The sequence below is a fragment of the Brachyistius frenatus genome, unplaced genomic scaffold (assembly GCF_029030835.1).
Source record: "Brachyistius frenatus isolate BFR_SWC_R1_liver_20210118 unplaced genomic scaffold, ASM2903083v1 Contig_93, whole genome shotgun sequence".
Taxonomy (NCBI): Eukaryota; Metazoa; Chordata; class Actinopteri; family Embiotocidae; genus Brachyistius; species Brachyistius frenatus.
Genome location: NW_027210692.1, coordinates 1405564 through 1529992, shown reverse-complemented (window position 1 = coordinate 1529992; position 124429 = coordinate 1405564). Strand labels below are relative to the sequence as shown.

At 41.4% G+C, this 124429-nt stretch overlaps 7 protein-coding genes across 10 annotated transcripts; 3 read left to right on the top strand and 4 right to left on the bottom strand.

The window, feature by feature from the left end:
• Positions 1 to 2963: 2963 nt before the first annotated feature.
• On the top strand, positions 2964 to 18895 carry crlf1a (cytokine receptor-like factor 1a). The gene is made up of 9 exons (XM_069710598.1): positions 2964 to 3076; positions 6836 to 7114; positions 8639 to 8768; positions 9760 to 9929; positions 14805 to 14962; positions 16105 to 16179; positions 16266 to 16359; positions 17672 to 17856; positions 18028 to 18895. The coding sequence occupies exons 1-9, from the start codon at positions 3004 to 3006 to the stop codon at positions 18049 to 18051; spliced, it is 1188 nt and encodes a 395-aa protein (XP_069566699.1). The 5' UTR covers positions 2964 to 3003; the 3' UTR covers positions 18052 to 18895.
• Positions 18896 to 22056: 3161 nt separating this feature from the next.
• Positions 22057 to 24820, top strand: odf3l2a (outer dense fiber of sperm tails 3-like 2a). Its single transcript, XM_069710708.1, has 5 exons — positions 22057 to 22105; positions 22525 to 22635; positions 22883 to 23005; positions 23311 to 23452; positions 24475 to 24820. Exons 1-5 carry the CDS (start codon positions 22057 to 22059, stop codon positions 24818 to 24820), a joined length of 771 nt encoding a protein of 256 aa, XP_069566809.1.
• Positions 24821 to 24926: 106 nt separating this feature from the next.
• On the bottom strand, positions 24927 to 28058 carry ebi3 (Epstein-Barr virus induced 3). The gene is made up of 6 exons (XM_069710707.1): positions 27773 to 28058; positions 27224 to 27338; positions 27002 to 27101; positions 26228 to 26345; positions 25924 to 26087; positions 24927 to 25271 (listed from the first exon to the last, which is right to left on the bottom strand). Exons 1-6 carry the CDS (start codon positions 27867 to 27869, stop codon positions 25116 to 25118), a joined length of 750 nt encoding a protein of 249 aa, XP_069566808.1. The 5' UTR covers positions 27870 to 28058; the 3' UTR covers positions 24927 to 25115.
• A 141-nt stretch (positions 28059 to 28199) lies between these two features.
• Positions 28200 to 32904, bottom strand: LOC138627996 (rab GTPase-activating protein 1-like). The gene is made up of 8 exons (XM_069710706.1): positions 32201 to 32904; positions 31016 to 31096; positions 30746 to 30856; positions 30330 to 30434; positions 30128 to 30211; positions 29913 to 29984; positions 29397 to 29663; positions 28200 to 28764 (listed from the first exon to the last, which is right to left on the bottom strand). The coding sequence occupies exons 1-8, from the start codon at positions 32309 to 32311 to the stop codon at positions 28534 to 28536; spliced, it is 1062 nt and encodes a 353-aa protein (XP_069566807.1). The 5' UTR covers positions 32312 to 32904; the 3' UTR covers positions 28200 to 28533.
• A 27-nt stretch (positions 32905 to 32931) lies between these two features.
• Positions 32932 to 46761, bottom strand: LOC138627999 (protein FAM163A-like). 3 transcript variants are annotated; one of them, XM_069710711.1, is made up of 6 exons: positions 46411 to 46761; positions 45702 to 45757; positions 39263 to 39366; positions 37828 to 37851; positions 37554 to 37668; positions 32932 to 36699 (listed from the first exon to the last, which is right to left on the bottom strand). In XM_069710711.1, exons 5-6 carry the CDS (start codon positions 37644 to 37646, stop codon positions 36322 to 36324), a joined length of 471 nt encoding a protein of 156 aa, XP_069566812.1. In that variant the 5' UTR covers positions 37647 to 37668; positions 37828 to 37851; positions 39263 to 39366; positions 45702 to 45757; positions 46411 to 46761; the 3' UTR covers positions 32932 to 36321. The 3 variants fall into 3 exon arrangements, with proteins under 3 accessions (XP_069566812.1, XP_069566810.1, XP_069566811.1); XM_069710709.1 differs by having other exon boundaries at positions 45707 to 45757; XM_069710710.1 differs by lacking the exon at positions 37828 to 37851 and having other exon boundaries at positions 45707 to 45757.
• A 4058-nt stretch (positions 46762 to 50819) lies between these two features.
• LOC138627917 (nardilysin-like) lies at positions 50820 to 70952 on the bottom strand. Its single transcript, XM_069710557.1, has 32 exons — positions 70892 to 70952; positions 70000 to 70246; positions 69237 to 69477; positions 68610 to 68691; positions 67472 to 67625; positions 67048 to 67121; positions 66789 to 66884; positions 66479 to 66601; positions 64748 to 64805; positions 63939 to 64012; positions 63572 to 63641; positions 63235 to 63312; positions 62044 to 62164; positions 60472 to 60530; positions 59963 to 60017; positions 59757 to 59861; positions 59127 to 59250; positions 58723 to 58809; positions 56913 to 57032; positions 56645 to 56696; positions 56168 to 56318; positions 55882 to 56009; positions 55533 to 55695; positions 55292 to 55323; positions 54871 to 55009; positions 54647 to 54694; positions 54507 to 54559; positions 53742 to 53825; positions 53422 to 53512; positions 53079 to 53195; positions 52902 to 52991; positions 50820 to 52771 (listed from the first exon to the last, which is right to left on the bottom strand). Exons 2-32 carry the CDS (start codon positions 70209 to 70211, stop codon positions 52544 to 52546), a joined length of 3309 nt encoding a protein of 1102 aa, XP_069566658.1. The 5' UTR covers positions 70212 to 70246; positions 70892 to 70952; the 3' UTR covers positions 50820 to 52543.
• Positions 70953 to 76200: 5248 nt separating this feature from the next.
• LOC138627919 (SLIT and NTRK-like protein 3) lies at positions 76201 to 94149 on the top strand. Of its 2 annotated transcripts, none has more exons than XM_069710561.1 (7): positions 76201 to 76302; positions 79397 to 79677; positions 79856 to 80107; positions 80347 to 80462; positions 80732 to 81661; positions 84031 to 84250; positions 91514 to 94149. In XM_069710561.1, the coding sequence occupies exons 2-7, from the start codon at positions 79462 to 79464 to the stop codon at positions 92645 to 92647; spliced, it is 2868 nt and encodes a 955-aa protein (XP_069566662.1). In that variant the 5' UTR covers positions 76201 to 76302; positions 79397 to 79461; the 3' UTR covers positions 92648 to 94149. The 2 variants fall into 2 exon arrangements, with proteins under 2 accessions (XP_069566662.1, XP_069566663.1); XM_069710562.1 differs by having other exon boundaries at positions 76201 to 76432.
• Positions 94150 to 124429: the final 30280 nt, after the last annotated feature.

Here is a 124429-nt window from a genome sequence, read left to right as displayed (position 1 = left end):
ATGTGTGGCCATAGAAATGGAAGACAATGGGAGCATAAATCAAACCAGCCGACACGGTGACACAACATTTTCTCTGACAGGGCGAAGAGGGTGACGACTGTCCGTCATAAATTAACTGTTCTAACGATGACAGTGTGAATAGGCGAGAGTCCGAAATGATCGGAAAAGTGACACCACCGTCTCAACAGCGTCACAAAATTCCTTTCACATTTCCTGGAAGTAACTCTGGGAGCATGAGCGGGAAGTGCCCCTGAAACAAGAGTCCTGTCTGAGTGAAGAGAAAGGGGGACATTGTAGGCCGGGACACAAAGGTCATCTCGGCTGTTAGGCTCACACTGTGCCTGGACTGCTGCTGACTCACTGCTGGTCCAACCAAAGGAGGACGACCAGGACTAACTTGTGTACGTCCTCTGCCATACATTAGTCAAATATTAGTCACAGTGCCCATTCAGATGATGAACATAAAGAGAGTTTCTGTTCCCCAGACACATTCTGGAGCCCAAATGTGGATGTCTCAATCACGATGTGACCAAATGTGATTACGTTTCCTCTTCCTCCTCCTGCTCGTCTCCATCAGTGGCAGACTTGGTGGATTCCTGCATCAGAGGAACTCCCACAGAGATCCTGACTGGTTTCCACTGAGCTGATGGCCCACCACTGCTTGACGGCATTTCTCCCTCTGTGGAAAAAGAGCTTCTTCTGTGAGAGAGAGAAAAAAAAAAAAGGCACCCTCATTGTCTCCTAGTTCTGAAGAATTTAATCTCACCAGATGCTGATTGGACAATATTATCTGACGGCAGTTATTTCTGACAAAACAGTGGTGGTTCACATATAATTATATCACGCCTTAAAACAAGAGGTGATGATTTTTGATCAGTAAACATGGATAGAGGCAGAGCAGATGTTACTCATTGGTTTCTGTCTGCTTAAAATCTGCTTTTATTTTATTATTACGTAAAGCTGGATTGCTCTTTCGGGACAAAACGTGAACAGCAAAAATCTTAAACGATCTAGAAACTGTTATTTTTGTAATACTTTTTAATGTTTTTTAGGGTGTTTCTAGCATAAAATTAGTTTTGAATCTTTAAAAAAATGAGAATTTCACAGGTTAATTAAACACATTTGTTTGATGATAAATGTAAATGTCAAATTAATGATGAATATGAATCTTATTGTCTTCACTGTCTGTTCCTTTTCTTAGTATTTTGGACTCTCTCTCATGTCAGCTATAACAGCATTTTGTTTAATGCATATTTAGTGTTCATCTTCTGTTTTATCTATTTATTTTATCATTACAGGATGGTAGTAGTATTTCTATCTTTGAACTGGTCTGTTGCTGTTTTCTACGTCTCTGTGCTGGCAACAGCTGTGGCTGAAGGCTTTATGTTTTTGGGTTGTTTGATCGTCTCATTCTCATGAACAGAACTTCTCAAGATAGCCTTGAGGGAATTCCTTCAAATTTGGCACAAATATTGATTTGGACTCAAGGATGTGTCCGAATGAGCTAATTCGATTTTGGTGGTCGGAGGTCAAAGGTCAATTTTACTGTGACCTCTAAAAAAATTAATTTGTGGCCATAACTCAAGAATGAATATGCTAATTATGAAAACTAAATTCCCACAAATATCAAACAGGATAAAAGGGTGAAGTGAAGACAGATATATATATATATATAAAGGTCAAAGGTCGTCTTCACTGTGACATCATAACGTTTTTAATTAACACTTTTCTGTCGATTATTCAGCCCCATAACTGAGGAGCAAAAGGGGAGTTAGTGACAATATTTTACATTTGGTCTGATTAAGAATTGACAACACTAATTGTTTGTGTCCACTTTGAAACTGAGATGATTGTACAGATCTTTTTCGCTTTCAGGTTGAAGATGTGTGTGACGAAATCAAGTTAAAAGAGTTAATTAAATTATCTCTGAGACCAATTTCCTCTTTAAAGCTATGTAACTTTTGTTCACAGCTATCAAAGGCTGATTATGGGCTTTGATAAGTCTAATGCAAGTTCAAAATAAATGACTTATTTTAAGCCTAAAATGTCAGCCTCCATACCTGCGGGCATAACTGCTTCCACGGTACCCATCACAAGCACATCCAATACAAAATAATAAAAAAAAAGATCTCAGGGATTTATTTACGCACAATAGGACAGGAATACGGTTATTCATCACATTATAATACAACTCAAAAAAAAAAAATCCATCATATCTGAGCAGAAACGGACCAGATTTAAAGAGACAAAAATCCTAATTCAAGTGCAAACAAAAAGGGTCTTATGTGAAAAAAGAGGCTCTGTCTCTCACTTCTCATTGACAAAGAGATAAATTTTTTTTTAAAAAAAGACACTCCAGATTTGGCAACCTTCCTGTAACACTCAGTGAGTCAACGGGCTCCAATGGTGAAAAATTGTAAAGCAGAGACCTGAGGCATGGAAAGTAACAGAGACAGGGTGATTCAGTGAAAGTGAATGGCTGAGTCTACCCATCACTGAAGGGGGGAGATATGTATATAAAAAAAAAAAAGGGAAAGGACGGAAAGAGGGAAATGACTGGAGACTGTGTGGGGAAAGAGAGAGAGAGAGAGAGAGAGAGAGAGAGAGAGAGAGAGAGAGAGAGAGAGAGAGAGAGAGAGCGAGAGAGGAGGGGCTTAAAAAGTATGAACTTGTGTATGATTTAGCTGCAGGAAGCATTAAAAAGGGGGAAGACTGCAAACAGGACGTGATATGCTCACTCTTTAAGGCTGTAATAAGGACTGGTTGCTTCATGGGTCTTCAGAGGGTGACTTTTTCCACCGGGTCACACTTTTTCTAGTGCGCTCCTTCATTCTCGAGAGTTGTCTTCAAACCCGGACCTTGAACCCGTGCTGTTTTTCCTCCCTTCTGCTGTGCGTAATTTGTATCCAGGATCGTGGGGTGGGGGGGGGGGGAGAAAAAAGGCGACACCACAATAACACGCGGACAAGGAATCAGCTCAGAATTAAGACGAACTGTTGGAAAATGAAAGGCGTCTTGGATTTCTGCTTGACTTTCCTCATGCTGCACAGTCCCGGCGTGCTGTCCTTGTCCACACGTAAGTTGCACACACAGATGTCCATCGATGCGCAAAGTCGTGGTCTCGCTGGGGAAGGGCTTGGGGGTTTGGACAGGCTATAGGCAGCCTTTTCGGTCCTCGGAGATCAATGCAATCCAAGTGTCACCTAAATAGTGTAAACACACCGTCCTGCTCTGGTATGTTTGAAAGATGACGCTAAAATGGAATATTATAGTACTGCAACATATTTTATAATTGTATTAGTCGTTGGGGCATGCTACAGTAGAACTACGAATCTTGATAAGAATATTATACTATGTTCTTGTGATATGTGAAATGATAAATACTATTTTGAACGGTATAGTGAGAGGAAACATTTTAAAAAGCCTACAAGCCGTCATTAGAGTATTGTAATAATATCTTGTGGGATCAAATTATTATTTTAATATAATATTTGTTATTGAATAATATATGATTATCATTATTTTTAAACTACAAGTCCCGATAAAACTAATATTTTAGGGACATCACATGAAATAAAAATACTGTGGACCTCAGAGGGTTTTCATAGAATGAAAAATGATCATCATATTTTATAAGACCTGTATAGGATCATATATGAATTGCAGTGAGCTTGTATTCAGTAATACTGTTTGTAAAATATTTTTCCATTGCAAAATAACACTGATTCCACAGATTCTTTCCTAAGTTGCCTTACATAATAAGAACTCACTCATGTCTGGGACACTTACACTCTGGTTGGTTTCTGGATACATAAAAAAAAAAGAAGAAGGACAAATGCCACTTTGTGTGCTTGACAGCTCCTGTTATTGATGTGCTCCTGCTGTAGTATATTGGTTGTATCCCTGCAGAGAGAACTCATCTCCCATGAGGCTGAATTTCAACAAGTCCGGCCATAATTCGTTTAACACATGGAGAGCATAGGGGCTTTACAGACCGCATCAAAAGAGTGACATCATTTGCTCTGGTTTTGGAGAATGTTAACCACCAGCTTAATACACAATAACGTAAATAAATCAAAGTTATGTCCGTTTCACCCGTTAAGTGGCTGGATTAGTTTTTATGGCGAGCTCACTGGCAAACAGCAGCTCCTCCGAGAGGATCTCCTGCTATTCATCCTGTTTGAAAGGCACCAATAAAAGAAAGTATAGTTTTAGGGGCTTAAAGGAGACAAAGGAGTTTGATCACAAGCTTCCCTGCTGTTTATTATAGAGCCTAATCGGTCATTACTGTTTTATTCACTGTAATAATGGATGGTGCGTACTCTTCGCTTGGTGTGCTGTGGTTTACAGATGCCATGAAAGTAAAACAGTTTAAATGTGGAATTTTCTTACTGACATATAATTGGTTTTTAGTGCTACTCATAAGCTCAAAACATTTTAAGTTTATGTGGACTGTTAGGAAATAATGAGATATTTATGCTGGATTTATATAAAATTTTTGACTCTGAAATACACAAAAAGGCTCCCAAAACAGACTTTTATACTATAAATTGCCTTTTTATATTTTTTTAAAAATATTTTTACATTTGCCATTTTTCCTGCCTGTGCTTGCCCTAAACTGACGTTAGACAAGATAATCGATCCTCTAGTGAAGAGCATCAGTTAAATACCTCAAATATAGATCTATATAAAAAAAAAAGACAACAACAAATAACATCCACTGTTTCCTCAATCGCTTTTCAGACATCGTTGCATGGCGCATTTTCACCAAATGTTGCGTGACTTCTCATCAAAATGTTCCACATGTACATCTATTGAAAAGCAGACAGAGGAAAGTAGGCTTTGAACTGCTGCATGGATGGGTAAACAGTTCTCTGGTAAAAAGAGGGGATGTCACATACCTTTGAAGACTGAGAACGTTAAGTCCACATAAGTCCACCGCAGACTTAAAATCCGCCATTGGAGACCGGATTCTCTTGAAACAAAAGTTTAACATTTTTCTCAGTTCAGCTTGCCCAGTAACTCCATCCTCCACTATCGCAGCTCATCCCCAGCCTGGTGCTTCAAGCAGCCTCAGCCTCTCCAAACAAATCATATTTTACAAGCCATTTCCTCCAGTGATCGTGTCGAGCAGAGACAATAAACAGCAGTAATTGTGTCAATCACTGTAGTGTTTGAACTGTGAAAGAAAGGGTGTTAGAGGGCTTCGCACCCCGCTCCGGGGCAATGTCCCATCCCGAGCGCCTGGAATACATAAACACTGATTGTTATTCAGCTGGATCAGCATATTATTGGCTAATCACCGCACCCTTTAGTCCACTGTATCCGGTGACAAAGACAACCAGCCTCCGTGCATGTGTTTGTTTGCGTTCATGCGTGTGCATGAATGCGTGCGAGTGTTGTGTCAAAGCTCGAGATGGGGTTATGATATTAATATTGAAGTGGAGTTACAGGTGAATTTATGTCTTCAAAGGCGGCTCCTCCATAAAGGACCATACAATGTCTGTCAGAGTAAGGTGGCTGGCAGCTGAAAAGATGAGGCCCCGGGCTCATATTTGTAGTGGTCTGAAAGTGTTGATGCTCTCACTCATCGGCTGATCAGTCATTTCTTCATAGAAGTCGTTATACTTCCATGTTTTCATAGTGTTGTTTACTTAGGTGGCGAGCATTATTCAAAGCCCTGAAATCTGAAGCAAATAATCTCTTCTCTTCTCTTCTCTTCTCTTCTCTTCTCTTCTCTTCTCTTCTCTTCTCTTCTCTTCTCTTCTCTTCTCTTCTCTTCTCTTCTCTTCTCTTCTCTTCTCTTCTCTTCTCTTCTCTTCTCTTCTCTCATTTTGTTCACCCGTACTGAGATCAAAAAGATATAATTGTCTGACCTTTTATGCGCATAGTGGTCAAAAAGTTCTCAGACAATTTTTTTGAAAATAGAAAAGTTGCCATTTCTTGTGAAGAAGTATTCCACGTTACGTGACTTGATCACGTTCTATGGGTTTTTGTGACCACTGGTGCGTGCACATTTGTGAATTCACCGTGGACTGAAAACTTGTACGTCAAATTTAGTGTCAAACTTTTGGGGAACAGAAAGAAGTTGCATTGAGCCAAATTGGCCGAGTATGGGTGGTGGGGGCCTACGATCTACGATTGTGCTGTTGCAAGCGAAAAACATTCCCAGTTTTAGCATGCTGTGAGCGGGCAAACAAAAGTACCATCGTGCCACGACAGATGATGGTTAAGGAACATCATGGAATCCTATATGCTACCAGTTGAGTTGACGATGAATCCTGGAGCACCCATTGAAAGAACCGGAGCCGTGTCTCAAGGTGATGAAAAGATACCAGGATAAGACATCAGGACTGGTCCATGTTATGACCAGAAACTGCTGACAAGATGAGGATTGTTCTGCTAACTCTGGTCCGTAGGAGACAAGTAAACATTGAGCCCAAGGCTTCAAGTACAGGATGTGTTTGGTCTGGAATTTGGAGAAAGAGAACCCCGTTATCCAGCTGGAGTTAGTGAAAAATACTCCAGTGAGGTCACTAGCTGGAGTTGACGATGAAGGAGAAATGGTACAGAGCTTCAACAATAAGGAAGTGCCTGGGTAACAGAAATGAGGTCCAGAGTTTTGTTGTACAGAAACTGTAAATAAAAGTTCAAGCAGATATCAGGGTGTTTGTCATTTCTTCTTCAGCCACACATTATTAACTCTGCTCCTTGAAAGCAAGAAGGAATCTTATTTTGGTATTCAGTCTAAACTGTAGACCAGTCACCATCAGAAGATATACTCATGTCATCAACTGTCTTCCTTTAATATCAATCTCCTCCCGCCCTCCTCCAGATGTAGCAATCATCTACCCCCAGGACCCTGTGCTTCGCATGGGGTCCAACCTGACAGCCAGCTGCTGGGTCCACCCCGACCTCGGTGTCCATGCCAGCTCTCTGTTCTGGACACTGAACGGTCAACAGCTGCCCAGCTCCCTCTACAGAGTGCTGAGCCCGAGCAACCTCAGTGTGACGCTGGCCGGACTCAACGCCTCCAGGCAAACATCCGGTGACAATCTTGTCTGTCACAACCACAAGGGACACATATTGGCTGGCTCCTGTCTTTACGTTGGGAGTAAGTTCACATCTACAATGTATAAACTTCACATTTCTTTGGGTGTAATGTATCTGTATTTGCCTCTCTGCTTCTCTGTGAGAGGTTGAAGTAAAGGCTTGTTACTTTTAAAACAAAGTGCCGAAGAGGACTGAGAGGAGGAATACACCAAAGAGAGGAGTGGAATGGAAAGGAAATGGGAATAAAGAGAAACAACAAGGAAGTAGTGGGCAGATTTTTAAGTGTCCCTGCACAGTTGTAGCTGTATTTCATGGTTTGTTTCGCTGCCTTCAGGCCCAGCGAGAGGCCTCACTGAGTGTGTCACTGGGAGACGTTTGACCACCTGTGTGGTCCATTACCCGCACTATCACTCACAGGGTATTTGCCTGACATTTTAGATACATACAAATACACATGTACTTCTGTACTTATGAGGACCAGCCTTTAAATTTTTTAAGTTTCTAAAGTAAACTTGATTAAACTTATTAATATGGTACCATAGGTGGCACTATTAAGCTTCCACAAAATTAACACTGAAACATTTTAAGAATAAAAAAAAACCAAAAAAAACCCCAAGATCATAATTTCTTGGGCAGTGTACTACCAGTGAACATTAAAATGTACTTCTAATTTTACAATATTGTTTTATGATATATGGTAACATAGGCTACATGTGCCATTCTTCTACATAGAGCACAGGAGCTGAAGCTAGCTGAAAAATCACAGATAGTCCTGCAGAGAGTTTGTTTTGAGCTGTTGTTTCTATTCTAGTTATTGTCTATATCAGTGAAAGACGAGGGACAGAGGCGCAGAAACAGAACAGAGATACAGAAAGCACGGGGAGAGAAGAAAACACTTTGGTAAAATCGTACAAATAGCCAGCCACACCTTATTGGTGCACACTGACACCCTTTTTGATGTATGACCATGATCCTCTCCAATATTAACATAACAAACATGGCTGACTGACTGGAAAAGGCCAATTGACCTCAGAATAAATGAATGTTAATCTGTGTGAAGAATGAATGGGATAATTAGGCTGCGTAACGAGCAAGCCTGAAAGGACATTCGATTATTTGGAGTCAAATGCTCGCAGTTGAATTAGGTGCATTAAATCAATGGAACACATGCTTTCACAAACATACACACACATGATGATCCATTCAGGATCTTGATCTCTGTGTGACATTAGTGTTGAGTACCCTCTGTTCTGAGAGATGAAGAATGTTGGCAGTTATCCAAAGTCTGACCAAATCAGACAGTACACATGCACACACAGGGACACACAGGCACACACACCAATAAGAAAAAAACCCCCCTGCAATTTCTGAGTAACATCCCGAATGGGTAAATTACATTCTGGAGTACGAGGCTGAAGTAATGACGAGGTAACTCACTGACCCACCTCCCTTCTCTCTCCCTGCCACCTCTACTACATCTTTCTCCACCTTCTCTCTTTCTCTCTCTTTTCTCATCTAATTCCTCTTCACCCACTTCTTCTTCCCACTTTTCTTCTCTCTCCATCTCCACCACATTCTCTCCCAGTGCCTCCAGCGAAGCCGGTCAATTTGACCTGCTGGTCCAGGAACACCAAAGACCTGACGTGCAGCTGGGCTCCAGGAGGAAAAGGGGAGACTAATATCAGCACGCAGTACAGGCTCAAGTATAAACTCAGGTATAGACACGCGTACACACACACACACACACTACAACTACACTGCAGAAAATATTAATCGTAGAAAGCAGTAGGAGCTTTTTCACAGTGTTTATGAATTCATCTTTTAAAACAGAATGTAGTTGGTAAATTATCTAATTGGCCTTTGAAGTAATGCAAAGTTAGCGATATCAGCCAGTTAGCAGGGCATGGGAACGACTGTTGCCTATGAGAGAGCTGATAAATGCATGGTTTAATTCGATCTTCACACTTTTCACGTTAGAGTATCACTCTTACAGCAGCTCCATGAACACCACTGCAAGCCAATGTCTTCCATGTCCAGTTGCTCAACTATGATTGGACAGTTGGAGAGGAGGGGTCTAGCAATTAATTGATAACATTTCAGAGTAGCATCTATGCAGACCACATGCAGAGACACATAAAGACTAAGCTTGTAAATAAAGTGAGCAAAGATTAAGTGAGATCCAAAGGTTAAAATATATATAACATCTACCTGGCCATTGTAAATGTTTTCAGTCATATTATATTTCATGAGATTTTTTTATGGCACAGATTCGCCTGAGAAAATCCCCAGAGACAGGAGGGTGGAAACACAACAACAAAAAAACCTTATCTTCAGTGGTAGCCAGAGGATGGAAGCCATTCAACAGTAAAAGCATCAAATTTCATGAGAATAAGGAAAATGGGTTCAGCTGGGAACAGGACATTTTCCAAAATGAGTTTCAGATGGGGCATAAACTCTCGTCACATTTTTACATCAGCAAATCAACAGTTTAAAAACACTAAAAGGGAAACGACTTGACACGCCCTACCAATAGCTGTGCCAACTGCTTTAAGATTTGTTATTGCTTTCAGATTAGTGCAATAAGAACTTAATAAAAACCCTACTACTGTATAAACTCTTAACATATTATACAATAAGTTGTTTACTATAGTCATGGGTATTGAATGCTGTCCTGACTTGTTTCAGTATTTTTTTTTCCCCTCTCAGATGGTACGGTACAGAGAAGGAGTGTGAGGATTACACCCACACACAGCCGTACTCCTGCAGCATCACCCAGGACCTGCACCTCTTCACGCCCTATGAGATCTGGGTGGAGGCCTCCAACCAGCTGGGCCGGGCTGCCTCTGATGTCATCACCCTTGACATCCTAGACGTGGGTGAGTGTGAGAAGAAATTAACTATGACCCTCTTCTTTTAACTGCTGCTCTTAAAGTTTAGATCTCAGTGCCAATGAGGCCTTCAGGCCTTCATCAAAGACATTGGATGTCAACTTTTTATGTTTGTGAGCCTTCAAAATGAAGCAATGTCTACCTGCAACCCCTTGTCCCAGGTCACATATGTCTATGAGATGACCTGATTTAAAAATGTCATAGTAAACCCTTTGAATTATACAATTAAACAACGAAAAAAGTAGTAAAACAGTGATCGCTAAAAATCTCTTCTTTTGGCAAGTAGGGTCTGCAGAGTAAAATATTCCATTCTTCAAGCATTACTAACCTAATCCACAATGGCATTTCTAAATGAATCAGGTTATCAGGCTAATTACAGCTAACTTGTCTTGTTAATCTTTAGAGAAAAAAAAAATTGAAGATCAATAACACCTTTATTTCTCTGTGTAACTAGCTTAGCTTAACATCAAGACAGTAAGCAGCATTAAACAGTTTATCAAAACTTAAAAATATGCCTTTGAGCACCTCCAAAATGTATTAGTTAACATGTTGTGTCATGTTTGTTTAATCCATACCAAAACCTTGATTTAACAACTATAATTTGTGGTTATACAGGAGGGCTTTGTGCCAAATTTGTTATTAGCCAGTAGCAGTGGCCCTAAGAGGCATTGAACAGGGTGGATCAAAAGGTTCTGAGACTGCTGCTGCTGCCCAAAATCGGGGCACAGCACTGTGACCTGCACGGAGCAGGGCGAAGTAATAACCTCTGTGAGGAAATATTCCAAGTTGCGTCATTTGATCGAAATCACTACCTGAGTTACAAACGTTTTTGTGACCACTGGTGTGTATTTACGGTTTCACCTTGGATTTCAGCAAAGAGCGCACATCAAAGTTTGTGTCAAACTCATGAAATTTACAACGGACACCCGTGAAAAGCTTCAGAAAGCCTACGCCAATGAAGCAATGAGCCTGGAAAGGAGTTTTGAGGGGCATTCATGTTTCGAGAGGATATCACTGTCCAGAAAATCACTGTCCAGAAATAAATATTTATACATGTGAAGAAAAATCAGCTTTTTTTCTTAAATAGTTTGCAGACCCCTAAAACCCTTTATTTCAAATTATAGAGGAGATATAAAAGAAACCACAAACCAAGATGCAGTTTGGGATAATGTGTATACAATGATACACATCTGAAGAATTATAAATTCATACTGTAAGACAGTGTAGAATAAAACAATTAAATATCTGTAACGCTACCTAAAATGGAAACAAGGGGGACAAGTTTTAAACTGAGTGGTTCATTCCTAGCCCTGTTCACCATCTCGGGACCCCTCACATTTACCTTGTAGCCCCCAAGCTGGTAACCGAAGTCAAAACAATTTTAGCTTTAACAAGTGTATCACATCGCATTATGCTTTCATTCCTGAAGACAGAACATTGGCTGGAGCGCTTTGGCTGCTGGATTCAAGAGGAAATTGTTCACAAGTGCTCATCTGGCTTCACACTGATAGGAACTGAATGGTTTTCCCTTTTAAAGCTTTGTTATGTGGTCTTTTGCTTAGCTTAGTGCGGTTTTAGCAAACGGAGCATGCAACAAGACCGAATTCTTCTCTGCTCTCATTATCCCTAAAGCACACACGCACACACACGCCCACGCACACGCCCACGCACGCATGCACACACACACACACACACACACACACACACACACACACACACACACACACACACACACACACACACACACACACACACACACACACACACACACACACACACACACACACACACACACACACGCATGCCCACACCTGGACAAGCGTAGGTGTGTGACAACTGGAAACGCCCTCTCTTTTGATGAGCTCATTTTCTCTTTAGTCATGCTCACTGGACACAAACACATACACACGGAAACACACACACACGGAAACACACACACACACACACACACACACACACACACACACACACACACACACACACACACACACACACACACACACACACACACACACACACACACACACACACACACACACACACACACACACACACACACACAGAAAACACTCGCTAACCCCCTGTTATGTAGCATTGGAATGTTCCAGGCTGATCCTCATACTTAATCCCATCTCCGAGGTGGCTGTAGACCCCCGAGGCCCGAGGAGTTTGGGCTTTGAGGCTTTAAGACTTGGACCTGAAATAATACAACCCGATTAGCTTGGAACTCTTCACCTGGTTCACTCCTAACACACTCCGGTACGGTGCCGGGGAAACGTAACGAAAGAAGACCATATATAGTTTCGGAGGGGAACATCTCACGAGCGAGGAAACAAGCATCCATCAAGCTGTAGTCTGCTTCTTTTTCCTAATGTATGCACGTACACACCTGTTTACACACCCCGAGGGCCGGGCAGGGCCTGGTAACAATACAGAAACAGAGAGGCAGGCATGTGGGCGGTTTCTGGATCTGTGTGTGTGAGTGTGTGCGGTTTGTCTCGCTCCCGTTGCCCTGGCTGTCCTTTTCATTCAAGCAAGTTTCCACAACAACAGCAGGTCATAAAAAAACAGTAACCACACCTGCGTCGAGCTGCCGTGAGTCACTCGTGTCTACGGTCATGTCCAATCAGTTATGAAGGCGAGGCGGAAACACCTACAGAGTTCCCTGCATTCCTCAGTTGTGGGGGTTCCCTATGAACCGAGGGACTGGAAGAAACTTGTATTGCTGTTTGATGTGTGTTTTGAGAGAAAACGTGTTGAGGAACATAACATAATGTTGGGAATCATTCATCTGTAATTAGTCACATCTCACTGAGTTTTATTGCCAAATGCATGTAATGCGTATTGTAACACATTTTCTTTCATCTGAGGGTAGGTAGCATTGTTCTTTATCTTAAGTAACATTTTAAAACATTTTTCTTCTAACAATTTTAAAGAGGTCAAGAGCATTTTATTTTGTCTGATATGGCAGAATCACAAGTTATTTATCTTTTTATCTTGGGATTTGCTGAGTCTTCTTGTGATAATTATCTTAAAAAAAAAACAAGAATGGCATGTTTCAATATCTTGTCTTAAAATTGTATCCAATATCCTATTTAATTTAGTAAAAAAAAAAAAAAAAAAAAAATTCTAATAATTTAGTAAAAAGACCTGTCAGTTGTATTTGAGAGTGGGGGAAAAAAAGCATACATGGTCAAATGGGTTGGAGGACTAAAAATAATTACACCCCCCCCCAAAAAAAAAAAAGTTTTATTCTTGTTAACATTAATAGCAGGAAAAATTTCCACATTTAAAAAAATTAATAAAATAATTCTCCATTATTCAAAGATAATGAAAACATTGGATGATAGCACTCCACCTTTTAAATCTCCTGGCGACAAAAAACAAAACCTCTAAATCTCTCGTGTCAAGCACTTTTTCCCTCCACCAGATCTTCTTCTTTCCCCCCTGTGTCATCTTATTAGTTTACTGGTAAGGGATGACGTTCTGAAAAGGGACTGTAGTTGATATTGCAGTGATCTTAAAAGCCCAAACAAAATGAGAGTAAAGTAAAAAACAATGGTCTGTCAGTGCTGATTTGTTTGTCGAAAAGATAATTGTTGTCAGATGAAAAAGCCTCCTCCGGCTCACACAAATCAACTCCTCACAAACTAGAAGGCACCCAGAGACCGCAAACCTCCACCAAAGCTGAACAATCCTTCAATGTGCTGTTACACATAAAGACATCACTCTTACTGATTTAAATTTCAATTAAATGGGTTTCTTGACCGAGCAAACATTATACTAAAATATAGAAAGAAGCCCAGGAGTTAAGATTTTCATGTTTTAATCAGAATTTATTGTTAAGTGTTTAGAATAGAAATTAACTTAAATGTTCTAATACATACAAAATGCCCAGTTTGTGCCTTTGGGTATTTAAAGCAGCCCTGCAGAAACGTTTAGCTTCTTCCAACTCAATGTTTTCATTTTGTGACCCGCAACTTTACTGTCTTAAGTCAGCAGCACCAGCCAGATAGTTTTGACCATGTACCAAACGCTAGAGGGCTTTTAATTTGAAACAATGAATTTTAACTTGAAATAAATGCAGGAAGTTGTTGCATTTGGCCACCCAAAACTTCAGTCAGTCACATGGCGTACAGCTGACCAATAGTTCTCTAAATGGTTCACTAAATGCTAATTCAGTCACTCACTCGGTCACCACTGTTGTGGTCCTGTCAAAAAGCCTAATGTTGCATTCCAATTTTTTTTTGTTGAGGGTGTTAAATAGCTTTTCTCTTATTTTGCTGTCTGTAAGTTGTTACACTGCTTCCTGATTGTATAAAATTGATTTTACAAGGTTCAAAGATTTCAACAGAAAGTGACATTCGGTATGTCCTATAAACTTGTTCACTGGGTGTTTCTTATTTACGTGTTTATTGTTATGATCAAATAAAGGCTAAACATCCAAAGTCATCATTAAAAGAAAAATAGAGGCACAAACAGTCAACGATGTCAGTGAGCTAAACTCTCAGTGCCCTAATACAGCAGGGGAATTTTTATGGTTACACTCAATTACAAATGTTAAAGCATCATCCAATAATCCGCTGATTATGTTTTCAATTAATGATTTAACTGTTTAATGCATAAAATGATAGAACATAATGCCAGTCACACGGTCCCAGTGACTTTTACAAAATATCTATATTCTTAACCGGAGTACAAACAAAAAAAAAAATTCAATTTACTCTTATATAAAACATCGAAAATGGGCAAATATTCATATCAAGCAAGTATGATCTAGTTTATTTTTGGAAACTTTTCATCATTTTATATGTAGACAGGATGTTCTTACTTATTAAACCGCTCCATGTTGTCTTCCTCCAGTGACCACGGACCCTCCGGCAGGTGTGACCGTCAGTCGTGTCGGACAGTTGGAGGACCAGCTGAGTGTTCGCTGGGAGGCCCCGCCTGCTCTCAAGGACTTCCTGTTTCAGGCCAAATACCAGATCCGCTACAGGCTGGAAGAAAGCCAAGACTGGAAGGTAAAGGACACTCTGTTACAAAGATGTAAATCTGTTCTCTTTGTCTCTCACACACAAACAGATACACAACTGCAGCTCTGTCCCAGCTGTTTCTCATCCTAATGGTGTAATCACCTCTAATCTAGACTGATTGAGGCCTCCTCTGCCAAATGAGTTAATAGTTGGGCCGGTCAGAAACTTTCATCAGTCATAAATCTAGAAGTCAAGTTTTCTTTGGGAAGAAAACACATCCCAAAACCACTGTGTGCACCTCTATACAAGCCTTTAATGAATGAAAAATACAGTGTAAAACCTTAAGCCGTGCAGATGGTGCTTCCCAGAAATCATTTTCCTCTGGGTAAGAGTGAAGATTCTCCTGTAATTAAGGGGGAATTACACCGATGTAATGTAAGCAAGTCCTTACTCGCAAAGTGGAAAAAGAAAAGGAGGGGAGTGGAGAGGCTGCGAAGCGATGATACCGCTTCGACAGAGGAGAAAGGAGACTTAAATCCAAGCGTCTTTAAGGGGTTGGTGGTGAAAACAAAGCGCCATTTCCCTCTGAACCGGCCCTAATCATGAGGTCATGCTGAGGAATGGAGGAATACATCTCAGCTGTTAATGTCTTCAATATGGCTGTAAAGACACTCAGCTGTAACTTCTGCCTATTTGGCTTCCCCAGCAACTCATCATTAGCCTTCTGATGCCTATAATTTCCATGTTCTGTTTTCCATTGGAGTCCTTTCTCAACAAGTGTTTACAGTCTGGATGCCAGATAGCAAGTGGGGATTATTAGAGAAGATTATTAACTGCAGCGTGTGTGTATTTCTCTCTCTCTATCTATTTGCCTGTCTTCAGTTTTGCTCTCTGTGTGTGTGCATACCTGTGTTCACTCCCATGTGTGTGCGTCTCCCAGCATATCCAGCTCTGTAATAAATAATAGAGAACAGATTTTAGCCAGCAGGCACAGTTACATTAAAATAGTTTCATAAACATGCAGATCAGGAGCCACCAAACAATGTGGTGTTCATGCATGTTTGGGTCTGTACATGGTTTGCGGTTGTGTTTTCTGCATCTTGATTCTGCCCTGTGTTTGGTATTTAATGCTGTGGTCAGACCTCCAGCGCTCAACTCTTCTGTGTTTGTGTCTTTTCATTGTCATGTAGGTAATGGATGATGTTGGGAATCAGACCTCTTGTAGGTTGGCTGGACTGAGACCTGGAACAGTGTATTTTGTCCAGGTATGGTATAATATGTGTGTGTGTGTCCGAGTGTCTAATAATGTACTTTAGAGTTGGTCAGTGTTTCAGAGTTGTACTTTTTCCAGGTTCGCTGTAACCCTGTGGGCATCTATGGCTCTCGCAAAGCTGGGATCTGGAGCGAGTGGAGCCACCCCACTGCTGCCTCCACACCCCACAGTGGTGAGCACACTCACACACACTCATACAGACACACATTTGCAGTCAGAAATCCACTCAAAAGGCATTTTTTTTCTTCTTGATCTCAGTTTTTTTGGAGCATTTTGGTGCCTTTTAAGAGTCAGTTTGTTGCAGTAAAATGTGTTTCATATCACGGTGTACCATGTCTCCCACAGTTCCCTCCCACTGCTGGAAACTGGCAGTCTCACAGAAGAAGAAGATGGTGTTATTTTATCCTTCCTGGTCAATATTCCAACCTGTTTTATATTGTGTTGGCAGATTTATTAATGGCAGGTGGATCGATCAAGGAAATCAAATCATATAAAAAATATTAGCCCGCCCAACCAACCAACTACCATAGCCAAACAAAACATTACAAAATCCAACTTCATCTTTATTATGTTTTAGTTGCAGTATGGTTGCTATAGAATCATGTCTTTATGAAAAAAATATTTAAAAACCCATCAGTAATGTCTGAGCAGTTGTGCTGTTTCCTGAATATCACAAAGTTGGGAGCGCTTGTGGTTGTTTCCTCCCCAGACAAAACTGCTGCGTAAAATGTTATTATAACTGATCGGAATAACCACAACTATGAAAACAAAACTCTGTTCATAAAAACTATAATTTTTCTGCAAAGGTTTCTGCAAGGGCAAGCTCAACAAGAACTGATCAAGGTAGAGATAACAAAGAGGGTTTTTTTTTTCAGTTATTTGGAGAATTCAGTTCTCATTTCTTTCCTCTAAATCTGCTCAGTCTATCTCTCTCTCTTGTAATGTAATCAATTACATTTACTCAAGTGCTGTACTTAAGTAGATTTTTCAGGCACCTGTACATTACTTGATTCTCTCAGTTTGCTACTTTAGTCCGTTTTACACTCATCAACCCTAATATGGGCCAAGAGAAAATACTGCTGCCATATTTTGAATAACATCGGCCCTGTTTAGACATTGTTTGAGCGCACAAAGCCTCATAATTCAAATGCTGTAAACCCTTTTAAGATACCAAATAACTGCAACAATAGCAGAAATTATATTTTTTTTAAATTTGTAAAAGGAGAAGTTATACAACAACCTTACCATTTCTTTCATGTTTAGCGGCGAATAGCACTTTTAATTACATAATGACTTTAATGACACCCAAATAGTCACCTAGCTTCCCTAGCTATTTCTCTCAATGAACCTGACTCCTAATAACAATCAATTAGCATGTTCTTTTTCAGATTTTTTTTTTCTTTTCCGTCATTAATCATCACAGAAAGTCTAACTCATTAAATTTCTATCTCCCACCCTCCCTCTCTTGTTTTACCTTCCTGCAGAGCGACTTATGTCGGGCTCCTGTGACTCAAAGTCTAGCGGTGACTCCAACTCCACCCTGCGCAGGGAGTTGAAGCAGTTCTTCGGCTGGGTGCGGAAACACGCCTACGGCTGCAGCAGCATGTCCATGAAGTTGTACGACCAGTGGAGAGTGCTGATGCAGAAATCCCACAAAGCTCGCAACCAGGTAGGTAAGCATCACTAATGCAGGGAATGAACCAAATGCAGACACACACACATATGTACAACAATCAATCACAGACATGCCTGCATACATGTGCTACACACGCAGATACACAAACTAAAAGCAACTTGTTCTATTAAAGCAGATTTGTAACAGATTTTGTCTCTAATTTAGGTTCTCCAAGGGGATAAATCGTAGCACATGCTGGCTTTACGAGCAGAAAAAAAGACAAGGAAACAACTGAGTGAATGTGATTTATGTTTTTGTCCGTGTGTGTTTGAGAAAAGAAAAAAAGGAGATTGTATTCATATATCGAACTTTTAGAGACAATTTGCTCTGGACATTTTGTGTGGATACCAGCTGTGGCTACGAGAGGACACCCAAAGAAAAACTGGGATATTCCTCATTTGTGCATTTTTTCCTGTCAATATGAGCACTCGAAAACGCACAGCTGTGACGGACTAAGAGGGTGAACTCATCACGGACATCCTGGTATCATGGCATGGCGAAAAGAGACCATGTGGACTCCTTTGCTTTTACAAACGACATTGTAGCGTGAACAACTCAGACATCACCAAAGACATTTGACATGCATTTGTTCTGCGGGTGCATAGCGGCAATCAAAACAGATTCAAACAAACCTGAGGTGTTGCCTGCGCATCTGAAAGTATTCTGTGACATTTTGGGGTTTCTCCTGTGGATCCAAAGCACCATCTAGTGGCTGTTCAGCATCCATGGATACTCCAGTCGAAGCCTTCACTGTGGTCCTGATGTAAAAAGAAAAAGTAACAAATTATCATACAGTATTTCTAATTCGTGCTTTGTTATAGTTATATGTTACAGGTGGATAATATGCCAAACTGTTTCACCCAGGATGCATCTGCTTCTGAGTGACAGTATGTGACTGATGACATGATGGTGTTTGTGAATGGAAACGTTTCACTGCCTTTATTTTTGTACTGAATTGTACCAGCATATTTAAAGTATAAAGTTATGTTTTAATTCTTAAATTATGTTTAGTTAGTAAAGACTGTACAATGACTGAAGTTGTTATCGATCTCTAATGATGATGTATAAAAATGTCAGAAACACAGGGTTTGGAGATTAGTTGTGTGTGTGTGTGTGTGTGTGTGTGTGTGTGTGTGTGTGTGTGTGTGTGTGTGTGTGTGTGTGTCTGTCTGTCTGTCTGTCTGTCTGTGCGTGCATGCGTGCGTGCGTGCGTACCACAGTAGTATAGTAGCTCCGCTCTTTCTCATTATAGTCAGATAATCCTCACTGAACTATTTTCAAACAGCAAATGTGATAATATGGATTCAGAATAACATTTTTATTCATATCACCCCCCAAAAAGAAGAATGTAAGATACTTTGTGCGACTTTACTTTGAGTTCATTTGAACGTCTGTGCCACATTTGAAGAAATTCCCTCAAAGCGATTCTGAGACATCAAATCCACAAACATTTGACAGATGAAAGGACGGGCTGACAAAAGGAACGGACAACCTGAAAACATAATGTCTCCACCAACGACTGTCGAGGACGTGGAGGTATGAAAATATCTGCAGGGCCATTAGTACAAAACTAGAAGGAACTCAGATGGCTCACACCCACACCGAAGCTACATTACTCTAATTTGGAAACTTTTTATCTGGAAGTGGATCCAGAACTACAGAGAAATACACAAAGTGATGGTAGGCAATCAAGCACAGTATGCAGACTTCCTAAATTCTTGGCATAGTAGAGTTTACGCACAGTTTTAACCAAATCTTGCATCAAAACAGCTTGCTGCAACTGCCAAATATATTCAAAAAACAATAATATTTCAACAACCGTCTAAAAAAACCCAACCATGAATAGAACACTAAACTGTCCAACATGTGAAGGGGAGAGGAAATGTAGTAAATGTTTGCAGGTAGGAACAGGTATGACGAGTATGACAAAGGAAGCCCCCATACCACTCAGATCAAGGTTAATGAGCAAAAATATGAAGCATCAAGTGTTGGCCACACAGGGGCGCTATCTGCTCCTAAATTGGATTATTTCCTGCTTGCCTTGTAATGTATCACAAACCATTTGGATCTGTGAATGAACTCCTGCTAACCAACAGAAAAAAAACATTGTGGAGAGGACTATAAAAAGGTCACATCTCATCCCAGTCCCATAACAATAAGCAAGATTTTTGAACACTACTTGTTGTATTGTCTCAGTATTTATCTGGGAAACTTGAGACATTGATTGTGTTTCCTGTCAGCACCCAGCCGTGCAGAGAGTTCATCTCCTTCTGGTGACACTGCAGAGTCTTGTTACTGCACCTGTGACCACTCAGTCACTGGTGCTTAATATTTAACCAATGTGGGGTTTTTATTGGTCATGGCTCTGCTCTAAAGGCTTTAGTTACCTCTGCGTTCAGGGACAGAATTAGTAGAATGGGAGAGCAAGATGGTTAATTTCTCCCCGAGTTTCGTCTTTGTCAAAAGTTAATCCTCCTTTGGGCTTTTCTACTAAAGATGACACTTTTCAGATCATGTCTTGGTGCTAAACTAGCAATCAAAGTGGCCCACGTGGGAAAATGGTTGAGTTCACTGGTTCTATAGCCATTTTGAAGACACAACATTTTCATCAATCTAAAAGATTATTTTCAGGAGCTCTGACACAATTTTTTACAGACTAAATATGTATGTGATGTATTTAAAAAAAAAAATCAAATTAGGCAGAATAATAAACAAACCTATGTGTACCAATCTCACAACATAAAAGTAGCAAAACAACGACATAAAAATACTACATACTACAAATACTGCATTTAAAATACTTACGCAAAAGAATACAAGTAATTTCAGAAAATGTACTTAATGCAACAAAAATGAAAATAACTGTCCAGCAGAAAAACAGCCCCTCAAATATTATAAATGTTATATGTTATAAGAATTATTTCGGGGTGAGAAAAGATCCACCATCTCCTTGCTGATGGAAAGCCGTCAGCAAGGGAGAATCCTCTTGTCTCATCTGATCTCATTTGCCATTCCTTGAAAAATTCCATTTATTCAAAGCACAATCAGTTGCAACAAGGGGTCAGGTTGTGCCCTTGGTAATAAGCTTGTTCTTTGGCCATATACACTGTCTTTGTATTTAGACTTGTTAAGTGCTTTATTTCCCTCAATCTTAATGGTTTATTTTTCAGCTCTGAAACTAAGAAAGAAGTCATATTTTCACCATTTTCCTGTTGCAGTTTTTATCCTAAGTTAAAGAAAGTTCATCAGAAACATAAAAGCTGAGGATGGTCTTGTTTTTAGTAAAATAAAAATTCACCCCATTCCCCCATTATCATTTTTGTACAGTCCATTATGTGTATGTATATTAGATGAATTATTCAAATGAAAACACATGACAAATTTAAAGAGGAAGTGTCTTTTTATTTCTCTGAAAATGTTGCTGATTTGTATTGAAAAGGAAGTTTAAAGTAAAAGAAAGAAATACTGAAGTGCATGTAAAGTACTCAACTACAGTACTTGTATTGATCTAAATTTAAAATAAAACAAAAATGGATAAATGTTTAATGTTCACCAGTCCACAGTTTTCCTTACAGCAATTTTCAGGTTGTCAAATATCAACCTGCAACAGAAAACCAGTGTAAGTCCTTTCATTTTTAATAGCTTGTTTACTTTTATGCTGTTACTTAGTGCATACATACTGTTGTGAGTTTCCCCACACATAATGCAGCGCAGTAACCTAATGCCTTGGAATAGAATGACAAATGAACTACATTACATGTTACTAACAAGATTAATGTTACAGTACTTTAAGGTTCTACCTCAGCAGAGCAGTTTCACTCTGAATGTGTTTACTCACATGCAGATGCATCTTCAGAGATGAATTTGTTCTTTACTAAACTTTCTCTGAGATGTTTCAGTCCCAAACAATCACTGGTTCACCTGTTGTGAGCCTTAACCTTTTTGTACCCAGGTGGTAACAACTGTTTCTCCTGAGGGGACCTTGGAGAAAAAGGAGGTGGAGACCAAGTTGGGGCGTACCAGAGCCTCAGTCAAGATAGGATTTCTTCACCTCATGATCATGAATAATTCAGCCTGGGAGGCAGTTGCTCACCTGGAGAGAGCCACACGAGAAAAGGATGTTTCTGAAGTGACAGGGGTCCCAAAAAGGAAGAACAGTGGACACGAGGAGGAAGGAAGAAAGGCTGGCAGAGTATGGAGGAGGTGGTGAAGAAACGGCCGATTATCTCTGCAAAAGAAAGAGGTCAGTTTTAGAAAGCTTTCTGTGCGTGCGTGTGTGTGTGTGTGTGTGTGTGCGCGTGTGTGCGTGCGCGTGCGTGTGTGTGTGTGTGTGTGCGTGTGTGCGCATCCACATGGACTGTATTAAAGCTGAACTGGTTTTGCTATGAAATCTCTCACAGCATTATACAGTCATCAATCCATGCTTGTTTGAGGTTTTTTACTTTGTTTAGAATTCAATCCCAAACAAGCAGCGGAAGAACGTTAAGATGCATAACCATAGAAAATAAGTCAAAGAGCTCCATATGGAAATCATCAGAGACAATGTGAGCCTGAGCCAAAGAGTGAGTGGGTGTACTATACCGCTGCTTGGAGCTGAATCTGTTGCATCATTTTCATCACCGTCCTCCTCTTCCTCTTCGTCCTCCTAATCCTCACGGTCAGGCCCGGGCCCCGGACGTTACTCTCTGCCCCCTACAGTTGGATACATGAACCATGACTTCACCAAGCCCAGCAGCCCTGCATACTCCTTCCACAGCCGCATGAGCAGTGCCAGTGAGTTTTTCCAATGTTAATCTGTAAATCTCTCAGAAAACTATGCTTTTTATCTGGCCTGCAGGGGCCTAGTTTTGGCTCCAGAAGTACAATGTTTTTATGCTAAATCCATTTAACTATATAACATTAATACTCACATTATATTGTCTTATGAACTGCTTATTTAATGTTTCTGTATTGCTTATAAATGCTAAGTGGTAGAGGTTAAAGTGTAGTAAAGTGTTTTTGGATTTTGTTTTTTTTGTAGTGGTCGCTGTGGACTCCAGTCCAGGACCAAGGTACCACATTGACGCCAAGGTCACCCGGTTTGGCCGGATGGAGATGCCATCTTACTCCATTTCGGGCAGAGGAAGGCGCATAGGGAATAAAGGTAATAAAAAGGTTTCAAGCTGCTCGGCCTTCATCAGGTATTTGATAAAGCATAACAGCAGCTCCAGGCAAAGTAAATTATTCAATCAGAAACTAGTTTAACTGCTGAATGAAACACCTTAAGCAAACAAACACACTGTCATCAAGGTAAAATTTGATAAAGAGAGGATTTTTCACATTCTCAAAAGATAAGAGGAGGCTTAGTAAATGTGTTTTCATCTGACACGAGTCACACATTCAGACATGGGAAGATGATGAAGAAAAGAAAATGCATCTTTCTAATTCAGTTTCTGTTGATGTGTATAGATGACCCGTCCTGGACTCCTGGCCCGGGGGCCTACAGCCCAGAGAAGGCTCCACCTCTCAACGCTCACCGCAGACCTCCATCCTACACCATCGGATCCCGAACCAGATACTGCTCTGAGGATGCCATACCAGCACCCAACAGGTGAAGGCAGGAGGCCAGGCAGATTGAAGGTTGAGGCTGGTGATATTCTGTATTTCTCTTATTGTGACCAAATCCCATAAATAGAACCACAAGTAATAACAAGTAAATCAAATAGTTTCAAAGTAAAATACTTCAGCAAACAGAAAAAAAAAAGCTTCTATAAACATTAAGAGAAGACGATCTATACATTTATATTGCCGTTATATTCTTAACAAACCAAAGTAAAATACTAAGAAAAACAAACAATATGCTCCTGACAGCTGACAGCGATACACACATGAAGTTGCCAAACTGCCCACTGGCCCTGGCCTGCATGTCCATTGCTCGGTTTCATACTCCAAACTGATGAGCAAACTAGAAACGTGTGTGATCTACCACTTAGAGCAGAACAAAAACACAACAAGTAACACACACGGCACCGTGGCTGTAACATCAACCTTAACCAAACTGTTGGTGTTGCAGCCTGAACTCAACCATACAAACTCATTTTACTGTAAATTGAAGTGTTTTCCTGCTCCGTTTCACGCACGCAATAAACATGCCGATTGCTTCTATTCTGCGGGACAGTGGTACTTAGTGAAAAACAAACACTTTAGTGTGGATAGTGTATGTTTGTATCCTGTTGTGTTCGCTGCAACAGTTGCAGCTTCCTCAGCCGCCAATTTCAGCAAATTGTTGGACCCTCCCCTTCTGCAATACGGCTTCCACTGAGAGGAGAAGTGTCCAACAATTCAGACTCAAATTTTTGACCGGTATGAGTAAGCCATCCAGGTACTTATATTACACTTCACGTTGCCATACTTGTGTGAATGCACTTATGCACTCAAAATAACAAGTGTAAGTACACCAGTTGAGACACAACCTATTTCTAAAGATTTGTATCTTTAGTAAGAATGAATGGATTCTGGAAAGAGAGCCAAGGACAGACTGGTGTTGAATAGTATTGATAAAAACAGAGAATATCACCAGACTCAAATATAGCGATTCTGTCAACCTAATGATTACTGTCTTCAATCCACCAGCTACAGCCTTCCCAATCTGCTGGGCTGTCAGGTTCCCCACAAGCCCTCCAGTGCCAGCTACACCTTCTCAGCCCGGAGGAAGGCTGGAGCTCCCTCTGAAGATCTCGCCATGACTCCCGGACCGGGAAAGTACAACAGCACCAACCCAAACATTTACCACCAGCGCCAACCTTCCTTCTCCATGCAGAGCCGGACTAAGAGACCCAATTATTCCTCTGCTATGCCCGGCCCCGGCACATACAGCCCCGAAAGGTCTCACGTGCACCTTCCCAAACCGCCATCCTTCACTCTGGGTGTTAGACACTCTGAGTTCATCACCCCACTTATGCTGAATGTAATTGACTGAGGATTTATTTCAGATGCTTTATTTTTATTCAGTTTTTCCGATGATGTTACTTTAATTATTTGTTTTTTCAAAGATAAAAGACAATAAACACAAACCAACAGCATTACAAAAAAAAAATACAAAGATAATAACAATTGTGATTGACACGGTACAGATAATATCCATTTATTCCTTTATAAATTAAACAAAATATCAATAACTTTTGCTTGCATTGTTTGTGCAATAAAATAACAAGGAATGAAACTGCTGACTCAACAGGAACCAGGTGAATGAAACAGGAAGTAAGAGGGAGTCTCTACGGTTTTGTTCTTGGGATTGTGATTTTTACAGGTGAACTCCAGTCACTGCACTTGCCCAGACCCAGCAGCTCCTTCGCACACACCTGGAACAGGTATGCCCTCCCCAGGGTCAGTCGCTTCAGCTCAATCTTGGTGTTCTCAGTTGGACCCAGCTGGAGGAAAAAATGTAGGATAAATATCTTTTAAAAATCTGTATTAATATAACGTCGGGAGTTAAAAAAATTAAAAAAACTCAACACAATGGCTGATGTTTGTGTGTTGGTAAAATGGTTATCAGCTATAAAGAAGACTTTTAGTTCACAGTTTATAAGATGCAAGTGAAGGATTTATTATTTGTTTTATGAATCATTTAATAATGCTTTTATATTAACAGGAAAAACTTGTCGGTTAAAAAGTCGAAAAATCAATGCAATTATATACTTTCGTAATCATTACTAAATACAAACAAAGCTACAAATGTTTCCTGTAATTTGTAGCCTTCCAAATTTTTTTCTAGAAAACCAGAGAGGACAAATATTCGAGGTCTGCCAGAAGAATTTTAGTGGCACAAATGATCATACATATATAAATCTATAAATAAATCTCCAAAATCAAAAATATTACAAAATTGTGTATTAAAAGCTGAAGTCCACAGATGAAGGGGATTTCTGAAGCGTTTAACATGCCGTTAAACTCATGAGGTTGCCTGGAACATTTGGGTAATTTTGAACTTCCACGTGAAATCTGTGTGCCAGATGTGGAATTTTTAAATCACATTGCTGTTCTTTCTACACAACAGTAGGTTTAGACAAAGATTATTCTTACATTGACAGACTTTGGGGTACCCCTGTTTTCCCACTGGTACATTATATGGTATTTTAAGGGGAAGATGTCCGTATTTGTCCAAGTAGGGGGAGGAGACCACTCCACCAACAAGTTATTGATATTATGAGGGGAAACCCGGACGTTTACGGGAGAGTCTGGTTTCACTGCAGAGAGAGAGAGAACAGGATTTTAGTTCAGAAAAAAACCCCAGAAAACCACGTGTCTTTATTGCTATTAGTCAAACAGCACACTCATTTCTTTTTAAAATCTTTTAGATTGGATTATGCCTGATGTCAGCTCTCACCTATATCCTCCAACATAAAACTTAATAGATGGGAGCTGCTTCCACCAGAATGAACTGCTGTGATGTTGATGATGTAGTCGGTAAGAAGTTTCATGTTGGGCAGGTGGCAGTGCCAGAGCTGAAAACACAAATACATAATAATATGCCATGATGGTATTATACTCTACCTTACTTTCAACTCTGTGTAAATGTTTTATATCCATTCTTCATATCTTTTTCATGTACTTGTATTTCTCAAATATATAAAATAAGTTCAGTAAATGAAAAATAATTTGCATTTCTTTCTTTCATTTGGACAGCTTCCTTTTAAAAAATTCACTCAAATAATGAAATCATAATAGTAAAAACATACAATAAAGATATAGATATATGAAGCTGAAGGCTGTATACTTGGGGCATATACTCAACAAAAGGGGGATTCCCTCAATAATTAGCACATAATTATGATAATTAGTAACCAAGTGCAAAGCTACTTATTTTTCATATCTTGCTGACATACTTTTCCTCTCAGTCCCACAAGACAAACTTCTGAGTCTATTACAATTTTAACAAAAGAAACATGAAGAGGGATTTTCCTAAACTCAGCCATTCCCCTGCACACTGGAGTTTTTGGATCACTATCAGAGAATAAAACCACAATACTGTAAATGAAAAATCATTATGCTTGTTTCATTTAGGTTAAAATCAGGTTGTGTGTATCCTGGAAAAAAAACCCTCTCCTGGTGTAGATGCTCTATCTGCTGATCCTTGGCACAAAGATAAATAAACTGGTACCTGTTCAGAGGCGGATGATGGTGCGGAGATCAGAGCAGAGGATGGAAAGCCAGGTGGGATGAGATGGCATTGCATGGTGCTCCCCTGCCTGTGTCTCTCACTGAGAACACACACATTTACACAGATTATCTCCTGCGTGATGATTGTAAAATGGAGCCTGTTTTACTAAAAGTGGTTTTGGTCAGCACACAGGGAGAGGACTGGTTGTTATCACCGATTTACCTGTAAGTGGCAATGTAGTGTGTTGGAGGGGAGATGGAGGGTTCAGGCCAGGAGCAAAGAGTCACATTTGGATAGCTTGCACACCAGCAATGCACTGTGGGAGAGGAGGGAGGGTCTGGTGGGAGAAATGAAGTTTTGTCATTTACTGTGCAACATGAGCATAGCGTCAAATACAGAAAATATGCTTGCTTTTACATAAAAGTTAGGATTGCATTGTTTATTTACTGTTGTTATTCATTTTAATTGTTGTTTCCCCTTGTTTTCATGTACAAATTTCTGAAGGAAAAAATGAAGGAACACTTGAATCTAATTAATAAAATGTAAACAAAATATCTAAAATGAAATCAAAATAAATGCAAAATGCTGACTAAACTCTTAACACATGTGAATTTCAGTTCATAATAGCAGCGTAGAAGACATTAAAAATAGCATTTAAAAACTATTACTTTCTAATGTAATCTTCATTGTTAATTTATAGAACATTATTCAAGGGAAATACATACATAACCACCAACACCAAAAATACTGTAAGAATAGATTGGTACTCACTCCCTGATGTTGCTCTCAGCAGGTCCAGTGCTTCACTTGCAAGAACACACATGAGGAGAGTAACAGTGACATGAGCACTGCCAAACATCGCAGCCATCAGTGCTTCAGAGGAGGACTTGTTAACTGTCCAAGAGTTTTAAAAATGCTGTAGACACTGCAGGAATATATTTCTCGATTATTCCTTTGTTTTTCGCTCTATTTCTCTCTGTTATGGTCTAGTCCCATCTAAGTGTCAAAGTTCATAGATAACAAACTATATTTCAGCCTGTTACTGCTGACTTCCCTCGGTATGTCAGAGCTGCAGCATGAGCAGCATTTTAAAAGCTTTCAATATGAAAGAGGAACAGCAGACTTTCCTTCAGAAAGAACCGTCTTGCACGAGGTTTCGACTGATGAGTCAGGTTTCCTTACGTTATAAACAAAAAATTGGGGTCATACTTCCTTTATTGTTGCATTTACACTGTTTGCAAATTAAAGATGAAGAAAACTCACATGGCACATGGATTAAGTTTACAGATCTATAAAGGACTTCATTAGTGAATTGTTGTAAAGTGTTGAGCAGGCAGGAAAGTCCCTGTCTGACATCACCTGCATGAATTCTCAGGTACTCTCCTCAGTCAAAGTTTTTGCTCTAGACCGCCACCTGTGCGCACATGCAGAAATAGCAGCTAAAACATCAATGTTCAGCTCACACTTCAATAGAGGTCTGATCCTCCTCTTGTGTCCGGTTACCTGCACATTCACATTCACATTCCAGCCTTTCAGACATTTTCTCGATTGTCTCTGTGGGGCCACAACAGCTTCATGGAGCTCCATCCAGAGAGGGGGGCACTGTGGAGTTTCCAACCCACTGTAGGAGCCCCATCTCTGGGTATGCTGATTTTGTGAAGACCCCCACTGGAAGTCCGCAGGGAGGTGAAGGTCTTACTGATCCAGCTGTTCTTTGCTTCCTGGAGATCGTTGGCCAGAATTCCCTTCTGGTGCTCCAGCTCCTGTAGGAGGATTACACAGGTGTATGATGACAAATGCAGCAGAAAATGTAAACTTTACTGCAAATCAAATGCATTTGACGCTTTTTTTTTTTGTAATTCAGGAAGAAATAACAATAATGTATAGTTGAAGTACAATTTCTTTTTAATTTCAAGCAAGCCAAAGTACTTACATTTAGCACCAAAAGTAATAATGTACTTTGAATGTACATAGTGATATGTAAGTATTCTTCAAGTATATTATTGTACAAATCAAAGTGTAAATATTTCGTGCAACTTTTTCAAGCTTCTGATATTAGATTCTGACTTGTATTTCGAGTGTCAGGTTAAAACTGACAATCTTGTTGATGTGTATATATATATATATATATATATATATATATACTCGTACTTTTAAACTACAGAACTAATTGAGACACTGCCTGAACTGTCTCAAACCCATTTAATGAGAAACTGCATTCTGTGCTGCAGTTTCTTTTGGCTTATTAGCTGACACATGCAAAGGTACCTCTGTATTTGCCTGAACGATTTGTTGGTCTTGTGCATGTTAATTGTGATATTAAACGTTGTGACAGAGTTTAATTAGCTTCAGTGATCTGACTGCATTTATGGATGCTCTGATGGTCTGGTCCTACCTGGATCTTGCACTTGGCCTCCACCATCTGGAGTTTGGTCTGGGCCAACTCCTGTTCCAGCTCCCTAATCTGAGTCCTGAGGGCCTCCTTCTCCTGGTCCTCCCTCCTCTGCTCTGCCTGTCGGGGTCCTGCGTTGTTCTCCTCCCTGCCTTGTTCAGACGTCCCTCGGCCTTCTGTCTGTGCTGCGGTCTCTGAGTTCTGACTAGAACTGGGTGGTTCATCTGATTCGACAGCGTGCTGACAGTAGGAGCAAGCCTTTATTGAACTCTGCAAGGTGAAAAGAGAGCGCAACGGGCAGATAGATTTAACTTTTCTGTCCCGAACATGACAACCAGCATCCACCAGCTGCTGAAGATCATCGCGACTGAGAAAGTAAAGCAACTGAGGCACTTTTTGAAACAGAAAAGAGTTTGAGAGGGTTGAAAACGATTTCCTGCAACAATTGTATTGAAAGTGAAGTATGGCAGAAGTAAAAGGAAAGATAAAAGTGGGACAGCACCACAGGAATACTCTCACCTTGAGTGAATCTAACTCCTCTCTGTGGGCGGCCTGCTGCTTCTCCAGACGATTTGTCAGCTGGGAGCATATCTTAGAGGAAAAGCATCGGATTTTTATATTATTAAGTAAAAACAGCAGCAGCAATTTTTTATGAATACTGTATATCTATTTCATATTATATCCATTATTAGTATATTTTGTATAGTTTACATCCTACTGTTTTAAATTTGTACCTGCTTGTAGTCTGCAATGATACCCGATGACCGTTTGACTTCCTGCTCAGCCTTCTCCATCTCTCTCCGAAACACCTCCTTCAGCTTTCAGAGGAGAAAACATCTTTAACACCTGCATGCTTGCAAAATTACATGTCAACAGCTACTGTATAACGACGATAAGGTGCTATTCAATCATCAGACATCTGGAAATCTTTCTTACCATTGCAGCTTCCTCGTCTTTCCCCTTCTTCTCGTCCTCCGTGGCCTGCAGTTGATGTCTGGTCTGTAGAAGATCTTTGGTTAGTTCATCCACTCTGTCCTCTGCCTGCAAAAACCAAAACATGTCAGTCAGCTCAAGATATCAGTATCAGGTTCAACAAACACCGCATTTTCTCACATCATGAATGAAGTGTTTATCCTTGTGCCATGCATACAACTATGCAGTCTGCAGTGACATAGACAATACCAGAAGTTTTTATAAGACATACCCCGAATGTTACAGTTTTAAACAATACGATTTTGTACTTTAATGCTGAAATGTAAAAATTTTAATAAGGTCACAGTTTGGTCATTTTTATTAGTGGTTTCTCCAGGCTTTTTTTTTACCCTTTTGTAGAGGGCAGTAATTAATAGTACCTTGTCCAGAGCGTTCCTCAGGGCGATCTTGCCGGTGATCAGTCTGTGGGCCAGGTTGTCATTTTCCTGCTCTAGACGGAGGCTGGCCTGCTGAAGCCGTCGGTTTTCCTTCTGAAAACCACATAGGACAATCCATCACGGTCTGAAAACTCAAACTCCTGCATTCAAAAAGCTGAAGAATGGAAATCAGCACATTTCAGAAAATCAAGAAAATGTAGCTTTGAAAAGACAAATTTGAGGACTGGAGTTTTAAAGACAAGAATTTCTAACCATTTGCTTGTCCAAAGGATCTTCTTCATCATCCATTATTTGAAGTTGGCTTTGCCTTCGTTTAGCTTTCTTTGTCAGGACCTGAGGTCAGAGAGTCAAGGCTAATTAAAAACAATCAGGTAGAAAAACTGTCAGATTTGAATGATCTGAAGACGGCTATCTCCTCCAAACAGATATTGTGCCAGATGTGGGATAAGTACGCCAAAAAAATAACAGGCCTCAGAAAGAGATCCAGATCAGGATGAAAAACAAGATAAGACACAGGACTGTGCACATGGGGGAAATGATACAGTAATTTAGGAAGCATAAAGGAATAATAGAACAGGGAAGGAATTTTTCTAAAGCCTGAAATGACAATTTACATATCTCAAATATCTGAAATGAACGATCAGAATTAATTTCCTTATATCTGGGTACACAAATCTGTCGAGCAGAGAAATGGGTTTTGCATTATGCTTGTCACTGCAGTCAACTCAGGCAACAAATGTAGGAAGACTCTAAATGTAAGTTTTGTATCTGCAGGTTTTTAAACGCACTACAATAATGCAAAAGTGATTTATTTTTTTTCATGTTATATCACTGCAAGTAACTTCACGACAGCTCTTTAGAATAAGTTTGCAATATACCTTTACCATTACCAGAATCATGTACTGGCTCTGAGTATACTCACCATTCAAAACAGAATTATTTAATACAAATTTGAATGTCAAAGGAAACAGAACTTGAAGATAAAAGGGACCTTTGAGAGTTTAATGATAAGACTCTATTTGATATCAGTGATGTAAGCAGTGTTTTACTGTTGTGGCAGGTTGAAGCAGGGCTTTTTTATGTGGTGTTAGATAGTAGAATCTATAACAACAGAACAAACAAAAAGCAGATAGTTAAATTAGGTCAACATATTTTTTTGCATGCTAAATTGCCTCTTTGGCTCTCAATCAATGGTGAGTAAAAATTCCTCTGAAATTAAGTCCTCAGAAGATTACAGCCGAATGTGGCGTAAAATGGAGATATTCAAGTAAAGTAGAGGCAGTACGAAATTAATGAAGTACATTTGAGTAAATATATACTTAATTACATTCTACTAATGCCTAAAAACCGTGGAACGATGGTTCAGCAAGATGTGGTGCTCTTGAACCAAAGAAGAAAACTTATGATTGAATTAATCTATGCAAGAGGGAATCTTACTGTAAATCGAGGTCCTGTTTCAGCCACCAGGCAGGCAAAGATCTCCTCCTCGCTCATCTGGTCAATAGCATGGGCATCACAGGCCGTCGCCACGGACACCTCTTCCATCATCTTGCCCCAATATGCAGCTGCAGGAGCTGTGTCCTCTCACACCGACAAAAACAGTCACCGTGTTTAGCATGCAAAACCTCCAATTCCAACCAGATTGACCTAGGCCAAATCCACCGGGAGTGTTGAGTATAAGGTCAGGCCTGAATGATGGAAGTATCTCGTGTATCAGAGATGTAACTTGACTTCAGAAAGATGTGATCGTCTGATTTTCATCCAGTCCAGGATGTGAGAGTGAACAGGAAACATCCGGATAAAGTCCAAGTCTTCCCAGCACAAGGAAACTCTGTTTATAGTCCAAAGTTGAATAACGAAGAAAGATACTCCATCAGGTAAAGTGCAGCTCACTTACACGCTCAAATATCAAACAAGTAGTAGTCAGAGCCAGTTACACAGTGAAATAGTGTGTTACAGGTACAGGAAGCAACAGGTTCAACAGGATTTATGAGACCTGAGAGAGTGTGAAAGAAGGACAGCCAAACACACCCATAACAACGCTGACCTTTCTTATCACCTCACCTGTCCTCTCTTACACGCACACACACACACACACGCACGCACGCACACGCACACACACACACACACACACACACACACACACACACACACGCGCACACGCACGACTCTGATTTGACTCTTTTTTTTTGTCATAAACTTTAATTCCAAACATTTCTTCTTTCTCTTTTTTATTTTTGTTCACACTCTCACCCTCTCTGGCACTGATGCTGTGTGAACCTGCCAGACTGCCAACTAAACACTGTTAATGTATGCAAACAGTGAATGGTGTGGTATTCGTGATATTTCAGCCCGAGGTGTTGGCATGACACAAACCTGTCACTCTATTATTGTCACATGCTGAGCAGCCTGACAGGTCCAGCAGGTAAAGCCATTATTACCATAACAAAGAGGATTCTGCACCTCTGCCCGTAAATGACACCCACTTCTTTTCGCCCCACATGAAACGATACCATTTCTCTTCATTTCAGTTCTGAATGCTCTCATTTAATTATTCCCAATGACAAATCAGTTCATGTCTTCCCCAAGTTTCACTTCCCTTCTTTTAAGCTTCAGTGTGTAGCTATTTTTCACTTCTGTCTTCGATTGTACTTTCAGTTTTCATACGTATTCCTCAGTAGATTTTCAACTCTTCTTCCGTAATGTACGTCTGGGCTTTTCTTTTCTTTTCCCAGAAACGGTGATTTCAACATCCTACTGTCTGAGTCACTGGAACAAAAGACAGGCAAAAAAAAAAAAAAAGTCCAGGCAGATATATAAACATTTATTCCTCCTCAAAAAAGGAACAATTTGTGAAACATGGTGGATTTTTCACACTGTACCAGGGTATTCCAAAACGTATTCTATCAATTCAGTAAAATCTCAAAAATACAGTTTTTTAACAATGAAAACAAGAAACAGGAAGCTAAAAATAAACGGCACACTGTTTAGCTCTGATACAGCCGTGGTGCTCTTCGTGATGCAACAAACCAGTGAGCACGATAAAAAAAAAAGCCACTTTCACCCAACTATGGGGATGGTATTTGTTGAGTGAGAGTATACTGGCTATGTGGCAGTGAACACCAATGCTGAGTGGACAATTAAATTAACAAAAAAAAAAGAAGAAGCAGTTTTTAAATATATAATTTAGCACTTACTGCTGAACAACAAGAGGATGTGCGGTGATGAAAGTTAGGAGATGTGATGAAGCTCACAGCTCAGTGGAAACAATGTGATAATATAGTGAATAAATATCTGTCTTTTAAATAATAATCTTTGATCCATAATACTCAATATAATTGTATTTTCTTTTTTTCATACTTTTAGCACAATTTATGGATAACTTTAAAGTGAATTTCTATCTTTAAATGTACATTTCCAGTCTCTTCTCATTATGTTCCTCTGTTGTATTTTAACTGTCAGAAATAGACAGGAACACAAAATGGAAAAGGAAAAGTCACACTCACTAAAATACACCTAAACCCTGACATCCCCCACAAAAACTACAATACTTCTTAAAAATATATAGATTCAGGCATATACTGTGTAATAACACTGCATCTTATTACTGTATTGTAGCAGATAGGATGGCTTATACAAAGCTTTGAGATCAGTAAAATACGATACGTAAGTCTTCTCTGCCTATCACGTCTCTAAAATCTCAGGATTCTTCCTTTCTGTTCTTCCATTTCAATCTGTAAACATGAAAAAGTTAAAATACATCAACCTATATGGAAGACACTGCAGGACAAACCCCCTTTTAGTCGTCTAGTTCCAGCCCGGTTAACTAGAAGTGAGAACACAAGCAAATTTTTCTAGGAGACTGAAACTTGACTCCTTCAAATAACTTGACTTGGAGTTTCTCCTTCAGGATTAAGCTCCATAAGTAGTTTCTAAAGTTGGCAAACGACTACTCCTAATAGAAAAACTGTTAGCCCTCATGTACTGTAAGCTGCAGGGGACGGACGGACGGACGGACAGATGGACGGACGGACGGGCGGGTGGGTGGGTGGGTGGAGGGGTTCACACTAACATTAGACCCTTTTAGTTAACACCAGAAAGGGGGAGGTGAGGAGCACTGTAGGAAAGAATAACAGAAACTGAAGAAATAGTAATGGGGGGGGGGGGGGGAGACGGGTGTGGTTGTCCTTTTCAAATGTTGTATTTTTGTAACCAGATATATACAAAACTGTGAAGATCAAGCTAACAGCTAACACCTGCCTTCCCCGTGTGTCGGATCAGAAGCCCGTCTCCCGGTGATCCGATTTAACCTCGCAGTTCACATTTAATTTTATAAGTAGAAAACGGCAATGATGAATTTTGAATGCTAAAAAAAGTGCAGATGTCCTCGGCCTCACAGCTCAGAGGAAGGGATTTCTGTGGCTATTTAACATCTCTTCTGGTCTTAGGTGACTGACAAATGCATCAACATATCCAACTGTGCATTAAAACCACTAATAACTAATCAATAATCAAGATATTAGTCTGCTGCCAGAAGAAAAGTATGAGATCTTAATTTTTACTTGACACAGGCATTTGTAGGCGGCAGCATTTTGTCAGAGAATAGGCTGAACATCAGCTTTTAACAGCCTTGCATGTCTAATCTTAAGTAATTGAGGCCGTGTAAGTCACGCAGAATTGCTGTGTCGTAAGGTTTACATTTTCTGAGTTCTTTTGTGAAGGCCAGGAAGTGATTTACAAATAGTTTCCAAATAGTTTTTCCACAAAGTTTCCACGAAATTAAAAAAAAAAAAAATAGAGCCATACATCAATAAAACTTTACTGAAAATAATCTGAAACCTATTTAGAAAAATGAAAAACTGAATTCATTTGATTGGATTGTGATTCACATCTATGCTGTAAAATAACATTTCATGAAAAGAAAATATACATATTGAATATAATGAGTTTATATCATGATTTATATAGAAATTGCAGTTCCTACCACCTACATAAGAATATTAGCTGTTCCTCAGTGTGTCTGGGGACCATCTTATGATCACATTATACAACATGTGTTGTCACAAATTCAAATGTGTCTTACATTACTGTATTAAACAAGATGCATTGACACCCAAATTTAGCCGGATTATATCTTTGATCCAGAAACCCAAAATATTTTAGCAGCATGTGTGATTTGTCCCCGTAGGACACAAACTGATGCTGTAGAAGAGTTATGCACCATTTTCCAGTCGATCTAATGCTGTTTGCCCAGCACTGCTGCACGGATTTGTTGCCCACACAGGGGCTCTGTCAGTGGGCTCAGTTTATGGATCACTTCCCTGCATGAAGGAGTCTGGGTAAATCTGTGACTGTGGAGTGAGCATGTACAGTAATGTGAGCATGTGTGTCTGTGTAGTTGTGCTGTATCTTAATCCATTACCTGAATTTAGTCCCAAGCAAAGGGGCATGTGCTAGATGTGTGTGTGTGTGTGTGTGTGTGTGTGTGTGTGTGTGTGTGTGTGTGTGTGTGTGTGTGTGTGTGTGTGTGTGCGCGCGTCTTTATGGCAAAGCAGAGGTCAGACCTGGGTGCTGTAGGGGCGCGGCGGGGGAGGAAACATGTCCGTGGGATTGTAGTAACTCAGAGGGGTGGAGCCCTGCGGGTTGACGGACAGGGGGAGAGAGACAGACGGGTTCTCGTAGTAGGTGTGGAAGCCCAGCCGCTCCCCTCCGTTACGCATGTCGTCTGCGAGTCCGGCGCGGCGGGGGTACGGCGAACAGGTGGGGCAGTGGTTGTGGTGGGAACCCGTGTCCAGCTGATCCAGGGAGACGGGGGTGATGGCGGCGCCATCCATGGCGAGGGCGTTGCAGGCGTTGCAGGGAAAGTGAGAGAGAGGGTCCGCTCCCACCACGGAACCCACGTCCACCTCAGAATCATTTTTCTTACAGCAGTAATACTGCAGGAGGTTGACAGGGAAGACACCAGGAGAGAGAGAGAGAGAGAGAGAGAGAGAGAGTTGTTGCACAAAATGACTGTTTTGTAAAACATAGTGTATTGTGAACATCTCTTGCAACGAGGTTAGACAGGAGGATCGATACCACTCTTTTCCCTGTTTGTTGAAGGGACAGTACACTTTTGGTTTTGGAGGGACGGAAAGCATTTGAAAGGTAGATCTGTTGAAGAGCTTTAACAGCTGTCAACATCACATTTGCTGTTCACTTGATACTATAGTGAAGGAAGGCCTAACTGTCTTAAACTGACACAAAGAAGAACGTTATAATTGTTATCATGCGCTGAAATAAAAATACAAACAAAATCAAACAAAAGGAAATAAGAGTCGATTTGTTTTCTCTTAATAAAATGTCATCTTAAAGTAGATAGTACAGTTTTTGTATCTTATATAACAGAATAAGTGTATTTACACTGCATACAAATATTGAAAAAGGCTTAATTAAAAGCATCAGATATACTGTTGTTCAAGTAAAACATATCTAATTTAGATAAACAAGAATGCAACATCTGAAAAGTAAAATAACTGGAGGGAAACTAGATTTATGACCCCTTTAAAACTACTGTATTCCCATTCTTCATGCATTTTAGAAAAAGTTGAAATTGTGCCAGAAATCCCCACTCTGCTTCTGAACCAATGTGTCATGAGATTCACAGATGACTGAGCTCAGTCATTTTTAATACGTCACCCAGATAAAACTTTATACCACAAAAGTTTGAAATGGATTAACTTTATTTTTTTTTTTTTAAATTTTATCTCCCTCCTTCCAATGACTGACAAACATGCACGCATGACGATACCTGGAGTCTACAGTAACAGAGAACTGCTACAATGCACAGCAGTATCACTCCGGCGAGAATTCCTCCGGATATAACAATAGTTCCCGCTGACATTCGACCAGCTCTCCATCAAACCCTTCAGAGGGGACAATACACAGAGAACAGAAGGAACAATGGAAGCCCACAGAAATGGAAATTTGAACACAGCAAGGAGGAGGGGAAAAAAAAAAAAGACTGAATGACATCTGGATTTCAGTTTTACTCAAATTTGCGGCAGAAAATTCAGCATACTTACGTCCAACAAATGTTTCTATAATGCCTGAAAAGATAACCAATGTAGGCTGAATTAGTATATTCAAGTGCCATTGTGATGTAACTGCAACTGATGAAACATGTTGTAACTGGTTGGTTATCACGCAGCTGTTATCAAACAGATGGGTTGTGCCGGGGCACGAAGATATAGTACAGATGGGCGACCTACAGAACAACTTTAATACTCCATGGCACTGATTGTGCAGGTCTGTGAGATTATAGTTGAGGGATGAACACCATTCATCCAAAACCTACTCCTTCATTTACTGTTTTGATGATGTGACGAGAGACATGTTGCTTCAAAATCTCCCAAAGGTGTTCAACTGGGTTCAGACCCAGACCCTGTCTCAATTTGTGTACTCCCGATAGTACACTTACACATGTGTACACATACTTGTATAGTGCATTAACCTTGGTGTCCCAGATGTAACACTGGCTGGAAATAATTGTGACATTTGAATGCATCCCTCACCAACATATCTGCTGGCTTTCCTGACACAAATTGAGACACAGCATTGTGTGATTATGTAAGACATAGGCTACATAGCATATGATGGCACATAATTAGTCTATTCATCCAACCGTTCAGCAGGCTCTGGTACTCTGTACAGAATTATTTACAGTTGTTTGGTTTCTGAGAGAGAATACGAGAAGAGTTATCCACTTTTTTTGTCTGTGATCGTTCAGATTCAATTTCTGAGCCACTTGTTCACATCAGTATTTGATCTAGAGATTTCAGCAAGTTCTGAATGCTACAACATCTCCAATTTGGTAAAAGAAGCTGAAGATGTCTAAATTAAAAAAAAACTGTCATACTTTGCAAAATGACCGGAAAGCTGCCCCAGATGGTAGGTAAAGGTAAATAATCTGACATTAACACAAATAATTAAAAATTACATAATGTATTTAACGCACGGCACATACAGTACGCGGCGTAACTTACGTCACCCATGTAACATAACCTGTTATGTAACGTAATGTAATGTAAAGTATAGGTACAACCATAGTTGCCAATGATCCTTTTTTCATTTCTATTTACAGATGAAACAAATGAGATACATTGTGTGTATTTGCAAGCTTTATAGGTGTTAGTAGGTGTATTCTTAAACTTTGAACAGAGCCAGGCTAGCTGTTTCCTCCTGCTTCCAGTCTTTATGCTAAGCTAAGATAATCACCAGCTTCAGCTCAACACTCATCACTTTGACATAAAAGCGATGTTGATCTTCTTATCTCACTGCTGACAAGACATCGAATAACAACGTTTTGAACCATTTCTTTAAGTTGTCAGCCATCTGTACAGTATAGCCTAGTGGCTGGTGTTATGTTGTTTTCAGAGGTTTAGAGTTTAGAAGAAAAATAATTCCATCTGCTGAAGGCACAGAAATGTCTGAACTCTAATAAAAGAAATGCACACTTACATTAGAAGACAGCGGGAGATGCAGAGATGGAAGAATGTGAGAAGGTAGGAAACCATGACAGGCCTGTGGAGTGTTACTCTCAAAACCCCTTCACACTCGAGCTCCTGCGGGATAAAAGAGAGAGAGGCTTTTGTCAGGTGAAAGTGGTTAGCGTGAGAAACAAATTGTATAGGGCTTCAGTTAATAATTATTTTCATTGGCAATCCATATTTTATTAGTTCAAGCAATAGTTTAGCTTATAAAATGTAGTAGCAAGTTACCAGAGCGTAAGCGATGTACTTACTTATTTAGCGTGATCACCAAACCAAACCTAACCACATTCAGATATCAGTGATATTATATAGAGAAAAGCAGCAAATCTTCATGTTATAGACATTTGAAAAGCTGTAAGCAGCTTTGCAAAACATAACAAGACATAACTGATTACCTAGAATGTCAGTTTAATCAACATTTTTTTTACCCTTTAGCATTTATATCACACCTGCTGTCTAATGAGACATAGAACTTGGCCTTGGAATAAATAAATACAATATAGTTCTATATTGCATATAATTACATTCACTTCAGCATGATTAAAAGCAGAAATTGTGAGGTGCTGAATTACAATAGGACTGCTCTAGATGAGGATGAATTATCATGCTGAACACAGCAGCACCTACAGTGCACACTAGCCATATGGGCAGTATGTTGCATTCACATGTGCAGCACAGTTTCAGAATACTAAATCTGAAATGCACGTGCATCTTGTGTCCTTTAGGTGTAATGTGACAGATTCAAAAGCACCTCTCAGAGCTGCATGAATAATGGCCATCAGGAAAAAGTCCTGGATACCGTTGGCTGCATACAGTCATTAATACACAGACATACTGTAAGAGTGAAAGTCAAGGAAATATATAGATATTCATACAGAATCCCTCACTTAAAAATCACAGTGAAAGGATTTCTAATTTCCTTTGACCTTTTCTCCTCTTTGCAGGTAAGTAACCTTAAACAAAAAGCTCTGATTGGAGTCACATAGGAGCAAAAATGGTGCGAATGAAAAGAAATCAAGACATCCATAAACATAAGCATCTTCAATGCACAGAGCAAATGCACTGTCTAGCCTCCTTATAGAGGTCTATCTGACAGAAAACACTAAATTAGCTGTGTGCAAGAGATACAGAATATGTGTGTGCATGCCATCATTTCATTTTCCTGGCGGTCACGTCAAAATGCCAAACAAACACCCAACCAGAAACCAGAACACCCAAATTAATGCACTTGGGGAGGATGACCTAATGCATCAGCATGTAAAATGCATGGTATTGACATTAATTTAGACTAATTTATATGGTTGACTTCAAGCAGAATTATTCATTTTAAGCTCTGCCATTACAGTAATTACAACACCAGACGACTTTGTTTATCTACTGTTCAAGTTGATTAACTAAAACATCCTGATATTTCTCAGCAGAGGAACAACATTTAATTATGCCAATTAAATGGCAAAAAAAAAAAATGATCTAGTTTCTTTTCTCATTCCTGGAGGTATTATTGTAATTTTCTAAAAGCCATGAGCCTCCCACAGCAGTAATTTGTAGCAAATTTAAGTCTTATTACCTAATGAAACAAATAAAATGTTCTTTCACTTGATATGTTGACATAAATGGGAAATCTCAGCCAGGAGGTTAAAACAAATGCAAGCCTATGATTGGATGGTTTGGTCTGCTGTCTAGCTCTGGAGCCACATGTTTCTCATCTCAGTCACACAATGCGAAAGGTTTCTTTCCTGTGTCTCTTTTGATTTTCAACCATCTGAATTGAAACAAAAGATGCAAGAGGGGGAATACCCCTTAAAAACTGATAGGGATGGGGTCATAAATCGTATCATTCAACATGAAATACACTTGAATCTCTGACTATTTTAAACTGACACCACAACCACAGAACGAAATGTCTGCTACTGTGTGTGTGTGTGTGTGTGTGTGTGTGTGTGTTGAAATGAGCATGCGATCCTCACTCCCAGACAGCTCACTCGCTGCAGTATCTTCCATTGCGTCATCGTACTAAATTATATACACCACGGGCCACGATAATGTCGTTAAAAGCGATGTGAAGTCTCTCTTGCTCGCCATTTCTCCATCTTCCCTCTCCTGCTCACAATCATCTGTGTCCTCACTTCTCGTCTCCTTTTCACTGTCTTTAGAGTCTCTCATTCAACCCCTTTTCCGAATTTTCCCCCCCTCCTGGTTCTTCAATTTTAATCTAAAAAGCTACGGTGACACAATTATGCAAAAATTATGGCCTTGTCTGTATATGTATATCAACAAAGATAAAACAATGGAATCTTTCTAGAAACAAAAATAATTGATTTTGACTAACATGCAACCAAATTATACGAGAAAGGGAGCGCTGAGGTAAAAGCCTCAGATTAGAGAGTTTCCAACAGACTGGAGAGACAAAGACACCAAGTGACAGAGGTTGGAATACTGAACCCGAACGCTGTCAGAGTATCTTATCCCACACAGTTCACGTATGACTCGCTGCTAGCTTACAGCTGTCTGACTCAACTGGGAAACATGCAAACACATGCTCATAGCATCATGTATGAAACCCTTAGATTTAACTGTCGCCTGAAAGAAGTTCAAGGATCTCCCCAGAAATCCCATCAGTCGCTGACTTGGACAAGTGACGGGGACGAAGGGGGATGAGACGGCCTCAGAGGGGCCAACAGGCATCTGATTTCCACAACACAAAAGCTCCTTCAAGTCATTAAGTGAACCAGTCCCAGGTGACCAGTAGACTCCAGTCATACAGTCTATCCGTCAAGTGACCTTCAGTCGCATTAAGTAAAGCATCCATTTCTTCACTATACAAGAGAAAGGATGAAGAAAATGTGGATCTCCCCAGATTTCAAGGGATTTTGAGGGATGCCAAAAGACGATATCAAGTGGTGTGTGTGTGTGTGTGTGTGTGTGTGTGTGTGTGTGTGTGTGTGTGTGTGTGTGTGTGTGTGTGTGTGTGTGTGTGTGAGTGAGAGAGAGAGATCTACTATCAGCAGCCTTGTCATCATTCTGAGGATGAAGCAGGGCCGGGTGATAATTCAATTTAAACTGAAACTAATAATTATTTTCCTTGTTTGTTTAACTGCCACTTGTTTTCTTGATTAATCAATTTGGTCAATAAAATCGAAGAAAATGGTGAAAATTCCCAACAGGACATTTTATAGTTTCTTGCTTTGTCCGACCAACATAAAGAGATTTCATTTAATATCACAAAATACTCAGGAAACCATAATTTGTACACATCTGAGAAGCTGGAACCAGACATTACTGGCATTTTTATTAATCCACCAATCGTTACAGCTCAAAATTCCATCTTGTTGTTTACTGACTTTAAATATAGTGATGGTAGATCACAAAATTAAACATTTATTGAAAACAAATATTAGATTAATATGAACATCTGGTTTAGGTTTTGGTAGGTAGGTAGGTAGGTATATACTTTATTAATCCCCGAGGGGAATTTTTTTTTTTTTTATTTTTTTATTTTTTGTCTAAAAGGTTAAAGTTTGAGCACATAAAAATATAAGCAGGGACATTAAATCTTCCAGAGGGTATTTCAGTGAGAAATATCCAATCATGGCACAAAATCTGTTTGCCAGTGAAAGCATGCTAAAGTTAAAATGTACAATGTGTTCAAATGGGATTAACCATTCAGCAGCTTGACTTGGTTCACTTTTGCAGTCTCGGTCAGCGTTACAGCAGACAAATTCAACAATTACAGCTTGGGGATAATTGAAATGACAAAGGATTAAAATGCAACAGTCTCCGACTCCCTTTCTCTCCACAGGAATGGCAGCTATGTATTTAGAACTATCCGAAAAAGTTTTAAATATAAGTAAACCTGTACCCACAACATAACTGTGTGGTAGTGTTGACTCATCCATGAGAACGTTGTTTTATAGATAAGTGTTTCTATGTTGGGCATGTTGTATTACATTGTAATCTATTTGCCATGTTGTGATATTAATTGCTATCAGATGATGATGTTGTTGTTGTTAAGATCTATACTCTTTCATACACACACACAGAATATGCTCTTTTTCTTGTTCTTCTCTCTTTAGTTTTTAAATTTAAAATGCACATAAAAAGGTGATTAGTCAGATGATTAAGCCATTGTTCAGGTTACCACAACACTTCAACCTTCATTATGTTAGAAATGTTGAGAGACATGGAGAGGTTTCGCACTCCACTTTCAGAACTATATTTAGCAGTTTTGCCATCTCTTGACACAATGAAAAGCAGGAGAGGAGAGGCAGAAGAGAGAGGTGTCATATTTTAATTCGTTTTCTCTGTGGGAAATGAAACGATCCTAGCAGTCAGCTAAATGTGAATGCACAAGAACACACGGGCGTGCACGTGTACACACGCACGTGTACACACACACACACACACACACACACTGATCAAACACTAAAGAGGTAAAAACACTCAGAAGTATCATGTGGGATCATGTTTTGAAATTAGGAGCTTCTTCTCCCCTGTGATGCCCGAGTGAACCACAGAAATGAGAGAAGCTTTGAAAGAAAAATTTAATTAGAAAACCCAAAGCTACAAGGTAAAGGCGTAGTTTGACATTTGGAGGAATATGTTTATTTGATCTCTTGTTGCACGAGAGTTAGAAGAAAAGTAATGCCATGTTGATTCAATATGAAGCTACCGTCAGCTTAGTTTAGCACAAATCTGGAGAGGGAGAAAAATCTAGCCTGACTCTGTTTGAAGATAACAAAATCCAACTACCAACACCTTTAAAACTTTCTTTTAAGACTATTTATCTCGTTTGATTAACCCATACAAACTCTGTAGGTTAACAAGTTAGAGTTTCACAGGGAGTTATTGCCCAACTATTTCTTGGCTGGGAGCCGTAACTTCTTGGGAGTTCTGTCATCACAGTGATCTCGCCTGTCAATCAGCAGAGACTCCAGGACATTACCGAGCCCGGTCAAAAAATAGCGTGGCGCATAACCTACAAGATATTCTTAATTTGTATGGAGACCAACAAGCTTTTCATCCCTGTTGCAGACTTTAAGTGAACCATCTCTGGTCCAATTGTCCAAAAATTGTGAAAAGTGCCCATCACAAGTTCCCCCCGAGTCCCAAGAGGTTTCTGAAAATGTCTTGTTTTGTCAGGCCAGCAGCCAAAAACCCAAATATATTCAACTTATGATGACATGAAAAGGAAAATGTTTGGCATTTTTGCTTGATGAATTAATCAACTTATTTCTTGTACTGTCAAAGTCCATTTGTATTCCCACTATATTCTCTTTTATTCTATATTTATTCTTTACAATGTCTCCTGAAAGTCATTATACTTTAATGGTCTTAATATTTTATTGCAGATACAAAGAAATATAACTATATGAGGAAGGTGGAAAGCAATTTTTGAAAAGCTATTATGGTCCCGTTTAAGAGGACATGAGATGAAGGATATTGATAAAAGTTATTATGGGGATAAATTCACTTTCAAAGAGAAAACATGGGGAGATGATTTTACAACCAGAGATTGGAAACAGAGATCATATAGGGAGAGTAAGAGTGCTGGAGAGGGTGGCAGTACCTTAGTGGCTTTCTGATATATCCATTCTTAAATAATGATATGAATATTTCGTTGAGGTGGCCTCCAACTTTGCACTGGAAATCACAGTGAGTCGCTGCAATTTTAAAGCCCTGGGGCTTCAATTATTCAACTATCATTCCTTTAACAATATTTTTCCATCACAGGGCAATTTAGCCAGATAGTAAAATCTGGACTTTTCTGCCTCATCCGCCTCTGAAAAGCACTCATCTCAGCGTGCGAGGAGAGGAACACATCCACATCTAGGACAGAGACACCCACTACCAGAGCAGAAGGGAACAAAGGCAGCAAGGAGTGGGGGAAAAAAAGTGGGGGGAGGAGAGGCAGAATATTTCATTTTCAAATTCTCTAAACGGAATTCAGTCACCCGTTTTTTCCATATGACTGATAATGTGTACACTGGATCTGGTCTCTTTTCGTGTTTGGTATGGTTACCACATCATAATTACCTCACTGTAATTTATTTTGGATCATCTATGGTTGAATACATAGGAACTGGTTTGGTGAACTGAGCAGGGGTTGAATTTTGGGACGCCAGTGAAATCCAAATGAGCTGCAGAGATCTCAGCTGAAGATATAAGAGCTGAAACACAAGTGAACACTTCCCATTACACACTTTGCCCAAAGCAAGATCCCCGAGGTGCAGAACAGAGATCAGAGACACCACATGAACAACCTTGTGGGGGAAAAGGGTTTAGAGCCGGCTCCCTTTTCACCTGTAACAACCAGTGTGTGTGTGTGTGTGTGTGTGTGTGTGTGTGTGTGTGTGTGTGTGTGTGTGTGTGTGTGTGTAAGTACGAGACGAACATGCACAAACGCGCACCTTACCTAGAAGTCACCATCTGGGGTATATCATTTTCGACTGTGGTGCAAAGCCCCCTGGGGAAAAAAAAAAAGGAAAAAAAAAAGACATGACATGACATCAGTTACAACCAGGATTTGAAGAGAGCCTGAGGCACCAGCAATGTGGTCAGCACTGCAGCTACAGTAAATGAGCCTGTTTGTCTCAAGGTGGGGGCAGAAAGTCTGTCAGATGTATCTGTCTGTCAGAAATTCATTCATTCATCATTTTCATGTCATTCATCACACCTGCATTTATTCATCACCTCACTCACTCACTCATACTGTCTCATGGGAAATAGGAAAGTGGTCAGAAACATGCAGGATAAAATACATTTTCATGGTCATTCATGGCACAAAGTCTGTAAATTAAACATTGATCCTTCTTAGTCCAATGCAAACAGGTAAACTAAAGGAATAGGATAGAGGCTGAAATCGATTTAACTCACCTTACCATCTCCCATCCACACCATTGCATGTAATGTCAAAACTCAAGAACATACGACATTTTTGCGGGATAAAATCGCAAATTAGTACTTTTCTCACATAAATATAGCTAATATTTCAACCAAATTGACGGCTAGAGGTCAATTTATCTGCTATTAGATCACCGATTTGCTTAATTCTACTCAATTAAGGGGATACATTGATGCACTGAGCCGTTAAGTGATAGTAAATCCACAATGCTTTACCTCTCCGGCTGAAGAATATCTCAGCAACCTGTTTGAGAGACCGCTTCTTTTTCTTAGGACTGCGGTCGGTCCGGTGTTGCACGTAGCTCACACACACACAATAAAGTCCAGTGATTTCCTCCCCAGCACCGGTCATTAAAGGCGCCCGGAGCCCCCCTCTGCTCGCTCTACAACCGGAACCATCACGTCATTATCCGCCGTCGGTTAGCCCCTCTTTCCCCCCGGTTCACTCGCAGCCAGGTGCCAGCGAGGGCCTATGGGAAATCTCATGGCATCCTCCTCTTTGTGAAGCGCTGGAGACGGACGAGACGAGGCGGCAGTCCGGCTGCTGAGTGTCACCGCTCGGTTTGGCACCCGCTGCCGCCGTTCCCCGCGGGGGCGGGGTGGGGTGAGATATAACAGCGAGTGGAGCGACGGTGTCAGCTGCACACCGTGCGGTATCACTTCAGTGGGAGGATGGAGTGGTGGATGGCAGTGGGTAGGAGAGGGGTCGTCGCCATGCTGCGATGAAAGCGTAAAAACTGCTGCAATACTTCGAGCTGTGGTTGGAGAGATTCACGCCGCCTTTTTGTTGAAGGAAAACTAACGCTCGGCTTTCCAAAACTCAAATCAGCGAGAATTGATCTCTGTAGAAAGTAAAAGATGTCTTACCACTTGTTTTTGTAAGTTTCTTAAGACAGAAAGAATATGGCAAGAAGCTCAAGCAAACGATGTAAAAGTAAAACCGGCGTTAAAATCAGATAAAAGAACAATTTTAAGCTGCAGTCTGAAAATGGAAATTTCCTGATCTCACACAACAGAATCACACCTGCCCCGATGCAGTTAACCACAGTCTGATCTGATGGTCGATGTGCAACATCACTGCGCCTTTGGCGCTAATTCGAGAAGGAAGTGCTGTCCTTTTACTTTGTTACACTTGCACTTACTCTAAAGTTACATCAAGAATAGGCTACTCAAAACAGCTGCAGCAACGAAATGATATGATTCACTTCCAGCTTTGGGTAAAAGTAGATTACTAATACCTAAAACTCATTGTTTATACTGATGCTTAATCACTTTTCAGCCATGTTGAAATTCAATTTGAGGTTTGCAAAATTTTTTCAAATGTTTATTTTCAGCCATCCGGCATCCGAAAAATGCCAATATAAATAGTTTGTAACTGATGAGGTCACTTAGAGTTACAGCACCTTTTTAAGTGGGTCTCGGGGATATTAATACCAAGAATACATTGAACACACTATTAATTAGAGAGGAAATGCTGTGAATTAAATGCAGGTCTATGTTTGAGATAACTTTGGGGGTCACTGACCTCAGAGAAAAGTCAAGGACCTCCACTCTCACGGGAAAAGTCTTAAAAGGAAAATAATTTGGGATGAACGAATGTTGCTGTCCGTGGTGCTGACGTTCACTATGCAACATCATGCATATTGAACTTCAGCACCAAGGACAGCAGCATTCGGGGTTATCTCCTTTCCTCTGATACATCCGAAAGGATTATTCTATCAATTTTTATTACATCATCTGTCCAACTACCTAAAGCAGTGGGAGTCCACCATCTCAAACACCTGCTGCAAACAAGGACCGTCTTGACCATAATACCCACATAATGAGGAGACTCCGCCTGGCTACACTTATTTAAGTATAATCTTGACGCAGAAAATGGCTCATCTCTTTAGCATTTCTCTGCCTCTGTGTGTGTGTGTCTCTGTGGCTAAGTTAAGCTAGCTTTGTAGCAGGGGGCTGATGAAGGCAAACCAAGGGGGAGCTCTAAGATTACTGCTCAAATTGAATAAAGGAGTCGACACATTACAGCGGCTTAGATGATACACCCCACTGCACTGATTAATTTAAAACCAGCACAATGTTAGACGCAGCGCATTTAAACACACGCACGCACGCACGCACACACAAACAACACACTTAAACCTGCCCAGCCCCTCTTTAGCACCAGCTTTACCTCCATTTCTTCTTTTTCATTTTCTCTCTACTACACACTCACGCAAACACACGCAGACACAGACACACACAACAACTCCCAACCACTCACCATGGCCTCTGCCTCATGACTTGAGTTCATTATTGCCTTGGCAGGGTTCCTCAGATGAAATTAGAATGACAACAGGACTGACACAGACTGCAGCAGTGGAAAGTTTACACAGGGTGAAGTGGAGAGCATGTGTGTGTGTGTGTGTGTGTGCGCGCACTAAACAAATCTAATCTTCTCTGATTCATGGGTAAGCTTGTCTGCATGCATTTGTGATACACTTCCTCTTTGCTTATATACTCAGTCTAAGAGATGGAGACAGAGAGCAAATGGCTTGTGACAGTAGAACACAGGATGAGCACAACTCTCTGGGACAAAGTCACAAAGCCTTTCTTAGCAGGACCACCAGTTACTGGTGACAGCGCAGGCTGGATTCATTTACTGGCAATACTACTTGTGACACAGTTACATACCCCCAAAGACTGAATTATGACTTTCTGATCCAAAGAAGCAGGGAGACACTGCGGCTCTGTGTTGCACAGGCAGACAACAGGGGAAAGCAAATCTTCATTTTCCTCAAAAGCGTAGGCAACAGAAGAGAATTTATGGACAAGCAGCTGTATGTATGCTTTTTAAAACTGCTTTACGGTCCGTTTAAAAAATTGCATTCGGAGATAAAATGATAATAAACGCACTTTTAGCCAGGCTAGCAACGAGTCTGCATGGGTGTAAGTCAGTTGGTCCTTTGGTCCAAACTCGGGTATCTCAATAGCTATTAGATGGCTGACCAGGAAATTTGTAAAGATATTCATGTTCCCAAGTAGAGGCATACTGGGTGAATACCTTGAATTTCATCTCGCGCTATCGTCAGTCCAACATTTTAAAGCAGTGTTTTGATACTTTGGTTTATGAACGAATACTTGCAATCGACATTCCTTTTAGCCCCTAAGGTTGGCGTTGTTATTGTGTGCACGTTAGCTTGCTGAATTGGACATTTAGATTATCTTAAAGCACTGCTGTGTGTGTGTTAGAAAGTCATTAATATTTGAATACATTTTCTTTGAATGCAGAAAGCACAACAAAATATTAAGTAAACAATTGTTTGGAGCTAATGTATTCGAGCTCTTTATTAAAAATCTGACATGGGAACCTTTCCTAAATAAATAAGGCAGTCAAAACTGCAAGCACAACATAAACTATGAAATCTATTGCCAGTGACAGGAAAATAGATCTGCTGCAATCCAGTGATGAATGGCGACAAGAAGGATATAGTCAGTAAATCCTGTTATGCTTGTAAAAGCACAAACTGATTCATTTCTTAATAAACTCACTCTTTACTGACACAGTAGGAGAACAAAACTAATGGACATATCACGTTAAAAAAAAAAAGGTCCATACTGAGGAAACCAAAATGAACACGTTAAGCTGAATGCCTGGTCGCCTTGCGCCAAACAAACACGAACGATCACAACTTATTCGGAGGCCAAATAGTCTTCACAAGTGTTTTGCTTGCCTGTCAAGTGTCTTCAATGGCCTCCGAGTTCACCAGATAGAGAGATCACTAAACCTTTAGGTGAAATGAGTGTGAAGGTGAGTGTGAAAAGTCCAACCTGACGATGTTTTTGAATTTTAGTATGCACAATTCAGGAGAGAAATAACTGCAGTAAAAGGAGGGCCGAAGCTTTCCTGAAGCTAAAAAGAGTCTGTTCCTTGGTATCACTTCATATTCATAATGTGCTTTCTCCCCCCTTTTTTTTTGCCCATCAAAGCTGCTGTATCTGTTTTGGTGTTATGTAGGACAAGTAGCCTATGCTTAATATCCTGTATCCTCCACAGAGGAGATTAATGCAGCTGATCTACCAAGGAGGCGCAGCTCAGATCACAAACTGAAAGCTAATTAGATCTGTTTGTCATCACTAAGGATGCTCTGTGGGCCTCTACACTGCTGGATGTTACTGTATACCCAGAACTTGTCAAATGAATTCCACATTGAGTCATTAAAGGGATTGCAGCAACAGCACCTTTCCCACAGGTACATTTTAATCTTAAGTGGGCCTCCTTTTATTTTCACCATATTTTGTACCGTTATTACAAAGAAGCACATTATACTCTACGCGTACTTAACATAATTAACATTTTCTTCACGTAGTTCCGTTTCAGAATAATAAAGGAAACATTTGATTATAATTGGTGAATTAATGTGAACAGTATTTTACTGAACCCGACCACCAAAACCATGTCATTTCAATGGGAGGACATCACGTACTATACAATGCTGGAAGAGATTTTGACACTGTGGCCCTTACTGTTACTCTACCGATAGCCCATTCTCACTGGTCTAATATTCAAATAAAAATTCTCAAAACAGGCTACGGTACTCTCGCTAACCGCCCGAGAGCAACTGACAGACAGACAAGGTTAGCTAGTGTAGCATCCCACTAAAAGGCCAGATTTTATTTAAGGTGTAAGTGGAGACCAAAAACGGGGCTAAAAGAATAATGAACGTCAACGTCACATTTCCCAGGTGGCCAGAAACACAATTTGATATGATTGATAATGTTATGCATGCTAAATAAGCATCCTATAAGTTCATTCTTTCAACTTTAAAAGGTGGTAGTGGTGTTGGGTTTACAGCTTGGGTTTCGTTGCCCCCAAGCAGACAAACTGCTGGTTTAACACCGCAGCTTACAATGATATTTTAGACGATAGTATTTTCCAGATTGCCGTGACATTAACCCCATCCAACACCTTTGGGACGGGCTGGAACAGTGGCAGAAAGCCAGGCCTTCACATACCAGACCTCACTAGTGCTCGAGCAGCCAAATGCTAAAATCTATAGTGTAGAAGCCCAAAAACCAGAATCGTGGAGTCTGGTACAGAAGCAAATTAATGGTTCATGGTTCAATAATGAGAAATCCAACAAATATGTAGTAAGGGTGAAATGAGAAGCTTATCCTGTTTAGGCAAACAAGCTATTTTGCTATCCATCTCGCATGTAGCACAGTTATATGTGAGGCTAATGCAGGTGAAGACTTTAATACAGTACGAGACGTCCCTGCGGGCACATTAGTCAATTCTGTTAACATGCTCTGCTGGGCCGTGCTCCCCATTAGTTTTTAATTACATTCAATAGTGCAAAGACTCACCATCCACAGGCCCCTATAAAATATCAACCTTTTCTTTGGGGTTAAAGCAGAGTCTGTGACAAATGTATAATTTTCATATAATTCATAGTATAAATTACACCGTACTGAGTCACCAGCGTGCAAACACTTGTGACCTTGCTGTTCGTCATACTGTCCGTCTGTTGAGTTTGTGTTGCTTAATGTGACTGCATGCCAAGAAAATTGCAGGTGTGTCAGTTAAGTTGGCATTTAAAGAAAAGTAAAATGTCAAAACACTTCATGCAAATTCCTTGTACTTTTACCACAAGCTGGCAGAGAAAATGCACTACAAATTCTAATTAAACAGAATTTCCGTCGAATCATTTTCGTATACTTTCACTGCGAAGATTACTTAAATTCATTCACTCACCACTGACCGATTTATTTCTTTGCACATGTTCATTCCATGTCATGACTCAGGTCTCCTCAATAACAGCAGCACACACAATAAAATCCAGCACACAATCACTCAAATTCAAACATGTGGCATTCAAAAGGACTCTGCGTTTCTGCAGTTTTCACAGTTGATTTGTGTTTTTGAATGGCATTAAAAAAAAAAGTCTGGCCACCAACTCAAACAGCGGAAAGTGCTGGGATTCAGTGTTGTAACATCAGCATAGCGAAGAACCAAATAAACAAGAACTTGATTCAAAGATTTTCAGGTCAATTTGGGGTGGAGAAAAAGAGAACGCTCCCACTCACCCAGTGTCTGAGGACATGAAATAACTGAGTGTGAGAAAGCAGAATAGACTATCACTTAGCTAAAATAAAACTCCCAGGCTTTTTGCTTATGCACACAGTGTTGGGTAAAACCTACAGCCGGGCCCCAGAGACAGAATCGAGGTCCAGAGAGGAGCCGCAGCCATTTCAACCTTCCTTCATCACATGTTAAGAGTCTGCATCTCTAATGAGGCAGAGTCCCTGAACGTGGCTCAGTGAGAGGCAAAGCCCAGCCACCTGTCTGTATTACAGTGTGAGCATGAGTTTATTCGAGTATCTTGTGATAGGGGAAGAGGGGGAGGCCTTTGATGAAAGCAGGAATGTCCATGATGGCGACGGCGCCGGCCAACTTGGGCGAGGCAGGAAGAAAAGTGACCTTAGACACTTCGCCATAGGTAGAGCCACTTAAATCCCCTTTGCCTTCTTCTTCTTCTTCTTCTTGTTTTTTCCCACCACCCTCCTCATCATTTTCCTCAGCACCAAATCCCACCACCTTTAAGAGACAGGGAGGAGGTTATTGATAGTTTATACGTGAATAAAAGTACAGGGAAAAAAAGTGAATGAGAAAGCTAAACACCCTTTCTCTTTCCCTGCCAAACCTGAACATAAAAGGCATTGCTTACGTGCACGCTGAGTTTGCGGCTGCTTTGTCCTTGATGTTCTTGGAACCAGGAGACGAGCTCCGCTCTGGTCATCTGCTTCAGAGCCTCGATCTAAACACACAGGCGCAAATCAACAATAAGACAGGTGTCGTTCACTGACAATTTACAGTAATCTGGTTTAAATTGCGCTGTCCTTACCTCTCTGTTGAGCCTGTCGAACACGTATTGCTGAGTAACCACCTCGGCCCAGTTCCTGTCCACCTCCTCCCCGAGGTGTGTGTCCTCACACTTCTTCAGCTCCACTAAAGCGGTCACCTGTACAAAAGTACACGTACAGCACACAGTGTTTCTACACACTCTTCTTCTTCGAGGACTTTTCAAAAAACAATGTCCCAATACGTCTCACATGATGAGCAAATTTGTTCTAAAAGTCACTTTTGACTTTTCAAAAACTTTCTGGGTATGTATCGTTTGCTGTAACTTCTTTATGACAACAGGAAACTCACAACTACAAAATAATAATACAAACGCAGACACCAACCTGAGTATTAAATGCCTCCTCAGTCAGTGCATTGAGCTTCTCCCCGAATGAAGCCAAGAACTCTTCAATCTTTAACTCCACCAGCTCGGTGCTGAGAGAGATGAGAGGTAAGAGATATATTATAGGCTATGGGGCGTATTTGATTCCTTTAGTCATTTATCAGTTCCACTCGCTTCTCTTTCCAGGGCCACGTAGATAAATTGTAGCTTGGTTTTGGGTGAACAGTAAGATAGATTATACCTTGGTTTTGGGAAAGCGGTTAAGATAAATCGTATCTTGCTCCGGGCGAATTAAAGGTTACAATTGTGTTGCAGACTCACTTGAACTTGGTGGCCTGTGTTTCCACGGTGACAGAGAAACCCAGGATGCCCGAGGTGTTTCTGCACGTGGGGTAGACGTGGTATCTGCAGAGGGAGACATGAAAGGAGGCAGCAAGGATTTAGAGAAAGACCAGATGAAATAAATTGATGAGAAACATTTGATTTGCACGCTGCTTTGAAGTCTTTAACAAAATCAGTTAAATTTGAAAAAGCATTGTTTCAGTGCAAATGGAGCTATTGTGCACAAGTTTAAACATTACTAACTCTCTTTACTAACTCTGTTAGCAAGATGGGCACAAGCTTGGCCTTTGGAAAGCACCAAAACAATACACAGTAAAGACAGACATGTTTGATTTCCACATCAAATAACTTTACAGCAAAAAAAAAAAAGGTTGGAAAAAGAGAGAAAACTTGGCATATTGAACAGCAACAATGAAAAGGCGTGGTGAGTCACAGTTACTGGTGCTATAATAAATATGTACCTTTGTCTAATATGCACATAAATAGTTTATAATAAAGACGGTGATTATTGTTGATCAATATAGCACAATTTCTTTAAGCACCAATAACAAGTAAATTCTAACACTGTGGTTGAGGAAAACTATTGCAGGTACTATAATGTCTATGTACAGTATAAGTTTCAAGGTGGAAGCAAGTTTAAAAAGACTAAAAGCTCAATAGAAATATAGGGTGATTATTTTTTGGCAGAATTTTGATTTGAAGTAAAGCAAACATGTTACTGGAAACATCACAACAGAAACTCACCCCAGAGTCTCCTTGGTCCGGAGGAAATCAAAGCAGGGCTCCTCCATGTGCATCTGAACAACAACAACAACAACAACTCAAGTTAAAGATGGGAGGGATGACCAGGTGGACTGAGAGGACGAACATATTTAAATACTCACCACCAACAGTTCCATCAGTGTGTGCTCCCTTAAAGCCTTGGGGCCAGACTAGAAAAAAAAAAAAAAAAAAGGGAGTGAATCGGTGTACATTAAAAAAATAAATAAATAAATAAAATTTTAAAAAAAAAAGACGACACGATTTTTTTTTTTTTTTTTTTTTTTTTATGTACACCGATTCGCCCCCATTTTTTGGTTGATGATGCGTGTGGCAGGTGTGTGTGTACCTGGTAGTAAACAGTGACCTCAGAGTTGGCGTCTCCCTTATTGAGTGATTTGACTTTACAGATGTGGTGCTTCTGAGGAAGCTCGACCACTCTGAACATCACCGGCACCTCCACTGGCAGCTTGGAGAAATGCAACTTACTGCCAGAGCAGGCGCAAAGAAGGAAGAGGGAGGAAGAAGGGAAGCAGAGACAGAGATTTAGGTCAGGAGGGAAGAAAGAGACAAAGACAAAAAAGAGGAAGAAAGTTGGAATTGAGGGAAGATATTCGAAAAAACTATTAATGAAAAAGTCAAAAGGGGAGTCACGGACTGAACAACTGAAGCTGATGCGAATTACTGTGTACCGTGGCAAACAAATCTATGTGATTGCCGAGTATTGGTGTTCTCATTAGGATGTGCATCGAGTGTAATAGCAGACTTACTCTGTGACATACTGCAGGAACTGCATCGAGTCCTGTGGAGGAAATACAATGAAGGCTAATGAATAGGGAGAGATAACAGAGTGAAAAGAGGGAATCAGCAAAAACACGAGGGCAATGTCAAACACACTCAGCCTCACAATTGATGCAAGTGCAGATGTGAACATTTATCGATTCATCCTAATCGGCGAATATTATTGTCAAATCAGTCGCCCTGTCTGTGCACCGACTGCTGTCCACTCACCGCACTGGTGAAGTTCCCTTGCACCAGTCCCTCGGTGTACAGCTCGGCCTTGAGGCTGCGGCTGAACTCCATCAGCTCCTCACTCGTCAAACCAGCGGTCAGAGCCTGGTACTTCTCCACCATGGACCAGCGAGAGTGCTCCAGCATCAGCAAACGCACATCCCTGAGAAAAAAAAAAAAAAAAAAGGAGAGGAGAGGAGGACCAAAGCGAGGAGAGGATGAAGGGGAGGATTTTCTATTTAGGGCTGTCGCACATTTCACCACTAGAAGGCAACACAGACTTTGCGATGACTCGCATTGGCAAGATGGAACAGTCAGAAATAATGAAGACAGAGGGAAAACAACTCACTTGCCGAGTTTCTCAGGTTTAATGAGGATGTTGAAGTAGGTTTTTTTGAGCTGCTCGACAAACATGCTGAAGACATCAGGGGAGGCAGAGAAATCAGCCAGCTGGTAAATGATCAGGTAGAACAGCAACTGCAGGGAGAAATGTGGTCAACAAGTGAGCAATGAATCACTCAGAAGAACATTTGTATTAATCAGTGTGTGAGTTTATGCAATGGAAACTTAATACACACACATATCTGTATGTATGTATGTATGAGTATGCAGTTACTCTGGATGAGTTCACTCACAGGCAGCTTGTGGTTGAATCCTTTAACCTTGATGACCAGGCCATGCTCTCCGGCAACCAATTTGTACTCCAGCTGAGCCACTTCAGCCTCGTAGGCCGGCTCTGCCAGGTTGTAGCCAAGGATGTTAACCAGCAGGTCGAACAAGACCACACTGGACGGAAACAGGAAGGGGGAAAAGAAGAAAAGAGGAAAGTGAAATTAAGCGAGGGAGGCGGAGGTAGTAAAAGGATGAGAAGGAGAGGGAGGAGGAGGAGGAGAAGAAACAACAAAAACAACAGGCAAGACGGAGTGGAAGAAGTAAGGCACCAAAAAGGAGCAAGAAGGAGGGTTAAAACGATGAAAAATTACAAAGACATAATTGGAGGCAGTGGGAGGGAGAGAAGAGATTAAAAACAGAGTGAGGGATAGCAGATGTTAAAAAAGGTAACAGCAGAACACACAGGACTTTCACAAGGTCAAATCTGAATTCGAACTTACTTCTTGGCAGATTGCTGGATTACGGGGGAGATTAGGTGGAATCTGATGTAGGCTGCAGGTGCAGAGGACAAATGGGTGTCAACACCTTCCAAATTATATCAAATGTCTTGATGGCAGCATCCTGCATGCAAATGCAAATGCGCGCGCACACACACACACACACACACACACACACACACACACACACACACACACACACACACACACACACACACACACACACACACACACACACACACACACACACACACACACACACACACTTTACCTTTTGGGATTTTGAACTTGTTGTCCTTCTTGTACCACAGGCAGCCTCTGTCGCTGTCGGCTATCCGGACTGGGAACTCGGTGTCGGTGCAGTCAGAGGGCTTCAGGGTGAAGTCAGTGGCTGAACAAATGCACATAAACAATAAATCATCTCGTTCCGCTTGGTACAATTTCATAAATAATGTGTGAGTTTCAACAATTCAATCTGTCCAGTTTGGAGATAAACATGCAGCAGCTTGTCACCACAGAGAGAGCTGTTGCCCCCCCCTATAAATGATTCAGGAACCCTTGGGCCAATAAGTGAGGCCGCCAACATCCAGCAAAGTTGGTCGTGTGGGTTTGTTGCCTTCTAAGTTTGTAGACAGAACACAATGCCAGGGTGCATCAGCCTTTAAAGGTTGGCCAGGATTGGACCAGAGGTGTTTTGGTTTCCAATGTTTGAGTTAAAGTCTTGACCTTTATTTAATGTGCTGCTTTAAATCAATGCAATCTGCAAAGGTAACGGGACTCACGTACCAATTTTTGTCAGTCAGCTGGAGTTGGCTTTTTATAGAGAATTTTAGCCACTCATATATTACAGGATCTAGTTCTGTGAAGACACATTGTGTAAAAACCACATGAACTGCATCGCCAGCAGCCTTTATTGTATCTTTAAAAAAGAAATGCACTGCTTTTACATTGACATTATAGTCCGTTTACCAGTTTTCAGGACGACTGCAGCACGTGACAAAAAAAAGTTATGGTAAGACTTTTATAGCTCAAGATGGAGCTGCGAAAAATCTGATGAAATGCCTCAACTGGCAGAAACTTGAGTCTGCGTCAGGTGGATGTAACGGTGACAAATTTGAAAAAGAAAACAATCCGAGGGCGTGAATTTAGGAAGAATTGAGCTTAACAGACCTCTGCGGCCCGCTCCTCATGTTTGCTTAGGGCTACAGGCTTACAGCTACATTTGCCACATTTAGCATAATACACCTGAATCTCCATGAACAAGCAACTGGTGGTTGAGTTGCATTGTGGGTAATGCAGGCATCAGGTTTTAAAAAGAAAGAGACAACAAGTCTGTTTGTTCTTTTAAACCATTGAGAATACCTAAGTGTTATACAAGCCCAATGCCAGCTGTTAAGCACCGATGCTATTGCTTGTATTTAGCTGTAATTAAATTATTAACAGAAACTTTCAAACTACTTAAATATCATTTTCTAAATGTCAGGCTGCAGCAAAAAAAAAAGATTTGTATCTAAAGCAGTGTTAAATACCTGGCTCACCATGCATGGACCTGTACCATCACACATCTATCTGCTAAGCAACATCTTTTTCTACTTCTGTTAAAGTGGAGGCTGAACTAATGAAAGTCAGTGCACTTATAGTACAAAGTTTATCTCCACTCGATTTAAATTATGGGATAGCTAGAAACTTTGTTGGAAAACAGCATGTAACTGAAGCTGTAATTATTACAGCATCCTAAGCTGTAATAAATCCTGTCCAAACAGAGAGATACATGAGGAGGAGTTGACAAATTTGAGTTTGAATTACAACACCTCTGTTGGATCAGTGACCAACAAGGGAGTGTTACAAATAACAAAATACACTGACCAAAATGCACTTTCCCTCCAAGTTTGGTCAATATATCTGATTACTGCATTTGCTGGATGGATGGATGAATGGAAAAGTACAAACTGCTCGACCAAATCTGGTCCATGATCATCTTATTGGACACTTTTTAGATACTTGCACCAGTTCTCAGCCACACAAAAACACCTTTTTTTTTTTTTTTGGCCTGCAGTGCACAAAGAACTTTATCCACCCACCGATGAACTTGTTCTCTTCAGGAAGGTGGAGGTCACTGTTCAGCTCCAGGTTTCCTGTCCACCGCTCCATCCACTCCTGCTGGATGTCTGTGTGAAGGTTAAACTTCTGTTAGCACAAAAGAAATATTTTCTGGTTCGATTCATGTTTTGAATTCAGTCACCTGAACACTTATTTGTGACAAAAATGTCTTGTACAGTTTTTGTTGTTTCTTTAATCTAAATTCTGTTCCAACACTATTGTTCGCCATCTAAAAGACAAAGATAAATGCTGGCATTTCTACTACTGGCTCTGCATTATATCAGGCTGAATATCACCACACAAGGGAAGAAAAAGACAATGTAGTCACTGAATGCCTACATTGTAGGAAGGAACTGTTACACTGACAGTAAACAAACACACCCACCCTCAATGCTGTATTGTGTGCCAAACCACTTCTCCCTGAGGGGACACTGGCCCTCATGTTCTGGTGACAACAGCATCAGGTTGGCTTTCTCGGGGTTGAGGAGGGACAGAGCTGCACTGATCACCTACACACACAACACACACACAGAGAGAGAGAGAGAGAGAGAGAGAAAGAACGAACGAAGAAAGAAGGAAAGAAAGAGACACACACGACCAAATCAAAGTCAAGTTTGCAGCAAAGAGAGAGCGAGAGAGAGAGAGAGAGAGAGAGAGAGAGAGCATTTTCCCTTCTGTGTCTAAATCACTTGTTTATGCGAGAACAATTTTAGCTGTCAATCACAATAACCGGCAGAAAGGCTAAACGGAAGTTATTGTCGTCACAGAAAATATGCAAAGCCGCAATTATACTGTAACTTTTGATGCAAAATAACATCCACCAATAGAAGACAAGACCACAACTCTAGCAAATAAATTGCTCTTACTATAAAGGCGTTAGCTTCAAAATCATTATCACATCAGAAAGAAAAAAACCTGACCTGTTTCATTCACATCTTTATATAAAAAAGGAGATGCAAGATTTTAGATTGAAACCCTGAAAGAGGTTCACTCCCAGAACGACTGAACTACTTACTTTTGGACTAAACTCAAACATCAGCTGATCTCCTGTCAGGAAGTCTTCTTTGGGGAACAGCTGCATGTTTTCACAAATGTCCTCTACGTACTCTATAGGGTCAATCTAACAAAAAACAAACATAGGTTTCCATCACAGTCTCACAATAATATTTTTTGTTTCAAAATGCACCTAACACAGCAGGTTATGGAAGTTCACATTCTTACCTGCTCCTGATAGTGAAACTCATTGGCTTCAATCCTCTGAATCTCTTCGTATAGTCTGGATGCAATAAAAAACAGACAGAATTAAAAACTTTAGTCATCTCAGACAACAGCTCAGATGTCAAACACCAAAGCTCCTTAAGAATTAAGGAAGATAACAAAAACTAAAATGTTGAAGTCATAAATATATGATTTGATTGATTTAGACTTTATTAATCCCACAGTGGGGAAATTTAGTCGTATACATGAACAAACAGCCAACCTGTCAGTATATCATATCATGCAGTATTTACTACCTCCTTAGACAAAATATACAAGTTGTTTTTGATTTTTTTTTTTTAACTGCCTCTTTGTAAGTACATCATCTTTGTTTTGTTGTTTGGTGAGACTCTGTGTGTGTGTGTGTGTGTGTGTGTGTGTGTGTGTGTGTGTGTGTGTGTGTGTGTGTGTGTGTGTGTGTGTGTGTGTGTGTGTGTGTGTGTGTGTGTGCGCGCGTGCGCGTGTAAAAGTGCCTTTGCTGAGGTCCAAGTGTCTGCAACATCTTCAGGTATTGGAACACGAGGTGAATCACCTGTTAAAAAAAATACAGACACGCCTATTATACATAAATCTAATAAACCATGGCCACATTTCTCTTTGTTCCCAATTTTTTTAAAGGTTCAGACACGCAAACAAAAAGTCATAGAGTAACAGTAAGTTCAGGATTATTAACTGTGAACAAAAGATCCTCGGTTGTATGGAGTCACAGGAGTAACATAAAAAATAACAAAAATAAATGCACAGATTTAGAGAAAATAAATGCGGAAATATCAAGAGGAATATGAAATGGGGGAATTTTGGGGATTTGGGTTGAAATTTGGGAACCCTGACAAGTCCATTTAAAAGTATGTAATATGTCAAAATGCAAAGGTCCCAATCACCATACCCTTGGGAGAGTGGTTTGGTTAGACAGCCTAAACAGAGTGCACTTGTGTGAGGCGTGGGCTCCACCGATGCCCCCGACTCCTGGTTCTCAAGTACCAGGGACACAAACCAAGTTGTTTGGTGGATGGCCATTTGAGACATTTATTCCACTCAAGGTGTCCTTTGGGAACATTTTTGTCACTAAAGTTGAAACCTGGTCATTCACGAATATTTGGGAATGGCCAACCCTGGTTTCCCAAATATCACCTTGACTGTCAGAAAAGTTCCCATTTGTCAGGGAGTTTTATTTGGGAACTTTTCTGCCACTCAAGTTGACAATTGAGAACTTGTGAAGTGAGGTTGTTTTTTTTGTGGTTGTCTGCAGCAGTTTCATATTTAGTGCTACTTCCTGTGAGTCAGGAAGAGAAGCGCAGTAGGACACATGTCACTGATAATCCAGCTGCACACTGTAATTTTCATGTCAAGACTGACCGTGTTTAGTGTCATCCACCTTGAGCCTGCTGGTCCCTCTATTTAAGTCATTTTATTTAATGAGTACATTTAAAAATAATACTTGTTTGACCTCAAATAATCATGATAAGAGAAATATGATTAGCGATGACAGTTGCCGGGCCTTAACACAACCCCATACATAGTGCATTGATTCATCTTCCTAATCCCACAGTTACCGAGAGAGCCTCAGGTGTACCACACGTCTCCGACAACTCCAGGTTCCTTTCTGAATGGACAGGACCATAAAGTGCCCTTAATCAAAGTAAACAACCTTCTCAAGGCTTTTTCTGCTTTGAGACGGCAGTTATCAATATAGGTTTGTTGACCGAAACATTTCTCCATTAGGCCCCTAAGAGTGGGAAATAGTTGTCCTGTTGAATAATTACCCACTGTGTCTGTGGTTAATGCGGGAGTTGTCATAACAACTGATAACATTGATTTCTGCCTTGAAATTACCTGTTGTATTAGTGAAAACAACAGAAACAGACCAGCTGGGTCCTGCTTCCAGTTTCTGTTGTGGGTCTGCTACCAAATCCTATCACTGAGCAGCATTTCAATAATTCAATGTCTACATCATACAAACAAATACGAATTCGAGCCCAAGTCTCAGTGTTTCCATTTATCCAGAATAAAAAGAAAATAAAAGAAGTGAAACGTTAAAAATTTACCTGGTAGAAGTTTTGGAAACCCTCGTCAGTGAGAGTGATGGAGATTGAGAAGATGGAGTAGGTGGTGTTTTGATCAAAGCCAGTTTCACTGTTTCCTCCAAACAAAGCCAGGGCCCAACACCTATATGAACACATGAACACACACACACACACACACACACACACACCAGTTCATCAACACTGTTGGGGCAGTGAGCTGAGATTTAAAATAAAATTTAAAAAAATAAAGACCCTACATCATGTCTCATTCTATTACTTGTTTGTTCTTCCTTGCAGGAAGCTTTTCATTCCGTTGTAAATGAAAAACAACTTCCAAACACTTGAAACTTAGTGGAGTTGTGTTATTCTTCAAAGTAGACTTGTCTGCATTTATTTGTATGAAGACATGTTCTGCTTGTGTGAGCAGGCTGGTTTGAAAAGCCTGCAGTAGATTAATAGTGATGACACCAAGCGGGGAAAAGAACTGAAACCAGAGGGAGAAAAAAGTACGCATATAAATTCGAAAAAATATTGAGGATATACCTTTTAAACTGGCCTCTGTGGTGAAATATTTGTATGGATTTGTCCGTGTACAAAAATCTGCAAAAACACTGGAGTGAAGCATCTGATCAGTTGTGTCCTAAATAGTGTGTGACAGACACAGAGACGGAGAGACCATTCCCCAATTTCACAGAGGGGCACAAAAACTGTCCAATTTCAAACCAGCCTCTTGGCCCTTGATGTCGGGATTGTCTAAACTCAATAAAAAAACAACCACTCTACTGCTTCTGCAGTTTGTTTCGACTGGGAATTGTGAGTGAGTGCACATATTTTGTTGCTGTCATTTATGAACAGCACACACAGTAAATAGGAATATTCTGGCAGACGTTTCGAGTGGTGCCGATGGTAAAGGGACCGCTGGATGGGCTCTTTGTATTGTGGGACCACACAAGGTTTGGCAAATCACTTTGGCACTTAGCAACAAGAGGCTGAAATGCTCTTGTACCACCACAGCCAGCGATGAGACTGTATGAATCACATTGTCAAGAGGGTGGGCAAAGTGTAGAGTTTGAAGATTGGGCTCAAACACTCAGGACTTGCTCAGAGCAAGAAAAAAGCTCATGTATACCCAGCAAATTGAAGAGCTTTTAATTGGGTTTTGGAGTGCCCTCAAATCAGAAAAACAAACAGACAAAAGGCAATAACACTCACTTCTTCCTAAGCACTGAGAGGATGCTTCCCGTGCCTTCATGGCCAATCAGCCAAGAGATGTAGTGGAGAGGCTTCACTCTGCAAACAGGAGGGAAGAACATGAAAAGGAGAAACACAACACATTGATGCAATCTTTTGGCTGGTCTAATTCTATGTTTATATGAAGAAGCATCACTCTGTAGGAAGGAGGCAGGGCCACGGGAAAAAAAAAAGACAAACAAACACATTTGATGCAATTTTGTTTCAAGTGAGGAGAAAGCGTGGTCTGTTGTGTATGTTGTGTAATTCATTTATGTGCCTCGTAACATGGGCTATGTATCTTGTGCAAGTAGCTCACCTGTAGTGTTCCTCCTGAGGGGGAAGAGCCCAGGTGATATTCAGAGCATGAACTTTCCTGACAGGAACGACTGCAAATGCACATAAACACAGTTAGAGAAACCCCATCCCTGAGAAACTTGTTGCTGCTTCATCAGTGTGCATCTCAGATTGTTCTTATGAATGTTTTTTCAAGGACTGAAGAGGTCAAGGTATCTAGTTATCGACAAGAAAAAAAAGAAAAGATGAGAAGAAAGTCTAAAAAGTAAATAGGTTTTCAGCTTTGCTGTGCTTTAAATCATCTCACTATACCCCTCAGATGTATTTACAGGTTTTGAACTGCAGTGCACCAGATGTGTTCGGGCATATGCAGTAGGGTAGATCATTACCTCTGTAGAGCTTGCTGAAAGCTGGCGTGTCAAAGGGATCCGGCATATCAGAGAAATCTGGTTTGGGCAGGTCACTGTAGACATAAAACCAGAATTATGAGAATTACCATGTGTGAATAAGTCACCACATGGCACCAAGCATGAATTCTTTAGCATAATTGTAAAAACGTTTATGGGTTAAAAGAAAAAAACAACAACAGAGCAAACACCTTTTCACCTGCAACTCAACTGAATATTTTTAGGAGTTGTACCCGCAAAAAGATTCAAAAGAAAGTTTGAGGATGTCTGTCTCTTAATTATTGTTTACATTTCACAGAAATAGCACATTGAGGCAAATATCCCAAATGATTTCACTTATTTTAAGCTTGATGAAAATGATTTCAGTGCCTCTAAAGGTGCTGAAACCACTAAAGATGATTTTATAAGCAAAGGTGTGAGAAATGTCACCTGCTCATATTGCAAAATGAAAATATTTTTAATTGAAGTGAAACCCAGAAAGCTGGACGTTTTTTTTATGTAACAGTGACATGCGTGTTGATTCTCTAAAAAAATACCGCAATGACTCATAAAAGCAAGCGGAAGTTCAGGTCTCGAAATAAAACACTAATTCAGCTCAACTTTAGGGAGAAATGATCTCCTTAAGGTGTGTCGTGTTAAAAAAGAAAGAAAAAAAAATGTCTGAGATGTAGAGAGGAGAGACAGATATGGAGGAAGGCTTGACATTTGCATTTGAGCAAAGGATATTGAGACTCAATATATAACGCCAGCCCCTCATCACAGTGACTGAGAGCCTCTTCTCCAATACTCACTTGTTAGGCACCTTGCTGAAGATCTCTCTCACCCACTCCTCCAGAGTGTCCAGCTTCTCTAAAAGGACAGACCGAGTGAAGGAGAATAAATTAGAGCTGGAGTGCGTCTCAATAATTACTGGCAGAAAACTCATAATTCTGGGGTTGGGGGAGAATTGCAGTGCAATGCAGAATGCTTGTTTCAAAGCAACTCTAGTGCTTTTTGTATTTTGGCCTTAAAGACCCAGTCAATACAGTGTTTTACCCGATAGATTTGCATGTGTTACTATGATGTTAAAATATAGATGGAAAATCAGCCCTTTGTGCGTTTCTAACTCGATATTAGTTTAAATTTTACACACTGCCATAAATAAACATAAAACTGCATTTAAAAACCATTACATTAATGTGAAATAAATGCAGCTTTTGTATCATGTTAGCCTGCGTGTATATAAAACATTTTTTTTTTTTTTTTTAAATCGGTCAAATTCTAGACCTGTTTTTACTATTGAGGTGGTAACTATTTTTGTTTACATGCATTAGGCATTTGTTCTGCATTAACAATGCAAAGTATTGCATGATATTCTGTAATTCAAAATCTAATTGGAAACACAGCTCGTCTTTGCCATGCAGGATTCAAAATGATGCATAAATATTTTATTACAGTATTGTAATCTTATGATATCTTTATATATTTATCTTTCTGATAAAATAACAGTTATTGACTATACCTAAATAAAACAATGTGACGTAACATCCAGGCTAGTTTGTTTGGCCGTGCTGTGGAAACAGAAGTTTCTCTGTTTGACACAGGAGCAGCTAAAAGCAGGTTTTTCTGCCAACACTGATCAATAACTCGCGCCATTTGTCACTAAAATGCATTTCAGTCAGCACAGGTTCCAACTAAATTAACATCAACTGGAATCTTAAGGGATCTTTTTTTACATCTGGCACAAAGCAGCACCACGCAATGTAATCCAAGTATATTTGCAACTTTCAGACTGACACAGTTGTCCTTTTCCTAACCAGCGCACTTGTTGTTTAAATATGAACTTGTACCCAGCTGGCCGCTCACGGGTGTGTTGGTCATAAAATGAGGTGTGCTCAGGTGCATTGCTGTCTTTATTAGAAGATCTCGTGTTACAGGAAACATTTAAATGTAATTGTTTTTCATTTTCCTTATTCTTTGGCATTTCAGCGCTTTATCATTTTCTGACTAAAACGCTGGTTATATAATTTTGTTGTTGTTTCACTGCAATTACTGATCACTGTGACTCCTTTGTATCACTTTGCACAGGCAGATTTTTTTTGGAGAATATACTTTTTAATCAAGTACCAGAGGTTGCAGCAAGAAAGAATCAGACTAATACAGAGAGCTGTTTTTATGAGGATGAGGTTTCTCAACAGGAAAAATGCCAACCCTTGTCATCATTTTACTTGTAGGCTGCAGTTAATTAGCTGTGTGATATTCTGTGAAACCCAGAAACCGTGTTAGATATTTTGTATCTGACTTTGTTTTGAGTAATACAGCAATTTGAGTTGATTTGGAAATGATTATTTACAGTCGGCTGAACATGGATGAAGTGGATCCTTATTAGAGCTAATGACAGTCGGAATTTTGGATTAATCTACAGATTGCTTTTTCAATGAGTCAGTTCATTTTGGTGCATTAAATGATTGAAATCAATTACATTCATGTCAATCTAGTGGACTACTTCTTGGTGTGTAATAAACTGGAGAGATTTTCCTGACCTTTTGACTGCACAGCCAGAGTCATATAGTGGGCAGAGTAGTGTTTCTTCCAGAAGGCACGCAGCCGCTTATAGACATTGATCTTCTTCTTTTTTGGCTCCTGCTTCAGTGTCTGCGCATTCCCTGGTGTTGCCAGAAGTGATCAATCAATTCAGCACAATTAGAAAACATGATAGAAAAAAAAGGGTTTAGAAATTCAAGGATATCAGCAAAGAAAAGTAACTTCAACTTCTTGTTTGTTATTGCTGAACATACCCCAAGGAGGCCCTGTGTGTATTATCTGTCCCAGCGGTTGTGTTTACCAACTCACCCCAGCAGAACTTGCCCATAGGGTGTCCAGGTTTGGCCAGACTGCCAAACAGCATCTCCTTCCTGTGGGAGTCAGACGGCTTAGCCAGCTGGTACTCTGACCGACAAAAGGAGAGAAGAGGAAACGGTAAGATGGCAGAAAAAGAGCTGCGTGAGGAGAACACAGACATGTAGCTGATAAAACGTCCAACTCCAAACAAAACAGCTAATATTCAATTTTCTAGAATAGAGGAGTGATGCACAGAGGCACAGAGACCCACCGCTGTCAACGGCCTCCACCTCCCTGTCAATGGCGTCTCGGATCATCAGGGGGCAGATGAAGAACTGAGCCCACCTAAGAGGGCGACAGACCATAATCAGAGGCCACATACGGGCCAGACGGATGGACGCGACACAGACCAGACAAAAGCCATCAGATGTCCTGATACACATCACAGACAGCAGCAGAATGGGGAGTGACTGAGTCTGTGATATTTGTCAGTCTGCCAGTTCACATTATGAACACAGTTACACCATAATCTACATCAGAGCCGGAGACAGGAATATGATGTCAACTGTTTTGCAACTGTAATCACTTTTATTATTCTTCAATTCATATCAAATACTTTATGTACCCATAGCATTTATACAGGGACACAAATTGTTCAGTAAACTGATATCACAGCCATATTGCACCTTCCTCACCTGTCAAGAGCTTCTTTGAAGCTTTTTCTCTGGACGTCAAACTGGAAGATGGTCCTTTCACAGTCGGTGGAGGCGTTGTCGCTCCCACCATGCTTCTTGAGAAAAGAATCAAAGCCGTTTTCTGAGGGGTACTTCTCGCTGCCCATGAACACCACTGGGAAAACAGGAGGAAGAGAAGAGAAGAGGAGAGAAGAGATGTGTCTTGCATCTGTGGTTTTCTTATTTAAGTGGACAACGAGCCAGGCACAGACAGTATGGCATCATATTTCTAGCTCAGCCATGATAGAATTTGATAGCCTGCTCTCAAACATAGCCATACACATAACTCTTACTAGTGCTGCAAACACTTGGCGACAGTTTTAATGGCAGACGATAAAAGAATGAGCAAGGGTTTCCTTTCAGACTGATCATTTAGGAGCAATGCTCGAGACAGATATAACAATTTCTCTACTGATAGTAGCATCAATGGAGTTGACTGCCATTCAGAAGATATGTGGCACTTTGTGCAAGTCTGACTTTTCTTCTTTTTTTTTTTGACTGGAAAATCTCTTGCTGTCTTCCACAAACTGAAGGCATTGAGTTGCTGTTAGGACGAAACAAGACTGAATTACCAACCAGGCAAAGTGGGCCCTAACAGCTTCAGGTTTAATGTATCTCATTTGGTTCGTAGTAAACTGATTGTTTGCTCTAATTTCCCAAAGTCCTGCATCAATTTCGTCATCCTAAACAGGGATCCTAAATTCAAAATCAAAGTTTTGTGACATTTTACGTGCCTATTTGTAGAAATAAGATTTAAATATAGTGAAAACAAAAGTTGTAAATGAAGTTCAACAAACTTTACTGGGAAGGCTCCTTGTTTACAGCATCTAGAGATTCATTATAACGTGGAAAAGTGGGTCAAAAGGAGCCATAAAGCTCATTTTTGCCCTGTGGCCCCACAGTGGGTTAATCTGGCGCGAGGAGAGGGATATTCTGGGAAATGTCACACATGATATTGAACTTGACGGAACAGGCTATGAGGGCAGGCAAAGCGATGAAAACAAACTACACCTGGAATGCATTGAACATTGAAAGAAGTAGCTGGAAAAACCACTGAATACTTTTCTAAAGAAATAACGATAATAGATGTATCACTCACTGTGCTCCAGAAAGTGAGCGAGGCCGGGGAGATCAGTGGGATCACTGAAGCTTCCCACACCAACACACAGCGCTGCTGCAGACTGAAACACAGGACAGCAAGGCATCTTTTGAACCTGGCAGTGCACTTCAAGCATAAGTTTGATGACAGTCTGTCTTTATTACTGTCAACAACGCCCAAAAGACCACACAAAAAAAAGAAAACAATTTGGGGCATTTCTAAATACAGCACCAAATCCGTGACACAACTTATTTTTAAGTAACGTGCTGAAAGAGTATAACTTATGATCCATTTTTAAAGATTTAGATGTTCTATAAGAACAAACAGGAATGGAAGGAAGGGATACAGAGAGGTTAGAGAATTTAGAAAGTTTTGAGACTTTTGTATTTTCTAACAATAACCTTATGCCTTAAGTAGCTGAAGTGATGTAAACAGACATTTCAAGTAAAGATGTGTTTAAAGGGAGTCCATTTAAAAAGCTCTCGATTTGTGTTGTCCTGTATTTCATTTGTGGCTTATCTTGGTTTCAACCTGACTCAAGTACTTTTTCTTCCTCTAAGATAATCAACAACAGTAAACTTTGCTAAAACCTAAATGGGGCTCTACATTAAAACTTCCCTCCAGTACCTGTTTCTCTGCATTTCCTTTCTTCTTCTTCCCCTCTTTGTCCTCGTCGTCATCATCATCATCCTCACTGCACTTGTCCTCGTCGTCTTCCTCAGACTCGTCCTCCATTTCGTCTCCAGATTCGTCGTCCTCCTCTTCCTCGCCTTCATCTTCTCCGTCCTCCTCCTCATCCTCCGATGCTGCTGGTCCGCTGTAGTCTGAAATGAGCAGAGCTTGCAGCCCGTTGTCCAACACGATGTATCTGAAGAGAGTAAAGTCAAAGGTGAAACAGCACGGGGAGCTTTGAGAAACAGTGTTTTGCAGCTTTCATTGCATTTTGTCTTCTTTTGGTAAATCAAATATCACTTTGCAGACTGCATCCTCTGCCCTTTGAGCCGCTTTTGTTTTTAGCTTTTTCACAGCAAATTTTCTGTCTTTGGCCCACGGAGGCCTGAGGCATTGGTGAGCGCTTAAAGCATGAAATCATCCCATCAGACTACAATAATTCAGTATGTTCCAGCAGGAAAAGAGGCTCAATATCAATTCTAGATGTGGGTTAGTGGATCTAGGTCATTTTCTCAGCACTTTCACATTCATGAATGCAGAAAATAGCATCCAAAGATGTATTTCATTGCTTGACAATAACTGAGAAATAGCCACAAAAAAAAAAAAAAAAGATTAATCACGTAAACACTCTACAGTTCAATGCAAAATTAAAGTACTCTAGAACATCTGAAAGCTTGCATTTGAGTTGTGCTGTAGAAGAGTTGTTTTTTTGTTTTACCTGTACTTTTTCGGGTCACTGGGTGACTTGATGATCTCGCAGTCTCCAACATTGTCCTCTACTCCTCCTTCTCCTCCTCCTCTTCCCGAGTCCCCCGCCGCCCGGCTCTCCTCCCGGGACACCGGCTCTGTATCTTCCGCTGAGGTTTCCCCTTGGCCCGAGCACGAAGAGTCGCACGCCGGGGCGTTTCTTGACTTGTTTGTTTGCGGCATCCTCGGCGGAGATGATGACACTTTGGCACTGCGGGCTGACAGCAAGGCGCGACCATAAACGACAGGACAGCTCACTGTCAGCGGTAATTTACTCCACAGTACGGCAACAGCACACCGTGTCAACCCGAACAGAGCTATGATGAACTGACAGACGAGGAGGGCAAAATGAAAGCTCTGGACCCAGCGGGGCCAAAAACAACCCAGATGAACCAAGACTCTCTGTGTCACGGGCTTATAGGTTTGAACCCGTGCTGTCACACAAATACACGTATATATATATATATATATATATATATACACACACACACACACACACACACACACACACACACACACACGCACGCACCAGCCAGCGCCCACAATACAGCTATTCACACAGGCTGTCTGGTGGTTTCGCCCTATTCAAAAGGGATGTCAGCTAAAATTCGACCCAGCCTGACCACCCCAAAACCAAAACCTGAATCTCTCCTCTGCACAAGTACAGCAACACAGACCACCCGAGTCTTCAAAAGCAGCCAGGAAGAAATGAAAACACAGAAGAAAAAAAAAAGAAAAGATAACTGGGTTCTACAGACTGCTACAAGAATGTATTGTCAACGTGTTTAGCGGGTTCAGTTAGAGGTTTGTTTGAAGGAAAAGCTCAACCGAAGCTTATAAACCCGATAACAATGCATCCATACCTTGCTTTCCTGCAGACAGCAGAGCGGCCTCCGTGTACGAGATCGTCTCCCCCAACAAGGAGCGCAGTGATTGGCTGAGAGGACGGCGCGCCGTATCATGCCGTGCGCCAATTGGCTTTGCAAGACGAAAAGGCGTGGCTTGTGTGTTAACACGTGTGCGCCGTGGAGTCAGGAGCGGTTTCTTTGTGATAAGCTAAAGGGACGAGACAGGCAGCGACAAGTAGCCACCTGGGTGCAACCAGCTGCTAGCCATCTGTTTATGATTATGACTGCTAGATCGAAAATGTCCAATCGGCCACTTGTCATAACCGGTAGATGTCATAATCGGTCGTTTTGTTTTATTTACTTAGCCAATATAACCGGTTATAGGTGCGTTTGATGTGGATTGTCTTGTCAGCTAGCCACATAACTGCCAACTATACGCTATGTAGTACACACAGACACGCACACATGAGCACGTCTCTTAATGCACTTGTACAAGGCCTCAGACAGGGATGATTGGTTTAGGGGCCGCTAGGTGGCAGGCATAGGCCACGAGGGAGGGGGTGGGGTGGGGATTTACCCCTGATTTGGCAGGATGATCTAACATTTAGTTGCCTCTCAAGACTCCTACTGAAGGGCTATCAAGCTGTCAAATGTGTGAAAGCGCATTCAACACATCTGCAAGACTAAAGACAGCAGAAAAAAAAGGGATTTTAAAAAAAGACAATAAATTAAAAGAGTAGAGAAAGTCAAAAAAAAAAGTGAGGGATCGCTAAATTAGACTAATATACTGTATCTCAAACCTTGAATGTGTGTCAAATGGAAATCTTATCATGAATAAGCCACGTTGACATTTGTCCAGTGCTCTTCCTCAGCTGTCACTCTGCAGCGTGTTGGCATTTCACCCCTCTGCTGTGCCAATATGTCCTCCCCCTCACTCACCAACGCTCTCTCTCTCTCCCTCTCTGTCTCTCTGTCTGAAGCCAATCTGATTTGCCCCTGGGCTTCTGTCGACAGAAAGAGGTGATAAACACTGCAACCATGACAACCGGTGAGCCAGACACACGCCTGAGTTCCTGTATCCTAATGGCTTCACTTGGCATCCTCTCCAGCTTTAATTCATCAAGTCCAGCCTTCACCTGAGCTGGTATTAGGACTCCTGGGACAGATGAGGGCGGCGTGGTTCCGCCACACTTTCATCTTCCTCATCCAGTCTTTTAAGATAAGCGGAATGTGAGATGAAACGGCGTTAACACTAAAACCTTCACACCTCTTAAAATAGGGCTCAGAAATTAGTCGCTGAATAAAAATTTCCCCAGTCTGATTAATATTAACACAAATGTTAGAATATATTGAGTCTTCTGACAAACAGAAGTGAAAGCACTGACTTGGCCCTTTACTATAAGATATTCACAAGCATATCCTATTGATCACTAATGGAGCCCCTATGAAAACACAGTGGATGATTTTTTTTTTTTTCCAGAGCAAAGTTCTGGGACAAGGCGTGTGAGCACAAAGCTGAGCTGAAATTGCCATGCTGCAGTAATAGTGAGGATAAGCAGCCTTTTAGAAGTGTGTGAAAGTGCTTTTACGTTGCGTCTCCACGTGAAAACCCTAAGAGCAAAATGGCAGTCTTGTGTTAGTGATCGATTGGACAGGCCCCTGCAAACCATGAGCCTCCCCTTTAATGCCAACACACATGGCCTTTTCATGGCAAAGTACATTGTATTCGCGAGGCTGCAACATGAGCCGCCATAATCCCACATTTATTCCACTTTTGTGCCCCTCTCTATGGCTGAGCCCAAATTGAAGTTCAGATCGGGCCCCTCAGGCCTCCCCGGAAAAATGTATCTGTGTGAAAACGCACTGTAGAATGCAGCCGGCTGAATCATTGTAGGTATTATGAATTTGTCCCTCTCAGATGGCTTCCTGTAGAGTCACTGGAGGCAGCAGCAGCAATGAGAGCCTTTACCGTAAGACTCCGAGGGGGCAAGGTTCCCATAGCAACTGATTTGAATCCTAATTAAAACAGGAGATTTGATTAATTAGTTTAACGATGTGAATGTGCGTGTGAGTATGTGTGTTGCGTGGCTGCCTGTATGTGCCATGTGTGTGGGAGTCAGCATGTTCTCGTGAGTCACGGTGTATCTTGTGTGTAGTTATGCTAAATGAGGAGGGGGTGTTATATGTCTATATGTGTGTGTTTATGTGTGTGTTCATGAGCCTGTGGGTAATCCTGTGAATCACTGCTGTGTGTCCAGCATGTGTGTGTGTGTGTGTGTGTGTGTGTGTGTGTGTGTGTGTGTGTGTGTGTGTGTGTGTGTGTGTGTGTGTGTGTGTGTGTGTGTGTGTGCGTGTGTTTCATGTCTCCCGGGAGGCTTGTCCTTGCCTGCAGTACTACTGTGTGAATCAGAGGTGAGTCCTCTGGAATTGCCCTCTGCTTTAATCTGGAGCTAATGACAGAACCACCTGCCCTCCTGGCCATATTCCTCCTACTCTTCCATATCTATCCCCTCTATCTGTTGCCTCAACTCTTCATCTCTCTCTCTCTCTCTCTCTCACACACACACACACACACACACACACACACACACACACACACACACACACACACACACACACACACACACACACACACACACACACACACACACACACACACACACACACACACACACACTTCCCTCTTCACGATGCATCTCAGACTCAGACACCAAATGCCCACTGCTCATTGTCTTCCTTTCTCTCCCACAGCCTGGTTCCCCCCCCTTTGCTCCTTCTGTCACTCTCTTCTCCTCCACTTGCTTTCTACTCCTTCCCACTGAGTGCAGGGTGCCCTTGCCTGCCTTTCTGCTTGCCTCAATCCACTGAGTAACTAGAGACTGGGGGCAGTACAGGCCAAACAGAAACCAAAAGGGATGGTGCAGCTGTATGTGAACAACATGTAGCTTTAAGGAGGTTTTCTGACCCATGGATTGGCAGGGGAGAGGAATAATCCAAGTTCTTGCTCTTGTCAGTGTGCCTGCTTGTCCTCGAGTCTGGAGTGTGTGTGCATTCATGCGTGCTGGCCAGTCCCAGTGGATATCTTGTGAGCAAAAGAATAATTGGAGAGAGAGCTACAAAATTGGGATGACCACTTGTCCTCAGCGGAAGAGAAGAGGCAGTGAGCAGTGAGAGGAAAACAAAAGGGATGTACTCAAAGAAAGAATGACATGTAAACCAGTCTGAATTGACAGGAGCCCACAGAAGAATCCAGGTAAGACCGTAAAGAAGGAAAGGTATAGAAGGAATGTTAGTATGATCTGACAGAAATAAATCAGATGGGACAAAGGAGAAGGCTTTGGAGAAGGAGAAAGCAGAGGAGGAAAAAAAGGAGAAATGAAACAGCATGAATCCCCATCCATTTCACCACTGGACAGCTCCACAGACAGCACTAGGCCAGTATAAATAGATCCCCTACTTTAGATGCCCCGTCAACACTCTAAAAAAGTACTTATAAATGTGCGCAGAGCGGCTCCTGCCCCTGGAGAACAGTCACGCAGGTATCTGATGGTGCCTGATAACCGTCTTCTCCCAGTTCCTCTCCGTTTGTTTTCTTAATTTAGGGAGCTTCCACGGTTCAACAACAACACTACGGTGAGAAAAGCGAGTGTTTTTCACCCAGATTCTCGGTCACGGGCATTGTTACACTCTGAGGTAGATAGTACAACTTCAGGTCTGGGATCACATTACTTCATGCCATAGATCACCAATTACAAAGATGGAAGTAGTATCTTGGCATGTTATATGGGGCTCAAATGTGTGCATGTGGCTGGGCATACATGCCCTGCATCTGCCAGCCTGTTTCCATTGCAAGCATTAAGTAGCCTTGTGGGGAGGCTGTAATACAGACTAATGCACCTGAGAGCCCTGAAATCTATAACCATCATCTACATCTCCCAGATATTACTGGAACCGTCTGATAGGAATCTCCAGGGAGAGTTTTCCCCTCCTCTGCTGTAGGAAGAAGTATGGAGAGAGAGAGAGAAAGAGTGAGTTTGAATGAGGAAGAGATGCACCTCTCCATTTCCTCAAGGTGATTCACCTTAATGCACGCTGAAATCAATGTGAAATTGAACTGAAAATTGAACTTTCAGCTCAGTAATGTGGAAGACATGTTGTTATTAAATCTTTTCCTATAGCCATGAAACTGGTTGACTGATATTTTAACGCTTTTGCATGCATGTTTTCAGCACCATAGTGTCCTTGAGGGAGACCGTGCCACTGGTCCACTGGGGCTTCACAGGGGGCTCCATAGCTGCCACTTAGAAGAAGTATGGATGGAGCAACAGCCACTTAAGCAGGCTGTGATTAGCCGGTCTGGGGAGCTAAATTCTGCTGGTGTCTTTGCTCTCCATCTCCGCGGCGGCATCTGTTGCGCCCACCAACTCCGTTTGGCAAGACAGGTGTTTTGATGTAGGCCGCGCAGACTTCCAGGCCTCGCTGTAATCTCCGCTGTTCCCTTCATAAAAGTCACCACAGTTTTCCCGACCCGGTGCTGTGTGCGTGCTCGAGCGCGCGCGTGTGCGTATGTGCGCGACGAAAGCCAGCTGGCACGAGTCGCCATGGTAACACACACCGGTTTCACGAAATCCGTCGGTGCTTAAGGGCAAGAGGAAAGATGAATAAACTAATGAGATTATAAATTATTGTCGGTATAGCTGAACAGTCGGGGTATTTTTTTTTCCGCACACGCGGATAACGTGAGGAGAAAGTTTATGGGGCCCATTGTCTGTGACTGTTGTCTTCCGTAATCTGTTTATGATGAGGAACTGAACTGGCTCCTCTGGTGAGGAAGAACCCACCCCGCGCGCTTTGTGCCTCATATACAAACGAGCAGTTGCGCGCCGCCTTATTGCATGATTAATTCCGGCGCCTGCGTCTCCCCCCTTTTTCTCCTCTATGAATTACCCAGTTGTGTTCGAGATGAAGAGAGGATTCTCCATCATTACGCAGGCTACAACTCCGCGCATCGCACGCCTGTTCAACGGTCCAGTGCCGCAGCTCCCACGGGCTGCACTGTGGAGAAGCGGACCTGCATCCTAAAGCCAATCGTTTTTTTTTTTTCTCTCTCCTTCTCTCTCTCTCTCTCTCTCTCTCTCTCTCTCGGTTTTTTTTTTTTTTCTCCTTCTCTCTCTCTCTCGGTTTTTTTTTTTTTTTTTTTTTTAATCCTCCACCTCATTGCAGTCTTATCACGTCCCCCCCCCCTCCCTTGCTGTGGTCCCCCCCACCCCCCTTCCCTCCCCATCCGCCTCAGCCGCTACAGGAGAGGGAGAGAGAGAGAGAGAGAGAGAGAGGGAGAAGAGTGCGGCTGAATGTGAACGACATGTCGACAGTCAGCCTCTAAAGTGTTTTCTCGGTCGTTCCCTAATTCTTTGGCGGCGGACTGAGTGAGTATTACCCGCATCCCTGCTCTGCTAAGCGTCGCTGTGTGGATCAGAGAGGCTGGTGGGGAGAGACAGACAATGAGGAATGCAATTGGATTGCGTTACTCTGCCAAGGATTTTCATACATAGGCTGGTAAATGTCTTAATAGGTTATGTTAATGACTAGGCTGTTTAATTGGTCATGCCGTAATTCCTGCTAACTATTACAATTTGTGTGCTGTAATGTTCGGGGCTAATTGATTTTCTTGGAGGGCTGTGAGCTATCCGGGGCTGATAGGACTATACATTTGATCAGTGATGCTGCTGCTTGCCTGATAGTGCGGGTCTGTGCTGGGAGCAGGGGCCCATGTAAAAGCCTGTGTGAAGCTTGGTGAGTGTGTATCCTGACGGACAGAGAGGACGGAGAGGTAGACACAGGAATTATGTGACATGAATAATATGGTGAAGAATAAGCAGTGACCGTCATCTCTAGTTCGCTTGCGTCAGTGTGCAGGTCTAGAGGAGAGAGGAGGAGGAGAGGGGAAAAAAAAAAAAAAAAAAAGTCAGAGAGACTCAAAAAGACAGTGAAAGGAAGCCACACCTGTGTCAGGCCTGTCTTCAGACGGACATGAGGACAGAGACGGACACACAGGCAGACACACTGACAGATAGAGCTTTCTGCTGTGCTGTCACCAGTCAACGCGTAAGTCCTTTCGTTGCTTGTTACCATAATGATGCAGAGCTATGCCGACTGCTGACTAGTCCACTTGGCTGATTGGAGAAAGAGGCTTGAGTGTTGACTGTGTTTCTTCTCATTAAGGAGAGATGGCCATCCACCAAAGCAGAATCTTAACAGGACGGATCCCAGTGGTCTATCTGAACTCAGTATTGATCTCCTCTATACAGGGGGCTCTGGGCCCAGCGATAAACAATGCATTTCTCGGATGAAAACGACCCACTGGGAATCCGAATGGGTTGCATTTCGTATTGTTTTCCAATTTGTCAAACACTATTCAGCGTGTTAGCCTAGATTGTCCTGTGAAGGAAAGATGCTCCAAACGGTCTTAGCCAGGTGTCCACATCTTACCCAGAGAAATTATGTTTTTTTTCTCCTCTCGTTGTGCTTTTTTAAAAAAAAAAAAAAAAATATTTTGTAAGATTGTCCAACAAGTATTGCAGTATTACACTGGATTGTTACAAAAGCTCACACTCATCTACACGTGTCTCGCTACCTGTGTCTGTACTTGGCAGGCTATAAAAGCATACTTTTTGGAGATGGTTTGACCTTTCTCACATTGTTTTCAACACACACACACACACACACACACACACACACACACACACACACACACACACACACACACACACACACACACACACACACACACACACACACACACACACACACACACACACACACACACGCATGAAACTTGGCTCCGGCGCTGCTTCTCTGTGAGACGGGCGTACATTGTGTGCAGGGCGAGAGGAGGGCTTTGATGTAATCAATATCAGATTTCAGCTGTTTCACTGTGAGCTCTCATCCTGAGTGGCAGCCTTGACTGACTTTTTACTGCTTATGCAATCCCACTCCTCTCTCCCGGCTCACCCATTTCCTCTTCCTTTGCACCTACTCTCTGCCCATTACGCTTCCTTTATCCGTCTGCCTCTCCTTTACTCCATTCCTTCACCTTGTTCCCATTTTTTACCCCTCCTCCTCCTCCTCCTCCTCCTCCACCTCCTCCTCTTCCTGCTCTTCTCGTTTCCACCTCTCCCTTCATCTCTCCCCGTCATAATCATCTCTGTGATTGCTCTTCCTCTCCCAGGCGGTGATGTTTTCACTGCTGCCTCCTTGTCTAACTCGCTGATGCTAGATTATTGCTGTATGATTACAGCTACCATACCATCATGATCATTATTGCATTTCGCATGCCGGTGTTCAACAATGTATGAGCAGATCGAGATGCTTTATCCAATTTAGATCTCATTAAGACTTGAGAGGAAGTATCCCCCCATGCAAGACTCACAATCTCAGCTGTTTTTCTTTTTTTTGTTGTTGTTGTTGCTGTTGCCAGGACCACTGCAACTCTATTCTCCCTGTTGTTATTTCAATGCGAGCCTCATCCTCATCATCACCATCATCATCATCATCATCAGCAGCAGCACGACTGTCATCAGTTCATGCTCCTGCATTGCCTTCACATCAGCCCTTTTGAAACATTTTGAGGAGTTTTGATTCACAGTGAAGCTTTCACTCCGCTGTCATTGTCACAATAATGATTATGACAGGACTCGACAGCTGTTGATAACCTGATGATAACACATTTCGCTGATTGATGATATGGGGTATTTTGTGCCCCGTCCTTCTGTTCTCTGATTGCTATTCATCTTATTAAATGGAGCAGTTCATTAGACAGAAACATTATGAATCTGATTTGCATTTACCCATATTCATATTGCATACATTAAAACAACACGTGCGTGACATTTCGGCTTCACTGGGCATTTGAGAATACAGATGAATATATTCATCACAAGCTTCCCCACCCCCACCCCCGACCCCGCCCCCACCCCTCCACTTGTCCAAAAAAGCCACTCTGAAAATGATAAAATGTGATTCACAGGTGAACGGCCCATGTGTGGGCCTTTGTTTTTGCATTTTCAATGTCAGTATTTAAATTTTTAATTCAAAAGCAACATTGTGGCAGCTGAGAGATTGCTAAGCTTGTTGTTGTTGTTTTTTTTTTTTTTTTAAATCAGGCCTGTCCTGGTTGTGGGATCCCTCAATATTTAAAGCCTTGTTTTCTTGATTACAGCACATCTTACACATGTTTACCATGGTGTGGCTCTTACTGTGTCATTATCATTATTCCAATCTAATGTTATTCTTTGGTCTTGGCACCACAATCTGTGTGATTTAACATGTATTTTCTGCCTGCTTTGGTATGCTTGTGATGTATCATCAATCTGATTCATCCTGAGCTGACTTTTGCTGCTGCCTCCCTGTCTGTTTGCCCTCTTTTAACCATGTGTGTGTGTGTGTGTGTGTGTGTGTGTGTTTGTGTTTGTGTGTCTGTTTGAATGTATGCATGTTTGCGTGCTGCACGTCACCGTGCAGTGCGGTGAAGGGCCGATGCCGGGCTGTTGCCCCAGGCTGTTGTGCTGAGAGGAAGAAGCAGGAGGATGCAGTGGGTCACTCTGGCGGTGGCCCTGGGGTGTGTGTGTCTGTCCCGGGCGTCGCACACCCCAACCCCTACCCCCACCTCCACACACACCCCTCTAGTGGACAACTCCGAGGAGGAAGTGGACGAACCGTGCTTTGAGCCGTGCACGTGCGAGGTCAAAGAAGGCGTACTGCACGTGCACTGCGATGGGCGGGGCTTCACAAATGTCAGCCAGGTATCACTCTTTTTTCATTTATTTGGCCGTGCACGTGGAACCGCACTGCGCCGTCATTTATCTTATACCGTATCTCCAAGTCTAATATCCTGTCTCGAATGTGGCTCGTGGGTATTTCTAACTGTTAAATTCATGTAATTAATAAGATAACTAATCAGACCTGTAATTAATCATTCAGGTGTCACAGTCATGGGTCCGCCCTTTTAAACTCAACCTCCAGAGGAACTCTCTGAGGCGTCTCTATAGCAACGGGTTTCAGCACCTTGGCAACGCAGTGTCGATAAACCTTGGCAACAATGCACTCCAGGACATCCGAGTGGGAGCCTTCCACGGGTTGGCCAAATTGAGACGCCTGTACCTCCACGAGAACAAGCTGGAGGTCTTCAGAAATGACACCTTCGCCGGCTTAGAGGCTCTGGAATACCTCCAGGTAAGATGGGGGAAATAGAACGTGTTGATTACACACGATTGACAGAATTATTGACAAATTTGCCCGCGTGGTTACAATAGATAGCGGTGACAGAAACGGCTAGCAGGTGGCCTGCGTGAAACAATCTTCTCGACTTCTCTGCGCGTTTCTCACATGGAGAGCGCCTAAGCTATCTGTTCAGTCTATTTCCCAATTTGAGCAATTACATGGTCATCACATTTTCTCTTTCTTACCTGCAGGCCGACTACAATGTGATCAAACGAATCGACAGCGGTGCTCTGAGGTTCCTCTACAAGCTGCGGGTTCTCATCCTGAATGACAACCTGATCCCCGTCTTGCCTGCTCATCTGTTCAGGTTAGATTCTGATTATTTTGCTGCAAATCTTTTTAATTATGCCAGGACTGATCTGCAGAAATATCAGTGTCAGACACAATTAGTCACTCTGTGCTGCTGAATTAATGTTTCTGTGGCACACAATTTCATATCATAAAAGACAGATTAATCATCAGATGAAAAACAGATTTCTCTGCAATGGAATGCGTGAACCTTTATTTTCTCTTACTATCACATTGTCCTTTCATCTAACCTAGCTAACTATCCCCCCCCTCCTCCTCCTGCACTAGATCTGTGTCTCTGACTCATCTGGACCTGCGGGGAAACCGTCTGAAGAGCCTGGCATATGCTGGGACCCTGGAGTACGTCGGGCGCTCCCTGATGGAGCTACAGCTGGAGGAGAATCCCTGGAACTGTGGCTGCGAGGCGGTGCAGCTACAGCAGTGGCTGGGTCAGATCCCCTACACGGCTGTAGTCGGGGACGTTACATGCGAATATCCCTTCCACCTTCACGGGAAGGACCTGAGAGAAATCCCACGCAAGGAACTCTGTGCTGACCTGCCGGATAAAGAGCTACAAGGGGAGGGGGGTGGTCCATCGGCGGGATCGCAACCCCAGCATTTGCCCCCAAACTCTAGACCCAACTCCCATCCCGGGCGGGCCAGGCCGACTAAACCCTCCTCTATGGTGCATGGCTCCCGCCAGAACACTCACACGTCCTCCACTTCGTCGTCCTCTTCCTCAGCAGAGCGTAAAGACAGGGAGAGGCAGCCGAGGCCGACTAAAAGGCCTCGACCCTCCAGAATATCGCCCACGCCTCGCAGTCTGATGCCCAACCAGAATCCCCCTGTGGCTGGTTACCAAACAAGACCCCCCATCCCCATCATCTGTCCCTTGGGCTGCACTTGCAACCTGCACATCACAGACCTGGGCCTCACTGTCAACTGCAAGGAGAACGGTTTCCTCAACGTGTCCCAGCTCACACCGCGGCCACTCAACGGACGCAAGCTCTACCTGAGTGGAAATTTAATCCAGAGGATCTACCGCACAGACTTCTGGAATTTCTCCAGCCTCGACCTGCTTCACCTGGGGAACAATCGCATTTCCTACCTCCAGGAAGGGGCCTTCTCCAGCCTGACCAGCCTGAGGAGCCTCTATCTGAACGGAAACAACCTGGAGAGACTCAGCCCGCACATGTTCCTGGGGCTGCAGAACCTAAGGTAGGATCGCTCGCAGCATTTCAAACATGCCCCCTTCACGGCACTTCAGACAAATCCGTAAACTGAAACCACATGTCAGCTTAGGTATTTAGAGATTTGTTTATAAGTACGTGGAAATTAATTTCACTGTGATACTGGCATAGCACGGAGCAGAACATTTTGATTACCATTATGCTGGAGCTTTGATTGAAATAAAAGGTGCCTATTCTTTTGCAGGAGTGTCATTTGTTAGTCACGCTGCCTGATGGCATGCTTCACTTGAGGCGTGAGCCCGGTATGAGTGACAACGTGAAAATTAATGTTTTTTTTGTATTTGCATACAGAGGTGTTGATAAGGCGGTGAGACGTTTGGATGATGCCAGGAGTTTGTGTTTTGGAAAAAGGCTTATATTAAGAAGCAGAGTGACACGTATGTGTATCATTGTCAGATTAAGCTCACAAAGATAATTCCTCTGCAAATAGTGGTCAGTATTCAGTGAATTAAAGCACTGATGAAGACTACAGATTAACAGTCATCCTCTGCTATCGAAAGAACGAGAAGGTTTGTGTCACGTGACCTTCAGATTCAGAACATTGTTAAGCTTTTAATTTTCAGCCCCGTTGTCAAAATATTTCAAGACAGAGTTCAGAAAATCTACAGATCCATTAATCTGACTATTAATCAATAATAATGATCCTCTCTGGACACTCAGAATGTCTACCTCTTAACCTCTCGTTAGCCTTTGTTAGTGACTTAATGGTGAGAGGAGCGGTATAAGTAATTTAAACCAGATATATTACTTATTTCAGCCATGGAAGGATATTGGATGACCAGCATGCAGGAAAAAGTCTCCATTTATACTCCTCACTGATTCCTATTATTATTAAATTTAAAAAAAACAAAAAAACCCTCATATATTCAAAGATTCTTTAATACGATTTACCACGATAATCAGGCATGCCAAGGCCAGTGTAAGTAGTCATCAGTGTAAAATTACACAATGTCATTTGATACTGATCAGTTTATAAGCTGTGAACAGGGAATGAGAAGATTAAATCCAGTTTCTGTTATGACTTTGTAGCATGAATATTAATGCTTGTAATTTTCATGCTGGGGTGCAGGAGACCTGCCTTCACAATACTTTAAAATAGAAATGTGTGAAAATGCACCCTGTGTTCTAAAGAGACAATTATTTATTTGTACAAAGTTAAGACAGATCGAAAGATACTCTTATTGACCTTTGAAAAGTTATTATATTTCATGTATTTTTACAGTTATTATTAGGGCTTCCCCCAACATAAACATGAACCCAGTCAAGTAATAGTAGTAAGTTCAAACCAATAGTCGACCAGTCGTCCCACATTCATGATATCAATTTCAATATTTGAAGAAAACTGTTTGGGGGCATCAGAGAAAGTTCTAGGGCTAATACTGTTAACACTAAACTACAGTAAAGAAAAATACAAAACTATACCAATGAACTTTTAACATAGAACTTTTACAACCGTATACAGAAAGCGAGCCGCCTGTTAACGACAATGCTAACGGCAAAAGGAATAACTATTTGGACGACCAGCAAGGACACAGAACATTTTCTTAATTCATTTCAACAAAGTGTCCTAGCCTAATAGTGTCTCTGTCTAAGCTACTAATAGATTATTGACAGTCAGGTCATAAAAGGACCTGCACCCCTCAGTGAGTGCTTTTGAGAGAGAGACAGAGAGAGGAAGACGAGGTGGAAGGTGCATAGAATTCAAAAACACAAAGCCTGTTGCACACAATGTGTCACCTTTTCAGATCCTAAGAGTGGTCGTGTCTCTACTCTAGTCTGGCTGGTAGCTGGTAACGATAGCCTTTACTGTCTGGAGCCACTCTGCAGTGATGAGAAGAAACAGAGACACCGTCATGACGTTGCATTAACTGGGCCTTTATTTCCTTTTCTGGGGCGACAAATGTGGTGCAGAACATTTAGAAAGGTGGAATCCAGAATCTTGAGCTTATCTAGACTCTTTAGGGCTGATTACAGTGACTTAATCACTGCTGTCTGCATGCGCTTCATAGTGGCTGCGGCTACGTAATGCTAATGTTACTTATCACACTCAAGAGTCACTCACTTCTCATAGCAAGTACCCACTAGACCTACATCAGCCATTACCGACAAGGCCACCTTCTTAAAGGGGAGGGCTCGGCTACAAACAAATGTGTCTGTAAGTTATTTATAACATCTCTCACAGGGAGCAGTTTGAATTAGATCACAAAATGCTGAGATGCAGTGAAAGCTTTAACTTTAACATAGCCATGGCCCATTTATCTCTCCGTTCCCACAGTCTCTCTTTAGTCTCTTTGCATGTAAACACTGTTACCCAGCCCTCTCCTCTGCCGTCTTTAGGTACCTATATTTTGAGTACAACGAGATCTGTGAAGTGGATCGCGGCACTTTCGACTCCATGCCGTCCCTCCAGCTGTTGTTCCTTAACGCCAACCTACTCCGGAGCCTCCCTCTCGGTGTGTTCTCCAGAGTTAACCTGGCTCGCCTCAACCTAAGAAACAACCACCTTCTGCAGCTTCCTATGGAGGGCGTGCTGGAACACCTCACCGGACTGGTACAGGTTGGTGTAAACCAATATATTACTGCGTGTATTTGCTGAATGATTATAGTGGTTTCACTGCAGATGGATGCTCGAAAAAACAACAACTCTGATCTGCTAACCTGTGCGTGTAAATGAGTCAGATACCTGGCACCAGGCTTTTAGCAAATTTAGGCTAAATAATATGCATTTTGTTGAGTGACAGAGGCAGGGCGGAAAAAAGTGGAGATTATTGAATTGGATCACCCCCGTTGATTTACTAAACAAAAATGTGCATAATTATACAGAGTATATTTATTTCGAATGTGAGGCGATGTGATTAAAAGAACTAATAGATTGCCAAGACACATGACATTATCACAGCTTGATGGAATAAACAAAACAAGCTGAAATCTTGGATCAAGCCATACCCGCATTTAAAAACTTCTGGCAGCCCTCAATCTCCTGGCCTCTGGCACAGCTGCGGTTTACTCTGTCATCTGCATCGTCTGTTGTTTTGAAAGCTCTGCTGCGGCATGTGGGACCCATGGTTGCGCCTCAGGTATTCTAATTGGAAAATTGCAATTGACTTGATTTGCATAAGTGGTCTTAATAAATGGGGAGCTAAACAGGAGAAAGCTGAACCCCTCAAATTTTTGTGCATGGTTGTAATTAATGCACCATTCAGTAAATAGGATGTAAAAAACTACTGTACGTGTTAAATTTGTTTGCTCACACATTTGACTGCAGCATTATGTGGCTGGTGGCTGTGCACACAAAGCACCAAAAAAGGACAGAACTCGAGGTATTACATTTTGCTCATCCTGCCTCCTCTCACTTCAGCAAATTTAGTGTACCGGGCTTTTCTTAGACAGCCAGAGTAGAATGAGGTAAGGTGGGTGTAGATTAGCCTGGATGTCATTGTGTATTTCCGTTTCACTTGGCTCCATGAAAAATCCCTGATCTTAGGTAGTGTGGGTGAGGCTGGCAGTTCAGATGCTGTTTCTAAATGTTTGCTCAGGGGAAGGACGACGCTAGTTTATGAAGCTGGAGGAACCGTGCACAAGTGTATTATGTCTTTGTTTCTGTTGTACACCTCTGATGTCCAAGAGCATTAGAGCATTCACCAAATGGAAGTACACAGTAGGCCATATTCATAAAGCCCAGCGGTGTTACCATTGTAGTGCTTAAAATCTGTGCCACAGTAATTGAATTCATTCATTTACCAGGGTTGTTATTACTCAACAAAGCCACATTAGCGCTGCCCGTAGACTGCAGAAAATAATGTGACAATGATATCACCTGTTGACTTAACTGCTGGCCTGTTTGAAGCTCGGGAAGTGGGAATTCTGGGCGCCGGCGTGTGTTTTTGGAGCCAGAGTTTGCACAGTAAAATCAAAGGGTAACACAGATGGAAGCTGGGTTTAGCTCACAGCTGCTGCTGCTGCTGCAAAAAAGAAAAAGCAGTCCATTTTGATAAAACAGCAGCACGTATAGCTTAGAGTCATTGTCACCATCAAGAGCAGGATTATTCAGTTACACCCACTTACTGTATATAAAGATATGAAAAATATCTGCCTGATGTCATGCCATTAAAAAAATAATCATTAGTCTGACATTAGAGAGAAAATTTGAATTGCTATAGTGTGTATAATTTTTTAACAACAAAATTAATAGCAACACAAGAGCAACTGAGCCGATGAAAAAAACTATTATGAAATCAAGTGAGGTGAGTCAGCAGCTGAGTGGATGCCAGAGATGGGTATAGGTTAAGGAATGCATATGTCTTTGTCAGTAAATGCAAAGAACATGTTGTGAATTAGAGTGGCACTTTCTCATCACTGCCAGCTGTAATGAAGAAACTTGCCCATGGCCACGGTTCACCTTATGTGATCAGATAGAAAACCAATTCGCAGGCGGGAAAAGCTGGTGAAAATAACAGTATTCACCAGGGGCAAATTTCACAGGAAACTAGTGAGTGTGATGCTCAACAGAGCTTCACCCGATTATCAGTTTTACCCGCATGTGTGTTTGTACCTCATCCGACTACACCGACTGCAGTGGGATTCAACCGCTGAGCATATTTCGTTGGGGTGTTCAATACACATGAATCTTTAAAGGGGAATCCGTACTGTGTTCCAGCAATAGATATTAAGTTCAATAGCACTATAGTATCTGTATGTTAAATATGAAGTTAAGAGTCAGTAGCCGGTTGACTTTGTGCAAAAAAAATTAAACATTGAGGGCCCAGGCAGCCTGGCTCTGTGCAAATGCAAGAAATGTACCTGATAGCAACTCCACACCCCATTTAACACAACATATCTTGCTTTTTAAAGTGCACAAAAAAAACAACTATAAAATTGCCGGTCAGTGTTACTCCATGTGCCAGACCGACTGTCTCATGGCAAAGAGCATGACTTCCTGAATTATCACTGTCGCTGACCAAGTGAGCTTTTAGCAGTCGAGAGATTCCTCTCACTGGTGGCTGGAAGCGCCGTTCTTGGCTCAGCTCTATATGGCACTTCATGGTTAACAGCTTATTGAAAGACAGCAAAAGCCACAGAAACAATCAGTGATGTGATAACCCCGTTACAAAAAGGTGGTCGCTGCAGCTATTAGAGGGAGAGAATTAGATGAGAAGATTGATACCACTCTCAGATTTGACAGTGATATTCGTCCTCTCATCGAGCTCTTCAGCAGAATAATGTATTGTGTCTGGTCTGCACTGAAATGAACAAAATAGTTCAAACCTGACACAGATTTAACTGAAGACAGAGAAAGGCAGCGCATAATGTTATCAGTGGTGATGTGATCGCAATACAATAAGCTAATATAAGTTCAACTAGATCATTTTAATCAGCATAGTGTTTCATAGTTTCACTTTCATATACTTATTGTTAGTGGTGGAAAGTAACTAAGTGCATTTACTTTAGTATAATTTTGATGTACTTGTCCTTTACTAATGCATTCCCGTTTGATTTCGACTCCACGACTTTACAGAGGAAAATATTATACTTTGCACTCCACTACATTTATTTGCCAGCACTTTTCAGATGAGGATTTGACCCAATGGATAATATAAGAATTAGGGACATATTTAACATGTTTATCATTTGTGAACAGCTCCACTAAATTGTGCTTTTTCCCCTCAAATACTCATCAGAAATGTATTCATTGTAGACAACCCCTCAGATTTATCTGCTGTCCTTGTATATAAAACTGTGACCAAATCAGTAGTTTTAACAAAGGTTTTCTGCAAATACTTATGTACTTTTACTTCAGTAGAATTTTTAATGTGTTTTCTTTTTACAAAAGGATCTCAAAACTTCTTCCACCACTGCTCACTGTTATCAGATAAAGCAGAGGAGTTTTGGCTAATGTTACAGCTCATATTTAGTTTAGTGGTCTTAAGTGGTTAATATATGATAAATAATGTTAGGGTAAGCCACATTAATAGCATTAACACTGATAAGCAAAAGTAATATCCATTATTTTTGGCTGGCTGCACATCCTGTGCATTAAATTTGGAGAGACTAAACGCCCTTGATGGGCCGAGCACACAGGATTGTTTTTAACAGTGTGGGAGGGTTAAGGTTAAGGTTAGGGACCAGTTGACCGAGATTAAAACAACTAATCACGGCAGTCTCGACTTCAGAGCATATGCATTTAGTCTCTTCCGATTAAATCTTCTCAAAACAATAAAAAAAAATTAAAAAAAAACAGCAGTCGCTCTCTGTTTATGCAGTGAAAACAATTTGTGCACAGTTCCGTTAAAACACAGCTGTTTTAAGCAGAGATACTCAGTAAAAGCCTCTGAAATTACTGGGCTTTTAGCTGCTGTGTAGTTTGACCAGCCCTCTGGCAAGCACACAGATATGTTTTCTATTTCAGAAGAGAAGATGGACTTTGGTCTCATTGACTGTCTGCCTCTGTTCTACTGATTTGGCATTAAATGCCAAATTAACTCCTGCAGCTGTACTGGAAAATAAATGCAGAATCCTCACTACACTAAGAGAAGAGTAATGTAGTGTTAATAACTACTCATATTTGATTATGTGTAGGGGTGGATAATATGCCATAATTAGTAACAGACTTTATATTTACTGTTAATGTTAAATGCATTTGCACCCAGACCTTTTCAAAGGAACAAAAATGCATAATATTTATGAAACACATTTCTTCCCACTCTATCATGCTATATCATGATCAATTTAAGTTATTACTATTTATTTAAACATAAAAACTGCATTTAAACATGATAATGTTTCCACAAAACAATCATATAATGAGAATTAATAACAACAATATTGGATTATTTATAATACATATATGAATGATATATGTAAAATATATATTATTATTATTACAACTGTATTCAGCAGTTGTGAGAAGTAGATTCTTAATTGTTTTTTCTAGTATGTAAAAAAGATTTAAAATATGATAGCTCCATTAGTGGGTGCATTTTGTTTTTTTTCTGGAGGTAGCAGTCAAGACATGCTGCGTATGTCATGTCTACATACAAACACTTTGCAGCACATGTGAAACACAGAAAAAATTCCAGATATCTAATTCAGCAGCATTAAAAGCCAGTGTTTGTTTTCCCTCAGAATTAAAGATCAAGGGTTTCTTTCTGGACTCACCATGTTGCACTGATGTTCAGCAATCACACTGAGGCAGAGATGCCAATTTCTCCACTGACAGAAGCCTCGATGGACCACAAACTCTTGCTCTTCGTTCTTTGCTATTACTAGCGCTCTCTCTCCACCTACATGAAACACAAACCGCTGGATTGAACAAGTTCATGCTCCTTCTCGAGGGGTTGTTCAAGTCGTTGTGGGAAATATGGGAAATCACTATCTGAGTTAGAAGACTTCGATGCAGCAAGAGCGAGTACACAATGAAAGTAAATTACCACACTTCAAAAAAAGGAAGGAACTCAACATCACAAACGGATGAAATATAACAGTGTAGGCATCCATGAGTGAACCACTCTGATGTGTTTCCTTGGCTTTGTATGTAAAACATCTCACATATGCTGCAATCACAAAGACACATTTCCAGTATACACATTCCTCAGAAAAACAAAATTCTGCCTATATTGCAGATTCTTCTTCAAATGCGCTCTTTTCATGTTCACTGTGTATTATTCAGAAGACAATGAGGCACATTCATCAGTGTGGAGAGGGCTTGGCAAGCGGAAGCTCAGGGGCATCTCGTTACCAGAGACTACAGCGCAAACCCCCGCACCAGAACTTCCAAAACCTGCTTCTGTTGACTTCTGTTCTGTGAACTAACTGGAGCCATTCTAATGACTGACAGGATATTGCTGTTTGGGCAGAGTGATCAATTAGATGACACACGGCTCGCTGAAAACACTTTGAATCTCTCCCCTGATGTGAATTTTTAATGGCTCTCAAGTAAATTTTTGACAATTATTGCTTGATCTTTGATCTCCATCATAATGATAAAAACTCACAAGAGCAAATATGTTCTTTTGCAGCTCTAGCAGGGCCCTTTGCTTCTAAAACTTGTATTCCAGTCAGGCTGAGAACGGGGTTTCCTGCATATCATCACAGGTTACATTAAAACAGTAAGAGCTGCATTCAGAAGGGTAACATCAAAAGAAGACTTTGGTTTGGTCAGGGCCCTCCTCTTCATAATTAACAGACTTTATGCAACTCTGTAAGTGCATACGTTTACGACAAGCCTCTGTGTTCACAAAACATATCACACAAGCACTCTTGTCTTCCCTGAAACTAGCACCTGTCGGGCTAACTGAAGGTCTATAATTTCCCGTCACAGCAGAGTTTTGATTGACAAGTTGACAGCAAATCACACACTATGTGACCAGGCGTATAAATTGTAAACAGCGTTGGATATGTTGGACAGATGCTCGCAAAAGAGAAGGGGATAGAGCCCTGGGGATCTGCATGAAAACAAACAGTAAAATGCTTCAAGAATTTCAAACCAGATGTAAGATTGTCGTTATGAAATGGCAAAAAACAAACTCTTGCATTTGTTTTTGTTTTTTAAATGTCCCTTTGCTCGTCCATGTCCCATTACAGCTCAGATGTGTCATAGTAATGCGGGAACCTGGAAAACCGCACTTTCCAGTGGGCCTTTAATAAAGTGGACGTGTTCGAACAGAGTTAAAACTGCAGCTGAGCGTTGTTTCTACTCACCCCCCTGTCGCAATTATGTCATAATGAAAGCCACACAAAAGCCCACAGTGGGTTTACTTCAATAAAGGGAAAGAGTATTGGGTTGTTCGGTGTGAGGCATGGGGAAGTAGCCGTACCAAGGCTCCCACAGCAGCAATGCTGAATCATCTTGAAAAGCATCCATCTATTTCTGCAAGCCAGGGAGATGTCCTAACCAAATTAGCATGACAACATTTGTGCAAGCTCCTTGGAAGTATGACAGAGAGAATATCAGCTTTCATTGCCAATGTCATTGCAAAAGATATGGAACAGATCAGTCCTGCAGACAATACGACATGATGTAAGTGATTCCCTTTTTGTGCATAATCTGCTTTAGCTTTTTCAAAGAGTGGCAAAGTGAATATTTGAGTTTGTTTTCGGAGACGCAATCAATAGCTGGCAATGAGAAAACTGATTTACGCGCATACCTATTAGATTAAAGCACAGGGGAGAGTTTCATCACATCCCGTCTATTGTTCCAAACAAAGTGCCGTGATACTCTCACATCCTTGTCACACAGAAAAAACCCCGCCGGTGAGCCTTGTGAACAACCACTTCTGCAAACTCTGAGTGGTCTTTATTGTAAACTAAAATTTTCCTCTAACCTGCTGTAGTAGATGAGTGAACAGGGTTTTGGAGAGAGCACTTGTAGGTGGTGCGAGTTGAAAACTGAGAATATGTGCACAGCCATTCAGGAAATGGAAGCACTTTATGGTTTTGATGACCCTATAATGACATTATTTACATTATTCAGTGCTCTTAATCACCGACATATTTTTTTTTAAAAGCATTAAGTGGAACAGGTCATTGTGAAGAGCTCTATTCTATTATGTAAATGCTGGAAAACTAATTTTCCATAAATTCTTGCTCTTGAAACAGAAAGATAACAGATAAAACATCTTAGCAGAGTGCTCGCTACTGGCTTATTCGTCAATGTTACAGGCGTTTACCAAGTTACTAATGTATATCACAAGGGTGTCAACATAATCATCCATTTTTGTTTACATTCCACAAAGTGATTCATGAATTTGCATTGCATGGCAGACCAGTAATTAGAGTGCTATTGCGCAATGACAGCGTGCTGTGGTGTTATGTATTTCTCCAGGTGGACCTGCAGCAGAACCCGTGGGAGTGCAACTGTGAAGCAGCTCCACTCAAGCGTTGGCTGGAGGGGCTCAGCGCGGTGGTTGTGGTGGGAGAGGTGGTGTGCCATTCCCCGGAAAAGACCAAAGGTGTGGACTTGCGCTCCCTCTCCATGGAGCTGCTCTGCCCCGAGCTGGAGCCCCAGGAGGACCAGGAGCAGGAGGAGCAGACAGCGACCTCCACAGCCACAGACAGAGGCGTATCGGTTGGATACCCCGGCTCAGGGCTGGGACCTTTGATCCCCCCGGGGAAGGATTCAATCCCTCTGTCAGTGTTAGTGCTCAGCCTGCTCGTCTTGTTTGTCTCCGCATTCTTTGCGGCAGCGGCACTAATCGCCTACGCCCTAAGGAGGAGGGACAAGCTGCCGTTTCGTCGCCAGGGAGAGGTAGACCTGGCTGGCATCCAGATGGAGTGTGGAATCTTCACCGAGCAGACACACCACCACCACCATCACCACGGGCTCCCGGAGACGCCGCCGCTACCTCCGCCCGAACACAACCATGTCTACGACACCATCTTGCCCCCGGAGGCTGCGTCTAAAGGTCCTGACTCCGCTGCAACCTCACACATGTGTGGCAACCCCATCTACAAAGAGGAGCATGACGCAGCAGTGAAACAGCGACCGCAGCAGCAACAGACATTTGCAGCTTCGAAGGAGAGCGAGGGGGGTTACTGCTCTGCAACAGAGAAAGAGAGGGAGTGGGCTCTGGAGGTGTCTTCATCGCCCATCAACACCGTCACAGGAGCGATGGGCCCGCTTGCCAGCCTACACGGGAATGGCATCCTGTGTCCCACGGTGATCGACAGCCAGGGCCCCACCCCGAAGGTGGAACTGGTGGACTGCCTTTTCAGACTCCCTACCCCCGAATTCAGAGATCTGCCAGACAGGTACGCGAGGCCCCCACCCCGCTACCCCCACCCTCAAGACTCCAAACAGGACGCAAGGCCCGACCAAACGCTCGTGGTCACCACCGCCAGCTCCACGGCAGGTGGTAGCCACGGCAACCAGAGCGAGCAGGGAGCAGGAGAGCAGAGAGCCAGACTGAGAACCACACCAGACTACATGGAGGTGCTGGACCGCTCTTACCAGTTTTAACACTCCTCCTCTTCCTCCCCCTCCTCCTTCTTCCTGCTACCCCTCTTCTCTTGTCTCCTCATCATCTCCCTCTCTGGTGATGAATCATCCAGTAACAATGACTCCTGTACAGAGGTTGGCGTGGCTTTGAGTGGAGCCTGTGGGGGAGTGGGACTACACTACACACTATGTTTATTCCTGGATAACAAGCTGAGGTCAGTTTGTATTTTCCCCACTACTGGCATATAGGTTGGTATTTGGCAAGGATTAGCTGATCCCAGATCTCTGCCTGGAGGTAAAACTTCAGCTGCAGCTGCTACAGCATTTCCCCCCTCCACAGTCGTTAAGTACTGAGGCTCAGTTTCTCTGCTCAGCGCCACAATTAGCGGCAGACAGCACGGTGGTGTTGGTGGTAGTGGGCGTTAATGTTCATATTATCACTCTCAAAAGACAAGCGTGGAGGGGAAACACACCAGCTCTTTGAAACATCAAACACAGAGTCATAAACTGTGGCAGCCAGAAGGTGTGGAGCGGGCTGGGTGGACACGTCAGACGGAGAAATGACCGAGACAAAGCAAGACGAAGAGAAATAACAGAAAACAGCCAAGTGCCTTAGCAATGAACAGCCAGCAGTGTGGTCAATGCTTATTTTTCTATGAATACAGATCTATTTATCTAAACAAAGAGGTTTGACTACCAATGGATGGGACGCTGATGGACGACTCAAGACGAAAACCAATCAAAACCCGCCAGAATAATTGCATTCCCTGGATGAGCCAAAAATGATAATATACCCAGTCAATATTGGAGTTGTTTGTATGCAGTTCTGTTCATTTTCACCATCTCATCCAGTTAACTTAATTTGCTTATCCAGTTGAATTTTTACAGGGCTATGACGAAGGACTTATCCAGGAATAGTTGGTTGCTGTGTGAAATTATAAAAAGGTTCTGTTTTTATGAAGGAGAGGATACAGAAATTATTATTTTTTTGGGGAAATGCAAGACAAAACAAAGGAAGGCCTATTTACAGAAGGACATTGTTGCAATGGATGCATTTTGGATTTCTTAATCAGCCAGACTTAATGGGGCCACAAGGACCTCTGCTCCACATTTTCTTTCATGGGACAAAGGCACAGAGGTTATTGTATTGATTTTTAAGTATTTCTCAGAGGAAAATTGAATGGCAAAAAAAGAACAATGGACAAAAAAAACCAGGACGCAAAGGCATTTTTTTTGTAAAAAAAAAACAAAAAAAAACGACAGACACTTCTATCAACTATCGATTATTATCTTTTACGGAGGTACCTTTTTATGCTTTCATCTCCTACCAATAGTAGAGGCAGTTGTGAATATATTTATTCTTAGTTTTTGCGTGTTGAAGCTCTCCTGTAAGGGATCATGTTATATTAATGTATAGGATGATTCTGCATCTGGTTCAGCCTTCTTACCGCCGACCCACGAAATACAATAAAGGGTGCTACATTAAAAAAAAAAAAACTCCGGCAGCTACTGTGTGACAAGATTCACACACACACACACACACACACACACACACACACACACACACACACACACACACACACACACACACACACACACACACACACACACACACACACACACACACACAGGTCCTGACCTCTCTAAATGCACACTCACTCTCTCCGTCTCCATTGCTATAATAACGGCTTGAGGTATGCTAAGCCTGTAAGCTTGTCCATGCAGCGTGATGGAAAGATCAGATGAGCGTTGAGCAAAGCTGAGCGCCTGCAGGATTCTTCACACACTAAGGGGCGGAGACAGAAGCTAATAGTGTGAAATCTACCACATTAATGGTATAAAATCAATACAATCTGTTTGTGAAATAAGGACATGTAAGGCTGGTGGCCTCGAGGCCAAGGTTGCGAATTGCTCTATCCGTGTTACTTTCATAATGATCTTCCCTCACTCCTTTACTTTGGTCTCTCTCCATCTGATTTGCTCCCTTCCCTCCCTCTCCTCGGCCTCTTTATTCTTCTGCTCTCCTCCTCGCTGTTTTCCTTTTGTTCTTTCTCCTCTCCTCTATTTCTCCTTCTCTTCGCACTGCTCTGGCTGTCAGCTCAGCCTCACAGGACGGACACGGAGAGATGCTGTTCTATATGCTGCTCAACACACAGGTAGCTCGCACTCAAGTGTGTGTGTGCGTGTGTGTGCGTGTGTGTGTGTGTGTGTGTGTGTGTGTTTTTTGTTTCTTTCTGCTGTGCTCTTTCCATCCTTCGGTGATGAGCAGAGTTCTTCAGACGCCTCCTCACTCTCAGTGTTCAGAACTCACTGCACGGATAATCCCCCTGTGGGTGCGTTTGTGTGTGCACACACTCGGGACTGTGTGTGTGTGTGTGTGTGATTTCGGCGGGGTGTGCCTTTGTTTGTAGGTGTGTGTGTTTAAGAAAGTGTGTGAAGCTGGGTGTTTGTGCAGCTAGTCGAGTGCGCGTCTCCGTCTGTTTGTGTGTGCGTGACGGAAAGAGTGAGTGAGCGCCACGGCACAGCCTCAGTCCAGCCTTAATCCTCTAAGCTGTGTAGTTCACTCATGCCACATCAGCCCCATTGTGTCTACAGACAAAGAAGCCCAGTTAAAACTAAATGCCAGTTAAAGCAACAAACGGCTAATTATAGCATCATTCTCTCTGTCCAATTCACTCCCTTTTTCTCACTTTTAACGCTTCCTTCTCACTTTCTCACCCATGAACGTGGATTTTGTTTTGCAGCACTTTCCGCTCTGGACTCGTTCCAGCTGTGTGTATGCATTTTGCACTTGTGTTTCCCCCGTATGCGCGTGTCTGTGTATGTGTGTTTGACTATCTGACAGCTTTTCCATGGTTCATGTGTTTGGGTCCTGTCAGAGCTGTCCTGTCACTGTGTGAAAAAAATCATTCATTTCCCAGAGTCGAGGATGAAAGAGTCTTTAGACTTCAAACGCCTGTGGGCCTCTGTGGCTTAGATTGCCTCTCGCTCTTCCTCCACCACCGTGTCATTTATTCCTTTAAAAAAAAAAAAACAGTGCGGCTGTGGCATCGGTTAAGTAGAGATGGCAGAGACATGGCGAGGAGCTGGACAATTAGCCTGATTAAAACACTGTCATTTTGCATAATAGATTTAGCCTGAGCTGCAATAGGCGGATCCTTTCTGAGTGTGTGTGTGTGTGTGTGTGTGTGTGTGTGTGTGTGTGTGTGTGTGTGTGTGTGTGTGTGTGTGTGTGTGTGTGTGTGTGTGTGTGTGTGTGTGTGTGTGTGTAGGCAAGAAACCATATTCTTCTCTGCATAAACATGCAGGGTATTAAAAATGCACAGTTGAGCATGGTTTGATGTCAGTGAAAAGAGATCTATTTAAAAGTCATGGTGCATAGCTGCAGAAGCTTTGGTGTTGGGCCATGATAAATAGTTGTGGTTGAGCTGGTCATCGCTCGCAAACACACACACCGAGACGCACGCGCATAAACATTTACATCATTGTATCAGTGCTGCAAATGTGTGCACACTTTCTACGTACAAACACAAGCGCACGAGTAAACAAAGTCCATTTAAATATGTACACAAACTGTACATACAAGCGCACATGCAAACACACAGAGCCCTGCTGCAGCACTGTGATGTTGTTTGGTTGCTCTGCATTGCAGTAATCGGCTTCACTATTCTCCTCTGCTCTCACCCACAGACAATCACTGGCTCTCAATGGACAACATCAGCAAGGGAAATACCTACAAAGAGAGTGAGAGACCAAGAGAGTGTGTGATGCAGAGAGAGAGAGAGAGAGAGAGAGAGAGAGAGAGAGAGGGGGAGGGTAAGGAGTAGGATGCTGAAAGGAAGAGGATGATGAGAAGGTAAGGAGGGAAAGAGGGACCAAAGAGGACAGAGGGAGATTTGAGGGAGGATGGGAGGAGATGAAACGAAGGGGAGAAAGATCAGCGAGCGGGTGTTTCCAGGCTTAAGGCTGTTGGAGGACTTGTTCATTTGTGTGAGAGGAGAGTTACAGTAGGTGGCGAGGCAGAGAAGAAGAAGAAAGAAAAGAAGAAGAAGAAAAAAAAAAGGAGTTACAGTAGATGAGTGAAACCGACTCATACTGTATTTGCCATCGTGAGTGCACACATTTCTGGCCGCCTTCGCTCCGTGTCTGCTCTCTGCCACGCGACGCCACCCACATGATCTCTGTAAAAGACTTGGAGCTCAATTACATGTCTGCCAAACAGTTACAGTTAGAAGATGAAGATTTCTGCGCCTTCTAGTGTAGCATGACAATACTTATTTACAGTGCTGTGAAGCAAAATGGCGGATTACTCGCGTGTTGGTTAGGTGTTATTATAGTAAGCTGATATGTGTCTGTTACTGTGTCATTCTGCTGTTGCAGTAAGCTGGTGTGGAGACACTAAGATGGCAGGGACCGGCCCGGTTGACGTTGAAAACATCACATGAGCTTTACAGGCCTTGTGCTGAAGTGTGTGTGTGTGTGTGTGTGTGTGTGTGTGTGTGTGTGTGTGTGTGTGTGTGTGTGTGTGTGTGTGTGTGTGTGTGTGAGAGAAAAAGAGAAAGAGAGAGAGAGAGAGAGAGAGAGAGTGGTTTATATCCTTATTCACGTCTTTTTGAGTTTTAAGGTTTTTGTCTGTTTAAGATCAGAAACTGACAGAATAAGGAGAATATGGATGATTTTCAATGAAAAATACTCAAAGAAGTAGGTCTTTTTGAACAGATTTGCACCCGGATTTTATGTCCCCCACACATCCAAGGGGTGTTGAGTTTCCTGCTGCAAGAAGACACTGCTCACCTCATTTTTCTTGCAACTTTCACAAAAATGCTGCCGCTAAGAGAAAGTGAAGAGGAAAATTTGCTGGGAAGTGACATGCTGATCATGCATTCCTGAAAAGTAATAAAACAAAACAGATAAATAGTTAAACTCTAGAGATTTTATGCTCGAAATGGTGTTTTTGAAATCTGATTTTCAACTCGGATATTGGCGTAACCCAGTCCAATTTTCCATTTTTTAATATTGAGTACAAACCAATTATTCGCTGGATTGAGACTTATAAGAAAAACGACAAAGCCTGAGGATCGCTGTCTCTGAAACAGACAGTGTTGATGGTGCCATAAATTCTGATTTGTGAACGTGTGTCCCTGCTGTTTCCTCCTCTGTCAGGAGCGAGCCAGGAGCGAGCCAGGAGCAGAGGATTAGAGCCTACCTCAGCACTGGAATGCCTGGTAGCAGCTATTGCACAGCTCCCATCACCTCCTAAATACCACAGCTGGTGGTTTTAGTATTGAGAGGCAGTGGGCCACACAACTGTCGACTTTGCACTTCATTTATGATAAACTTAAGTCGGTCTTAATCTCCGCCCGTCGCCGTGTGTTGAACCAGTGTTTGGAACAACATGTTTATCTGGCGGGGGAAGGCGAGTGGAGTGGGAGCCAAGGGAAGGCACCCGTTCACAGAGATAACTCAGAATATCTTCTCTCCCTCCAACTGCTGCTCTGAAACTGGGAGCATGATTGTGTTTATGTGTCTGGGTGCGGGGCCGTAACAGTGATTTATGGGTCCTGTGCACCGAGGGGAAAATCTGGACCCTCACTTTACTTTTTCAACTCTGGAGTTATGGCATCAAACATCTAAATTCAACCAGCCACAATGAGAGATTTGATGTCCTGATCAGTTACAGAAAAATTCGTGATGACACTAAGGTATTGAGAATAAACAGGGGGTAAAACAGAGAGCACTTGCAATGAATGGTCATGCACAATTTTAAAATGTAAATTTGTGAAGCTTAAAATGTTTTCTGTCAAAGGGGTGCCCAAAATTTCACCTCCAAATAAACCCACCTTGATTCATTTAGGCCCAAGCCCAACTTTCATGGGCCAAAAGTCCGTTTTTTCAAGAAGCCCTTGGGGGCGACATTTTACCATTATTTTAATCGGATTACAGTAGACAAGCTGACAGGAAATATAAGGAAAGAGAGAGAGCATGTGGACTATTAGGCTGTTGTGATGCCAAAACTCAATAATTTTATGTCAAACTCTTGTATATGCAAACACAGACACATACCCTGGATATACGGATGACAGACTTAAAGGCATTCAGCACATAAGAACACTGTAGACTGCTGCTGTTTCATAAACCCATCCATCATAATGTAAGAAGCAAACCGACTGCACATATTGACATCGGCAAGAGTTACAAAGCTCTCGCCCTGCGTTAGTTAGCAAACCATCACAGAAAATCTAATCTTTAAAGCCGTAGCAGTCAATATTTTTTATATTAACATTGGATCAAATGACTATGTGTAATGTGAAAGGAGTTAATTGAGAAGAACCTCCTGAATTATCACCCGGCTGCAGGTGATAAAATGTCTGTTATGCTTACGGCTTGTTACGCTGCCCCCAAGTGGCAAAAAAAAAAGAAAATAATCAAATCAATATTGCTTCAAACCTGAAAAACAAACGGGCAAACAGTTTTAATAAATCAAAACCAACTCATGAGTTAGCCTTGAATTGATACAGTGACAGCACATGATAAAATAAAAATAAAAAAAGCAAGGTTAAAAGGTTTATCGGAGTGTTCAAAGTGCAGATAAATTCAGAAAGAACAGAGCAGAACAAGTTCTCTCTTATCTATTTAACATTTCTGTGTCTGAGTGTGTGATGAAGCGAGACACAAACACAGTCATCAGTATGCGGTATACAGACCGTGTCATTGCAATTTTAATACAGCTCAAAGTAATAATTAATAGCTTCATTTAATCTTTAATAGTAATATTCACCCTGTATGTTACACCTGTACTCGACCTGAGCCTGCAGTTAATTTAATTCTATATTGACTTTTACAGCCGTGGTTGTGTAATTATCGTACTGGACAGGATGAAATTATACAGGTGTTTATCGTATTGCATTATACTCTGAACAGTTAGTCTTCAAAATCTAACAAGAGGAGACGATTTAAAGGGCTGTTTACAACAAAAAAAAGTGTTGGCTGATTTTATTTCTGGCGGTTCCACTTTGTCTCACATAACACAACACTCGCTGTATCGTGCGTTGTATTTGTTTGCGGTTTTGATGATATCCAGCAATCCGTTGTTTCAAAAAACCAGAGCAGTGTGAAATAGAAGTGTAAAATCTTCATAAATATACACTTGAGGATGACAAAAGGCATTTCAGTTCAGACAGTTTAAGAGCCATGGCTCATCCCGGGGAGCTGCTGTTTATATGAATACGGGCATAACAAATGTAAGTGCGTGTGTGTGTGTGTGTGTGTGTGTGTGTGTGTGTGTGTGTGTGTGTGTGTGTGTGTGTGTGTGTGTGTGTGTGTGTGTGTGTGTGTGTGTGTGTGTGTGTGCGTGCGTGTGCGTGTGTGTGTGTGCGTGTGTTTTACTGAATGAGAGCCGGTTGGTATGTGCATGTGCCAGTTCTCAAGCCGTGGAATGAATCAGATCTGCTCTCAAGCCTGCGTACCTCTCTCCAACGGGAGGACTCGTAAAATAAAGCCCTACATGAAATCCATTATGCTTAATTCCCCAAATCCATAATACCCTCAGAGGTCTTAATCTCCATCCCATTCTTATATAAATTAGCTCCTTCGTCTCTGGCAGACAGAGCTCTCTGTGTCAACACTAAATGCCCAGGCCTCTCTGCACTCGGCTGGGAGAAATCACTGCGACTACAAGACACAGCCATGATCTTCTCTTTGGCCGCTGCAAAGAAACAGACCCTTTTGGGAAATATGCTACTGTGTTCACTTTCTGGCGAAGAGTTAGATGAGAAGATGGATGCAACTCTCATTGAATGTGATGATAACTTCGCCGAGCACAAAAAAAAAAATCGGTTACAACTTCAGCCTCCGTTTCTTTCCTTTTCTTATATTCAGTTGATTTGCGATGAACATCAGAGATAATAACAAGTGCAAGCCTCCCCCCCCCCCCCCCCCCCCCCCCCCCCCCCCCCCCCCCCCCCCCCCCCCCCCCCCCCCCCCCCCCCCCCCCCCGATGAGTTTAGAAAATGTGTATCACATTTGAGAATGAGCTACGACTCTGTGAAATGATGCAAACTGTGGCAACTGGGTGCCACGCTAAGGTTTTAAAATACCTTAATTGTCTCCATGAGCTGCGTGTCACTGCTGCAGCTCCGGCCGTTGCTGCAAAGAGGGTCAAATTAGCAGGAAAACCACAAAAACGTCCAGTTGTTCCTCACATCTTTCCCTCTCTCTCAGTTTGAAAACCACAGGATTAGAGAAACGATTATACAAATGAAATATTACCAGTTACAAATTGAGTTCTCGAGGTGCTGGCAGGTAGATTTTCTTGCCGTTGAACAGAGCGAGGCTGGCTGTTCCCTGCAGTTCCCAGTTTTCGTTCTAATCGCGAACTGGCTGTAGCTTCATATTTAATGTACACAAACAGGACTGCCGTCGATATCCTCGTGTCGCTTTCTGCCAAAAAAAAATAGTCAAACTTTCTCTTAAAGTGCAGAGGGACTTGGACTTGTGCGGGAGGGCGCCGTCCACCAGAAAACACAATAAACTTGTTATTTTGAGGGCACACAAGGAGAGAAAGCGACACTTTCTGTCAGCCTCAGATGTTTTTTTGGCCTCCGGTTCTTTTTGTTTGGGGCATCTGTCAGAGGCTGTTTTCTTGAAAGTGGTTGTGGGACGAGGATGAGTGAAGCGCTCTAGCTTTTGTGTGTGCGTGTGTGTGTGCGTGCGTGCGTGCGTGCGTGTGTGCGTGCGTGCGTGTGTGTGCGTGATGCTAAATAACTCAGGGCGATGCACCGCAGTTTTCGAACCAGGAAATAAAAACAACATTCCAAAGAGAATAATGCAGCAGTAGGAGGAACCTAGTTCTACCCAGGTCCCCTGGCATTGCTCGCTAGCTAGTGTGTGTCTATATGCTTCTGCCAGCTTTTGTGCTACTCTGTGTGTTGGTTATGTACACATGCTTTTCCTCCAGCACTAGAATGATTCACACACACACACAGACAGTCACATAATTAGTGCCGGGTTCCCATAGCGGCATATTCCAAAGATTCTTCTCCACACTTCTAAAGAACACAATGTTGTGCTTCTCTCTTGCATGACATTAATCAGGGGGAAAGACTTTTACTGTTTTCCAGCACTTTTTTTTTTTTTTTTTTTTTTTCTTACCCCTCTCATACCTCACTCTATTACCCCTCCCTCTCCTCTTAATTGCTCCTACTTTCAAACACCTCCCTCTGTAATTATTTCCTTCCTCTCTCTCCCCCATCTTCCTTCCCCGCTTTTTTAATTTTTTTTTTATTATTATTTCTGCCTCCCTCGCTGTCCCTCCCCCTTCGTTACTTCTTATTTAATCTTACTTCATTTTTACTATCCCCCCTCGTCACTCCATCGCTTCCCCTTTTCCTTTCTCTCTCCTCTGTCTGTCTCTGTTAAATGGGAGCAGTGACCCCATTACGGGAGCGCCGGTGCTGCGGAGCAGAGGAGGAAGAGGATGTGAGGGGAAGGAGGAGCAGGAGGAGGCGAGGATGGGAGGATGGATTGCGTTCGGTGTGTTTGAATGGGATGATTAATGAGCGTCGCCTCCGGAGGGTGTTATCCCTGCTCCGGACCAGCAGGGACACCAGTGGGTCACCTCTGGTCACGCACACGCACTGCTCTCACGCACGCTACTCTGATACACGCTGCGCACACAAATGCTAGGACGCTCTGCAAACACGCTGCAGAGCATACGCGCACACGCGCGCACACACACCTCGCACACCCATCACCGCTGACATTATCATTAACAATGGTGGGACAATGGGATCGAGGGCCACAATAGCAAACACAACCCAGAGGCTGGGAGTGTTCACAGTTCATGAGCCAGTTGTTATGTGACTCAGTGCTGCTGGGACAGATTTCCTCCTTGCGCTACAAACTCTTCCCTGCCCGATTCACTGGCAAATACGCGACTGGTTTGATTAATGCCTTGAATACATCCTGAATCTGAATATTGAAATCCTGACATTGAACGTTGGGTTTGTCAGTGTCTTAATGACAAAAGGCTGCATTCCTTAGGCTGCAACAAACTGTTTTTTCAGTGTCGTTTATTCTGGTAATTATTTTCCAATGGTAATGCTTAGTGTGGTGGTTGTCTAATAACTTTTTCTGTCATGCCTCTTTGATGGCTTTAAAAAAAAAATGGTAATACTCTCAACACACTGTTTACAATTAGACTACACCAAATATCTGTATTGCAGAACTTACTATCAAAACGATTTAAAGTTTCAGTTCTATTTATGGTATTTTTGTATGAAATAGCCATCAATGTATTTACATTCAGTCTTTGGCTCTCTAATCTGGTTTCTACTTGTAGTGGTGGAGTCCAAAATTCCTGTGCTGGATTTAGATTGCTGTCTGGAAAACTATGTAAAGAAGCACAATTTTCATCATTAATGACAGTTTCTTCTCTGTTTGCTCTCTAAGTTTCAGCTAACACCAATCACACATCCTTCTTTTCACTGCTTGACAGCAAAATGATTGAAGGTGGCTTTTATTGTGAAGCAGCCACAGGAAATCATGATGCTTTTGTCCATACAGCGAGTGCTTCCCCCAAACGTTCACAGTGTATTTGGTCATTGTTCTGCAGTTTTTTTCCCTACCAGATCAGTGTGAATTTTTGCTGGGATAATGAGCTGTCAAAGGTGCAGTTGACAGGCAGCACACATCTAACTCCTCAGGAAGGTTACCAATCTTTACTGGGTCCCGCTGTTGTGTAAAAAGCTACCAGCGCACCGTGCAGCATGACATCAGATTGCAGTTAAGTTGTTGATTGACTTCTTTGAAACCAACGTGAGTCTGTTTGGCTGCTCTGTCAAGAGATACACCAGCTGCTCTTCTGTTGTGTTTGACACAGCAGCCGGCGTACAACATCCTACTCAACTGGGACAGAAAGCCCTCAGAAGTGAGGGAAAACAAATTCAAGTTGAAAATCAATTTACTGAAATGGCAATGATTTGATGCAACAATTTTCTTAGATTTCTTTTTTTTTTTTAAAGCTTTTAAGCCTGTTTTATCTTTTTCAAAACTAATAATGCGAGTTTCCTGCAAATCCTATTTCCTCTGCACAAACCTTTAGTTGAATTGAGGTGTTGTATTATATATGTATGCTCCTCAGATAAAATGGACTAACTGCTGCCAAAGTTTTTAGTCACAAAAGACTCAAATGTCTCTCCTGTTACTTTGCAAGCAAATCAAATTGTGAGCTAGAGACGTTACATCCGCGAACAATACGATTCTTGTATTCTCTTTGCCTAAATTCACTCTCCACTACATAAACAGTGAGAAGCAGCCAGTCACAAAATGTAGAAGTTGTACGTTAGGTTCCATAAAGGCAGAATGACTAGGATTGATCAGTTCCCGTCTGTAAGTACAACATTCAAAGATGTCCCCCTCCTCCCCAGATCCATTAGTGGAAAGGGAGAAAGAGCAGCAGTAGGCGTGCGATCTAGAAAGAAGTTTGAATCTGATCCAAATCTTACCCTGTCATTATGTTAGCAGTTATTTTTTCTGATAAACCTAGTTACACTCGCCCACTAAAAGAAAAGAACAATGGGACAATGATTTGAGCAGCTCTCAGAAAGAAGAAGAGACATAAAATCCCTTCAAAAAGCTGTTCATCTCATCACTATTATGAGCACGGTAGGCGTTGTCGTGTTTTCTTGACATTGGTCATGACAAATTATCAGTCCAACATCTCTGCTTGATGAGTGCCACTTATTTTTCTTGTCTCAGCAGTCATGAATCAATCCCTTTTTTCCTTTTACACGTTGTTTTTCTGTCTGAATGACACTTGCTTGCTTGAGAACGGACTACTCTGCTAGTCTGCAAGCACTCACCTGTTTGTTTGTTCCTCACAAGTAAAACAGATCAATCCTCGCTGAGTTTTTCCTTCCACTCGTCACTCCCCACAGTCTGAGAGCTGCTGGTTCAGTCTATAAAATATCAAAAAAATTGTGTCAGTTTTTCAGAGCCTGAAGTTATATCTTTGAATTATTTTTTTTATCCAACAAACCCCAAAATATTTTTACAAATACATGAAGAACAACTCAGATTTGAGAAGCCGGAACCAACAAACATTTGGCATTTTTGTGTAATAATTATATTAATTCATTAACTGCCTATCAAAATACTTGAAAATTAACATTTTGCTGATCAGCTAATTATTTAATCAGCTTCTCGTTGGATCATATTAGACTTGATTACAGTGTTGTTTTGATGAGAAAAGAGGATTTAGAGTGATGCCATAGGTGTTTTTGGAAGGTGTAACACTGCTTTGTGGAGTCTGCTGTGCTTGCCCTCATTTTTATTTTCCTCTTTCATTCTGTCACTCCACGGGACATCCTTCTTCTGCCTCTCCCCCACTGTTCCTGCCACTATAGAAACAGCTCTGGTATACCTCAGCCACATGTGGACAGTTGATGGCAAAATGAATTTCACTCATTCCCACGATGATGAGAGACGATGGGAGACCGGGGCGCTGCTGATGTTGACTGCAGCAGTGGAGGATGCTGCAGTAAATCATTTCAAAACACATTAAGGCACCCAGAATCCCAACCAAAAGCTGCACCGGCCCCCATTCTGCATTTGTCAATGCTCGACAAAACTTCTCGTGACTGTGAGTTTGCAATTGTAAGTCAGATTACCCTGCGACTATGCAAGAGGTTAGGTGGCTGCAGATACCCAATTGTTGAATCAAATAAATACGCAGACAACTACCAGAAAACTGCACAGCTGAGCAGACTCAGCGAAGCAGAATGTGCTGCTCTGTTCAACTCATTCGGAGCCAGAAGGGGTTTTAAATGTTGCATTGTAAATGCAGAATTAGCACGTCCACAGCTCTGAGTCTGTGCCTTCTGTTCTACAAGTAATGGACTGGTTATAAAACACACACACACACACACACACACACACACACACACACACACACACACACACACACACACACACACACACACACACACACACACACACACACACACACACACACACACACAAATTTGACCATTTGTAGCTTGAGATTTTGTTATTTCAGAAGCTTCGTTTTGCTCTCCCAGTTCACCCCGTTCAACCAGTGTTTTGTCTTCAGTCGATTATTGCTGTCTTACACCTTACTGCCTTTGAGCTCGCGTTCTTCTTCTCTCATTTCAGCCTCTGAGAAACACTGAACTGTACTCTCTCCTCACGTTACCTCTCTCTCTTGTACAGCACTCAGACTTTCTTTCACTCAAGATCAAACATTGTATCAAAAAAAAGCTGAACCGGACACTGAGCAACTATTTATATTTGATCTTACAGTTGAGACTGGACTTAGCAGTACATTTTTCCTGCAAGTGCTTGTCTAAGTTTCCAGAAAGCATCGCTCACTCCACTGTTTGCACATTTTTTTTAGCACAAAAATGATGCTATTTGGAAGCAGAAAATTAAGGAGCACAAAAGATGTGACATTTCTTTTTGGGCTACATTATGTTGTTCCTGTTGTCTTCTGTTTAGGCAAAGATCTACAAATTGTTGACCTCTGAGTTTCACTTTTGGTAGAATATGTTTTGTTCTGTTGTTCAAAAAGGTAACGCGGTCCCCTGAGGAATCACTGAGTGCGTGAGGAAATGCGAAGCAGTCGCTTTGGGTCAGAGATCTGAGTCACGTTCTTGTAATGGTTCAGTCTTAACAAAAATATGAGTGACAATTCCCTATAGAAGAATATCTGCTGTTAATAATGAATTAGGGCATATATGCGAATTGAAATTATAACAACTTGAAATGAAACAAAAACACATTAAACAACCCGCTAGTATTATTCGGGAGCTGGACAAGAACAAACATTAAGAATCAAAATCAGTCAATCAGTCCTTATAGCAATAGATTGTTTCTTTGTTGTTGTTTTTTTGGGGGCGGGGTGGGGGGGTGCAGACACTTACACATCCCTTACACACACACTGATATTTCAGTATTAATAATCTAATTGTGTCATATATAATATTTTATCAGTGAAAGAGACAAACCTTTAACGATGCTAATACTTTTTTAATGCAGTAGTTTTAATTGTACTACAGTGTTTTTACATTGCTCTATTGGTAGTTTTACTGAAGTAAAGGCTCTGGATACTTCCTGTGGTTCAGACCGCAGAGTGGGTTGCGCACTAATCGGAAGGTGCGTGGTTCAATCCCCAGCTCCTTGCCCTGTCCCCTGTCCACATGCCTTGCGCAAGACACTGAACCCTAAGTTGCTCCCGATGACGTGCCATTGGTGTGTGAATGTACTCCTGATGGCGAGCACCTTGCATGGCAGCTCAGTCTTGATAGTGTGTGAATGTAAAAGCGCCGAGACTGTAAGGTGATAAAGCTCTATGCAAGTGCAGACCATTTACCATTCCTCCACTACTGCCTGGGAGAAAAGAATGAGGCTTGAGGTTTACTGCACTTTGTATAGAGTTGTATTAATTGAGAAATGAAAATAATTTATTGCATCTTTTCTGAAAGCATCCTTTATTTTTACTGCCTAAAGCTTTTGCTCTGTACAGTATCTTATACATCTCAGTAGACAAGCGACACACTCTTGGCCAATGAACAGTAGCAGCATTGCTTCCTATGACTCATATTGCAAGCCAGCCTTTCATATACACTGTCTGACAACTAAACAAATCACTGCCTGTCACAGGCATTACATTCAAACAATGCAAACAAGCAGCTGACACATCTGAACCAACGTGAACCACAAGATGCAAGTCAAGAGTTAAATCAAATATGACTAAACTATTGATCTGCTCTAAATGATTATTGTTCTGTGGTTTACTATGAAACTATGAGTCATCTGAAGACCTTTGCTAGTTTATATCCTTAAAAAAAATTACAAAAGGGTTTTTATTAAATTTGGAGGACAGACCATTACTAAAAAAGTAATTGGATTTTTGTGCTCATCCAAATCTAGTATGTCCACAGTAAAAAAAATTTTTTTAACCATTAGATGATTGGAGGTGAGACTTGGTTTCAAATCATTTGGCTGCATGATAAGTAGACAATTAACAGAAAAAACATAAATTGTCAAATTGTTGTCTTTGGATGTACTCTGGGGTCAAAAGTAAGAGAAAACACTTGTATTTTGCATTTGTTTGAAATTACATACAAAATGTAGTTGAAGCTATGAAAGACGTGTGTGAATTTCAGATTACGTTATAATAGTTCAAATAGTATTTGGTATTTGGTATTCCCCCGTTTTGCTTTGATGAACTGCAAAAGATTCTGCGAAACCTGATAACCCATGTTATCTCATCATGATGAAACAATAAGCTTCTTGGCTTTCTCAGTCTTGACGTGCCATCATAAATGTTCAGTGGCGATGTGACGCCAACACCGACAAATGAGAAAAATTCCCACCATGTTTCACTGTGGGTTTGATCTACCGTGGTATTATTTTTTTTCTCCTGTTCATCTCTCTGTCACTGACACAGATCTCAAATTTGGATTCATCAGTAAACTGACTCTTTTTATTCCCAGTCATCCACAAGATATGCCAAGATATGTCTTCTGGCACCACTGCTACACAGCCTTCTTTTACATGACTTTTGCTGATTGGGATTGTTTTTGTCTAACAAATTCTGTATCTGTGATGAAGCTGCTTTTCGATCTCAAACACAGCAAAACCTGATGCATTGATCTTCTGATGGCGTAATCACTTTTGGGCCGCCTGATCGTGCTTTGGATACAACTGATCTAGTTTCCACAACACGTCTCAGAGTGCTGCGCGCTGCCCCTTTAGGAACCTTCAGTCTCGCCATGATTTGACGCCGAGAAAGCCCGTCTTTGTTTGGAAAAACAATCTGACTTCTGACACTTTCACTTGATGCCATGTTTCCCACAATCACAATGCTACTTAGTAATGTTCTGCTGGAAACCTGTGGCACAGAAACAGGTGAACAATGGCTGCAGGTTGATTTCCTTTAACATGCCTTCGAAGAATTGCTCAAATCCACCTCACCTGAATGCTGTTTGAATGACAACTCAAGGGAAATCTCAACTGGCAGAGATAGTCACAAAATTACACACAAAATAAATTGCTGAATCAATTACAAGATCAACATGTCACTAATATGAATACAAAATATATATCCAAGTTCAACTCAACAGCTTTATACAAAATACATAAACAAAATCGACATAATTAGCCATGGTAAGCAGCATTGGAAAATATTGTCATAATCAGAACAAGTATGGGGTAACATTGTCAATGCCACAAATTTACTTCAATTTGATTTCTGACCATTAAATAGTGAAGAATATATATATATGTATATATAATTATTTATTTTTTAATCATAACTTTGTTATCAATTCATCAAAATCCTCAAACTTTAAGATTTTTTTTATGATTTGCATGATCAGATTTTTGATGTGCTCTCACACTGATTGGTCTGTTTTGGTGGACGTTTGGACTCTCGACTCCTTTATGGATGACCGTGTCAGTCCATCACTTTGATCTGTGCTGCTATCTGAACAACGGTTTGACGTCACCAGAGAGTGAAGCCTACAGGAGATAGCCAAACCAAACGCGTATTATTCTTGATAAGATTGTAACCGAAAAGCAAATGCCGAGTAAATGCATCAAATGAACTGGTCCACCTCAATTCCACAATGGATTTCACTCTACTAAACTTGACTGCAAGGAGTGAAATGGTCAGTAAAAACATGGCCACAGGATAAAGGCTAAAAACACAGTATGCTTTTGAAGCCATTCACTTCTGGAGCAGGGAAACTTTTGTTGGAGGCAGGAAATAAATACTGAAGGTTTTTTTTGTGTCAGTTTCGCGGCACAAACCACCTGCGATCTCTTTTTTTTGGTATTGTGGGGCAGTTTGAACTATAGTCGGTATTGAGGCGACTGCAGCAGGCGGGTGCGGGCTGGAGCTGTGGCTGGGAGGTGGGAAGAGATGAAGAGCGGCACCTGAACCTCATTAACCCTCTGATATTTTTTGTATTCCCTCGGTCAGTGTCAGCGGTTAGAGGAGTCTGGTATGGGCAAACACTGTCAGCTGTGGGAACAACACCTACTGAAAAAAAACAAAAAAACTTCTGTTTATATTAGAGCCAAAGTGTCTGTTTGTATTATATCTTACAAGTCGATGTGGCTCCCGAAAGGCAAGGAGAAGTCTGTCTCTCGACTGCACTCTGCATTTCTGAAGAGAACGAGCACCACTGTAATAACCGTGAATATATTATTATACCTTTCAGAATACTATGAGTTCATGTTTTATTGAAAGCTCAAGTTGCTCGCAGCTTCCTTTACAGTAGTTGGTAAAAATTAATAAATATCAAAGATTTGCAACGAAATAAACAAAATTCTCAGAAAATAAACGTATTTTTATAAACGCCGACTTAAAAAGGCGGGTTTGCCTCTTCCTTAGTTAGAGGATGTTTTTAACCCCTTGACGTCCAGTAGCTTCAGGGTTGTAAGTCACAGACTTTCTATTCAGGTTGTTCCGAGAAGTTGTTTTTTTTTATGGGTCTACCAGTCCCTCAAATTGAAATATGTTTTTGTGAATCACTTTTTACTCTTTTCCCCAAACTGCTGCCTGAAATAGTCTGTATTTTTTCTGAACTTTAGGGTGCCCACCAGACTTCAAAATACAATTCATGGGGAGGGTTTGAACAATGTTTGAAGGCACACCACATTGTTAGTAAGACTGAAACACCAGCATGTAGCGGCCCGACTGGACGGCTAGAGGCACTGGGCACAAAAATGAGCATCAGGCATGGCATCTGCTTGGTTTTATCCCATGTAGTTTTTCATGTTGATATGAAAGACAGCATCTGGAACACCTCACGTTGGGCTGAAAAAAAAATACTTTTAGCCTGCCTTCAATCGCCTGGTGTGTCAACTGTTTTTATGACATTGACTCATAACAGCAAAGAGGACTGTGACCTTAAAGAAGCCAAAAGCAAGTGATGTTCCATTTCAATTTCAGTGAACCTGTGACCTTTTGGTGTTAAAGCAGGATATAGACTTTTAGACCAAATTAAATGCAGTGTGTGCACATGTACTGCCACAAAACCACACGTATATCTTCATTGTAACATTTGGCAAGAAAAAAAGACGGAGCCCATTATTACCACCGATGTGATGAAGAATGGGTCTTCATTTATATCAATGTGAATAAACAGATTTATTGGAAGCGTGGTAAAGTTGAACTTTATCAATGACCTATATAATGAATTAATTATAAACAATTAGTACTATTTAATGGTCAGAGAGCAATGAGTGGTCAGCTGTGTATATCAGTAAAGTCATGGAAAGAGTCAATGACCCATTAAGGTCTAATGTGACAGTCACCATCTTAAAGACAAAACATATGTGCAACATATAAGGGTTATGTATTGAACAGCTTCTTATCATCACCTACAAGCTATTAAGTGCCATCTAAACAAAATCTATTGTTATTATGACGATTGCAAGTTCAGTTTAAGTGCATCACTGACTGTAGGATGTTCGAGGATGAGCTCGACTATAATTTCACCGGCTGACAGGAGTTCCCCTTGCTCTAATTTAATAGCTCTAGGATCCTCTCCATCCCAGCTCCTTCATAAAATATTAGGTATTCTAATGACGGTCAGACAGATAAACGTATGCACATTTACAAACACACACAAACACATACACGCCCAAGTGTGTGTACTATTTTAATGACAGCCAAGCACTAGCATTCATTTTAATATTAATACCTTTTACGTAACCTTTACGTAACTATGGCACGTGTACACGTTTCTACATGTGTGTGAATGCATGGGCGTATGTGTGTGTGCGAGTGTGTGGAAAGTGTGTGTGTGTGTGTACTTTAAGTCTTTTCTCTGTAGTTTCCCTCATTATGAGAAAGCTCTTTAATGTTTGTCTCCCAGTGGAGAGGGGAAGGGAGTGTGAAACTGTTATTGCAGAGAGAGAGTGAGAGAAAAATCTAAGGGAGGGAGCCAGACAGACACTCCTGCTCATGCGGTATGATCTCTCAGATGATGACACCCATATTTGCCTCGCCAGCATCTGCACGGGCACCTACGCTTGTCTGTGTTACCTCAGCAATATAGTTGCCGATGACTAGTGAAGAATGATTGGGGTGTTTTACTTAAGAGGATGATATGGATCCGTGGAGGGGTGTGTAGAGGAGACAGAGAGGGAGGAGGAGGAGGAGGTGAGAGATAAGACGTAGATGTGTGGATGGAGGGTGCGGGGAGGGGCAAAGAGGTACAAGCCAGTGAATAAAAGAGGCTGAGTGGGGGATGATGGCAGGCAAGGAAAAGGCAAAGTCTGCTCCCATCAGACTCTGACTGTACATAACATTGACCAGAGAGGCCTCAGGAGTGTGTGTGTGTGTGTGTGTGTGTGTGTGTGTGTGTGTGTGTGTGTGTGTGTGTGTGTGTGTGTGTGTGTGTGTGTGTGTGTGTGTGTGTGTGTGTGTGTGTGTGTGTGTGTGTGTGTGTGTGTTTATAGGGGGTTGTGTATGTGTGTTTGTGTCTGGGCATGCTCTGTTGGCCACTGATAACCCCACAGCACAACTGTCACAGTCATGCTTTCACTCTCAGTCACAGCAGTATGGGTGCAGGCTGTGTGTGTGTGTGTGTGTGTGTGTGTGTGTGTGTGTGTGTGTGTGTGTGTGTGTGTGTGTGTGTGTGTGTGTGTGTGTGTGTGTGTGTGTGTGTGTGTGCGTGCGTGCGTGCGTGCGTGCGTGTGTGTGTGTGTGTGTGTGTGCGTGTGTGCGTGCGTGTTCGAGAGTATCTGAGAGTGTGTGTCCATCTGCCTCTCCCTGTCGCTGTCTGCCTTCCTCAGTGTCAGTCTGTTACTATATTCCCTGATACCTCTCCGGTATCAGAGGCCATGATTTAATACGGCTCAGTGGCCACGTGGGGAGTCCAGAGATCAGGAAGAAACTCAAGAGTCTATCGCGTGGCTAACAGGAGCCTCGTGGCCATTACTCCTGCACAATAACTGAGCAGCCAGCTGGAGGGCCAGGAGGCGTCATGGTGGGCTGTCACTGGACCAAAACAGAAGAGAGAAGTATGGAGTCGCTTACTCGCTCAGGGCTGCTAAAAGTGGGGCCCAAACCTGTGCTGCCATTTCCCCTGCTTGAAGATAACATGTGGAGACATGTCTCCATGCTTATGATCTTTAAATGTTTACATTTCCCGACAGGAGGCTCGTCCTTTGTGTGGCCGATGAGTTTGATAACTTTAGGCAAATAGAAACTGTGCAAATGTCACCATTAAAAAAACAAAACTACAGCTGTCAGAGGTCCTTATTAAAATCCTTTTTCTGCCCTGAGCCTCAGGGCAGATTTGACACCGTTTGCAATTTTTATATCCAAAAAAAATTAATAGCAATAAATATTAACAGTTGGGTTGAGACAGTTCTTCACTTGTTCATGATTTTTAGTCTGAGTTGGAGGATGATTTGTAACTGTTGTTTCATAATTACTGCATTGTGATAATAATATTATATCAGGTTCTCTTGACAACATAATACTTCAGAGCAAGCTGTAATTAAAACTATCAAAACTTGTTATTGAATCGAGAGCTAATGCAAAGCATAACCACGCAACGCATGCTTTTAGTTTAGTTTAGCGGATGTCAGGCGAAAGAGGACATTAACACATCCACAATGCCAAGCATAAAAGCCTGACACTGATTTATATGATCAGTTTTATTGATTTATTTAACCTCATTCAGGAAGACTCTTGAAATAAAATCTCTTTTTCAAGGCAGGCCTGGCAAACTAGCAGATTATAGATTACACAAAAAACAAGAGTCTGCAGCTGTGCTAGCTGTTCTAAAGCTATAGAGGAACAATAATAGCAAATGTTTTAATGCTAATAAACTCGCATATCACATGCCGATACTTAGCGGGTGCTGTCTAAAGATAGCGGCATTGACTCTAATGGGAATGTTGTTAGTTTTGAAGGTATTTGGTCATAAACCAAATAATATTGGGCACTAAAATGTTGACCTCTCCATGATGCTTAGAGGAAAAATAACTGATTATAAGCCATTTTGTGGGGAACATGCATGTCTATCCTGTAGATCACCCAAAACTACTGTCAGAACCTCATGGTGTCACAACAGAAAGAGCCACAACATCAAAGTCACTAGTTTAATCCTCTGAGGACCATGATAATTGGTACAAAGATCCATGGTTGTTGTAAATCGATACTCCACTCTGGATCAAAGACCAACTGAAAAACCGACCAACTAAAATTTCCATCCATAGAGTGGCTAAAAATAAATTCACAACATGAATATACAGCCTGTCATACAGCATAGGAAGTACAACAACATTGGACGTGAGTGTGAGTATGGGCAAGAGCTTCATGCACAACAGTTACATTATTTCCACTGTGGTCTTTGAAAGCTAATTGCTTCGAACAAAATACCTTTTATTAATGTACATTGCAATTTAAACGAGACATCATAAATTATCCTAAGTAAAGTATTGATGTATGACTTCAAACCATCAGCAAGTCTCTGAGTCGTTCAAAGGTGATTCACTCATTAGGCCTTTAAATGATTTAGATCAAAGTGAGAGTTCTAAGCAGACGATAATTCACCTGACAAACAGGGAGATTTCATGTGAAGAGAAAAATGAATGCTGCAAACTCTTCACAGCATCAGCAGAGAGTTTCTCCTACTGAGCACAAAAAAAAAGAACTGTGTAACTGTCAGTCATTTATGGATGAATTGTATTAGCTTGTAGTATTGATCCACTTCATTTAGGCGTATTGATTAACCGTGTGACCTGCACTCATTTTTCATTTTGTAAAACTGTTGTTACAAATCATGGCAGCACTTTACACAAGAGTAACCCACAAAGTCATGTTTGAGCTCAGTCGCATGGCTTTAGCGAGGGCTGCTGTCGGTCGTTTGTCCACTGGGCTAAAATATCTCAGCAACTGGACAGACCGTTATAAAATCTGAACACAACACTCGTGAGGAATTTAAATGCTCTAATCTCTCTTCGCTTTTTCACCTAACATTGTCTTCAATCATTATAAAATGGTTTGTCTTAATGACGAATGACTTTGGACAACTGTTGGATAGATTGCCATGACTTCTGATACTGACATTCCCGCTCCTCTGAAGATGAATTTTAATGAAGTGACTTGTCATTGAGTGCTATCAACAGGTCATTTTATAATGCTGCGAATACATGCGCTTGGAGGCAAACTATTATTTGAGTGATTTAAGACATGTCCTGTGGTGTTATCAGCCCTACATAGAGCGCCGTGTTAGAATGGACAAAGATAACTTCTCAAGCGGTGAAACACTTGTGTTAACGGGGGTTGTTTTGGTTTTAAAATGAAATGTATTAGTTCGGATATAGCCTCAGTCTTGTTATTAACATGTCACATGCTGTTGGAGTCAATGATTCGAGTTGGATCCTTTGTATTCATATTAGATTTTAGGACATTTTAGCATAATGTAGTGAGTTTGCCATAGATCTGTGGTCCCCATTACAATAAATTATTTCATGTCTGCAATGCAGCAAAACATATCTGTGCCCCAGTGTTTCTGTCTGTGTGTATCTTTTCTGTATAATACATAAGTATCATGCCACTAGATATACACCTGCAGATGCTTCCTGCCATGTCTTTTCAAACTCCACAGTTTCCATTCAATCAAAATGAATGTACACATAGTTACAAATCAAATCATTGTCATCTACTGCAGTGGTTTTCAACCATCACGCCTCCATCACGTGAGCCTTTTCCAGATGAAAACAACCAACATCAGCCTTGACACAAGTTGTTAACTGAACATGTATAATTAATTAAAGGCTTTGCTGACCTTGAGATCTGAGCCAGCAGCTGTTGTGCAGTTAAATTCTCCATTTCATAATGATATCACACTCTACATGTGCAGGAATCAAACTAGTATTCAAGCATCGGTCCTCTGTGGATAGACTTAAAATAAAAACCTATTCTTTGTCTTGTGTTTATCATGTCCTATATGACATATTTCCTTTGTATCTTTTGTATCCATATTACGTTTTAGGACAGCACATTTTCGTTTAATGCAGTGATTTTGTCATAAATCTGTGGTCTCCATCAGAATAAATTATTTAATCTCTGTACTGCAGCCAAACATATCTGTCCCCCAGTGTTTCTGTCTGTGTTAATCTTTATTGTATAATCATAAATGTCATGCCACTGCAGATGCTTTTGCTGTGTCCAAAGTTTTCAATCAATCAAAAGTAATGTAGACAACATTAGAAATCTAATCAAATTTTCATCTAGTGCACATCAAAGGTAAAACCGGAACATGAAGGAAAACCAACTTAAGCCATGTTATAAATTGTTAAGAATTATGTCATTAATGTGTGTGACACATTATGAAAGGCAAGTAGCGTTGAAATGATGATGTATCCTAGCAAATAAGCAAATACTGGCCATCCTATGAGACTTTGTGCTCACAATGTGTAACTGAACAATTCGAGGGGCCGCAATAATAATCCTCTGCCCCAGACCAAAATTAATTTTTGAAATCGAAGTGACAACGGTACTGGAAGCTGTTTGGATAATAAAAATAAAAAAAAAATAAAAACTGAAACTAAAGATTGCGATTGTTTGCATATTAACAAATGTGGTAGTTTAGAGTGTCACATTTTAGTAGTTACAGAGTTAGTATTTAGTAAATTTTTGCACAAATGTGTTTTTTAAATGCCGTCTTCCAGTAGTGATGTTCATGTGCTTTCCACTTTACAAATGTCAATTATAGATTGAGCTTCATGTTTTCTGAGCTACCTTTTAATGTCATAATTTTAAATAGAAGCGAAAGGTTGTTGGAGAATGCATCATTAGGCGGCACAGAATCACACTTCAGTTTCCGTGCTATAGAAGTAATTATTTTATTGTATTGTGAAACAGTCTTTTCTTTATTTTAACTTGCTTCAGCCAAATTTGTCAATATAAAGACAGCAAAATTAGCCATTTTGTCAGCTTGAGAATACAAAATTTTAATGTGCTGTCAGGTTTACAATAAAAATGTAATTACTGTTTTGACAACACACAAAGGAATGGGGTTTGGAGAATCTGACTGCTTCGTGAGGTTCACATTTTGTTTAAATTTTCATTTCAAGAATTACTTTTCTGAACAGTCTGTGATTCATTGTTTGTTTGTTTTTTCAATCTTGCATGTCGAAGTCAATTTCAGGTTTCTGAGGGAACTTTACATACCTTTCAGGACTAAAGATTCTGAAGTATTTCAATTAAAGACAAACTTTTTAGAGGCTATTGAAATGTTTATTTCCCTTCAGATTAATGACCAACAGCGGGGAACACACGCTGTAGTTCAGGGGAAATATGTGTCCGATTGTCTTTTCCAGGAATCAATATTTAAAGTTTCTGCTGACAGTCCTCATTGTGTTTCCTGCTCTGGTGGGATTAGTGACACCTCTTTTTTCATGTATTATAAATCATCTTCATTTCCGGAGTTACTCTCCCATGTTCGCAGGCCGGTTGATAAAGCGTCCTAATGTTTGCAACAGTTAACTGATCACCAAACAGCCTGATAGCCCGGTGGCAGCAGCGCAGCCAGACGAACCCATGTTGCTGCTCTGCTTCTGGTCAGAGTTCTGCAGGCTTGATTGCAGCGCACCGCAAGACATTTTTCAGCCTCGATAGCTGCCAACTTACAAATAGCTCCCCGCAGTCCAAAACTGATGCAAGGTCAATCTAGTGGATCAAAGGGGCTCAACAGGAGCGAGACTTGTGCCCCCATAATTTCGAGGGTTTGAATCTGTTCCTGAACTTTCCAGAATGTTATCCTCTCTCTCCATCCGCTGCCTCTCTTCAAATCTCTACTGTCTCTATGCCTGATCCCATATTTTTTTAAAGAAATTATAGCAATATATATTCATTTTTTTTAAACTTTCCCTTTAACTCGCTCGTATTTCCACCTACGGCACAATTTGTCAAGGCTTCTCTTCTTCTTTTTGGCTCCTACTATTGAGTTTTTTTATAAGTCTGCAGCTCCAAAAATATATTTTTGTCCATTTGTCAATTTTAAGTGATGTGATTGGAAGGAAGGTGTATTTTGGAGAGCGTAGGAAGCAGGGAGTCAGGAGTCAAAACTAACAGAGGGTGAAATGTTTTCAGAAGTCCCATTTTTATCTCAGCTGCACAGTTTGTATTTCTGTATACAAGAGCGGGGAGATATACTATATCACTATTATATGGAGAGCAGATATTGTGTGTGATTTTGGTTATGATTATGTACTGTGGTTTGTCAGCCCAAGCTATGTGGTAGCAGCTTATATTGAAAATCAATCTGCATTATATTTGACACAAAGGGTTAAGAGGAAACACACTGTCAAACCGTACAACATAGGTTTTGATTTGTAATTCAAAGACAGATTTCAGCCACTGATCACAGCCACAGAGCAATAACAGACCCTTTAGGACAAACATGTCCTCATACCAAAGCAACAAAATAGAGACTATGAGACCAATATACCTAAATGAAAGAGTAGCTCATTTGCCAAAATGACACACAGTGTATTAACTATGGAGGGGACCCATGACAGATGTACCAGGCCTCGGTCGTCATGAGAGCAATGATAAATACATGCACTTGCAGCTTTGTCAGGTTTAAGCACCAAAACTAGTTAGGTTTAAGATCATGGGTTAAAATTTACATTATGTACATGATGTAAGTTGCGGTACAAGAGCGATAAAACCGTACTTTACGCAAGTTAACTTGTGTAACTTGTGTACTTAATACAACTCAGTGCTTGACTTTGGTTGGCACATGGGACAACATCAGCACTCTCCTGCAGGTGATAGTCCTGCGTATACAACGTCACTTGTATATCACCTTTGGTGTGCACGTAAAAAAAAATTGCACGCTCATATCTGAATGTGTAAACTTGTAAAAAGAAAATGTCATCACAAATTCCAATCTGTGAATGTGTGAAAAGGTTTTGCAGCTGTATTTGATCGCATATAACATTGGGTACGAGATTTCCAGTGAAGATCGCATTCCTAGATTTTAGTTATTCAGACAGAGTACACGCTCGAGTTTTTTTTCAGCTTGCTTTATCACGATATTAACAATCTGTCACTGCAGCCGCCTCAGCCCTTACATCATTTTTTGAGGTGGCACATGCCTTAACACCGAAATATAAATTTTTCTCACCTTTAAAACTAATAACTTTTTTTTTTTTTTTTTTTGCCACTTGGGGAGAGTGGAAACAGGTGCCGAACACAACACTGTCATGTCATCACCTTTTAAGTTGTTATACGACTCTCCATAGCTTTGCTTCCTGTCTCCACCAACTCCTGTGGGAAATATTTGGCTGTTAAGCTGCAAAATGCTCCACTATGTTCACCAGCCAGCCGCTAGCTGTGTATCTCTGCCATTTGGTGCTGAGGAGGTAGTTCTGGTGTGGACAGCGAAACAATGAGAAATACAAAACTCTGTAAAAGCAGGGGAGGAACTGCAGGTTTAATGACCATCTAGCTCTGTTTATTCATCCTAAAGAACAACAATGTGAAAGGGTTGTTCCCTTTCACATTGTTGTTCTTTACACACTGTCATCTAATTTTGTTATGATAAAATATTGATTATAGCCACTTCAAAATAGAAAAAAAGCAGCATGTTAAAAAATTAAGGTTCATTGTTGTCAGGACAAAATTGACAACAGCTCTGTCGGTGGTATTCAATTATGCATATGAATCCACTGAGGGTTTTTAAATGTACCCTTTTTGTTGTTCATTTCCTTTTGTCATTAGCTGTTAGGGGACTGAACACAAGCATTTTACCTTTTTCTGCTTTTTGTTTCGGTCTAATTTTAGTGTACTCCCTACAGTGTGATACCTTTTCCTCTGTTTTAGCTGCGGTGCACAAACTGCTGCGTCTAAATAAAGCACACTGGAAACTGCCAACATGTCAAGCGGACTGCAAGGTGGTGCTTAGCTGGACAAGGGCTTCCACCCACCTTATGTTATTTCTTGTTGAAAAAGTATTACTGCTGTGTCATGGCAGGTCGGGCCGGCGATGTCCACTCCGCACGCTAACCACTGAAATGACGGGCTCCGTGCCAAGCAGATGAATGTCAACCAACAGTGGAGTGAGCATTTCAGTATCAGGATCTGTCTCTCTCTCTGACTACGGTCACCTTCAGTGGTCAAATTCATCGAAGAAAAGTGAAGTCCTCCTTACCCTCCGGAGACTGCCGAGGCAACGCTGTTATCTGGGGCTGCAGATTTGGCCCGAGGGGCTGAGATGTCGATGCCTGGCATGTTGTCTACTCTTGTGGTTCAGCTCATGGTTTGTGTGTGCTGATTATCTGATGACACCTTATAATCCCTCACAAAAGTATCCCTATACGGTGTCTTGTACAGTGGATTACACTAAGAAATAGGGTCGGTAACCTTTCAGCTCTTAATCTCTACAGCATGAGGTTTAAAGGGACATTCTTTTATTTGTATTTTTTGGGGGGGCTTTTGGGGGACTTGCTTTTCTAAAACACTACACATCCACTTAGGAAAGCTCTTTGTGACCTGAGCTGTATTGAGTAATAACTAAAAAAAAAAAAAGAACAGGCAATTCATCCTCTTAAACAATTTTTTTTTCCCAAATTTCTTCTTAAGTGTGATTTTGAGTTTTTGATGTTAATGGAATTTGCTTTTATGGCAGCAATTATTTTTGTGGGATTGAGTGCCAATTGTTTCCATTTGCACATTTTATCTCTACAGGAGGTCATGAAAAGCCAACTAAGACTAGCAGCATTTAATTGCTTTTCCTTTGAAGTAATAGTATTGACACCTGCGATTCTTTTCTTTTTTTTTTAAATAGCAATTTCGGCTCAGAAAATAGCATGTAATTCTTCAGTATGTGGTCATTTCTATCAGAGTCATGCTTTTACCTCTGTTTGTTGCAACAATCTATATTGAACGCGTGGAGGGGGGGGGGCAGGGAGGGAGGGGGCTGAATGTTGGTGGTATCAACAGCCGATTCCCAAGACTGCCAGTGTTGTAGGTTGACTGCTCCTGAGTTCCTCTGGAGGTGTGCGTTTTAAAAAAAGTAGCAAAAACATTCTGCCGCTGTGAAAATCGCTTCAAAGGGGCATTTCAGCAGTGTTGACTACGGTAAGTTACGTCTTAAAGAAAACACTTTCTTTCTGTGATGGATCTACGTAGAGATGAGTCCAAAGAAGACAGAAGAGGCAATATGTATGAAAATGAGCAGAGCAATGTTCCAAGGGTTTCAATACCAACGGAGAAGGGATGTTGTAAAATACTATCCCTTGAATATTATTGCTGCGGGACACATCACTCGTCATGGCTCCCAGCAAACCTGCTGGAATTAAAGACTTGTCTCCCTGCAGTAGGAACAACAACAATACAAACAGAAAGAGAGATACAGAGAGGGACAGAGACATGTAGAATATACATATAGGACGATATCTGTATGCATAAAAGTGGTAACACGCATAACCAAATACATAGAGGGACAGATATGCTTTGCATTAACTGATTTTAGCCAAATGCGACCCTGAAAAGTGATTGTTCATTAATAACTTGGTAATCATAACTAGATATTGTGGAATATAGATCTGATTAAAGCATATGTGGGCTCATATGATGTACGTTCAAAATATGTACTGACTGTAATCATTGTATAACACATTGCTTGTAATATATGTTGGCTGTAATCATGGTAGAACACATTGATTATGCAGGAATTTAGCACGTGTACGAAATACAGAGCGTGACTGACTGTTGGGTGTACCTGTTGTGAAACAGGGAAGAGAGAGTTCAAGAGTCCAACTATAGGATAACAACTCTATAAATGGTATAGAAAACCATTGAACTCGTAATCACCCAGACATGAGACTAGTAAATAAGTAACTGAAAGGAGGAAGTAAGTAGAACAGGCTCAGTACGAGAGGTTATACATTAGCTCTAAGTAAACATGCCCAGGACTGTATAAAAGTGTGTGCTTGATCTGTATGTGGCAGAATCCAACAAAGAGACCTTAGGTTGATGTTGGGCTCTCCAAGATATCTTGTAAACTACGCTTAATAAAAATCAACTAAAACCGGTAACTGCCTAAAGACTGCTTCTATCAACGGACTCGGGGAAAACAATTGGGGACAACAATTTGAGATACAACAATATTTAACCCTTAGAGCCCTTTGGATGCGCCGTGCATCCAAATTCATATCCCTTCTTCTAAGTACAACTACTCAGGAAGATTTCCCCACAGTGATATCAAAAGAAATGACACAATTTGAGCCTTCAAACAATGCCAGTTGCTTGTCTATGTGACCAAGTCTTGTAGAGAAAAAGCATTTTAAATCCATATCAGTTTCAATCATAGTTCAAATCCGCATACACCTCTGCCTCCATCTCCACACCCACCACTCTGGATTGAATTACTCGTGAAATTGTCACTGCATAGATGTGGAGCACATATCACCACAAAGAGCAGACACTGAACTTTGTAATGATGCTAATCGTGTATTTGTACACTGAAGGAATTCCATTATGAAAACAGCCCAAAAATCTGTAAAGTAATATCTTTACTAATTTCTTCTCCAGTTTTCAAACTCCTGCTTAGTCGAACAAGTCACAAAATCCCGATAGCCATACACATACCACATATCAAAATAAACAGCAGAACTTTCTGATGATATCAGTTGTTTCCTGTGAGACAAAGCGTTGTTGGCAAATCTAGTTTCAAATTTGAAGCAAATTTCTGTTTTCGATGCCAGCCAGCCAGCTGCAGCCATACTTGCATTAAATTGAGTTACAAATGCCAAACCTGAGGATTATCCAAAGCCAAATGAGAAGGTCTCCTCTGTATGATTTTACGCTGGGTGTAGCAATAGGTGGAATTTAGCAAACAGTCAATTGGTGTCAAGTCTGAAAAACAAGAACCAGACCCTCCAGAGCTGCCAGATGTATGATAATTATTGAACCTTAAAATTACAATAATTAACGTTTGGAAAATGTCACCCAGTGTATGATGTACCATCTATAATGCCTTAATCCCACTATGTGCAAAAAAGATGTGTATGACACCATCTCTCTTTTGGAAGACTAGAGGGGGGAACTGTCGCAAACTGGAAGGTTTGCCCCTGAGGTAAGCCCTACTACTTTTATCCGTATTCAACGTGAAGAGTTTTCATCAGATCGACAGAGTTATGGACACACCGAGTAGCCTATGTCGTGGAAATCAACAACAGCTGACACCGACCTTCCAGAAAATCGATATTTAAGATAACAAAAGACAAGTGGGTCTGCAGATCAACTGAATACAAACAAAAAGTCAGGTCCTTTTATATGGTTTTGCACTAAGTAAACTCCACAGACTACATCTGTAGGTATTTATCATATTCAGTGTGTGGGAAGCTGCAACTTATCTTGCAGCTGTTAGCGATCATATCCTTTTTGGGACACTTCTTGGAAAATATTGCACAATTAGCGCTCAAAGTGCAGTAGCAGTACGAGATCATACAAGGAAATACTTTAATGTGAATAATAAAACTGAGACCGTGATTAGTATAGGAAATACCACACCTATTTGAAGATTGAAAATTGTCAGGCTATGCTGAACTTGAGCTGATATGGTAAACATGTTATTTATCTCATTTCTATGTACAGGCTGTTGTTAAAGCCTTTAGTTTACTGAGGAGCTGTTTTGTTTTTCGTGTTGAGATATTTCTATTTTAATTGAGTCCTATAAGAATACTCTTCTTCCATGAATCATATAACTATGTCAGCATTTTTAAAATTTTGTCTAGATTTGTCAGTGTAAAGAAATTGCTTGTTTCAATTAAAAAAAAATTTTTTTTTAAATTGTTTGTTTTAATTATTTATGCCTTGTTTGTTCTTTCAGTTATAACTCGCGTATGATCATTTTCTTCAATACAATAATTTTCAGCATCTGGTATCCATCAGGCAACACTGATTTCTTCTGTCTCCTCTCCGTGAACACATCCCTCTGTCCCATTTTCCCATCTCTCTCTCTGTCTCTCCTTCTCCTCACTTTTCTGCCAACCAGGATGCTGACAAAAGCTTCAATAAAGATTAATTGAAATTGGCTGTGGCTGAATTTGGTTTTCCAAGACACACAATGGAAGGAGCACTGCTGTAATTATTACTCTGTATTCCAGCACAATGTTCGGCAAACTCATTTTCCCTGTGCTCTTCCTCCTTTTCTTCCTCTCTCTGCCTCTGTCTATCTGTCGTCTTCCACCTGAGTTCCTCCCCCTCTCAGGTTGATATTACTCTCCGCCTGTCCCTCTCTTCCGCCTCCTCTTCTTCAGTCTGTCTCTTTCCCTTTAAGTCCTTCCATCTTCTTCTTTCTCTATTTCGCTCCCTCCTTCTCACCCTGTTCAACTCAGTACAGTCCATTATTGTTGTTTGCTAAAGTAGAACTATAATTTCACAGCTGAGGACCCAGATCAGGACTAGAGTAGTGATTAATAATCTGACGGTGAATAATGATTTCATCCTCCATATTCAGCTGTAGGTAATTATTCGCTGTGTAATCGTGGAATAGATTTGCTGGTGAAAAACAGACTTATTCAAATGTGAGATAGAAACCAGAGCGCCTTGGGTGTGTCGAGGCATCCGTGAAGCTAAATTTACATGGGTGGGTTCCAAATATAGGCCCGAGAATAAGATTAGAACATTAGTGTGGGCGTTACTTCAAGCCTCTTTGGTCCCCAAGTTTTACCCGGGCTCGTGTCAGCCGCTGAAGTGAGGCACACTGCCTCCCTATGCTGCTCATCACAACTGTG

Excerpts from the sequence above, each read along its gene's own strand:
- LOC138627919 (XM_069710561.1), top strand. The coding sequence starts at position 79,462 with ATGCAGTGGGTCACTCTGGCGGTGGCCCTGGGGTGTGTGTGTCTGTCC. Across the intron at positions 79,678-79,855 it reads GCTTCACAAATGTCAGCCAG|GTGTCACAGTCATGGGTCCG; the intron begins GTATCACTCTTT and ends TTAATCATTCAG. Across the intron at positions 80,108-80,346 it reads AGGCTCTGGAATACCTCCAG|GCCGACTACAATGTGATCAA; the intron begins GTAAGATGGGGG and ends TCTTACCTGCAG.
- LOC138627996 (XM_069710706.1), bottom strand. The coding sequence starts at position 32,311 with ATGATGGAAGAGGTGTCCGTGGCGACGGCCTGTGATGCCCATGCTATT. Across the intron at positions 31,097-32,200 it reads AAACAGGACCTCGATTTACA|GTCCTGACAAAGAAAGCTAA; the intron begins GTAAGATTCCCT and ends CTCTGACCTCAG. Across the intron at positions 29,664-29,912 it reads AGGAGTTAGATTCACTCAAG|AGTTCAATAAAGGCTTGCTC; the intron begins GTGAGAGTATTC and ends TTCACCTTGCAG.
- LOC138627999 (XM_069710711.1), bottom strand. The coding sequence starts at position 37,646 with ATGTCAGCGGGAACTATTGTTATATCCGGAGGAATTCTCGCCGGAGTG. Across the intron at positions 36,700-37,553 it reads TCTGTTACTGTAGACTCCAG|TATTACTGCTGTAAGAAAAA; the intron begins GTATCGTCATGC and ends AACCTCCTGCAG.
- ebi3 (XM_069710707.1), bottom strand. The coding sequence starts at position 27,869 with ATGGCTGCGATGTTTGGCAGTGCTCATGTCACTGTTACTCTCCTCATG. Across the intron at positions 27,102-27,223 it reads CACTACATTGCCACTTACAG|TGAGAGACACAGGCAGGGGA; the intron begins GTAAATCGGTGA and ends GTGTGTTCTCAG. Across the intron at positions 25,272-25,923 it reads GTACCCCAAAGTCTGTCAAT|CTGGGTCCAACTGAGAACAC; the intron begins GTAAGAATAATC and ends TTTTTCCTCCAG.
- odf3l2a (XM_069710708.1), top strand. The coding sequence starts at position 22,057 with ATGGAGGAGGTGGTGAAGAAACGGCCGATTATCTCTGCAAAAGAAAGA. Across the intron at positions 22,106-22,524 it reads TATCTCTGCAAAAGAAAGAG|GCCCGGGCCCCGGACGTTAC; the intron begins GTCAGTTTTAGA and ends CCTCACGGTCAG. Across the intron at positions 22,636-22,882 it reads CAGCCGCATGAGCAGTGCCA|TGGTCGCTGTGGACTCCAGT; the intron begins GTGAGTTTTTCC and ends TTTTTTTTGTAG.
- LOC138627917 (XM_069710557.1), bottom strand. The coding sequence starts at position 70,211 with ATGCCGCAAACAAACAAGTCAAGAAACGCCCCGGCGTGCGACTCTTCG. Across the intron at positions 69,478-69,999 it reads AGTGACCCGAAAAAGTACAG|ATACATCGTGTTGGACAACG; the intron begins GTAAAACAAAAA and ends TACTCTCTTCAG. Across the intron at positions 54,560-54,646 it reads CACTGATGGAACTGTTGGTG|ATGCACATGGAGGAGCCCTG; the intron begins GTGAGTATTTAA and ends GTTGTTGTTCAG.
- crlf1a (XM_069710598.1), top strand. The coding sequence starts at position 3,004 with ATGAAAGGCGTCTTGGATTTCTGCTTGACTTTCCTCATGCTGCACAGT. Across the intron at positions 8,769-9,759 it reads AGGCTCAAGTATAAACTCAG|ATGGTACGGTACAGAGAAGG; the intron begins GTATAGACACGC and ends TTCCCCTCTCAG. Across the intron at positions 17,857-18,027 it reads CCCACAAAGCTCGCAACCAG|GTTCTCCAAGGGGATAAATC; the intron begins GTAGGTAAGCAT and ends TCTCTAATTTAG.